Below are 144,179 nucleotides of genomic sequence, written 5' to 3'. Positions count from 1 at the left end.
TGAAGGTGTCTACATTCTACTGGATTGATTTTTAGTAGACTAAGAAATTATCATAACATACCATATCATATCATAATGCCTATAATGACCACTAAAAAGTTTATGCAGACATACATACATAAATCATATAAATTAATTAAAATGGAATACTAAAAAATTTTCAAATAATCCAAAAGATGGAATCTTTAGGCTAGTACCACACTGTCTTTATTGTCGTAGCTTTAGAATAAATCCTGAAATCAGGTAAGGTTAACTCATCAACTTTGTTCCAAAGTTGTTTTGGCTATTCTAGATCCTTTGCATTTTCATGTGAATTTTAGAATCATCTTGTCAATTTCCACAAAAGCCCTCCTGCAATTATGACTGAGATTGTACTGAATCTCTAGACCAATTGTGGGAGAACTGACATCTTAACAATATAAAGTTTTCCAACCGATGAACAAAGTTTATCTCTCTATTTATTTTCTTTAGATATTCTTTAATTTCTTAGGAATGTTTTGTAGTGTCAATATACAACTTTTTTTCAGCTCTTTATAATGCTGTTGTCAATTATATTTATTTTTAATATCTTATTTTTTCAATTCTAGCATGTAGAAATAGAACTGATTTTTGGATATTTATTTTGAATTTAGAACCTTGTTAAACTCATGGGTTCTAGTAGCTGTTTTTATAGATTTCATCAGATTTTCTCCATAAAAGAATGGATAATCTGTAAATAAAGTCAGTTTTTCTCCTTCTATCCCAATCTAAATGACTTTTTTTTTTCTTTTTCATGCCTGATTGCACTGGCTAAAACTTCAGTACAATCCTGAGTGAAGTGATGAGGGTGAACATCCTTGTCATGTTCCTGATCACAGGGGAAAGCCTGTGATCTTTCACTATTCATGCTGTTAGCTGGAAATTGTTTGTTTGTTTGTTTGTTTGTTTGTTTTAATCTATGCTCTTTATTGGATTGAGGAGGTTCCCTCTCCATTCCTAATTTGCTGAGATTTTTTTAAATGTTTATTTATTTTTGAGAGAGAGAGAGAGAGAGAGAGAGAGAGAGAGAGAGAGACAGAGCAGAGGAGGGGCAAAGAGAGGGAGACACAGAATCAGAAGCAGGCTCCAGGCTTTGAGCGTCAGCACAGAGCCCAACATGGGGTTGAATTTGCTAATCGTGAGATTGCATCCTGAGCTGATGTCAGACACTTAACCAACTGAACCACCCAGGTGCCCCGAGACGGTTTTTATGAGGAATGGATGTCAGATTTTGTCAAGTGGTTTTTCCTCATTTATTGAGATGATCATATGGTTTTTTGGTGTTAGTTACTTAGCATGGTCTACTAGTTTTCTAGGGTTTCTGTAACAAATTACCACTAACTTTGTGGCTTAAAAACAGAAATTTATTCTCTCACAGTTACAGAGGCTAGAAGTCTGAAAACAAGGTGTCAGAAGAGCCATGCTCCCTCTAAAGGCTCTAAGGGAGAATCCTTCCTTGTGTCTTCTAGTGGCCCCAGGCATTCCTTGAGTAGTGGCCAGATAACTCTAGTCTCTGCCTACCTTCTCACGGTCTTCCTCATGTTTGTATTTGTGACTTCTCCTCTTCTTATAAGGACACCAGTCATTGGGTTTAGGGCCCATCCTAAACCTATGATGATTTTATCTCAAAATCTTTAGACATCTGCAAAGACTATTTCCAGATAAGGTCATATTCTGAAGTTCTGGGTAGACATGAATGCAGGTGGGAGAGACACTATTCAACCTACTACCTATACTGAGTTCCACTGTGATTTTTCAATGTTCAATCAACCCTACCTTCTTGTAATAAACCCTTATTGGTCATGACGTATGAATCTTTTTACATATTGTTGAATTTGGTTTGCTAAGCTTTTGTTTAAATTTTTTTCATCTAAATTCCATGTAAAATAGAAATTTTAGTCTTAGAATGTCTTTGCTTGGTTTTGATACCAGGGTAATGCTGGCCTCATGAAAGTAGTTGGGAAATATTGCCTCCACTTCAATGTTATGGAAGAACTTGTATAGAATTGTTACTATTTCCTCCTTAAATGTTTGGTGAATTCCCTGGTGAAACCATTTGGGCCTGGAGTTTTCTTTGTAACTACAAAATTAATTTCTTTAATGAATACAATGATATGTATCTATTTTGTCTTGAGTTGGCCTCAGTAGTTTGTGGCTTTCAAGGAAATTTATGCATTTCATCCAGGTTTTCACATTTATACAGAGTTTTTCTGAATATTCTTCTCTCATTTTAAAATATCTTTAGAAATCTGTAGTAATGGAACCTCTCTCATTTCTGTTATTGGTAATTCTGTATGCTCTCAAATTTCAGTGTGGCTAAACATCTATCAGTTTTATTGGTCTCTCTATTGTCCTTTTTGTTTTTGGTTTTCTACTTTATTGATTTCCTCTTTGATCTTTATTATGTCCTTTCTTCTGATTATTTTAGCTTTAATTTGCTCTCCTTTTTTTAAAGGTTTCCTTTTGTACAGCTTTACCTGAATTCCATAAGCTCTGATAGGCTTGCTTTCATTTTCATTCCATTCAAAATACTTTCTAATTTTCTTTTTGCTTTATTCTTTCACCGTGGGTTATTTGTAATTGTATTATTGAGTGTCCAAATACTTGGATATTTCCCAGATATCTTTCTTTTGTGGGTTTCTAATTTAATTCCAGTGTGGTCACAGAACATGATTTGTATGACTTCAATCCTTTCAAATTTATTGAGACAAGGATCTCAAAGACATTATGCTAAATGAAGAAGTCAGACTCTAGAGTTTCATACTTCCACGATTTCATTTATATGACATCCTGAAAATAGTAAAAATAATAGGAAGGAAGAACAGATCAGTGGTGGCCAAGAGATACATATAGGGACTGGGTTTCTACAAAGGAGTGACATGGGGGAATTCTTTGGGGAAGATGAACCCATGCTGTATTCTTTTTTATCAATTTTTTAAATGTTTATTTATATTTTTTGAGAGAGAGAGAAACAGAGTGTAAGCAGGGGAGGGGCAGAGAGAGAGGGAGGGGCCCGGGTTTGCTCTTCCCTCTAACTTTGCAGATCCATTTCATCCCCAGCCTTCCAGAGGCCCAGGAGCATCCTTTCCAAGCTGGGTCCCAGGGTCCTGAGCATGACTTGGGAGGGAAGAGCCTCTTGTGTCCCCTTGGTCATACCTTGGTCTGTTCTGACTGAGGTAGGGATGGCAGCCCATCTGGAGGGGCTTTGGATCTGGGGGAGTGACCACAGATGGAGCCTGGATGACTATAGACTGCCTATGGCAGCTGATGCACTTAAAATGCCCCACCCAAGGTCAGTCTCACCTCCAGAACTCTCCACGTCACAGGTGGGCCAGGGATCCATTCTCAGTATACACTCAACCAGAGTCTTGACCCTTAGGTCCCCTGTTGGTCCCTCCCCCATCCTCAGGAGGAAACCAGGGAGACAATAGCCCCTGCCACCTTGAAGGAGGGCTTGCTGCAGGCCTGGCTGGATGATGGGAGGCTGGCATGTTGCATCCCCCAGTGCCTGGGGTGGTAGCCAGGGGCTGGGCCTCAGGGAGCTGTCCATCTTGCCTCACCCCAAGCCTGGAGTGTCCCCAGACTTGGCAGCCTCCAGGCTGAGATAACAGCCATTGCCACAAAGTCTCTGAGCAGCTTTCTTTCCACTAATACTGTTCAATTAATTTTAAATATTCAAGTAACAGGTGAACACATTTTTCTTATACCAATGGAATTATTTCAACAAAGCCAAGGATACCTTGACCACTTGCCCTTCGGTGAATCTCAGGCCCAGGTAAACATTATTTGGATTTGCTGACTCTTTGTGCATTTACAGACACAAGTGTCCGCCTCTAGTGCTTATAAGCATCTGTATGTCTGTTATAAACAGCATAATCTGTCCATATTGTTCTACAGCTTGATTTTCTTACCATCAACTGTCTTGTTAAGTGGAACATACATCCGTGCGTGGCCCTATGTCATTCTCTTAATGTGTTCCCCAGGATGACTAGACTGGCCCACATAGTCTCACTCCTACTGTTGGATATTTGGGGTCTGGTAAGATTTTGCACGTCCCTTCCTTATGTTAGATGATTTTTCCTCCATTATCATGGGACATCACCAAGGCCATCTGCCCCCTTTACTCCTCACGTGCTCTATGGCTGTCTCCTCCACTGCCTTGCCTCAGCTTAAAAAAATTTTTTTTAAGGTTTTATTTATTTTTGAGACCACAGACAAAGTACAAGTGGGGGAGGGAGGGGCAGAGAGAGATGGAAACACAGAACCCACAAAGCAGGCTCCAGGCTCCGAGCTGTCAGCACAGAGTCCCACACGGGGCTCAAACTTGTGAACCTCGAGATCATGACCTGAGCCAAAGTCAGACACTTAACCAGCTGAGCCACCTAAGCACTTGTCTCAGCTTTTATCTCTTGCCAATGTTCCACATCTCCATCTCTAGGGCAAACCTCATCTGGCCACCCTAATGGACAGCTTACAGGCACAGCCACCAACAAACTGACCTCTATGTTCCACAAGAGCAGAGACTGTGGCCAATAAACATTTGTTGAGCTAGACAGTGTTGGTCATAGAAGCCTTAGGTGGGCATGCTTACACAGTGACCATTTCCTCAATTACCACCACTTGAAGGCAGCCAATGCCAAGGCCAGCTCTGATCCATGACCCATCCTGAACTGCAGGGAGGAGCCTGGCAGAAGGCAAGAAACCTGGGCTCACATCCTGCCCTGCCACTTCCTGGCTCTGAGTCCTTAGGCCAGTCAAGACCACATCTCAACCTTGATGGCATCAATCAATGCCTAAAATGTTGATGGGGCATTTACTTTGCAGAGACCAATGTTGGAGTCACTAAGAGAGGAGCATCCACATGTCCTGTCCCTCCAATGGGGATGTGCCCGACCTCTGAGGTTTCTTTCAAAAAACTGAGCCTCAGGGGCACCTGGGTGGCTCAGACAGTTGAACATCTGACTTCAGCTCAGGTCATGATCTCGTGGTTTGTGCGTTTGAGTCCTGCGTCGGGCTCTGTGCTGACAGCTCAGAGCCTGGAGCCCATTTCAGATTCTGTGTGTCCCTCTCTCTGCCCTCCCCCCCTTCTCTCTCTCTCTCTCCCTCTCTTTTTATCTCTCTCTCTCTCAAAAAAAATAGATAAACATTGGAGAAAAATTAAAAAAAAACACCTGAACCTGAGTCTAGGGAACACTTTATTTTTTTAATATGAAATTTATTGTCAAATTGGTTTCCATACAACACCCAGTGCTCATCTCAACAGGTGCCCTCCTCAATACCCATCACCTACCCTCCCTTCCCTCCCACCCCCCATCAACCCTCAGTTTGTTCCCAGTTTTTAGGAGTCTCTTATGGTTTGGCTCCCTCTCTCTCTAACTTTTTTTTTTCTCCTTCCCCTCCCCCATGGTCTTCTGTTAAGTTTCTCAGGATCCACAAAAGAGTGAAAACATATGGTATCTGTCTTTCTCTATATGACTTATTTCACTTATCATAACACTCTCCAGTTCCATCCATGTTGCTACAAAAGTCCATATTTCATTCTTTCTCATTGCCAAGTAGTATTCCATTCTGTATATAAACCACAATTTCTTTATCCATTCGTCAGTTGATGGACATTTAGGCTCTTTCCATAATTTGTCTATTGTTGAACGTGCTGCTATAAACATTGGGGTACAAGTGCCCCTATGCATCAGCACTCCTGTATCCCTTGGGTAAATTCCTAGCAGTGCTGTTTCTGGGTCATAGGATAGATCTATTTTTAATTTTTTGAGGAAACCCCATACTGTTTTCCAGAGCAGCTGCACCAGTTTGCATTCCTGCCAACAGTGCAAATGGGTTTAGGGAACACTTTAAAACTGACTTCCAGGTTAGAGGAGGAAGAGAAGATAGAGGGTCCGGTTAAACTCAACAGCATGGCAACTCGACAGCATGACTGACCTGGTTCATGCAGCGAGTCAGTGGCAAGAAAGGCATGGTGGGTGGCATTCTAGATTAAAAGAGAATTAAGAAACATAACAGCACATATCATCCATTCATTGTATGGAGCCTATTTGAAAAAGATAAGTGAGAGGAGACTTTATTTTATTTTTAAAGATTTTATTTTTATAATTAAAAAGTTTTTTTTCAATTTTTTAGAGAGAGACAGAGTGAGAGAAAATCTCAAGCAGGCTCCACACTCCACACAGAGCCCCACATGGGGCTCAATCCCATGACCCTGAGATCAAGACCAGAGCTGAAATCGAGTCAGACCTTCAACCAACAGAGCCACACAGGAGCTTTGAGACTTTATTTTTGAGGCAATGAGGGAAATGTGACTGTGGACTATACATTTGATAACACCAAAGACTTCTTGATCATTAGTGTCATAATGAGAAATGTAGGGACAAAATAAGATTTGCTTTTTAAGTAAAGCTCTGATGATGGCCAACCAAAAATTGAGTTATTTTGTGAAAGATGTCTGATTACCAGTGACCTCCCCGTTTGTCTATAGTCTAAGAATCTTACGACAGGCAAACTGTATTTCTGAAAATGGAAGACTAAAGCTATTTGCAAAAGTTTTGAAAAGTTAAGGATAAGAACCAATGCCAATAACACTGTAGCGAAACCAGTATATTCATTTATTGATAGTGAGAGTATACAAACATCAGAAGATAATTTGGCAATACGCAGCAAAAACCCTAAAAATGTTTGTTCATCTTCTCCTGCCCAATCATCTCACTGCTGGGAATTTGCTCTGATGAAATAATCCACAAGAAGGGGGAAACTCTCACAGCAAGGGCCTGGCTCTTTGACTTACATATTTTGGCTTGTTAGCTTGGAAGGCAAAGCGTGAGAGCTGTCGCAACTTAGTGACCCAGGCAGTGCATTGTGGACAGCACTGTGATTACAGGCACTGTGATTACAGGGAGTCATGTGTGCCTGGGCCCAGGCCCACAGCAGGCCTGGGGAAGTGAGCTCTGAGTTCAGCCACATCTGGCGAAGGCACAGCTAAGCTGGCCAGGAAGTGGGGGGAAGGGGTGTTTCCAAGCTGGTACCATGCTGTCTTGGCCACAAATACAACTTCCTTGGGAATGGACTGTGAGCCCAGAGTGGACTGTGTTCATTCACCCAGTGAGAATCGAGTACTCCAGCTTTCGGTCCTGGAAAGACCTTGTCCTCGCCAAATTTCTCCCAGGAGTCCCTCTCTCCAGTCTTGAGATTCTGTGTTCATACACAGACAGGCTTCTCCCACTAGGGTGGGATTGTCAAGCTCTCTCCTGAAATCTTGGGTGGAGAAGGGGTGAGGTCATGAAGGCAGAGTATCTAGGGAGAAGGGTGAGCCTGTGAAGGGGAGAGGGAACAGGGTGAGAAAACTCATTGGTTCTAGGTCCTTGGCACACATTATCATGCTGCGTCAAAACCTTGTTGGAATAAGGCACAGTATAAAATCTCTTATCACTGTTTCTTCCCCATAGTCCACAGTAGATATTATTGTCCCCATTTCACAGACGAGGAAACTGAGGCTCTGAGGGTTTGGTAATTTCACTAAGGTAATTTCACTAAGGCTTTAGGTGTAAAGTGGAGATGCCAGTCTGGATGCTAAGAAGGTTGTCTCTCTCTACGGTGCCCCCTGTGACTTCTTAGGAAACCAAGGCTGACATTTAGAGGCTTACACAGGGGAGCTCATTGTCAGTCTCCTTGATTCTGACCCCAGGATCTGATTTCAACCCCCACCCCCAAGGAGTTGAGCCCTCAAGTCCCACCTAAGTATGGCCTTAAGGCTGACCAGCTTTCTGCCAATCCCACGGGACCCAGAGAGGAGACTCAGAGGTAGGACATGCCCAGGGTCTCTCTCCAGGAAGTTGAGGAACCAGGACTTGAGCCCAGACCATTGGAATGGCTGCACTGTATAGTAGATATGCATTTTACCATTTTTTCTTATTATGGTAAGATACACATGATGGAATTTACTATTTGAATTTGAATCATTTTAATGCATACAATTCAGTGACAGCAAGTACATTTATATTGCTGTTCAACCATTACCAATATCTAGTTCCAGAACACTCTCACCAACTCAAATGAAAACCCCAGACTCATTAACAGTCACTCCCCATTTCTCCCTTCCCCCAACCTCTGGCAACCACTAATCTGCTCTCTGTTTCTATAGATCTGCCTATTCTGGATGCTTCATATCAATGGAATCTCATGATACATGTGCTTTGTGTCCGGCTTCTTTCACTGAGAGGGTTTCCCCATTCCTCCAAGTTCTGGCGTGTATCATCAAGCCATTCCTTTATTTTTTAGCCAAATGATATTTGATTATACAGTTGACCTTTAAACAACTCAGGGGTTAGAGGCCCTAATTCCCCATGCAGTCAAAAATTTGTGTATAACTTTTGACTCCTCAAACATTTAACTACTGATAGCCTATTGTTGACCAAACACCTCACCAATAACATAAAGAGTTGATTAACACATATTTTGTATATGTTATATGTATTATATACTGTATTCTTACAATAAGGTAAGCTAGAGAAAAGAAAATGTTATTAAGAAAATCACAAGGAAGATAAAATGCAGTTAGTACTGTCCTGTAACAAACCCACACATAAATGGACCCTCAGAGTTCAAACCTGTGTTGTTTAAGGGTCAACTATATTCATAGACCACCTTTTGTTTATCCATTCATCCACTGATGGAAATTTGGATTGTTTACACACTCGGACTATTATGAATAATGCTGCTATAAACATTTGTGTACAGGTATTTATTCAAGTACCTGTTTTCTTTTTTTTTAAATATAATTTATTGTCAAGTTGGCTAACATACACAGTGTATACAGTGTGTTCTTGGTTTTTCGAGTACCTGCTTTCAATTCTTTCAGGTATGTTCCTAGGAGTGGAATTGCTGGGTCATATAGTAATTCTATGTTGAACTTATCCAGGAACAACCAAACTTTTCCACAGTGATGGCAATGTTTTACATTCCCACCTGTAGTCCGCAAAGGATCCAACTCCACATCCTTGGCAACACTTGTTATTTTCTGTTGTTATTGCCAGCCCTCTGGGTATGACGTGGTATCTCATTGTGATTTTGATTTGTGTTTCCCTGATGATCAGTGATAAGGAGTATATTTTCATGTGTGTGTTGGCCATTTGTGTATCTTCCTTGGAGAAATGTTTAATTCAAGTCTTTACCCATTTTGTAATTGGACTGTCTTTTTTGTTGTTGAGTTGTGAGAGTTCTTTATACATTCTGGATACTAGGCCCTTATCAAATGTATGATTTGTAAATATTTTCTCCCATTCTATCAGTTGTCTTTTTACTCTCTTTTAAAAACTTAGTTAATTTTTAAGTTGAGGTATATTTGACAATTAAGAATTTTCTCTATTTAGGATAATAAATTTAAGTACAACTTGATTCTTTGATATATGTTGCAAAATAATCACCACATTCAAGCTAATTAACATATCCATCTCTTCAGATAGCTATCACTTTGGGGGGCGGGTGGGGAGAACACTTATGATCTATCGTCTTAGAGGGGGTACCAGGCTGGTTCAGTTGGAAGAGCGTGCAACTCTTGATCTCGGGATTGTAAGTTTGAGCCCCATGTTGGGTGTAGAGATTACTTAAAAATAAAAATCTTAGGGGCAACTGGGTGGCTCAGTCAGTTAAGCATCTGACTTCGGTGCAGGTCATGATCTCACAGTCTGTGAACTTGAGCCCCGCAATGGGCTCTGTGCTGACAGCTGAGAGCCTGGAGCCTGCTTCAGATTCCGTGTCTCCCTCTCTCTCTCTCTCTCTGCTTCTCCCCCACTCACGCTCTGTCTCTCTCTCTCTCAAAAATAAATAAACTTAAAAAAAATAAAAATCTTTAAAAAAAGATCTACCCTCTTAGCAAATTTTAAGTATACTATCAAGTATTGTTAACTATAGTCACATTGTTGTGTCTTAGATCTCCAGTACTTATGCATTGTGCATGACTAAAACTTTGTACTTCTTGACATCTCTCCATTTCCCCCTCCACCCAGCCCCTGGTAACTACCATTCTACTTTCTGTTTCTATGAATTCAAGTATGTTATATTCTACATATAAGTGAGATCATACAATATTTGTCTTTCCGTCTGACTTGTTTCATTCAGCATAATGTCCTTCAGAGTCATCCACATTGTCACAATGGCATTCAAGATTCTGTCTCTGTCTTTCCACAGTTTAATTATAATGTGTGTCAGTGCAGATTTCTGAGTTTATCCCACTCAGAAATTGTTGAGCTTCCTGGATATGTACATTCATGTATTGTATCAAATTTGGTAAGATTCTCACAATTATTTCTTCAAATATTCTTTTTGCTCCTTTCTGTATCTTTAAACAATTTTTTTAAGTTTATTTATTTTTGAGAGACAGAGCATGAGCGGGGAAGGGAAAGGAGAGAGGGAGACACAGAAACGGAAGCAGGCTCCAGGCTCTGAGCCATCCGAAGCAGGGCCAGAACTCATGAACCATGAGATCATGGCCTGAGCTGAAGTCTGACACTCAACTGACAGAACCGCCAGGTGCCCCCCTTTCTCTCTCTTTTTCTGGGACTTCCAATGTTGGCATGCTCAGTGATGTCCCATGGATCTCTTAGACTGTGTTAATTTTTCTTCATTCTTTTTTCTTCCTACTCATGAGACTGGATAATTTAATTTGACCTATTTTTTAAATTCTCTGATTATTCTTCTGCCGGTTCAGGTTTGCTTTAGTCCCTGCTAGTGAATTTTTCATTTTAGGTATTGGACTTTTCATCTCTTTCCTAGTGCATTAGGGCCTCAGTGACAGAATACCACAGGCTGGGTGGCTTATAAACAAGAGAAATTTGTTTCTCACAATTTATAGAACCTACAAGTTTGAGATCAAGGTGTTGACAGATTTGGTGTCTGGTGAAAACCCAACTTTCTTTTTAAAAAAATTTTTTTTAATGTTTATTCATTTTTGAGAGAGAGAAATAGAGAGACAGAGCATGAATGGGGGAGGGGCAGAGAGAAAGATGGAGACACAGAATCCAAAGCAGGCTGCAGACTCTGAACCTAACACAGAGGCCTGATTCAGGGCTCAAACCCACGAACCATGACCTGAGCCAAAGTCAGATGCTTAACTGACTGAGTTACCCAGGTACATTGAGAGCCCAACTTTCTGGTTCATAGACCATCATCTTTTCACTGTAACCTTACATATGGTTATATGTAAGGTTATATAACCTTATCAAACTATAGAGCGGAAGGGGCAAGCAAATTCTCTGAGGTTTCTTTTTGTAAAGACACTAATCTCTTTCATGAAGGCCCTCCTCCTCCAAACAGTTTCCTTAAAGGCCCACCTTCTAAATATCATCATTTTGGAGATTTGATTTCAGAGTATGTATTGGGCGACGGGGCACAAACATTCAGCCTATAGTGATCTTCAAATTTTCCATTTGGCTCCTCTTTACAGTTTCTATTTCTTTATTGGTATTCTCTATTTGTTGAGATATCCTTCTTCTGGTTTCCTTTAATCCTTTGTTCATGGTTCACTTTTTTTTCCTTTGAGTATAGTTAAGAAAGTTAAGTTAAAGTTTTTGTCTGGTAATTCCAATGTCTAGGACACTTTCTATTATTTTTTTTCTTGTAAATAGGTCATATTTTTTTGTTTCATTGCATGCCTAATATTTTTTCACTTGTTAAACCGTGGGCATTTAAAATATTATGCTGTTGTAAATGACATATCAGATAAAGGGTTAGTATCCAAAATCTATAAAGAATTTATCAAACTCAACACCGAAAAAACAAATAATCCAGTGAAGAAATGGGCAAAAGACATGAATAGACACTTCTCCAAAGAAGACATCCAGATGGCCAACCGACACATGAAAAAATGCTCAACATCATTCATCATCAGGGAAACACAAATCAAAACCACAATGAGATACCACCTCACACCTGTCAGAATGGCTAACATTAACTCAGGCAACAACAGATGTTGGCGAGGATGCGGAGAAAGGGGATCTCTTTTGCATTTTTGGTGGGAATGCAGGCTGGTGCAGCCACTCTGGAAAACAGTATGGAGGTTCCTCAAAGAACTAAAAATAGAACTACCCTACAATCCAGAAATTGCACTATTAGGTATTTATCCAAGGGATACAGGTGTGCTGTTTCAAAGGGACATATGCACCCCAATGTTTCTAGCAGCACTGTTGACAATAGCCAAAGTATGGAAAGAGCCCAAATGTCCACCTATGGATGAATGGATAAAGAAGATGTGGTACACACACACACACACACACACACAGGAGTATTACTCGGCAATCAAAAAGAATGAAATCTTGCCATTTGCAACTACATGGAAGGAACTGGAGGGTATTATGCTAAGTGAAATTAGTCAGTTAGAGAAAGACAAAAATCATATGACTTTACTCATATGAGGACTTTAAGAGACAAAACAGATGAACATAAGGGAAGAGAAACAAAAATAATATAAAAACAGGAAGGGGGCAAAACAGAAGAGACTCATAAATATGGAGAACAAACTGAAGTTTACAGGAGGGGTTTTGGGAGGAGGGATGGGCTAAATGGGTAAGGGGCATTAAGAAATCTACTTCTGAAATCATTGTTGCACTATATGCTAACTAACTTGGATGTAACTCAAAAAAATAAATTAAATTTTAAAAGATAAAATATTTATAAAATAAAATAAAATAAAATAAAATAAAATAAAATAAAATAAAATATTATGCTGTTGTAACCTGGAAATCAGATTCTGTCATCTCAGTGTTTGTTATTGCTTACTGTGAGTTGCAATTGTTTGCTTAGTGACTTTTATTATTTTATTTTATTTTATTTTATTTTGGGGGGAGAGAGAAAGAGAGACAGAGAGCATGTCTAAGTGGGAGGGGGAAAGAGAGAATCTTAAGCAGTCTCCTCACCCAGCACAGAGCCTGGGTGAGGGGTGGCGGCTCTACCTCATGACCATGAGATCATGACCTGAGCCAAAATCAAGAGTCAGATGCTTAACCGACTGAGCCACCCAAGCACCCCAGTTTAGTGACTTTTAAAGACCACTTTTATAAAGACTATACTTTGGTATGTGTGGCCCCTAAGCATCTGTTCCTTTAGCTTAGTCATCAGTGAAAGTTTGATAAGGATTTCTTGACATACCTGGAGCCATGAGAGAGAGAGACACAGAGAAAAAAAAAAAACAGGAAAAAAGGATCAAAATACTCTTCAGGTGTTTGAGGGTTGCTTCTGTTTTGGGACACACCTTTTGTTTTATTTATTCACATTTCATATTTTTGTTGCCATTAAAAATTCTAGTTTTAAAATTTCAGGGTTTTTTTGTGGAACTTCTAGCCAGCTCAATGCGGCAAGAAAAAAGAAATGAAATCAACCCAGATTGGAAAAGAAATAAAACTCTTTATTCATAGACCACATGATGGTCTATGTAAAAATCTAGTGGAGTCGACCAAAAGCTACTGGAACTAATAAATGAATTTAACAAGATTTCGGGATACAAGATCAAAGTACAAAAGTCAATTTTATTTGTGTGTATTAGCAATGAATTATTGCTAATTAACATAGTAATTCTCCTCAAGTTAAACTATAGATTCAGTACAATCCCAATTAAATTCCAACAGGCTTTTTGTAGAAATTGAGAAGCTGTTTCTAAAATTCACATACCAGGAATAGCCAAAATAACTTTGAAAAAAAAAGAAACAAAATTAGAAGACTAACACTACCTAATTTTAATACTTTTTATGAAGCTGTATGATCAAAATTATGTGATATTCACATAATAGAGAAATAGATTAATGGAACAAAATAGTTGAGAAATTAGACTTACATATATGAAGAACTAATTTTTGACAAGTATGTGAAAACAATTCAGTGAAAAGTGGATAATTCTTTTAACAATGTTGCTGGAGGGGCACCTGGGTGTCTCAGCTGGTTAAGCATCCAATTCTTGATTTTGGCTCAAGTCATGATATCACAGTTCATCAGCGTGCTGATAGCATGGAGCTTGCCTCAGATTCTCTGTCTGCCCCTCCCCTCCGTCTCTGTCTTTTTCTCTCTCTCTCTCTCTCCCTCCCTCCCTCCCTCTCTCAAAAATAAATAAATAAACATTAAAGAAAAAAATAAATGTTGCTGGAAAAATTGGACGTACATATGGGAAAGCAAAAACCTCAACATATACCTTACAACTTACACATAAATTAACAAAAAATGCATCAGAGACATAAGTGTAAAATGCAAAACTATAAACCTTCTAGAAGTAATGTTTGTGACCTTGAGTTAGGCCTAAGGCTGAGTAATTAGGTATTTCCCAGTTTTGTATATAAACAATTCTGAGTTTTTAGTTAAAGATGGTGGATTGAACACACACAATGGACCTCTTCTCCAAACAGACATCTCACTACATGTAAAATAACTACGCTTTTAAAAATGCAAAGATTAGCAAATTAAACGCGAATAAAATAGAAGGAAGGAAATTATACTGATAAGAGCAAAAATGAGTGAACGTAAAAGAAACATACACATAGTGAGAATTTGCAAACTCGAAAATAGAGCTATTTGAAGACTATGGCATTGATAAACCTCCAATGAAATTAAGGAAAAAAAGGGAAGAGACACAAATAACCAGCAACAAAAAAGAGAATGTCACTACATATTCTTATTTTGAAATACAAATTGTGTATGCTTAAGGTAAACAATATGACATTTTTATATACATGTATATAGTGAAATGATTATTACAGTCAAGCTCATTAATATATGCATCTCCTTACATGGCTACCAGTGTGTGTGTGTGTGTGTGTGTGTGTGTGTGCGCGTGTGTGTGTGGTGAGAGTACCTGAAATCTATTCTTGGCAATATTGTTAACTATAATCACCATGCTGTACATTAGATCTCTAGACTCATTCATCATACATAACTTTGTACCTTTTAACTAATATCTTCTCATTTTCCCCCATTTCCTTGTCTCTGGTAACCACCATTCTACTTGCTGCTTCCATGTATTCAACTTTTTTAGATTCCACATATCAGTGAGATCCTGCTGTATTTTTCTTTCTGCGTCTGGCTTATTTCACTTAGCATAATGTCCTCCAATTCATCCACATTGTCACAAATAGCAGGATCTCATATTCTTTAAAAAATTTTTTTTTAACGTTGACTTATTTTTGAGACAGAGACAGAGCATGAACAGGGGAGGGGCAGAGAGAGAGAGAGGGAGACACAGAATCTGAAACAGGATCCAGGCTCCGAGCTGTCAGCACAGAGCCCGACGCGGGGCTCGAACTCACGGACCGCGTGATCATGCCCTGAGCCGAAGTCGGATGTTTAACTCTCTGTGCCACCCAGGCACCCCTCATATTCTTTAGACATTAAAAATATCATAAGATGTGGGGCGCCTGGGTGGCTCAGTCGATTAAGCGTCCGGCTTTGGCTCAGGTCATGATTTCATGATTCGTGAGTTCGAACCCCACATTGGGCTCTGTGCTGACAGCCCGGAGCCTGGAGCCTGCTTTGTATTCTGTGTCTCCCTCTCTCTCCCTGCTCATCCCCCACCCCCTGGCACTCTGTCTCTCTCTGTCTCTCTCTCTCTTAAAAGTAAATAAACATCAAGAAAAATTTAAAAATGTCATAAGATGTTATATAAAAGTTCATGACAATAAATTTGAAAAATGAAGACAAAATAGATTCCTGGAAAAACACACATACAACCCAGCAAAATAGAAAAAGGAAGATCTAGAGAAGACTTTAAATATTAAAGAAATTTCACTCATAATTTAAGACCTTTCTACAAAACACTCTAGGCCGGGTGGTTTTGCTGGTGAATTGTCCCATTTAAGGAAGACATTGCAACCATCTCACTCTTCCAGAGAATACAAAAAGAGGGAACACTTTCATGAGAAAAAATAACAGCAGGTGGCGCTGGAGTGGCTCAATCGGTTAAACCTACTACTCTTGATTTTGGCTCAGGTCATAATCTCAAGAGATTATGGGTCCAGCCATTGGGTTCTGTGCTGACAGTGCAGAGCCTGCTTGGGATTCTCTCTCTCCCTCTCTCTCTGCCACTCCCACAAATGCACGCATGCTCTCTCTCTCGCTCTCTCTCTCGAAATAAATAAACTTAAAAACAAAAGATGGGGCACCTGGGTGGCTCAGTTGGTTAAGCATCCGACTTCTGCTCAGGTCATGATCTAGCTGTTCGTGAGTTCAAGCCCGGTGTCAGGTTCTGTGCTGACAGCTCAGAGCCTGAAGCCTGCTTCGAATTCTGTCTCCCTGTCTCTCTGCCCCTCGCCCACTCATGCTCCGACTCTCTCCCTCTCTCTCAAAAATAAGTAAATATTAAATTTTTTTTTTAAAAAAAGAGAGAAAGAAAAGAAAAGGTAACAGCAGGCCTGGACCCTTTCTTCACAGAAGTAAGCCTGACTGGAAAAATGACCTGGAGTTTCCTTCCTTAGAGCAGTGTTTCCTTGGAAGATGTGGAGTCAAGATACAAGTGAAATGCCATTCATGAACAATTGTTGATGAACCCTGTTTACAGTGAACTTCCCCCCCCCCCCCCAGTCTGTGTGACTGTGCCTGGACCCAGAGAGCTGTGAATTGGCATGGTGGGGGGGGGGGGGGGTACAGGACCACAAGTGCCTGGAGGAAAACCAAGGTGGTGGCTTCTCTGTGTTGAAGTGTGGTGGATTTGCATCCCATCAAGTTAGCTGAGCTAGAATTGTTTCCCAGAATTCCCATCCCCGTGAAGTTCCAGGTCCGCATGGGCTACAGAGACATTTCACCAGAGATCATGGAAGTGGAAGTGAAACAGCAGCCATATTCTTTTTTATTTTTTAAGTTTTTAAGGTTTATTCATTTTTCAGAAACAGAGAGAGACAGAGCATGGGAGGGGGCAGGGGAGAGCAGAGAGAGGAGATACAGAATCTGAAGCAGATTTCAGGTTCTGAGCTGTCAGCACAGAGCCCGATGAAGGGCTTGAACTCACAGACTATGAGATCATGACCTGAGCTGAAGTCAGATGCTTAACCAACTGAGCCATCCAGGCGTCCCAGCAACCATATTCTTTGATGCAATGCCCTGTTGTGGCCCTCACAGCATGCTTATCTGCTGGCTCACTTGGTTGGTATAGGCAGCTGTTCCGAGCACACAGCTCTTCTAGCTCCTGCCAGAATCTCCTTTGGCTTCTCAGGCTCTGGGCCAGGTACATGTATAGCTCCATGATGAAGGGTGCCAGGAGGTCACTTTCCTCATCTAAGCTGGAGGCTTCAAGACAGAGATAGATCGACATGGGTTCCAGTCCATTCTCATAGGCTCTGATCCATGCTTACAGGTCTTAGCTTGTCCTTATTTCCCCCTCTTCACATTCAAATCTCTTCTGATTGCCTGGTCTGCTGACTTCAGGTTCTAGCACCAGACACAGAAGCAAGAGTTGACCCGTTGTTCAACCAGCTCCCATGCTGCGTGAGGTCCAACTCCTCTAACAAATCCCTATAATCACCTGCACGTTCTGCTTCTCTGATCAGATCCTGACAAATACACAGTCACCTTGATGTAGTCTGTGGCAACCATAAATACTTCCATGTGAGTGTGGGGTGGACAAGAAGCTGCATACACAATGCGCGCCTGGGTGGCTCAGTTGACTAAGCGTCCAACTTCGGCTCAGGTCATGTTCTCATGGTTCATGAGTTCAAGCCCTGCGTCGGGCTCTGTGCTGACAGCTCAGAGCCTGGAGCCTGCTTCAGATTCTGTGTATCCCTCTCTCTCTCTGCCCCTCTCCCGCTCATGCTCTGTCTCTCAAAAACAAATTAAAAAATGTTAAAAAGAAGAAGAAGAAGCTGCATGCATGAATAGTTGCCGAGTCCTTCCCCCCAGTGCATCCTACCAGGAGGTACATGCTGTTGATGTGTCTCATCACTGCTAACATCAGTCTTGGTCACTTGCTTAAGGTGGTGAATGCCATTTTCCTCCACAATAAAGTTACTATTTTCACCCTTGTAATTAATAGGCACCCTGTTGGGGGAGACTTCTAGATTACTAATGTTTAGCTGCTGGCATGGTTCCTTGCTGGCAACAATTTTTACGGTGGTGCTTGCCAAGTAGTGATTTTCTATTTCCATCATTACTTCTACATTGATGAATTAGAATGCTGTTATAAGAAAGGGCTTCCCCTTCTCCCTTATTTAATTATATATTTAAATACTTGTTTATATCAGATTGATGGATATTGATTTTATCATGTGGGTTATAACCCATTATTTATTTTGTTCCTCAAATGTTCCCACATTTGGCCATTGGGACCCCTTCAAGCTGACTCCTCTGTCAAAAGACCATCTTCTGATTTGTGTATTTCCTCTATTGTTTATATGTTTGCTGTTTTATTTGCTTCTAGGCAAGTGATGAGTTCCTTTTCCTTCTAATTTATTGCTCTTTTTCCCTAAATTTGCAGGCAGAAACTGAACAAAGTTGACTTTAAATTTTCACTCTTGTACAATATAAACATCTAAAGTATTGGGGAGCATATGTGGAATTTGAGAAACTTAACAGAAGACCATTGGGAAGGGAAGGGGGAAAATAGTTTCAAACATAGAGGGAGGCACACCATAAGAGACTCTTAAATACAGAGAACAAACTGAGGGTTGATGGGGGGGCGGGAGAGAGGGGGAAATAGGTGATGGGCATTGAGGAGGGCACTTGTTGGGATGAGCACTGGGTGTTGTATGTAAGTGATGAATCATGGGAATCTACTCCCAAAGCCAAGGGCACACTATACACTGTATGTTAGCTAACTTGACAATAAATTATATTAAAAAAAAAAAAGAACTGGATATTGAAAAAAAATAAAGCACTGGGGACCAAACATTCTTGTCCCCTCAAAGGTCCTTCTGGCTGGACTAAGAAACAAATTGTTACGAGATAGACTAACAGGAGAAAAACAAATTTAATAAGCATATGAATGGGGAATCCATATAGACATGGAAATTCCAAAACAGTCAGTCAGAATGAGGTATATATATATCATTCTGAACTAAGAAGAGAGTAGGGGTCTGGGACTTCAGAAGAAAGGAATACACTTCACAGGATGATAAGAAGATCAGGGGTTTGATAATTAGATGTTTGCCCTGCCATACAGGTGGGTCATTCAGATAAAACTTCTCTCTGTTAATAACCTTTATTCTGAGAAAGACCTCCAATTTAGATTCTTCTGTGTGATTAAGGAAGGATAAAAGTTTCTCTTAAGCCTGAAGGATCTCACGTGCCTTTAGTTCAAAATAATACACACGCCAAAGTGGCACATTTGGGAGGAAGGGGATCTGTCCTGAATCCCTATGAAAGCTATAAATTTCTCTCTAAGCTCTACATTAGCTGCATTTCACAAATATTGCTATTTTGTTTTTTGTTTTTTCCCTAGCTTTCAGTTTAAATACGTTCTAATTTTCCACAGCATTCTTTCTTTGACCCATTCATTATTTTAAAGTGTTCTGATCAATTTAACATATTTAGGAATTATCCAGATTGTTTTTCGTCTTTGATTTCTAATTTAGTTCCACTGTGGTCAGAGAACATGTGCTGCACGATTTCAATCATTTTGCATTTAGTACGATTTGTTTTCTTGACCAAAAAGTGGTCTAGTTTGATGAATGCTACATGTACACTTGAAAAAAGTTTATATTCCAAGGTTGTTGAGTGTACTGTTTTACATATATCAGATTAAATTGGATGATAGTAATGTTAAAACTATTCATTTCTTACTGATTTTTTGGGGGGGTCTACTTTGGCTTATATCAATTACTGAGGGACAGTGTAAAAATTCCCACCTATAATTGATGATTTGTCTAATTCTCCATTAGATTAGTCAGTTTTTGCTTCCTGAATGTTAAAAGTTCTCCTGTTGAGTGTACACACTTATAAGTATTATATCTTCCTGATGAACTGAACCTTTTATCATCATGAAATGTCTCTATCTATGGTAATAGCCCTTATCCTGAAATTTACTTTGTCTAGACACTCCAGCTTCTTCCTAGTTTCTTTATTTTTTTATGACAACTGACAGTTTCAAGAAAATAAGGAAAACCATGAAATGTGGAGTTTACAACATATATTAACATAATAACAATAGTATAAAGTATATAAGAGAGTAAAAGGGACTATACTATTTTAAGTTTCTTAAATTATATATAAAAAGTATAATAATAAATCAAGGTGGCTTGTAAAAAATTGAAGTTGAATATTGTAATCCTCGGAAAGCAACAAAAAGTTTAAAATAAAGACACACAGGGGCGCCTGGGTGGCGCAGTCGGTTAAGCGTCCGACTTCAGCCAGGTCACGATCTCGCGGTCCGTGAGTTCGAGCCCCGCACCAGGCTCTGGGCTGATGGCTCAGAGCCTGGAGCTTGTTTCCGATTCTGTGTCCCCCTCTCTCTCTACCCCTCCCCCGTTCATGCTCTGTCTCTCTCTGTCCCAAAAATAAACGTTGAAAAAAAAAATTTAAGGAAGGATCCAATAGAAGAGATAAAATGGAACTTTAAATTGGCCTCTAGGAAGGTAGGAAAGGAAGAAAAAAGAAACAAAGACTACATGGGACAAATGGAAAGCAAACAGAAAGATGCTTGACAATAAACTCATTATATCAATGATTAACAGAATATAAATGAACTAAACACTTCAATGAAAGGCAGGGCTGGTCAAACTGAATAATGCAAGATCCAACTATGTGTTTTAAATATATGGTCGTTGAATATACAGAAGGAAAAAATGTGAGGTTTTTTTAAAAAACTGGTTTTTAGGGGCGCCTGGGTGGCGCAGTCGGTTAAGCGTCCGACTTCAGCCAGGTCACGATCTCGCGGTCCGTGAGTTCGAGCCCCACGTCAGGCTCTGGGCTGATGGCTCAGAGCCTGGAGCCTGTTTCCGATTCTGTGTCTCCCTCTCTCTCTGCCCCTCCCTCGTTCATGCTCTGTCTCTCTCTGTCCCAAAAATAAATAAACGTTGAAAAAAAAAATTTAAAAAAAAAAACTGGTTTTTAAAAAACATGAAAGATTAAATGTATGATACCATTTACATTTGGAATATTAAAAAGCCCAAACTTACAGACACCAAGAACAGATTGGTAGTTGCCAGAACTGGAGGGTAGAGGGTAGGCAAAATGAGTGAAAATGGTCAAAAGATATGAACTTCCAGTTAAAAGACAAATAAGTCCTGGAGATGTGATGTACAGCCTGGTGACTAATGTTAACAATACTATATTGTGTATTTGAAAGTTACTAAGAGAGTAAATCTTAAAAGTTCTCATAATGAGGAAAAAGTTGTAACTATGTAGGGTGATGGATATTAACTAAACTTCTGTGGTGACCATCAGATAGTACACCTGAAGCTAATATAATGTTATATGTATATTATAGCTCAATAAAACTGGGAAAAATTAGAAAAAATTTGGCCATTATTCCTTCAAATACTTTTTCTGCCCAAATATCACTCTTTGAAAACTCTAGTTACATATATCTTAAGAGTGCTTGATATTACCCCCTCCCCCCAGGTCACCAGAGCTCTATTCTTTTTGTTTTTCTCTGTGTACTTTAGTTGGGGTAGTTTTATATTGACCTACCTTCAAATTTACTAATCCTTTTTTCTGTAGTGTTCATTTTACTATTAAGCCCATTCTGTGAATTTTTAACTTCAAGTATTGCATTTTTTTAGTTCTAGAATTTTAATTTTTCCCTTTTTTCATGTTTTCATTTCTGGCTGGACCCCCATCTTTTCCTTGAATTTCTTGTGATAGCTGATTTGAAACTCAGTCTACTAATTCCAGAATCTTTGTCACCTTTGAGTTGGTTTCTATTGACTTTTCCCCATCTTTTTATGGGCTTCTTATGCTTAGTAAATTTTGATAGTATGTTGGACATTGTTATGCTACATTATTGTGGGACTAGATTATGTAGTTTTCCTTTAAAGAGCATTGTGTTTTATTTACCTTTGTGGTTTTCCATCTGATTGCCTGACATTCAGCAAGTTCTTTTTCTTTTGGCTGTTTGAAATTGCAATTCTTTCCAATACTGTATGATCTTAGGAATCTCAATTCAGCTCAGTTTCCTAATCATTGTTCTCAGAGTGGCCTCACAAAGACTTACCCTCAGGATGCCAGCTCAGTGTTTGGCTGAGGACTCAAAGGGACCACCATACAGATTTCTATGTGTCTTCTCTTTCCAGGTCCCTCCTCTCTGTTATTCTACCTCACAGATTCCAGCTACTGTAGCAGCTCTAAACTCAAATCCTCATTTCATCCACCTAATAAAACCAATGCCCCTATTTCAGCAACAATCTGTGGTGCTATCAGGAGGAAAGCTGGGATGGGTGTGGGACTTCCCATGCTTCCCTTTTTTTGAAGGTCACTTCATATTTCTTCCACAGTGTGATAGTTGTCTAGGAGAGGAAGATAAATGTAATACTTGTTTGTTGTGGCTGAAACTGAAAATCCTCCATTCTACTTTCCCCCATTTTATTTAAAAATTTTTTTTTCAACGTTTATTTATTTTTGGGACAGAGAGAGACAGAGCATGAACGGGGGAGGGGCAGAGAGAGAGGGAGACACAGAATCGGAAACAGGCTCCAGGCTCTGAGCCATCAGCCCAGAGCCTGACGCGGGGCTCGAAATCACGGACCGCGAGATCGTGACCTGGCTGAAGTCGGACGCTTAACCGGCTGCGCCACCCAGGCGCCCTGGCTTTCCCCCATTTTAGATGTGAGTGGATAGTCAAGGATTACCATACATGTGAGTAAATTTTCCTATATCAAGTCAGGATACCAACACTAATAAGCAAACAAACAAATAACTTGAAGGAGGCAGAAACCATGCATGGAAAGAAAAACTTAAAAATATGATCCCACTCGGACTTCAAGCTGTGTTACAAAGTTGTAATCATCAAGACAGTATGGTACTGGCACAAGAACAGACACTCAGATCAATGGAACAGAATAGAGAACCCAGAAATGGACCCACAAATGTATGGCCAACTAATCTTTGACAAAGTAGGAAAGAATATCCAATGGAATAAAGACAGTCTTTTCAGCAAGTGGTGCTCAGAAAACCGGACAGCGACATGCAGAAGAATGAACCTGGGCCACTTTCTTATGCCATACACAAAAATAAAATGGATGAAAGACCTAAATGTAAAACAGGAAGCCATCAAAATCCTCAAGGAGAAAGCAGACAAAACCTCTTTGACCTAGGCTGCAGCAACTTCTTACTCAATACATCTCCAGAGGCAAGGAAAACCAAAGCAAAAATTAACTATTGGGACCTCATCAAAATAAAAAGCTTTTGCTCAGCAAAGGAAACAATCAGCAAAACTAAAAGGCAACCAACAGAATGGGAGAAGATATTTGCAAACGACATATCAGATAAAGGGTTAGTATCCAAAATCTATAAAGAACTTATCAAACTCAACACCCAAAAAACAAATAATCCAGTGAAGAAATGGGCAAAAGACATGAATAGACACTTCTCCAAGGAAGATATCCAGATGGCCAACTGACACATGAAAAAATGCTCAACATCACTCATCATCAGGGAAACACAAATCAAAACCACAATGAGATACCATCTCACACCTGTCAAAATGGCTCACATAACAACTGAGGCAACAACAGATGTTGGTGAGGATGCAGAGAGACAGGATTTCTTTTGCACTGTTGGTGGGAATGCAAGCTGGTGCAGCCACTCTGGAAAACAGTATGGAGGTGCCTCAAAAAACTAAAAATAGAACTACCCTATGACCCAGCAATGCACTACTAGGTATTTATCCAAGGGATACAGGTATGCTGTTTCAAATGGGCACATGCACCCCAATGTTTCTAGCAGCACTATCCACAATAGCCAATGTATGGAAAGAGCCCAAATGTCCATCAATGGATGGATGGATAAAGAAGATATGGTATATATATACAATGGAGTATTACTCGGCATCAAAAAGAATGAAATCTTGCCATTTGCAACTATGTGGATGGAACTAGCGGGTATTATGCAAGCAAAATTAGTCAGACAGAGAAAGATAAATATCATATGACTTCATGCATATGAGTACTTTAAGATATAAAACAGATGAACATAAGGGAAGGGAAGCAAACATAATACAAAAACAGGGAAGGGGACAAAACATAAGAGACTCTTAAATATGGAGAACAGAGGGTTACTGGAAGGTTGTGGGAGGCAGGATGGGCTAAATGGGTATGGGGCATTAAGGAATCTACTCTGGAAATCATTGTTGCATTATATGCTAACTAACTTGGATATAAATTTTAAAAAATAAATTAAAAAAAACAATATTAAGAAATATGATCCCAGAAATATAAAGTTCAGAAAACAGATGGAAAATATAAGGAAAAAATTTTAGATACATAATCCAGCCCAAGAAGTCTAATGTTTGGATAACAGGAATTTCAGAAAGAAGAAACAGGAAACAGAGAGACCAAAGGAATAATTCAAGAAATTATTGACACAAGTCTCCCAAAAAAGAGCACACCTTCCTCAACAAGTTCTCTGCACAATTTATGAAAATACACCAAACCAAAATACATCACAATAGAATTCTAGCATACTGAATAAAAAGCACATATTTTATAAGATCCTAGACAAGAAGAAAAACAAAAAACCAGATTTCATTTTAAAAAAAGATAATCAATTAGAATGGCTTCAGATGTCTCGATAACTACTCTGGGAAAGCAGCACACACCATCACAATAATGGGAGAAAATATACCCCTGGTTAGATATCTATATCCAACAAAGCTGTCAGTTATGTATAAGAGTAAATTAAAGACATTTTCAGGCATGCAGGTCCTCAAAAGCATTACCTCCCATGCTTTTGGTTTCTAGAAGCTGTTAGAGAATGTGCTTATAGCACAAGGAAAAAGAACAACACAGGATCTAAGACAGGAGATTCCAGCCCCTGTCCAGACTGAAGAGGACCAGGAGGCCCTGGGAAAGAGTTCCTCAAGAGGTTCAAGGTGCAAAGACATCTAATATGATTTTACACAGTCAAAAGGAGATTTGCCTAAGTAGAAAAAAAGTTTAGGGATGAAATTCGTGATGAGTACATAGAGAAATAGATGGCAGTCATTACCTCTAGTGCAAACAAAAGGCTGTTCTAGGAAAGGAGAAGTAATTATGGCACCACATGTTCAGCTGTGAATAGCATTTACATAAACATAATGATACAGTGCCTGAATAGCAATCTAGCTAAAATGACAATAAAACTGCACATATTGGGAGATGAGGGATTTAAAGTCGGGATGGGCGTGAGAAGGAGGGGACGTGAGCGAAATTTTCATCTTACATTGTAGAAATGCAATAAATAAAGCTTAAAATGAAACAATCCAGAAGTAGCAATATAAGCATGCTATTTAGAGGTATGAAAGTTAATGCCTAAAGAACCAACTAGAAAACCTGACCAGGACATGAAGGGGCTGCTGTTCTTGATATATTTTTTGCACAATTTCTTATGTCTTTACTTTGCGTGCATGCATAACTTCAATGACCAATAATAAATTTAAAACAAATAACAGTGTGATAAGCCATTCTAGGCAGAAATTTATTTATTTGTTTGTTTGTTTATAATTAAGTAGGTTCCACATCCAACGTGGGCTTGAACTCACAACTCTGAGATCAAGCATGTCACATGCTCTACTGACTGAGCCAGCCAGGTGCCCCTCTTTATTTTTATTTAAATTTTATTTAGTTGGGGGCGCCTGGGTGGCTCAGTTGGTTAAGTGTCGGACTTAAGCTGAGGTCATGGTCTTGAGCCATGACCATGGGTTTGAGCCCCACGTGGGGCTCTGTGTTGACAGCTCAGAGCCTGGAGCCTGCTTCGGATTCTGTCCCTCCCTCTCTCTCTCTGCCCCTCCCCTGCTCATGCTCTGTCTCTCTCACTCTCAAAAATGAACAAATGTTAAAAATTTTTTTTAATTTTATTTAGTTAATATACAGTGCAATATTGGTTTCAGGAGTAGAATTCAGTGACTCATCAGTTACATACAACACCCAGTGCTCATCACAAGTGCCCTCCTTAATACCCATCACCCATCTTGCCCATCCCCCACTCACCTCCCTCAGTTTGCTATCATTAAGAGTCTCTTGTGATTTGCTTCCTTTTCTTCTCTCCCCCCCTTCCCATATGTTGATTTATTTTTATTTTTAAAGATTATTTGCAAAGAGCAGATTCCTAGAAGTATTAGGGCAATGGTGTACTAGTTTTGAAGTTCTTGCCACATTTTGCCAGATTCTTCTCTTTTAAAAGGCTGGACCAGCTCCATTCCAAGAGACATCTCGGCTGATTTGGACTTGCTTGGCGCTTTCTGAATGTTGCACTGGGCTCTGGGTGACACCAAGTATTGAGCATCTCTGCCCCAAATACCTGCCATTCGACTACTGAGCTGTGGGTGACAGGACTGCTGGGGAAGGAGAGGCTGTTGAGGTGGGTTTCTTAGAGAAGGTGACACTGAAACTGGATCTAAAAGAATAAAGAAGAGTTTCACATGTGAGAAAGTCAGGGAAGGACGGGAAGAGAAAGATGTTTCATGGTTGTTGTTGTTTTTTTTTTTTTTTTTACACGATGGTCAGTCAGGGGTGACCCCAGAGGAGTCCCAAAAGAGGCTCAGGAAAATAAAGTTGATTATTCTCACTGGTTCTAGAGACAGGAGGCAGGGTACACTGTGCAGAACCACATGGGAAAGAGACCAGCGTGCTCAGGAGGCAGAAGACAAGAGTGAGGTGGGAAATCTGGGCCAGAGTCTTTCTTGGGGTTTCCTTGGGAAAGACAAGGCAGAGCAAGGTGGACAGTTTAGGATGGGCTGGTTTGGCTTTAAGCTACAGGGATGGTCCCCAGTAGTGGGTCACCAGGCCTGGGATGATTAAGGCAGAGGAACACTGTCTCCTGGGCTTTAGGGACCAGGTAGAGAAGCTCTGGCTCTCGAACAGTTGGTTTGGAGTTTGCATATCAAAGGCATGCTCTCTGTGTTGGGCCCTTTGCCATTTCAGAGAATTGGCCTGCCCCAGGAGGAATAGTCTCCCTGGCCAGAAAGGTTTTTTGTTGTTGTTTTGTTTTTTTAAAGATGCCAAAGCCTTGTAATAAACAGAAAATAAAAAATATAGGGGCGTCTGGGTGGCTCAGTTGGTTAAGCGTCTGACTTTAACTCAGGTCATGATTTCATGATTCATGGGTTCGAGCCCCGCATCGGGCTCTGTGTGTCACAGCTCATATATATCATATGTCTCATATATATCATATATGATATATATATCATATATATCATATGTATATAACAACACAGAAGCCAGATCAAATTAGGAAGGGCAGAGGAAAGGGGTCTTTAGGAAAATTGGAATCATGACAGGAATCAGCCATCCCCTTTCCCCCTTTCCTCCATCAGTTTCTGAGCATGTGTTGGCTTTGTTCATGCAGACAGCTTCTCCCCTGGGTGGAGACATGGCAGCCTCTGTTCTAGGACTGGAGGGAAAGCCATGTCTCTCTGCTCCACATGAAAGGAGCTCCCATTGACCTGGCTTAGGTGGAAAGTCCTGTCCCCCTCTCCCACCCCCAGCATGCACACAGGGATGGGTACCATGACTGAACCAGCAGGTGTCAAGGGCCTAATTCTGTGGCTGATGGTGGTGGTACGGGGCTTGCAGGTGACCCAAAGGCATAGTTAAGAACGGACCCACTTCTAGGCCTTGCTCTTGGCCTCCTTCTGCCTGGAAGGCTCTTCCCCAGATAGAATGGCTCCCTCTCTTGCTTTCCCTCCGTCTCTGCTCAAATGTCCCCTTCTCGATGGAAACTTTTCCTGTCTTCTCTCTTGCAACTGCTGCTCATGGTCTTGGCCTTTTGTTTCTCCACCACCTGGCTCCTGTGTCTGTCCCCATGTGCTTGTTTTTGTCCTGTCTCTCCCTTCCCACCCTAGAATATAAGCTCCCTGGAGCAGTGTCTTTGTCTGGGTCCTTCACTGCTATATATCTAGTGCCAAGAACAATGCCTGGTGTGTGGCAGCTGGTCAGCAGATCTGCAGATCATGTGCCAGAACGAAGCAGTGCGTATAGCAGAATTTCCTTAAAAGAAAGAGGAATAGCACAAACGCGGTGTTGTGGAAGAATGGAGGTGCCCTGAGTGGTGTCTCTTGTGGCTGAGGTCCAGAAACACCACATCCCTGAGCTGGTAGAGTCTCCTCCGGCTTCATGGCCTGTGCCCTATTGGGAAGTCTCCTTCCACTTACTGTCTCCCCTGCCCAGGACAGAAGCTAGCATGGGGAATGGGGAAGAGAGTGAGCAATAAAGGGAAGGGTGATGATGGTGCCCATGGAAACAATGGATACCCACTTGGCCCCTTGCAGGAGTCAGAGGTAAAGCCACATAAACTCCTGGACACCTGTCCCATCTGAGACATTGCTCTCTCATGTACAGGAAGCTGACTTGTGACCAGTTGTGGATGAGGTCACGGTGAGGAGGGTGATATTGTGTTAGGACTCAAGAGTGCTGCTGACAAACCCCTGAGCACTTGGGAGCAGACTCCAGCCTGGAAAAGGGAGGGCAAGTAGAAATGGAAGTTAATGAGGGATAGCCCTCCAGGTCCTCTGCCCTGCTTGGTCCTGGTCGTGAGGTGGGCTTTCATCCCTGTTGCTCCAATGAAGACGCAGAGGAGCTCAGTCCTAAACACCCACTCCCAAGAGGCTAGCTCCAGGGGGCCACAGATCTGCCCCCTTTGTTTGCAGAGGTGTCTCCCACACATGTGGCATGGGGTGGACCCTTCACTGATATTCATGGGGCCATGGGGAGCATCTGGGCTTTGTAAGCAACCAAACTGAAGAGACAGTTGAGTATCCTTTGGGGTGGCACCCAGGCCAAAACGTGGCCAATGTGTTCTCTTTTCAGAAGACCACTTCCCAGCAACAGGGCTGCCCAGGATGGGAGAAGCCACCCTGACAGTGGTCAGACCCTGTCTCTGGGGGTATAGTGGAGATCTTTCCACCTCAATTGGCTTGTCTCTGATGAGGTCTGAGGGCTCTGTGCTTGGGGACACTTCTGTAAAAATGTGGACATTGATGCTCACCTGACACTGGGGAGGGTCTGTTAGACTCACCCTGTCCCCCAAAGCTCACAGGACCCCCCGTGTTCCTGGTTGGCAGAGGTGAGGGAGAAATCTCTGAACACAAGCAGCCCCCAAGACAATGGTACTCAGGGGAGCCCTATGTTCATCAGTAGAGGTAGTCCTCTGACTTCACTAGCACCTCAGCCCCTGGGAGCTTGTGAAAGATCTGGATTCCTGGGCCTGGGAGTCTGCATCCCTAACAACCACCCCATGGCACTGGGAGAGTGAGGGTCACGTTCTTCAAGGCTCTGCATCAAGTACTTTCAGCCACACACCAGGAAACTACTCAGCCTGGAATTGCTGCTGCCTGGTTTGCCATGCTGCAGGGTCTCTCAGGCAGCCTGTGGGGTGGAGGCCTTGGTCACCCCCAACTGGAGGGTGGGTGTGTCCCTGGGAGCTACCTCCTCCCAGAAGCCCATTCTATTTTTTTTTAATTAAAAACAATTTTTTAATGTTTATTTATTTTTGAGAGAGAGAGACAGAGGGCAAGCAGGGAAGGGCAGAGAGAGAGGGAGACACAGAATCCAAAGCAGGCTCCAGGCTCTGAGCTGTCAACACAGAGCCCCATGTAGGGCTCAAACCCACGAACCTCAAGACCATGACCTGAGCCGAAGTTGGACATTTAACAACCTGAGCCACCCAGGTGCCCCTCAGGAACCCATTCTTTAATGCCCATTGTGCTGAGCAACCCTCCAGCTCCAGGACCAGAGGTCTCCACACAGAGGGGAGGGTGGTAGGCTGAGTAATAGCCCCCAAAGATACCCATATCCTCATCCCTAGAACCTATTAACATTTCCTTATGTGGAAAGAGTCTTGGCAGCTGTGATTCAATTAAGTGTCTTAAAATGGAGACATTATCTTGGATCATCTGGGCAGGCCCTAAATGCAACCACAAGTGACCTCATAAAGAGGAAGGGCAGATAGAGATTAGACATAGAAGAGGAAAAGGTGATGTGACCACTGACCAGAGATCAGAGTGATGCAGTCACAAGCTAAGGGATGCCTGTAGCCACCAGAAGCTGGGACAGGCTAGGAACAGATTCTCCCTTGGCACACCCAGAGGGACCCAGGCCTGCTGACCCCTTGACTTCAGCCCAGTGAAACTGATTTCAGACTTCTGGCCACCAAAACCATGAGAGACTAAACTGGCATTGTTTTAAGTCACCAGTTTGTGATAATTTGTCACAGCAGCGATGGGGCATCTCTTCCAGGAAGCTGTGACCTGGTGTCCTGGCTGTTCTGCTGGCTGGTGGAGAGGACCAGGAGGGGCCTAGGGAGGAGTCCTCTGGGGGTTGAACCCAAAGCCAGCAGCCCCTGAAGACCTCTGCTCCCCCTCAGGCTGTTGTTTTCGGTTATCTGACAAGCCAGGGGCCTCCTAGACCCGCCCCAGATCAGACGTCAGCATGTTGGCACAGCTGGTTACCAAGGCCATCTGCAGCCCAGTTCCTCATGTCCCTGGGCCAGGTGGGTGAGGCCCCCGGGCAACCTGGTATGGCCTGAAGGATTGCCAGCTGGAGAGGGCGTGGGAGTCACAACTTGTGCTCAGCTCCTCCCCAGATTCTGAGTGGGCCACGACCCCCAGCTCTGGAGCCCAGGGTCCCTCTGCTGTTCCCCTGGCTCCGGGCCCATCTGACCATTTCACATATCAGGGCCCACACATCTGCCTTTAGACTGGGCCTCCTTGAGATTAGAGACTGTCCCTTCTGCAGCAGAACGGTAGAAATTGGTGCTCATTGTGGGGCTGCTGGCCCCTGCAGGGGCCTGGGCTAAGCAGGCCTTGCTGCCTGGGGACACAGGAGTGCTGGGCACCTGACATGAGGGCCAGACCCACCTCCTCTTCCCATTCTAGACCTGAAATGCAGGGTTACGTCTGATCCGACTCCTGCATCCACTACCTTCCAGGGACGGGGTGAGTCGGAGTCTTCGCTGAATGAGCAGTCCTGTAGACCCTGAGAAAGCTGATTTATTCAGGAAAGCATTGGGGCCATGTTCCCAGTCTCATTCTGCACCTTGCTGCCTCCCTCCTGCAGGCCCCTCTCCTGCCCACTCCTAGTGGCAGATCTGAGCATTGGCAGGAGAGGGAGATCCTGGTACCTAACTGTGAAGACTCCCTAGACTTCTCCAGCATCCTGCTTAGGACTTCTGGTTCCATCAGAAAATTCCTTCATTTCTTGGCTCAAGTCCCTGACTCTCCCTCCCCCTCCCCCTTGCTCATGTGCGCACACACACGCACTTCAAGGCCACCTTTCTGTCCACTCGGCCTCCACCTAGAACTTCCCTTGTGAATTCCCATAACTATAGGACATCTAAGCTCTGGCTTCAGCCCACTGGGCTCTGAGCCTTGCTGGACTCTTCTGGGCAGGGGCACAGACTTGACCCAAGATAAAAGACATTGCCTGGTTAGTGGTTGATACCCTATCCCCAGGCTTGTGCCTCTGCTCCCCATCCCACCCTCTCCCAGCTCTGCCCTGGCTTCACACTCAAGGAGTCCCCAGTGCTTCATGTGCCCTCCTTAACAAATCCACAGGAAAAAGTCCCTACAAAAGTCCCTGAGTGGTGGGACTTTTCATCTGGGGTTGAATTTCTGCCCACCTCAGAAGCAATAACTTTGGCAGGGAATGGAATTCTCTGAGTCAGCCTTTGGGCCTGGGCCCTGTGCCCGCGGGTGCTGGAAAAGGCGATCTCAATAGAACCACATATCCCGAGAGTAGGACAGGGGAGATCCCTAAGGGAAACATACCATAAGAGGGAGTGGATGCTGGGTGGGCAGAGAGAGCAAATTCTTCACCAAAAGATGCCCACGTTGGCTACAACCTCCTTTGGCACTGCCCACCCCCCCACCCCCCACCGCATTCCCACTACCAACAGATTGCCCAGATCTGTTTATGGGGCTGCACCTGGCCACCGGGTGGGCCATTTGGGTTACAGGGCCTCTCCAGCACCTGCCTCAGCCCCAGCACCTGCCTCAGCCCCAGCCCAATGTCTTTGTTCCTTTGTAGGGATCAGACTGAGCCAACCAAGTCCTGCCACAGGACCTTCCTCACCTTCCCCAGCTGAAAGAGGCAATGGGGGGGCAGCAGGACAGGGAGACATGCCTGTTACTCGAGACTGGAGAATTCGGTCTCAATCTCTCTGATCTCAAAACGAGGGGCCCTAATTCCTGTTTACTCGCCTGCACTAGGGTTAGGACAGCTATGAAAGGATGCTTTGCAGGCTAAATGCACTGTTGAAATGTGAGTTGGCCAACGGGTCTCCCAGGCGGTTCCCCTAAAGTGACATGGAGTTTGGAGAAGGTGCCTGGGCCAGGGTGTGATCCCTAGATCTGCAGCTCCAGGCCCGATTGGTCCCTGCAAACCAAACTTCCACCGGTTCATTTTCAGTGCGATATACGCCGGTCCATGAGAGGCCGCCGGCAGAGGGCGCTTTGGAGCCTCTCTGTCCTGCCTCTTGCCCCTTGGCTTTGTGGCTGATCAACCTCTCTCTCAGGCTTCAAACTTCTATATTTTAGGCTTAATCCACTCCCAGGGGAGCAGGACTGGAGGGTCGAGAGTTCCCAAATGATCCCTCAGCGCCGCGTAGGCCAACGTGGCTGCTCACGAGTGTCCCTGATCCGTTCCTGAGAGCAGGAGACCCTGGAGAGGTGTAGTGGGTGGAGAAGGGGCTCATGGCAGCCGCCAAGCACTGAGTACTTGGTAAGGTGTAAAGGCGAGACCCCACACCCCACAAAGCACCGAATCACTGAAAGAAATTCTGTGTAAGGCTCCATGTTATCCATTGCAGGTGCTGCTTTCAGTGGAGCACCATCCTCAGGAGGAGAGAGCCCTGGGGGTTGGGGTCATCAGGGAGGCTTTCCAGAGGACAGAACTGGGCCTGGGGGTGAGACAGTGGGGAGCAGCTGAGGGTGCTTGTGGGCAAGGCCAGGGTGGTGTAGGGAAGGCAGGGCGCACCGCGTGGGCTAGAGCCAATGATGATCTTGGAATTCCCCAGGGCTTTCCAGGGTGGAGTGGGTTGTCCCTCCTATCTTGCTCCTTCAGCACCAGCCACAGCTGGGAAGCTCTGGGCGGTGCCCACAGCCAACTGGCACATTCTGCCTTTCCTGGAGATTGGAGGTGGCCTGAGACGAGTAAGAGAGGTGTCCTGGGGCCCCACACTCAAGATAAGAATGGACACAGCTAAGGGGAAAGGGTGACGAAGGCAGCCACACCCCACCAGCTGTTGTGCAAGAAGAAAGGTGTGTCTCTGGTGAAATTTCAGGGTCAGTGGAAACCATTTTCTGGTCACAGGTCAGCCCCAGCAGGTCTCCTCCCTACTGGCCTAGAAGATTTGAAGTGGGGAAGGTGGAGGAAGCATTTTGCACTGATTGCCTGAGAGGAGACGCCCTCACCCCAGTTTACAGACAAGAAAACTGGAGGATCCCTGGCAGGCGGGAGCTAGCTGGGAGTAGCTTAGGGTGGGTGGAGGAAGGGCCAGATGGGCCCCAGATGGGAAAGGGCAAACCTTGGGGGTAAGTGTAATTACTGATCTGGAAAATGGGAGGTCTGACAAAGTCTGACAGCAGTCAGGGCAGAGAAGCCGATGTGGGCTCAGATAGGGGCGCAGCAGGTCAGGAAGGGCAGAGTCTGGCTGTGGACTGGACCAGAGGGGAGGGTTGGTCAGGGGGCAAGGCCTCAGGGCCAGAGCAGATGGTTTAGGAGTACTGCCTGGATTCTGCTCAGAGGCCTCTGGGGATTTCTGGGCCCGGCCCCATCACCCTTGCTTAGTGTTCACGTCCCAGACCCGTCTCCAGGCATTCTCTATGACTCCCATTTGGACCTGTCAGTCTCTCCCCTCTCCATAAATACATTCCAGTTTCATCTCACAGTTGACTCTGCCTACGAGTCTCTACTTACAAACTACAGCTTACCCAAACCCAGAGCTTTGCCCCTCTTCCAGCTTTATCTCAGGAAGGCCATCTAGGAAGTGTCTCCTGAATTTCTCTGGATTTCCTGGAACTCAATACCAGCAGTAACACAAGTTCATGGTAGGCACCCACTGCCCTCACTATGTGGAACTGATAGTTGTGGGGAAAGACAGACAATAATCAGGCGGAAGGAGCAGACACACCGTGGTGACTTTGAGATCTGGGATGAAGGAAAGGCTCTATGCATTAAATACAGAGCTAAGAGGCAAGGCATCTCTGAGCTGGGGACTCAGGGAAGGAGCCTGTTGTGATCTTCAGTCCTCCCCCAGTAGACCTGGGATGTGAAGGAAGGCATGAGTCTGTCAGAGGACACAGTGGGGAGGGCCCAGACAGAGTGTGACAGGTTACTGGGCCCTGCATCTCATACACTGAGAGCCTGGTGGCAGGTTTGGCTTTGTTCCTGGAGCCTCAGGATGCCACCAGTAGGTTCCTAGCAGAGGTGTGTGCTAACTGATTTGCTTTTGAGAAACTTGCTCTGGCTGTTATGGGCAGAGTGGATTGGAGAGGTCACCACGGCAGCCCAGGATACCACTTTGGGGTCATGGAAGTCATCTAGTTTACATATGTTCTTGGATCAGGGCAAGGAATGCTGGGAATAAAATGTGGATGGATTTGGGGAGCAGAATTCACAGGTCTTGGGGGGTGAGGATGGGGAATGCCCAGGTACAGCCTGCATCCACTGAGGGGAAGCTGAGACAGCAGCCTCAGGGAGCAGGGGGAAGAAGGCCCCGAGTTCTGTGGAATAGATGGGGCAAAACAGGCGTGAGATGCCAGTCAAGGTATGGGTGGAGATGACAAGTAGATAAGTTGTTACAAGGGCTTGGCTACTCAGAGGAGGGGCTCTGGACAGATGGCAGGAGCCCGAGAGTCCCTGTGGCACCAAGGACGCTGGTCTGAACCACAGGCAAGTCCTGGCTCTCATCGGAGTCAGAAGGGCTGAGTTCAAGTCCACTCCATCACATATTGGCTGGGCCACCCAGACACCCTCACTGCCACCCACCCTCCCTGAGGGATTTCATCTGTATTTGGGACTTGAGTCATCACAGGGGTGCTCCTGGCTCCTACACCTGCACCTCCCACCCCCAGGCTCAGGCACATGCCCAGCTCCTCGCAGATAGTGCACCTGGATGTCCTTAGGAAACCCCAAATCCCAGGGGCCCAAATGAAACACAGTCTCTCCCACCACCTGCCCCGCTCCTGTTCCTCCTGTGTCCTCTATCAGGGGTGTTGTCAAAACAGCCAGAAACCTAGTCAGCACTCTGGACCAGGGCTAGTACCTTCGGACTTTAAGGTACATACAAATCATCTGGAGGTCTTGTTAAAATGTGGTTTTGACTCAGCAGGCTTGGGAAGCCTGAGATTTTGCATTTCTGACAAGCCCCCAGGTGCTGGGGAAGAACGCAGTTGGAAGAGTGCAGCTTTTCTAGGCTTTTCTCTCCTCTCTTACTTCCCCCTCTGTATCCTGCATACTTCCTGAATCTGTCCCCAGTGTTCTCCTCCTACCAGGTCCCATCATCTCTAACCTAGATTGTTACAGCCACCTCCTCAACCAATGTTCCCTTGGTTCCTGTTGTTGATGGGCGTTCCCCGGAGAAACCAAATGTTCCATGATCAGTATGACTTATCCAGTCGTCTTGGCCAAAGTCGACAACAGGGGGAGGGTGGGTCCAGGCCTCCACCCACTGGCCAAGGGCAGGCTGCAGGGTCCAAGGCTCTCCTCACCATGGACCCTGTGCATGGGGCCGGGGGATGCCCACAGAGCAGATTCTGGATGGACTGCCAAGATCCAAGCTGGGAAATGGACCCTAAAAGGGTCATCCTATCAGTCCCAGAGAGCATGTCCAAAGGTCCTGGGCCAAAGCAAGGGAGAGCCAAGGGTGAGGCCCCACTCCAGGGGGAGGGAGGGAGGGAGGCCTGGTCCCCCTTACCCAGTGCTCTAAATCAGTGGTCTTAGAGTTTCACAGTGTGGACTAAAATCCTAGCTTCCACCTCAGAGATTCAGATTCTGCCGGCCTGTGGAAGCCATTATTTTAAAATTAAAAACAACAAACAAAACCAGCTCAGGAGCTGCAGAGGCCCACCCAAGTTTTAATGCTGCTGCTCTGGGTCACTGATGCCAATTGCCCCACCTGGTGGCCTTCGGGTGAGTTACATGGCGTTCCTAAAGGAAGGCTCCCAATGTGTTCCCTCCTTAGCCCTAGGATCATCGGCTTGCTACACACAGTATCTCTTCTGATATCTCCAACAACCCTTTGTGCGAGGGATCCAAATCCCCATGTCACTGATGGTGAAACAGAGACTCAGAGAGTGGAGGTAATGGCTCCCAAATCACACACCTGGAGGGTATAGGAATCAGGGTTAGATTCCAGGTCTGTCTGAACCCCAGCGCTGTCATTCGTGCCAATGGCTTATAAATCTGCCTGGTAGGCAAAATCACCCAGGGAGCATTTTCTTTTCTTTTTTTTTTCTTTTTTATTTTTTAACATTTATTTATTTTTGAGACAAAGAGAGACAGAGCATGAACGGGGGAGGGTCAGAGACAGAGCGAGACACAGAATCTGAAACAGGCTCCAGGCTCTGAGCAGTCAGCACAGAGCCCGACATGGGGCTCGAACTCACATACCCGTTTCTAATTAGCGTTTTCCTTTCTGACCCCTTGCCCACTCCCAGAGTGGGCACATACCGCGAGATCGTGACCTGAGCCGAAGTCGGACACTTAACCGACTGAGCCACCCAGGCGCCCCCCAGGGAGCATTTTCAAACCAGAGGTGAGGAATCAGCCCTGTGCACGTGGTTACTCTCCCTTCTGTGACACACACAGAATGTCAAAGGCAAGACGACCATGGCCACCCAGGGTAGAGGCTGGCCCTGGAGCTAGAGTGGGCTCTAGAGACCCCTCCCTGCTAAACCAGGGCTTACCCCATCAGTTTCTGGATCATTAGGGGTGCCTGGGGGGTTTCAGGGAAGAGGTGAGGCCTGTGGGGAACACTTGGAGGCTCAAGGAACCAACCAGAGCTGGGGGGGTCAAATCAGCATTTTAACAACTGGTACACACACACACACACACGCACACACACACAGGCATACACATACACACACACACACACATACACAAATGCACAAGCATGCGGAGAAGAGCAGTAATACCATTTCAAAAGCTGGAAGGCAGGCACTTGAGTGGTAACTGACCGAGCAGACTGCATTGGCTGGGTATCTACTGTTTTCCCAAGACACTATTAACATGAGAGTAAAGGAATAAAGGCCCTATGAGCCCCCAATACAAAGAAAAGGGGGGGGTTGTCAACAGCTAAAGATTTCTGCAGAAGAATAGGGAGTAGGTGAATTGAGCTGCAGCAGCATTCTCTGGGGACCCCAAGGCCACCCAGCCGAGAGGGGGTTCGGGTGCCTAGGCCAGGTGCAGATGCTTTCTGCAACCCTGTGCTCCGGGGACAGAGTCAACCCCGTAGTGATGGCTGTCAGCCAGCAAGCTCTGCCCCCAATATCCTGGTTGTTTCTTCCCCTGTATGTGAATGGAAGAACGAGAGCTACTGGACACGTGAGGAAAGCCAGCTTCCTGAAAGGGAGAGATGGAGAAACAGAGGCCTGCATGGACTCCCAGAGACGCAAGGATGATTCTGGAAGTGGGCAAGGGGTCAGAAAGGAAAACGCTAACTAGAATCCCCAGAGAGGGGACACCTGGGTGGCTCAGTCGGTTAAGTGTCTGATGTTGGCTCAGGTCATGATCTCACAGCTTGTAAGTTTGAGGCCCACCTGGGGGGGGGAGGAGAGGCTGCTTTGTATCCTCTGTCTCCCACTGTGCCCCTCCCCTGCTGGTTCTCTCTCTCTCTGTCTCTCTCTGAATACTTAAAGAAAAAAAAAATGAGAAGAATCCTCAGAGAGGTTACGGACAATAATATATATTCTATTTTCCCCCTGAAAGATTTCTGTGACTCGCTTTTTCCTCCTAGTGTTATTTTTGAGATTCATTCATCATATGTAAATAAACCAAGTAGTTAATTTTTTCCAAGTGCCTTTGTATGCCTATTCCACAATTTATTGAATGACATTTAGGTTGATTCTGTTTTGCCTTGTTTTGGTTTTTCAGTTACAAATGATGCTTAATTGCTCTGAAATTTTGGAGAGTTACTTTGAACCTCTCTAGGCTTCTGTTTACAGGCACTTTCTCAATTTACAGATACTTCTCTGTAAAAAAAAATTAATATTCATTTATTTTTGAGAGAGAGAGAGAGAGCAGGGTTGGGGCAGAAAAAGAGGGAGACACAGAATCTGAAGCAGGTCCTAGGCTGTCAGCACAGAGCCCAACGCAGGGCTCAAACTCATGAACCGCGAGATCATGATCTGAGCTGAAGTTGGACGCTTAACTGACTGAGCCACCCAAGGCACCCTGATACTGCTCTGTAAAGAGAGGAACTGTAGAACTTACCACATAGGTTTGTAATGAGGATTAAATGCATTCATAAATGTAAACCAGCAGTGGGTCTCAATCAAGGGTAATTTTGCAATTTTGTACCCAGGGAACATTTGACAATGTCTGGAGACATTTTTGGTCTTCCTTGGGGAAGGAGACCACAGCTATTACTCGCAACTGGTGGGCAGAGCACAGGGATCTGCTAAACATATCCTACACTGCACAGGATAGCTTGCCACACAAAGAAATCACCCAGCTCAAAGTGTTAGTAGTGCCAAAGTTGAAAAACCCTGAAATAGTGCATGGCACAAAATAAGCAGTCAGTAAATATTAGTTATTTTCTTAAGAGTTGCAATGAAAATTCTTTTTCTAGGGGGCACCTGGGTGGATCAGTCAGTTAAGTGTCCTACTTCGGTTCAGGTCCTGATCTCACAGTTCGTGAGTTCAAGCCCCAAACTGAGCTCTGTGCTGACAGCTCAGAGCCTACTTTGGATCCTGTCTCCCTCCCTCTTTCTGCTCCCTCCCCTGCTCAAGCGTCCACTTTCTCTCTCTCAAAAATAAACATTTTTTTAAAGTAAAAATTAAAAGTAAAATTGTATTTCAGAGTGGTGTCTTGGTGGCTCAGTCGGTTAAGCATCCGACTTCGGTTCAGGTCATGATCTCACAGGTCGTGAGTTTGAGCCCTGGGTCAGGCTCTGTGCTGACAGGCTGCAGCCTGCTTTGGATTCTGTGTCTCCATCTCTCTCTGCCCCTCCCCCACTTGTGCTCTGTCTCTGTCTCTCTCTCTCTCTCTCTCAAAAATAAATAAAACATTAAAAAACAGCAGAAAATTCTTTTTATCTTCCATATATAAGCATAGAATCTCTCACAGAAATGTTCACGGCCTTCAAATACTTGTGGAACATTTACCAAACTTGTTTTATTCAGCCATAAAGAACACCTCAGTAAATTTTAAAATGTAGAAATTATACAGAGCACTTTCTTACCGTGAAGAAATAATTGAGAAATTAAATTTTTTTAACATTTATTTATTTTTGAGAGAAAGAGACAGAGTGTGAGCCAGAAAGTGGCAGAGAGAGAATCCGAAGCAAGCACAGAATCCGAAGCAGGCTCCAGGATCTGAGCTGTCAGCACAGAGCCCAATGCGGGGCTCGAACCCACGAGCCATGAGATCATGACCTGAGCTGATGTTGGATGCTCAACCTACTGAACCACCCAGGTGCCCCTAACTGAGAAATTAACTACAAAAGGAGAGCTTCTTCCTGCTTCATCCCATCCTCCCACACCTACCAGAATTCCAGAGCCATCTAGAATTTTTTAAATTTCATAAGTAACTATTTTTAAGGAAGAAACATAGAATAAAATATTAATTTATAAAGTGATATCAATGATAATATCATATATTAAAAGCCATTGCATGTAGCCAAAGGAAAATTTACAGAAAAAAAAGCAGAGTCTTAGGAAACTTTATCAAATAAAAAAAAAGAAAACATGAAATAAGCAGTCATTTCTAGAAAGAAAATGAATAATAAATACCAACAGAGTAGGAGGAGGAAATTAGTGAATTTAAAGAAATTAATGAAATACGAAACAAAAGTAGCCCTGATAAATATTTTCTAAATACCAATAAAATAGACAAAACTCTGACAAGTATGCCTTCAAGAGGGGGAAAAAGCTAGAAACAAGGGACCCCTGGGTGGCTCAGTCGAGTAAGAATAGGACCCTTGGTTTTGGCTCAGGTCATGATCTTGCTGTTTGTGTGTTTGAGCCCCACATTGGGCTCTGTGCTGACAGTGTGGAGCCTGCTTGGGATTCTCTCTCTCTCTCCCTCTCTCTCTCTGCTCCTCCCTCTCTCTATCCTTGCATGCACTCTCTGTCTCTCAAAATAAATAAACAAACTTAAAAAAGAGCTAGAAACAGAAATAGGTAAATTTAGGAATGACAAAAAAGATAAGACCATATGTATGTAGAAGATAAAACATTGTAAGAAAGACAGCTGTGCGGACAGCTCAGAGCCTAGAGCCTGCTTTGGATTCTGTGTCTCCCTCTGTCTCTACCCCTCCCCCACTCATGCTTTGTCTCTCTCTGTCCCAAAGATAAATAAACATCAAAAACAAAAACAAAAACCTCAGAATCTAGCCCTGGCACCACAACCCCGGCCAGTGGATCCATGGGCAGGAGCAGAGCTACAAAGTCCCCAGCCACCCCAGTCTCACTCTACAACCAGGGCACTGGGATGGTGCTCTATACCTGCAGCGGCAATGGCAGTGGTAAAGCCTTGGGGTGTTTTGGACCCCACTCCACAACCAGGGATTTGCGAGTCCCCTGAAATGGGACAGCAAAGCAGCTATGTCTCCCTGCCCTCTACCCAGTGGCATTAGGAGACCCAGGTCCAGTGGCTTCGGTTCACCCCCATCCCCTGCAAACAAGTCACCCAGGAACAGCAGTCAAACCCAGGAAGTGCCTCCTGACCCCAAAAGGGTAGCTGGCACTGAGCAGGGGCCCAGAAGCACCAGAAGAACAAAGCCAACGAGAACATGGGAAGGGTTCAGAAAACTAAAGCTGTCACCAGAACTAAAGACATAAGTAGACACAACTTACATACTAAACTTTGTGACTTCCTGTGACATCGAAGATTCAAGGGGGATTAAGAGTCCTCTCACACACTAACCAAAATATGAAAGGCACTACAGAAAATCATTTGTCATTCCCAGAAGAAGGAAAATCACAATCCAATTGAGAGAAGACAATAGACCAAGGCCAACACTGAAATAAATCAGTTTCTGGGAATACCTGATAAAGATTTTAAAGTAGCCAGCATAAAAAACGATTCAACAATCAACTACAAGTCCTCCTGAAACAAATAAAAATTGAAAGTCTCAGCAAAGAAAAAGAGGTTATCAAATAAAAAAGAAGAAGAAGAAGAAGAAGAAGAAGAAGAAGAAGAAGAAGAAGAAGAAGAAGAAGAAGAATCAAATGAAAATTATGGAACTAAAAGATACTATACCCCAAATGAAAACTCACTGGATATACTTAGTAGAAGAGTGGAAATGAAAGAAGATAAAAGCAGTGAACTTGAACACTAACAGAGCTTACTCAATCTGAGCAACAAAGAAAAAAATAGACTGAGGAAATAATGAGCATAGCCTCAAGGACCTGTGAGTATGATAAAGGATTCATGTCGTAAAGCTCCCAGAAGATAAGAAGAGTGTGGAACTGAAAAGGTGTTCATAGAAATAGTGGCTGAAATTTTCCCAAATTTGAAGAAAGACATAAACCTACAGATTCAAGAACTGAAGAGAACCCCAAATATGAAAACCCAAAGAACTCCACACCAAGACACATCATAATTAAACTTTTGAAAACCAAAAACAGAGAAGAAAAATCTTAAAAACAGCTGAAGAGAAACAATGCACTACCCCACAAAGGAACAGTGATTCAATCGACAGTGGATTTCTCATCTGAAATTATGGGGGGCCAGAAGCAAGTGGCTCATTTTTCAAGTGCTGAAAGAAAATATCAACTCTGAAGGCTAAATCTAGTAAAAATTGTCCCTCAGAAATTTAGGGTGTATAAAGACATTCTCTGATGAGGTAACAACTAAGAGAATTTGCTAGCAGACCTACCCTTAAAGAATGGCTATGGTGCCTGGCTGGCTCAGTATTCAGAGCGTGTGATTCTTGATCTAAGGGTTGTGAGTTCAAGCCCCACGTTGGGTGTAGAGATTACTTAAAAAAAATGAAATCTTTAGGGGTGCCTGGGTGGCTCAGTCGGTTAAGCATCTGACTTTGGCTCAGGTCATGATCTCATGGTTCCTGAGTTTGAGACCTGCATAGGGCTCTCTGCTGTCAGCACAGAGCATGCTTCAGATCCTCTCTCCCTGCTCCCCCCACCCACCCTTTCCCTGCACACGTGTTCGTGCACATGCTCTCTCTCTCAAAAATAATAAATAAATAAAATATGAAAAAAGAAAAAAGAATGGCTAAAGGACACTCCCCAGAAATGAAAAAAAAAAAATGACAGAGGAAACCAGAGCCCTCAGAAAAGAGTGAAAAACAATGGAATTGGTAAACAGAATAGATTATCCTTCACCTCATCAGTTTCCTTAACCATAGTTTATGACTGAAGCAACAGTTATAGTACAATCTGCTGTAGTGCTCAATGTATGTAGAGAAAATACTTAAGAAAATTATATTTTAGGGACGCTTGAGTGACACAGTTGGTTAAGTGTCTGACTCTTGGTTTCAGCTCAGGTCATAATCTCATGGTTCATGAGTTTGAGCCCCACGTTGGGCTCTGTGTTGACAGCATGGAGCCTGCTTGGGATTCTCTCTCTCTCTCTCTCTCTCTCTCTCTCTCTCTCTCTCTCTTCCCCACTTGCTCTGCCTGTCTCTCTCTGTCCCATGAGCCATGAGATCGTGACCTGAGCCGAAACCACGAGTCGGATGCTTAACCGACTGAGCCACCCAGGTGCCCCCAAAATACATAAAATTAAAAAAAGAAAAGGAAATTATATTTTATAAATTGGAAAGATAAAGGAACCTAAGTGGAGGTAATTGTTCTATTCTTTACACAAAATGGTAAAATGTTGATACCATTAGGCTATGATTAGCTTACATATGTGGACATATATGATAACACCTGGAGCAAATGACTAAAAAAATTATGCAGTGATACACTTAAAAGCTTTATCAATAAATCAAAGTGAAATTCTAAAAAAATGTTCAAGGCATTGAAACACAAAGCAAGGGTAAAAAACAGAGGAAGAAGGAGAAAGACAGAGAACGGACAGAAAAATAAAATGGCAGACTTAGCCCTAATGTATCAATAATTGCTTTCAATGTAAATAGTTGAAACACACCAATTAAAAGATTTGGAAGGGTGGCTTAAAAAATGATAACCCAACTATATATTGGGTATAAGAAATTCACCTCAAACATAATGACATAGATAGGTACAAAATAAAAGAATGGAAAAATAGTATCTCCAGGCTAAGATAGTTTCACTGGAGTATTTTACTAAACATTTAAACAATTAACACCAATTTTACACAGTCTATTTCAGAAAATAGGAGAGGAGGGACACTCATGAACTCATTTTCTGAGCTGGTATTACTCTGATACAAAAACCAGACAAACATAACACAAAAAAGAAAACTACAGACCAATATCCCACATGAGTGTAGATGCAATCAGCCTCAAGAACATTTTAGTGAATTAAATCCAAGAACACGTGAAAAGGCTAATACGCCACAACCACGTGGGACTTATTTCAGGTATGTGAGGTTGCTTCAATATTTGAAAATCATGAAGGAAAGATTGTATCAATTTACACTGGAAAAGCACTTTCTTGAACTCAACCACCAAACCATTCATGATAAAAAGTCTTAGTACACCGAATAAAGAAGGATTTCCTTAACTCCATTAAGAGCATCTACAAAGCCTATTATTGCCAACTTTCCCTCCAGGATGGAGAATAAGGCAAGGATGTCTGCTGTTACCAGTCTCATTCAGCATAGTACTAGAAGTTCTAACCACTGTGACAAAGCAAGAAAAAACAAAACAAAAAGCACACAGATTGGAAAGGAAGAAATAAAAATGCCTCTACTTGTAGTAACATGATTGTCTACATAGAAAATTCCGAAGAATATACAAAAAATCACCTGGAACTAATTTGTGAGTTCAGTGATGGTAGAATACAAAATTGCCATGCAAAACTCAATCATACTTCTATATACTGACAATAAATAAGTAGAGATCAAAATTAAAAATACCATTTAAGATTGCTTCAAGGCAACGAAATACTTAGGTATAAATTTAACAAAACATGCACAAAATATTATCTGTAGGATGAAATTTACAAAATGAAGATGAAAGAAATCAGTGAAGACCTAAATAATTAGAAAGACATACCATGTTCAGAAACATAGTAAAGATGCCAATTTTCCCAAATTCGTCTCAAAATTTCAGCAAGGTTTATTTTATAGATATAGAAATGCTTATTAAAAATATTTATTATTTAGGGGCACTTGGGTGGTTCAGTTGATTAAGTGACTCTTGGTAGCAGCTTAGGTCACAATCTCAGGGGGTGATATTGATCCCCACATCAGCAATGAGCCCCTGCTTGTCATTCTCTGTTTTTCTCTCTGCCCCTTCCCCACACTCACTCTCTCTCTCTCATAACAAATAAACATTAAAACAAATACTTACAGGGGCGCCTGGGTGGCGCAGTCGGTTGAGCGTCCGACTTCAGCCAGGTCATGATCTCGTGATCCGTGAGTTCGAGCCCCACGTCAGGCTCTGGGCTGATGGCTCAGAGCCTGGAGCCTGTTTCTGATTCTGTGTCTCCCTCTCTCTCTGCCCCTCCCCCGTTCATGCTCTGTCTCTCTCTGTCCCCAAAATAAATAAATGTTGAAAAAAAATTAAAAAAAAAAAACAAAAAAACAAATACTTACAATTTATATGAAAAGGGGTCTACAATGGCCAAAACAATTTTTATTTTTATTTTTTTATTTAAAACTTTTTTTAAGGTTTATTTATTTTTGAGAGAGAGAGACAGAGTATGAGCAGGAGAGGGGCAGAGAGAGAGGGAGACACAGAATCTGAAGCAGGCCCCAGGCTCTGAGCTGTCAGCACAGAGCCTGATGCAGGGGCTCGAACTCATGAACCACAAGACCATGACCTGAGCCAAAGTAAGAGGCTTAACCAACTGAGCCACCGAGGTGCCCCATAGCCAAAACAATTTTTAAAAAGAAAAATAAAGTGAGAGTAATCATTCTTCCAGATGTTAAGGCTTTCCTATCAGCTACAGTAATCAAAGCACTGTATGCAACAGATAGAGAATTAAAAAAAAAGTAGACCCACACAAATGGTCTGAATTAATTTTTGACAAAGGAACAAAAGCAATTCAACAAGAGAGGGCAGCCTCTTCAGTAAATAGTGGTGGAGCAGTTGGGCATCCATAACTAAAACAAACAAATAAAACCCTTGAACGAAGCCATCTGTTTTATACAAATTTTAACTCAAAATGGATCATGGACTTAAATGTAAGATGTAAAGCTATAAATCTTCCAGAAAAAAAAAATTAGAGAAGATACTTTGGATTCTGTATTTTGGCAAAATATAGTGGCAAAGAGTTCTTAAATTTGACACCAAGAGTGTGATCCGTAAAAGGAATAATTGATTAATTGGACCTCATCAAATATTAAAGCTTTTGCTCAGCAGTAGACCCTGTTGAGAGTATGAAAATACACTGGGGCACCCGGGTGGCTCAGTAGTTTGAGTGTCTGACTTCGGGTCAGGTCATGATCTCACGGTTCCTGAGTCTGAGACCTACGTCAGGCTTGCTGCTGTCAGTGCAGAGCCCGCTTTGGATCCTCTGTCTCCCTCTCTCTCTGCTCCTCTCACGTTCATGCTCTTTCTCTCAAAAATAAATAGAACATTTTTAAAAAAAGAGTATGAAAACACAAATTACAGACTAGAAGAAAATATTTGCAAATCACATATCTGACAAGGTACTTGTACTTAGAATATATAATGAACTCTCAAAACCTGAGATTAAAAAGACAAACAGTCCAATTAGAAAGTGGGCAAAAGACACACAGAGGCGTTTTATCAAAGAAGACATGTAGATGGCAAATAAGCAGACAGCAAATGGAAAGATGTTCAACATCATTAACTATTAGTAAAAGGCCAAACAAAATCACAATGACACATACCTATCAGAATGATCAAAATAAAAAATAGTGATAACACAAATGCTAGTGAAGATGGGGAGAAACTGGATCACTCATATGTTACTGGTGAGAATGTAAAATAATACAGTATAATATAATTTTTAAAAATTCTATCTTGGGGCACCTGGGTAGCTCAGTTGGTTAAGTGTCTGGCTCTTAATTTTGGCTTGGGTCATGATTTCAAGGTTGGTGAGATCGGGCCCCGAGTAGGACCCTGAGTTGGACTCCAGTTTCGGAGCTTAGGGTTCCATCTCACAAATCATGAGATTATGACCTGAGCCAAAATCAAGAGTCATTCGTTTACCTGACTGAGCCACCCAGGTGCCCCCCCCCACCAGTTCCTTTTAAAACAAAAAATGTAGTTATCATATGAACCAGCAATTACACTCTTGAGCCTTTATCACAGAATAGTGAAAACTAATTTTCACACAGAAACTTGTATGTGAATGTTCTAGTAACCATATGCATAATAGCCCCAAACTAGATATGATCTTAATGTCTTTCAACTGATGAATGGTTAAAGAGTGGTATGTCCATACCATGGAATACTACTCAGTGATAAAAATGACGGAACTATTGACACATGCAACAACTCAAATGAATGGCAAGGAAGCTATGCTAAGCCATCTCAAAGGGATACAAACTGCATAATTCCATCTATACAACATTTGTGAAAAAACATAATTAGAGAGATGAGGTTAGTGGGTGACTCGGGCTAGGGATGGGTTGGGGAGGGGAGGATGTGGCTGAAAAAGGGCAGCACAAGAGAGTCTTGAGGTGATGGTACAGTTAAGCATCTTGATTGTGGTGGTTCCATGAAGCTACACGTGTGACAAAATTGCACAGCTACACACACATGCATGCACATGTAGGTGCATGTAAACTGATGAAATCTGAATAAACTCAATGGTTTGTGCCTGATGTCAACCTTCTGGGTTTGATATTGCACTGTTAATATCAGGGGAGGTTGGGTGAAAGTTGCATGGACCTCTCTGTGCATACCCTTGCAATTTCATGTACATCTATAATTATCTCAAAATGAAAAAAAATTTTTAAGGAGGAAAGGAACTCCTATGAAGGAAAATAAACAATGAAAAACTTCAAAAATCCTCAAGTCTCAGAAATTGGCATCAGCTATACTTCAACTGAAAAATCATGGTTTTTTGGTTTTGCTTTGTTTTTGTTTTTTAATTGTAAAGGAGGCTAAAACCAAGAACAGGAGAAAGCACTCAGAAGAAATTAGACCCAGGTCCCCTCCCCTACTCTGCTCAGCCAGATGTCTGCCCCTCCCCCACCCTGTTTTTTTGTTTTTTGGTTTTTGTTCTCTCAAGAGAGTAAAGCAGAGGGTTTCTCTATATTTATTCATATTACTCAGCTGTAAGGATGCTGGCAAGTGAAAGGAGGTTGGAAAATTTAATCTTTATTCCGGAAGAAGAGTTACCCTATGGTCCCAGTACAACATACCTCTTAGGCCTCTTTAAAAAGCTTTAAAAAAAGGAAAGCGAGATGATGGTGGATACACAGCAGTCACTGGTTCTTGTCCATCTGGTTTTCTAGGAACACTGCCTTCTCCCTTCTCCAGAGTAGAGTAAGTTATTGGCCAGCCCAACTGGTAGTCCTTTGTCTGCTGCCCTCTACAGCTTTGTCCCCACCTACTGGAAGGTATATTTTCTTTTGTGATCACATTAGATTTGGAAAGTAGAGCACCTACTCCCAGCTGGTGCAGGCTTGAGAAATTGGGTGCTGCTTTCAGGGTTAAATAATTATGGAGTTATGGGCCATATTGGTGGTTCCTTTGGCAATACATTTCCCTCTAAAACCTACTAGGTTTCCAGTCTCTTCTCATTTTATTCATTCCATATAAAAGTACTCATAACCAAAGATCTTGCCTGGACACGGTTTTAATATCTTGAGACTTGAGTCATTTCCTTATTTGCTTCTGTGGTCTGCTCATTACCAAATTCCACAACCTAATGAAATTGAGGCCATTTTTTAAATAATCAACTTAGTTTGGAAGGGCAACACTCTGCCAGCAAGCTGTTGGTTTCTGCATGACAGTGCATCAATCTTATCTCCTGCCAAATACATACCTTGATTCTGGAAGAATTCAGCCTAGAGCTGGGATGGTGTCGCTCCTCCACAAAATGCTCAGAAACTAGGCTTCTTCCAGCTTCTATTCTTACTCTGACACTGTGGGCCTCTTTCTCATGGTCAAAGACAGCAGCTTCCAAGTTCCAGGAAGCAGGACAGAAGAAGGGCTAAGGGAAGGAGGCAGTGATAGATGGGGCCTTCCTTGGGGACAGGAAGAGGAGGTACCCTTTGTTGGAAGAAGTGTGCATGTGGATATCTCATATACAGAGGGGTGACCGTGCCTGAGATGGTCGTCTGCTTAACCAAATTCATGTTGTTCCTTTCACTGTATAGACTGGTAGCTGTGAAGCACAACAAGAATGAAGTAAGTTCTTTCTAAGCTTGTGAAATCTTTCCCGTCTTTTTTGCACTTGGTGGTGATATGAAACTAGCTCTCAGCAGTGGAGTGTGGGAAGTTCTGTGGGTGATTTCAAGCTGAGCTAGTGAAGAAACACACAAGCACAAGCTTTCTCTCCACCTCTTCCCTGTTGACCAGGTGGACCAAAGCCTAGGGCTGGGGTTCTTGGCATTTTTTTTCTTTTTTAATTTAAATTTTAGTTAGTAAACATACAGTGCAATATTGGTTTCAGGAATAGAATTCAGTGATTCATCACTTACATACAACACCCAGTGCTCATCACAAGTGCCATCTTAGTACCCATCACCCATGTAGCCCATCGCCCACCCACATCCTTCACTCAACCCTCAGTTTGTTCTCTATCGTTAAGAGTCTCTTGTGGTTTGTTTCCTGCTTTCCTCTCCCCCCTCCCCCCGCCGTCATATGTTCATCTGTTTTGTTTCCTAAATTCCACATATGAGTGAAATCATATGTTATTTGTCTTTCTCTGACTTATTTCATTTCTTGGCATTTTTTACATCACGAACCTTCTTGGTAATCTGATAAACTCTATAGACCCCTGGTGCACCTGGGTGGCTCAATTGGTTAAGTGTCCAACTTTGGTTCAGGCCATGACCTCATGGTTCATGGGTTCAGTCTATGAGCTCAAGGTCTGCATCAGGCTCTGTGCTGACAGCTTGGAGCCTGGAACCTGCTTCAGATTCTGTGTTTTCCTCTCTCTCTGCCCCTCCCCCACCCAAAAAGTAAATAAACATTAAAAAAAAAAAGTCTATAGACCCCTGTGCAGAATAATGTTTTTTAAAAAGCATAAAATAGAGGTGCCTGGGTGGCTTAGTCAGTTAAGCATCTGACTCTTGATTTCAGCTCAGGTCATGATCTCATGGTTGTCAGATGGAGCCCCACGTCAGACCCCATCCCATGCTGGGTGTGAAGCCTGCTTAAGATTCTCTCTCTCCCTTTCCCTCTGCCCACCCCCCAAATAAATAAAAAGCATAAAATACAATACATAACATTACAAAGGAAATCAGTTATATTGAAATACAGTTATCAAAATATTCTAAGTGTTATGACATATTTATGCATTTAAATAGAGTATCAAATAACAAGATCTACTTGTGGGTCTCATAGCTACCACATTCTCAAAGTATGAATGAGTGAAAATGATATTTCAAGATATCCCCAACATTTTCTGTTAGGATGATGAAAATGTTTTCGATTGAGGGAGAGGGGATTGCTCAACATTGTGAATATACTAAATACCATTGAATTATACACTTTATTTATTTAAAATTTTTTTTTAACATTTATTTACTTATGAGAGACAGAGCATGAGCAGAGGAGGGGCATAGAGAGGGAGACACAGAATCCAAAGCAGGCTCCAGGCTCTGAGCTGTCAGCACAGAGCCCAATGAGGGGCCCGAACTCATGAACCATGAGATCATGACCTGAGCCGAAGTCGGACACTTAACCGACTGAGCCAACCAGGCACCCTTTGAATTGTACACTTTAAAATGGTTAATTTTAAGTTATGTGAATTTCACCCTAATAAAAAAGGAAAAAAAGATTAATTGGGAGTGGGGGAGATCTCCCCAATGACTATGACAGAATAATGAACTGTCAGGCTGGGGTTTCCACTGGGGATAGTCACAGGTTCTACTCATAATACTGGGATTGTTACCTAGATTCAAAATGGCAGCAAATGTGAAAATCTTCCCATCTGGGTTCATAGCATCCCACCTTGAGTTCTATGCACAGATCCCTTGGGAGTACTTGCCCCACATCTTTACCTCCCCTCCCTACACCCCCCTCCCCCATAAGAACTCTTGTCCTAGGGGATGACAGAGCCATAAGAGGAAGGGGCCCACGTCCCTGAATCACTGCATGGAAGAAAGTCATCTGCCCTAAGGGTTGTTACATGAGCAAGATATTTTGTATCTGTTTGTTAAAGCAGCCAGCATTACCCGGAGGCAGTAAGTTACTATTTCTGCCTAAATTATGAGTCAGGTCTCTATCCTAGAAACTGAATAAATCCTAATAAATTCAGAAAGTGACCCACAGATCAAATTATACATAAAGACCCTTGAGACTCTGTCACCGCAGCCCCTCTGAATGAATCCCCATGGCCCCAACTATCTCTGGAGGGACCTGCATTCAGACTCCTGCTAATCACCCCATGTATCCCATAATAAGTAGCAAAGTAACAAAATATTTTTCAGCGGAGGTAGTATCGGTGATTAATCTCCCCTTAGGCTTTAAATCAAACGCCCCTAATGGCTGCCCTACATTTGGATTTTCAGTCTTGGGAGTAAGTACTTCATCCAGTAAGCGTATTTGAAGGTGTTTGTGTATGCTTGTTTGTTTACTTTGTTATTTAAGGCCAAAGCATCATAATCAATTCAAATTTTTAGGGAGTGTGGCTGGGATTAGACAGAAAGGAGATATCCACTTTCTTCTTCATGCCTTTCTGCTGTTTGATTTCAACCATTTTTTAAACGATGACCACAAATTACTTTTACAAGGAAAAGGGTGGGTTGATCTTAGAGAAAAAAAAAAAATCACATGCACTTAAAACCAGAAATGGATTTGCAGCTTTTCCCTGTTCCCATTATATCTCTAAGGTGAGCATTCAGGGAGAGCATCTGAGTTCTGAAATGGGAGAACCCCCTCTGCCTCCCATGTTCTGAGGCATCAAGGAACCTTCTAACTCTGTGCACTGGGAGTGAAATCAGGACTAGATGGATTCCTGGAGAAGTAGCTGACAGGGTGTATGAGTGTGCGCAGCTCAAGGCTTGATAGAGAGGCCTTGGACCTCTGCTTCTTTCTGCCTTTCTACATCTAGTTCTCTTTCCTCCAGCAAAAAAATCCTCAGTTTTGAGTGAGGTTGAAGACAATCCAGGTCCAAGAGTGGGTGTGTGGCTTCTTCTTGACCAGGGTAGGACATTGCCCTGAATGTGGCATTTGGTTCAGGGATGGAAATGAGAGTCAGGCCCAGGATGTCTGTTCATCTGTTGAGGAAAGCTCTCCCCACTGGCTTTGAACTTGGTAGGAGCTGGCACCCATGGCCTCCCATGATGAAATCAACATGGAGGTGAACAGAGCTGAGAATGGAATTAGCCCTCAGATCAAGCCACACCTGAAGCTGGTGTATTATTTCCTCACCCTTTAAAGCTATTTGGGCCAGCTAATTCCTTTCTTATCTTAAAGCTGTTTAAGTTAGATTTTTCAATCAATCTCAGGCTAAAACAATGGACAAAGGACACTATAGGGAGATATGACTGGGACCTGAAACTTCATCTATTGTATTATGTCCTATGTGAAGAAAACTGTGGTCTGGAGGCTTCGAGCCCAGAGAAGATGAGCAGGGTGTATCCATGTTTTTGGCACTGAGTGGGGATGAGGGATCTTGGTCATCAGTTCTGGTCCCTAGCTAGCAAGTCTCCACCCTGAGAGAAGGGATCAGACTATCGAAGCTGAGTGGCCAGGGTCCATATTTCAGGCTCATGCAGCAACCTCTCGTATGACTTTGTGTTTACAGGCTGAAGGTGCATGGATTTTCCACTGCAAGCACTCTGGTCACATAGTGGTTGGGGCTTATCTTGAAAATAAACCTGGGAACCTGCTTCATTTGGAAGTCTCCTGTGGATTTTAGTTATTGGAGTCAGTCTGATCAACACTGCTCATTTCTGGGGACCCTGACAACTCCAGCTGCTGGACCCATCAAGTTATGGTCCACATCCAAAATTGACCCTGAGTTTGAATTCCAATGCTCCAGGCATGTGTGAGAAATAGACACCACACCAACATTGGTGATCATGGCCAGCACTCAGTTGTTCGTCTTCCTTATTCATCCACCCACCCATTATCCAATACATTTAGTGAGCATCACATTATAAGTATTTTGTTTGCAAGTGACAGAAGCCCAACTCTTTGAGCAGAAAATGCATTGATTGGACATGTACCTGAGATAGGTCACAGGCTAAAAGGAGAAACTACTGAAACTGGGACCTTGGTGCCCAGCACCAAGATTCTATGTCACCAAGACAATCTCTGTTCATCACTGTGTCATCTTTCCATGTGGTGGGGAAGATGCACTGACTGACACCAATTCATACTGTCCTAGCTTAGCATCCCAATGGAGCCAGAATTCTGTTCCTGTGTCCACAAATCAATCCCAGATTGGTCTTGCGTAGGTCACATGCCTGGACCTGAGGGGCAAGGTTCTCCTAATAGAGGAAGAAAGTGGGAAAGCCTGCAGGTTGGAAAGACTCAAAAGCAACCCCAGTTGGTGGCATGGAGGCAACATGAGTTAGACTCACATGAGCAGCTCAGAGCCTGGCAGGGGAGATAACAGCATCATCTGTTAAGTGCCCTTATAGAGGCAAAGATGGAGGGGGGTCTGAGGAGAATGACTAGCTCTACCAAGAAGGCCTTCCCAGAGGGATGAGATAGAATCTGCTCCCATTCTCTGGCTGTCCCCAACTCTCCCTGAGGAATCCCTTCCTCACTCTCAATACATCTAGTTCACATGGGGCTGACCAGGGTTAGAGATGGGGCTTAGGCTAGGTCAGTGAGAGCCTGTCCTGGGCTTTTTGCTGGAATGATTAGGAAAGAGGTACTCTATCCAAGTGGAGAAACTGGTAGAATCTGGTAGAAGCAGATGCTAGTGGCCATCTTCCCTACCTGGTCACAAAGCCTGTGTGAGGACCCTGGTGTGGAGGTGCAGAGTGGAGGGTGGGGGAGTGAGATCAATTCTTGGTGACATCTTATGATGCCCAAACTTTTCAGTTACATGACACCTGAATCCATAAATGACCTCTTTCTGCATAAAGGAAGTCTTTATGCAGAAGTCTTTCTACTTGGGTTGGGGTTTTACAACTTGCAGCAGGAGGTCCTGCCTAATACATGGGTCTCTTTGATCTGGAACTGGAAAGGTGAGGCATTTGGTGGGTTTCTCTTCAGAAAGAATAGGACGTGGGCACCTAGGTGGCTCAGTGGGTTAAGCATCCAACTCTTTGTTTTGGCTCAGGTCATGATCTCAAGGTTGGTGGGTTCAAGCCCCACATCGGGCTCTGCTCTGACAGTGTGGTGCCTGCTTGGGATTCTTTCTCTCCCTCTCTCTGCCCCTCCCCTCTCAAAATAAATAAATAAACTTAAAAAAAAAAACCCAGGAGGTTCTCAGGCAGGGGACCACCATTGGTATTCTCTCTGTGGTAGTCTCCCGAGATGGCATCAAATAAGCCCATCTTCCCTGTATGTACATGCAGCTCCTGCCTTGCTTATGTCTTCCCTTCTTGAATCTGGACTGGGCATGTGACTGCTTTAACCAATAGAATAGAGACAGTGATATTCCTTAGAAGGCCTGCCAGCTTCCCCTTCCTCCCTCGTGGAGCCCTGGGTTGCCAAGTAGGACATCCAGGATAACCTGCTAGAGGGAGAGGCCACAGAAAAGCAGGAGGATGAGACATTACACAGAGATAAGAGGTCTCACTGGGGGTGGGGGGGGGGAGTGCTCTAAGGGGGCAGACAGCCAATCCCTAGCCAACATCCCAAGTGCAGGCATGAGAGACCCCCAGTGAGACCAGTAGAGCTGTCTAGCCAGGCACTGGAATCATGAGATTTCATAAATTAGTTGTTTCATGCACTAAGGTTTTTGTTATGAACTCCCCTCCTCCATCCCCACTGTGCCAATTGTAAAAAGTAGCTCCCTCTGGAAAGATCAATTACAAAAATGGCACCTCACTGTCCAGGCTAGAGCACAGGTTTCCAGGGCACAGCACTCAAGGCGGGGGCAGAGACCCAGATAGATGTCAGCTCCTCAGCCAGGCTGCACAATTCCAGTACTCTGTGGTCTGGGGCTGGGAGACGTGGAGGGATGGGCAAGTGTAGGTCTGCACTTGTTTTATCAATCCCTTACCCCTGCTGGGCTTTGCTGTTGCCCTGCCTTGCCTGTCCAGTGTCCTCTGGCACTTGAAGATGGGGCTGCCACTTGAATTCTTGGAAGAAGACAGGTAAGGACAATCCCACGGCGGTGCTGGAGAGGCAAGTATGGAACTCAAACAGCTTTTGCCCTTCCATCGTTTCCTGGCTCTTCCAGTTCTCCTCTGCCCCAGCAGCAAGCTGCCACCCATTTCCCATGTCCTGTAGCCCAAGACAGCCTTCAGTGTGGGGATGTCTCACTTTGTTGCTATTGTTAATTCCTGGAATCAATTTCACACATCTCTTGGGGGTTGATTTTTCAAGAAGGAGCCAGTGGCCCGTCTTAGTTTGCCATGTAGGTCTCTCACATCACGCCCCTGAGCATGCCTCTCTAATGGATTTGTTTGTTGGGTGTCTCTCTTTTCCCTAGACTTTGAGCTTACTCAGGGCGGGGTGGGGTGTTTCATCTCTACATCCTGGCTCCAACACAGGGGCTCCAACCGCCAGTTAACCGACGTGCACTGATGCAAGCATCATCAATTAGCCCAGTCCTTTTCCTGCTCATCTTCAATCATCACCTGAACAGAATATCTTGATTTTTGAAGGCAGCCTCGGACAGTTACTCCGGCTGGGATCCCACCACCAGAACTGTCCCTTAACTTGCTGGACTGAACGACCATTAATGGGCCGAAACGGGCCTTTAATTTTTTTTCTGCATATGTGAGGCAAGAGGAATCGTGAGCCTGTTCACGATTTAATGTCTCGTCTTTAATCAGATCAAGGCACTGGCTAAAGTCAAAAGTCTGAGAGCTGGTCCACGTCTTCACGTGATTGACAGGAGAACGAAGGGGAAAGAGACCGAGGAAAACGAGGGAAGAGAGGAGACAAAAGTGAACAGCCTGAGACACACACACACAAAGGGGGCGTGGGGAGGGGAGATGGAAAAACGGAGGACCGTTAAGGAGAGGAGAGAGTAGGGACCGAGCAGGAAAGGAGCGGAACAGAGCGGGAAGAGGAGCGGGAGGGCTGGCCTAGGAGCGCGCCGGACAGGCGCACCGCTGCCCAGCGCGGGGGGTGAGAAGGCGGGGCTTGGGAAGCTGCGAGAGGGGAGCGACCCACCCCGTCGGACACCGAATGGTCGCGCCCGGCGGCGGCGGCCAATGGGCGGCCGGGATGTTGGAGCGGCGGCGGCGGTCGGGGTGCGCGCTGGCTGGGGGACGGCGGCCGCCGCCATGATGCTTGTTTGCTTTCAATGAAAACGAGGGGGGCGCGAAGGAGGAGGCGGCGGCGTCGGTGGCGGCGGCGTCGGCGGCGCGGAGGCGAAGGCGGCAGTGGGCGCAGCGAGGAGGGCGAGGCCGGGGGCCGAGAGGGCGGGAGGGCATAGTGGCGGCCCGTCGGGGCGCCTGAGGCGGGCGGCTGACGCGGTGGCGCTCGGAGGGGGAACAAAGAGCGGCGGCTGAGGCGGCGGAGGAGCGGCGGCGGCGGCGGCGGCGCTGCAGCAGCGGGCGGGACTGGTATGGTGGTTCCACAGGTCAGACCCCGCTGCACTCACAGGGAGGAGGCGGCGGCAGCGGCGGAGGAAGGCGGCGCACCCCGAGAGGTGAGGGAGACGGACCCGAGGCCCGGCCGGGCTCTGCTGCCCGCACTGGCCGCGCACGGCCCCCGCTCGGTCGTGCCCCCGAGACCGAAGCGCGCGGGGTCTTAGCGCGGGCAACTTGAGTTTTGTGGGTAGCGAGCCCGTAGCTTGGCTGAGCTGGCGGCTGTTTAGGGGGGAAAGCCTTTCTCCGATCGGGCTGGGTCCCAGGCCGCGCCCCCGCGCCCAGCCCGGGGGCGGGGGGCGTTGATTGACGGCGGGGACTGGGGGGCTCAGGGCGCGGGGGAGCGGCGCCCGGGCCCTGGGACCCCGACTCTGGTCATCCCGAGGAGGCGGGTGGGTGTTGGGGACTCTTGGCCAGGATGGGTGGCAACTTTGGCGGAGTGGCTGTGTGGGATTGTGCGCCGTGGAGTGTGGAACTTCGCAGTTACCGCAACGCGGGAAACCAACTGTTGACCCTCTACCCCAAAAGTATTTAAAATTCAGTTTAACGCAGATTTGGGGGGAGGGGGGAGGTGTGACAATGACCTGGTTGAAGAGGCACTTAGCACCAGATTTGAAGATTTATAGTATTGCTCAGAGCTCGGAGATAGCCCTAATTAATTACTTGAAGCCGTTTTCTCCAGTAACCCCGAACCTCATCCTCCTTTTTATGTTTAAACACCAATCGTTATTGTCTTTGTAAACTTTTTGACTCTTTTTCCTTTCTCATCTTCTCCGGAGAGTCTGCTAACACCTGTAACCTTTTCTTTAACTGTTTCTGCAGATGACAACATTGTGAATAGTCATCTTGCTTGATCTTCTTGGAATTACTGTGTTAAGCTGACGTTGTTTAAATAATCTGCTTGAATTTGAGTTCCTGCGCTTACCATTTTCTAGGTGGATTGTATTGTTAGTGCGGAATTTCTTGCATTCTTGTGTCTGGAAATTTAATTTTGGAGAGGAAAAGAGGGAATATGAACAAGTGGCAAATAAAATGGCACCTAATAGCACTTTGTGTTTTTCACAGTCACTAGGGTTTACCATTTCAAAACAGTGTTGTTGGCTCTAAGAGTTGATATGGTCATTGATCAAGAGGTTTTGAAGACTTGTAATTGCTGTCAGAGCGGTTATGACAGTCTTCAGAATGGGATGACTTTCAGAGTTAAAATTGCTTAATATTTTTAGACCAGTGATCTGGCCCAGTCACCTTGCTTTAAACAAAATATTTGTAAAGCTACATGTGGAAACTGAGACCTAAAGAGGTTAAAGTGATTTGCCCAAGGTACTTTTAAAGGGAAAGGACCAGGTTTTGTGTGAGTGTGAAAGCACATCAAAGAGTGATGTAATTGGTGGGGAGGGCAGAAGGTGTTTTAATGGGTAGAAGTTATTCGGGATAGATGTGTCTGTTCAGTTCTCAGGTGAACAAGATACTTAATGAAGTAGTGAAAACAAGGATGGGCTAGAAGACAGACATTTTCAGGAAGATTCACTCTCTGAAAGTTGATTTTTGCATAGTTTCAGAAGTGTCTTGATCAGTGGGATGTAGATGAAGAAGCCCTTTTGAATGCCTGTTTTGGTTGTAGGTGTATTCAGGTTTCTTAAATCTTGGTAAATCAAAACTACAATTATTGGAAAATTTCAGACTATTTTCTCTTGACTAGAAATGAAGTTGGTTTTAGAACTTGGTCCTGACTGCAAATAAAGGTATTGTAGGAATTTGCCTACTGTACTGGTTTATAAATATGAATTTTGGTCCATGCTTAGGCATGCCACTGTACTTGTGTTAACCTTCTTATATTCTTTGAAGCATAAACCTTTTTTTTTTTTTTAAGTTTATTTATTTATTTTGAGAAAGAATCCCAAGCACCGCTCCGCACTGCCAGTGCAGGACCTGATATGGGGCTCGAACTCACTAACCGTGAGATCATGACCTGAGCTGAAACCAAGAGTTGGATGCTTAACCAACTGAACCACGCAGGTGCCCTGAAGCATAAACCTTTTTCATATCGTAGTGCACTGGAAAGGGATAATATATGTAAGGCATACTGGAATAAATGGTCAGCCGTAGCCTTTGGTCCATGAGGGGTGAGGGACCACTAACTTTCCTATATGCTTGCTCATTGGGAAGCTATGCTTTTAAAATGCTTATCATTTTGGAAAAGTCCAAATAGGTTCAGTAAGGATATATATTTTAATGCAGAAAAGACTTAGATTTGTGGGCCTGCAGCACTTATTTGCGTTTTTTTATTGTGAGTGGAATTCAGTGCTATGTAGAAAAAGGTTCCAATTTCAGTTTTCAAATCCTCAGCTTCCACTTTTGGCTTATTTTATTTTTTTTTTTTTTGCTTTCACCTTGCCTGCTACTCGCTTGCCAAAGGTAGCCAGTTTACAACAAGTGTGATTAAGGAAACACCATGTGAAATTAAGATATACTTGATAAATTAAACTGTAAACTTCCTGTACACAGAGCCTGGCATGTTAAAGTACAATGGAATGCACCATATTTTGGTTTTTGAACAAGTAATGAAAAGGAGTAGGTTGTTTGTATCCAGAATGAGGACCCATGTGTAGGCTGCCTTAACCTTACCCTTCTCTGGCCTTACCTCTCCGTCATCAGTTTATATTTTCTGGATAACTTCAGTTGGATGTCAAGGAATAAAACATGCTGGACACGGTATTGGACCCTGAGAGTTCAAAAATGAATACTACCTAGTTTTTGTCATGTAGTCTCTAGTTATCATAGGTGCATGAAGTGCTATGAGAGAATAGAAGAAAGAATAAATTCGCAGAAGGCGTGGGGCCAGTTTACAGAAAATAGCAGCAGAATAGGTGTTTGTCAAACTGGGGAGAGGGGTCATTTCAAACAGAAGGGAACGGTGGGTGCACTCAGGTGCCAAAAGTTGGGCTAAGACCCAATGGTGAGGTGTTAATGGAACAGGAAGAGTGGCCTGCAAAGGTGTGCCCAGCCTAGATTTTGAAGGACCATGCTTGCTCAACTAAAAATGAGGTTTATATCTTTATCCTGTAGCAAAGGAAGGAACCAAAATATTTTTAGTATGGGAGCAAGGTGATTTATAGACCACTTTGGCATCAGTGTGGAGGATTGAGTGGAGGCCCTATATATAAAAAAAGTCACATTTTAGGTACTGTGGAGTTAATGACTCTGAATCTTTTTAACTTGGATATAGTGTCTGTTGTGTTCTGTAGTTCCTTTTATAGTGGACTTGAGGGTTTGCCCAATTGCTTTACAATGCTGGGTAATTTAAAATCAAAATGTCAGGATGTTTTGGAAGAAGTTAAAAGCAGTCAAAACAATGAAACCCATAAAATGGTACACTTGAAAATTCAGGCACTGAGAACTTGTTTTTTGAGTTCTGCTTAGGCAGACTGTAGAGCTTAAGCTGGAAAAAACAACTCTCTGCTCACCAGAAGTGGGAGGCACCAACTTTTAAAGATTGCAACTCTCCTAATAGTCTATTGGGACATAGGCCATATGTATGTGAAACTTGCAGGAGGGCAGAGTTTTCTCTCCAGTAATTTACTGCAATTGGAGCATTGAAATTAAAGTCTCTGAGCTCATGATACAGCTAGCTGTTAATTTATGTAGTCTATTCTGCTGTGTAGCAACATACAGGTTCCCAAAAGCTACCATGGTATGCAAGATTGTGCAGTAAAAACTACAGGCCTTGTGGGGGAAAATGAGATTGGAGTCCAACCCTCAAAAACGTAGTGACTTATTTTGAAAAAGGAACCTGATGAAAATGGTAGCAAAGTTTTACACATGTGAAATGGCTAAGGAGTATCTAAATATTCCAGTAAATGTGGCACTTTACATTGAGAAAGACCTCATTTGCTTGTGGAAATGGGCATCAAAATGTTTGCTGTTTGTTACTTTGAAGTGGTAGCAGGCAGGTTATCTGAAATCAAATGGAATGTTTAGTAACACCAGATGTGGGTGGGTGGGTGTGTCTTGTATCACACACATGGAGAACTGTCTGGAGGGTGGGTGTTTAAGATGTGTGTGTTTTGTGTATTTCTGCTCAGCTCAGTTTGGCTGGGTGCAGTTTTCTACCTTCGTTTAGTGCGGTAGATGCAGATGAGAAATGGCGTGCAAATGAGAATTTTGCGTTACGCTTAAATTCCCTAATATATCAATCACACTGGAACAAACTCACATTTCAGAACAAGCAATAAAGCAGAACTAATTATACTTGAATACAGCATTTTAAAATAGTACTGAAACGCGGTTCAAAAAATACCCAAACACCCATATGTTAGGCACCATGTATAGACTTGCTATCCTTATGGGACTTATGGTCTTTTGTCCCAAGTGGGGTTTATAGTGGGGTGTAAAGACAAATGGACCAATAAAACTCTCACAGGTTATACAGTAATAAGGAGTATACAAAGCAAGTGCTAAGAAAGGAACAACTAATTCTGCTTGGGAAACTTGATAGAGTCATCTCCGAGGTCTTTAAGCTGAGTTTTGAAGGGTGAATAGGCACTTGCCAGGCTGAGTAGGACTTTTCATGGAGAAGGAATGATATTTGCAAAGTCAAGTTACATACGACTTTGGCTGTGAAACATAGGACGCAAGGATGGGAGGGATAGGAGGAGTGGCCGGAAACAGTTTGTGAATAGTCTAAGGCTTTTTCTTAAAGTGTTGGGACTTCTGTCTGTATATCCTGGGGATCCACTGAGACGTTGAGTGGATAGTAGTGGGGCAATTGTGTGTGACACACTTTTTTCAGGAGACAGTAAAAATACGGACAGTGGATGAAAGGGGTCAGAGTTCATTTAAGTCCTTGTGAGAGGCTAAGGATATCAGCATAGGAGCTGGGCAAGAATAGGATAAATTTGAAAGATACCAGAATTAGAGACAGACAAGCAATGAGTTATAAAAATAGGGAATTGAGTACCACTCAGAAGGTTTTTAGCTTGGGTAACTTGGTATGATTTAACTTGGGGGAAGTAGAGGAAGAAGAGCAGATTTGGGCAAAGGAAGTGGAATAGGTTGCTTTTGCATCTGACTTTCATATGCCCATTGGGTATTTAGGTGCACTATGTCTTAATAGGTATCTGGACCAGAGTATGGTTGGGAATTTTAAAGACTGGGTTAGTATATAGTTAGTATTGGAAGTTAGGAGATCACTCAGGAAGAGTGTATGAACAAATGCTTTTTACCTTTTTTTAGGGAGGTAGAGTCCCCATTTGAGAATCGGTTGAGAATTATGGCTCCTGCTGAAGAGAATAAAAATATGCATATGCTTAAGTGTGAAACTTACTTAATGAAACACAGGATAATATAGGACAGGAAGAAGAGGTGACCAAGGGAACCCTTAGGAACAGCCAAAATTACATTTTGGACACAACGGCAATAAAATGGTTAAAGAGGTAGGAGAATAAGAGAGTACAATTACAGATGCCAAGAAAGGTAGGAGTGCCGAGCAAGAGGGAGTTTTCAGTGACGAGTGATGGCCAGGTTTAGGGTAGGATGAGCTCTGAGAATAGTTTAATAGGATTTGGCGGTTAGGTGAATATAAGCAGAGCAAATTTTTCTGGGACCAGGGAGGTGGAAGTCAGACTGTAGGTTAGGCTGGGGACAAATGGGAGGTTAAGATGGAAAAATGTTATAGACTGCTGTTTGGAAAAGTTTAGAGTGGGAAAGAAGGAAAGGGGGTAATATAAAGAAGAGGACAGGGTTGACTGAAGGTAAACACCTATATTTGTTGCCTACCTTATGTTTTCCTTAAGCCCAAAACTTAGGAAATTTCTATATATATTTATATTTCAGACTTTTCCCTGATATATTAGCTGAAATGATGAACTTTTTATTGGATCACATAAAGCTTTTTCTTTGTGGAATTTTATGTGATTTAAAAAGCAAAGGAAAAATTTCCTCATTGGAGGTGGACCTGATGTGAAATCATAATATTAGAACTTTCAGTCTTCAGTTACTGAAAGCCTAAAATTTACTCTTCATATTCCCTTGCTAAGATTTGTATTTGTCCTGTGCTCAGCAGTCTGCAGTTGAGTTAAATGTTTGATGTACTTTTAAATGTAGAATAGTAGCAAAGAAGGCATAGTCATTTTCTTTCAAAGTTATTTGCTACACATATATACCTTACAAAGGAAGCATATGGAGATCTAACAAAACAAAAATTAGACAGTGATCTTTGTATCTAAAAGGAGTATTACAGGTGATTCTCTGGATACATCTAGCTGTCCCATATAGATTTTTTTTTAACAGGCAGATTTTGAGTGGGGGTGGTGTGGCAAGATAGATGAAAAAGGATATTAGAGGAGTCCTTGCTAATTAAGACCAAACAGAAACGAAGATTTATTCAAGTTAAGTCAAAAATATTTCTTGCATTCAGCTTTTTGGGGGGCAATTTTTTTTTCTTCCGTAAGATTGTGTATGGTTGTATGCAAACACCACAGCATCATAAAGCAGTATCTGATGAAGCTAACTGCCATGTTTTGTGGACTGAAAGCTTCTTTTGTATATTTTCATCTAAAATTGTTGAAAATGAAAACTGTACTTTATTTGGGACATCTAAAGAATTATCATTTGGTTTCTAATTTTAGGGAGACTAGAGATATTCAGACTTAGGGATTTGCAGTCAAAGAAGGAGCTTTGTTGAATGCTAATGATGTGGTACGCATTGTGCTTTACATGTGTTATTTTATTTAATCCTCATACCAAAATTGTGAGGTAGATATCATTTTATAAATGAGGAAGCTTTAGCCTTAAAGATGAATGTAAACATATCTTTCTTGATATCGGTCTGTTTGACTCTAGTTTGTGTGTTTTTGTTTTTGTTTTTGAGAGTGCAAGTGAACAGGGGAGGGGCAGAGGGAGAGAAAGAGAGAGAATGTCTTTTTTTTTAATTTTCTTTTTAATGTTTATTTGTGAGACAGAGACAGAGCATGAACGGTGGAGGGTCAGAGAGAGATGGAGACACAGAATCTGAGGCAGGCTCCGGGCTCTGAGCTGTCAGCACACAGCCTGATGCGGGGCTCGAACTCACGGACCGCGAGATCATGACCTGAGTCAAAGTTGGACGCCTAACTGACTGAACCACCCAGGCGCCCCCAAGAGAGAGAATATCTTAAGCAGGCCTGATGTGGGGCTGTGTCTCAGGACCATGACATTGGTCTCAACCTGAGTTGAGATCAAGAGTCAGATGCTCAACTGGCTGAGCCACCCAGGCGCCCCTCTAGTTTGTATTAATTTCACTGTACATCCCCCACTTCCGTCCTAACACACTCTCATGGTGCTGTGGCTTAGAATGGACCTTTGATATACATTTGATGATATAGGGAGACCCAATTGCTGCCCCAGATTTATAACCATTTACATTGGTGGCTGATCGTGTTGATAGAATGAAACTACCTGGCAGATTCTTAATATTTGTGATCCTCTTAGGTTATGGATCAAAAACTTCATGAGAGTCCACATAAGAATACTATTCATGCTGGCCAAAAATCCAGTTTTAAAGCATTTCATTGTTTTAGGAAAAGGCAGTCACTTATGTGGTCAGAAAGCAGTGCATAATGGAACTCCATTTCAACAGAGTTGCTTAAGATTTCTTTCCAAATCTTCTGAAACATCACTAGGTAGCTTCAGAGCAATATTGTAGTGTTATTATTGATGATTTGTAAGGTCAGCATTTCATGAATAATTTTCTTGTAGGGGAAAAAAGGACTAGTGGGTTAAAACATGGCCAGGATATTAAAACCTCCTAAGTGATTGGATATATGAATTAGAATAAATGTTGAATGCCTCAAAGGCCAAAATCACCACTAGTTGGTGGTAGCTAGACTATCATGAGTTATTGTAAGAGAGAGAGCAGCAAATAGATTATGGAAAATCTGACAAAAGATAAGAAGGAAATGAAGAGATTTCTGTTGGCATCCATCATTTGGTGCTGAAGCTGTAAATGAGATGGTTGTTTACAGCTTATCTCATGCTAAGGAGCAGATTTAGGATTGGTGGCCCCCCTTACCTTGCTGTTTTGATCTTGGTGAGGTTTTGACTTACTTACCCTGCTTATTAGTGGGCACTTACTTAGCTTTTGCTGATTAGATGGCAAATCTTACTTGTCTTAGTATGTTGTACTTTAACTTCAAATATAGAAAATAAAAATCTAACCTAACCTGTATTTGCTGTATTTTCATAGTTGTGTTTTGAGTTAATTTATTGGATTGACTGAAATTGCTAGTATTTCAATAAGTAAGAGAGCGCAAGTGGGATAGGGGCAGAGAGGGGGGGACAGAGGATCTGATGTGGGCTCTGCGCCAACAGCAACAAGCCTGATCTGGGGCTCAAACTCATAAACAACTTACAAACCACAAGATCATGACCTGAGCTAAATTCGGATGCCCAACCAACTGAGCTGTGCCCCCTGAACCATTTTTGACCTTTCAAATTGGTAGTTTCCTATGGTTGTTGCACAGGAAACTTCTCTCTCTGCTTCTCTGACTATATTTTATACTCACTCGTGTGTGATTGGGCCCATGCACACAGTTAGAATTGCGTTGTGACAGGAGTCTGGTGACAGGCTGTTGCAGGCTGTCTGTTACGGGCTGGGCACTGCGGATGCAGATGGGTATGCCGATCTTTTCCTGTTAGAGCTTGGTTTTGACTGCTACATCTGCTGTTCAGCTCTATGTTTTGGAGGAATATTTTACCATAATTTAAAAATCGCTCCATTTTCACCAAGGTCTTTTACTGATTGGAAATTTTAAACCAATTTGGACTGGAACTTATTTTTGTACTACTTGAAAAAGGATTTAAGGAAATTGTGTGTGAGATTTTAGGAGGAGGGGGAGGTGGCTACAGAAACCTTAAGTTCTTAAAAATATTACTAAGATGTTATTTGTCTTTTTCGTTCTTAATCTCTTAATGAGTGTACAGTGGAGTTTTCCAGAAGCTAAAAAAAATGATGTGTGGGATCTGATCAGATTGACTTCGGAGCAGATATGCGAATCCAGCTGTCTTCTAGTATGTCAGACATTAAAGAGACTTGCAAAAATGCAAGACAGTGTCATTCTTCTCACAAAATTTTACTTTGTTTTCAAAAATAGTTCCTTTTCATAAAAATGTTTTAACATGGGATGGTTGTATATTTAACAAGTTAATACATATTAAAATTTTCTTAGTTCTAATTTCTAGGATGACAAATGTTGATAGGTATAACCGACATAAATGAAAGCTCTTTGGGGGTATTTGTGAGTTTTTAGAAGTATGTAAGCATTCTGAGGTGATAGTGTTTGAGATCTGCTGTCTTAGAGTATTAGGCAGAGGTTGGGAGTAGAGAAGGCAGGTGGGGAGTAGCTTGGAAAGATGATATATCTGTGAAGGAAACTGGAGGGCTGATGGTCTCAACCACACAATATTTGAGGAATGAACATGAGATCTTGGCTTTATCAGTGACAGAATTCTAGAGTTGTGTGAAGAGCTAGATTGTCCTAGGTTCAACCCCTCCCCCCGCCCCCCAGCTCTACTACTTAACAAGCATGTATGACCTTGGCAAATGATTTAAACCCTTGTGTCTTCGTCTAAAATACAATGCGGTATTATCTAACTCATGGGCTGCTTTGAGAATTGAATTGAGAGTAATAAAAGTAAATGACTGCATAGTGGTTAGATAGAGCACAGACTTGTGGATCAGACTTGGGTTAAAATCATAGTTGTGCCACTGGTATCTCTGTGACCTCGGGCAAGTTACTCATTCTCTGGACCTTCCCTTCTGTTTGTAAGGAGAATAGTAGTATTTACTTACAGGAGTCCTGAAGGGTTAAATGAGACCATGTATGTGAAGGGCCTGATAGGCCTGTCACGAGGTGAGTGCTCAGATAACATTGGCTGTTACTGCCAAGTGCAGAGTGTGGCAGATGGGCAGTGCAACACAGTTTTGCCGTTACCCCCATCTGTTTGAGGTTTGCTCTTAATCTGCTAGGGCATGTCACTAAGATTATGTTTATACAATTTAATCTTTAAGTTTGTCCCCTTGATTCTTGTCCTAGAACCAGTACTCTCGGTTTTTGGTCCTTTCTGTCTGGTTTTTCTAGATTTTGCTTTCAAGGTTAGAAGTATAGATGTTAGTTTTTCTTATTGCTGGTAAAATGGGCCCTGCTTCTGTTAGCACACTTGTCTCTTACAAATGTTTGCTGTCTTTTTTTTTTTTTTTTAACTATCACAGCTTCTCTCCTTGAATTCTTATAATTATTCACCAAGCACTTACTATTTGCCAGGCTCTGAAGAGAAAAAATATTAAAAATAGAAGTGCAAGGAGCTATATTAGAGTAGGTGAGTGAGACATAAAAGAGAAAGTCAGGTGTGGTTAAAGATACTCTTATAGAAAAAATCTTCAAGGTTCGGAAAAGCTCAAAGCAGGGAATGATAAGCTCTGTGTTTGGGAGGGATAGGGAAGGAAGGACCTGTTTGAAGTCGGATATCTGATTTGGCATTTGAAGATGACCAGAGTTCCTTAAGGTATCTGGAGGAGAGGGAGAGATGGCATTTCAGGCAGGAGCGATAGCATATGGTAAAGCACAGAGGTTTGTGAGAGGTAAGTGGGAATTGGATATGACTGGAGAGGCACACAGGGGCCTGTTTTGTAGATGAGCCTGGGTTTCCTCTGTTTAATTCAACTCATATTTGAGCCTCCTTTGTGTCAGGTGCACTGTCAGTCCGTGGGTGCAAAGATGAAGGAGATGTGGTTTTAGGACCATGAGTTAAGTACTTGTGTTTTTAGGAGGTCACTTTGGATAGTGTCTAGGGCTGCATTCAAGTTGGGGTGCAGCAGAAGAACGTGGGTCTGAGACTGTTGCATTAGCTCGTATCTCAGGGAAGAGCCTGGGAGGTTGAGACAGATTGGGTGAGACGAAGATTTAGGAGGTCAAGTGGACTAGAACTAGGGAACTGGATATGAAGGCTGGGATTGGATAGGAAGGAGTTAAGGATAATACTCCTATTTCTGGCTTGGAAAGCTAGTGTGGGGATCATAGAGGAAGGGCAGGTTGGAAGACCAAGATGACAATTTCACTTTTTAGTAAGATCTTTTTGGTGCCTTGTTTTTTTCTATTATCTCTCCTATGCAATTCAGAAACCTGTTTTGAGAGATAATCATGAAATGTAAGATACCTGCTGTATCTTTGGCTGTTTATAACAGTAGCCTTGAACTCAACAGATCTCACAGTTTGGATTTAAGTTTTGCGTTTTAGATAAGAGTAGTCTTCTTGCAAAGGTTTTTTTATGCTTGGCTTGCCACAGGGCACTAGTGATAGACAGGGTGATAGTTTTGCCACTAAGGACAGCTCCTGAATGAGGCTTATCATCTGTGTAAACTTTTAATTGGCCCATCAATCGTGCTGGAAATCTGGATAGAAAAAGAAGACAAATGTGATGACATTGAGAGTCAGGATGATTGGGGTTTAAAGTGAGATGGAGCTGTGCCTTAACTGACTTGAAGTTCTAAAAAAAGACTTAAGAATATAGTCCGCGGGAAGTAGCTGATTTCAGTTACAGAGAGTCACATGTTTCTCATGTGTAGAATTCAACTAATACACCTGGAAGAAACAGAAGGTAAGGTACAGGGTGTGCTAGGCCTGCCATAATTACTATCGATTTAAAATTCCAGAGTGTTTTCATATTTTAAAAAAGCATCGAATTATTGTGTTTATGTGACATTTTACATGTCTTATTACATGTCTTGGTAGGAACAGAAAACAGGTTAAATTAGTATTTATTGTTATGCAGATTTTTAATGTACCTGTGAATAAATTGGATTGTATTCAAAGAGGGAGTAACTTTTTCTTTTCCTTTTTCTTTCCTTTCTTTTCTTTCTTTCTTTCTTTCTTTCTTTCTTTCTTTCTTTCTTTCTTTCTTTCTTTCTTTCTTTCTTTCTTTTTTTCTTTCTTTCTTTTTCTTTTTTTTTTTTTTTGGTGGCATTCTTAGAGTGGCTTGGTGTTTTTGTAATGGTAATAGAAGATAGTGGAGCATATTTGAAGGATGGCAGTTACATCCAAAAAAAAAGTATTGGATAAAATCTGGAAAGGGAATATTTTGAATTCTAAACTAAGAAGTTTGAATTTGTTTTCTAAGGAGTAGAAAGTTTAGGTGGGGGGCAGTGATGGGAGAGAGGATGCCATAGAATCCCAGTTTTAAAGCTGATATAGGACCAGAAATCATTCCAGAAGACTTCCCAGTTTTTTACAAAGAATGGTTCTTTTTCCTAAATTCTGCAGTGTAATTAGGACTCAGCTTTAGAAGTTGAGAGTGTTATGTAGGTTAATAATAATTAATAATTTGAGAGTGTTATGTAGGTTAGTTGTAATCTATAAGGCATAAATACCAATTATGAGAGTTTATTATAATAGTTGAAAAAAGGCAAAGTCCTAAATTAGAGTGATGACTGTAAAAATAAGAAAGGATTGTAGTGTGATTATATGATTGTGAAATTGTTGCTCCCCAAGCAGATAAAGTGCCATGACCATGTATTTATTTGTTGTTTATTCCTGGCACCTGACAGAGTACTTGACACAGAGAAGGTGATTAGTAAGCATTTGGTGAATGAGTGATTCTGTAAAGAAAGCTCCCTAAGGAAGCATGGTTCAGATGTACTGAGTTGCTTTGGGATTTTTCTTCTGTGAAAACCTGATTCTGGGTTATGAATGAAAGAATGTTTAGACCAGTTCATTAGTGGAATGTTCTAGTAGTGCTTCCACCAGACTCCGGGAGATGCAAACTGTTTGGGTGTTCGGTGTGACAGATGGTGGAGAAAGTGTTTGGTGCACAGAGGAGGGAGTAGTGAACATGTGCTTTTATTGGGAAGGGTTTACAGAGGCTCCAACATGTGACTTGGGTTTGCTTGGAGGGCGAGTAGAAGTCTAGCGTGAAGGTTGTCTTTGGTGAAGGGGTTAGCACATACTAAAATACTACCCCTTACAAGTAGGTTTGCTGTAATCAATTTAGGACTTTATAGGGTGGCATGAGTGTAAGTGGATGAAGAGGAATGAGAAAATAGTTGGCTAAGTCTAGATAATAAAGGAATTTGAAATTTAGGTAGGTAGATTGGTGGAAAGGGCCATCTTTGGTTTTTAAGCAGGGGAGCAACATGAGCAGGCATCTATCTGGAAGGTAGATGTGGATAGAGGAGATTGTTAGTACTTGAAGGTGAGAAATGAGGAGGGTGTAAATTAGCTTCAGTAGCAATGAAAATGGAGAAGACAGGTTTAGAAATTATAAAGAGTTAAAAATCAGTCTGATTTAGTGAAAGATTGGATTAGAAGAAATAAATTGGCACCAAGGTTAGTGTCACTAGTTTTTCAAATACAGTTGTCTCTTAACACGGGTTTGAACTGCACAGGTCCATTTATGTGTCGATTTTTTATAGTACAGTTCTGTAACTACTTTCTCTGCCATATGATTTTCTTTTCTCTAGCTTTATTGTAAGAATACAGTGTATAATATATAACATACAAAATATGTATTAATCAGACGTTCATGTTATCAGTAAGGCTTGAGGTCGGCAGTGGGCTATTAGTAAAGATTTTGGGGAGTCGGAAGTTACACATGGGTTTTCAGCTGTGTTGTTCAGGTGTCAACTGTACACCCTAACTTGTAGCTCTGACAGGGGCCTGATAAGTCAATCAAAAGGGTCTTTCTGCGCATGAGTTTCTTTCTGCTTCCCTGCCTCCCTTTCCTCTGCCCCAGTCCTTTTCTCCTTCATGTTTGAGAAAGAATACACAAAGAATGGATATGAAAATGTAAAAAGGAAAAAAGAGATGTTAAATTTAGCATTTTTTGTCAGTTGAGGATGGCTGTAATTCAACTTCATTTTCCTTGAAAAAGATCTGGCCAATATAATTAAAATAAATTCTTCAACTTCAGAGTGCCTCTTAACATTTTTGTACATGGCCAAAATAACATGATTTCATAATTATTCATTAATATTAAAATTTGTTCATGTTTATTTATTTAGCGAGAGAGAGCATGAGCAGAGGAGGGACAGAGAGAGAGAGAGAGAGAGGGAGGGAGGGAGGGAGAGAGAATCAATCCCAAGAATCTGTCAGCACAGAGCCAGACACGGGGCTCCATCTCACAAACTGCAAGATCATGACCTGAGCTGAAATCAAGAGCTCAACCAACTGAGCCACCCAGGCGTCCCTTATTCATTCATATTTTAAATATGAACTAGGTATTAAATGTTTCCCCAGCTGCCTACAAAATGTCCTTTATTGCTGATTTGTGGGTCTTATATAGGGACCATTTATTACCTCTGATTATGTATCCCTTAATTCTCTTCAAATCTAAAATAGTTCTGGCACCAGCTTGTTGAAGCAGACCAGTTATCCTGCAGAAGCTCCTGCATTCTCACTTTGTCTGATTGCTTCTTTGGTGTTATCTGGCCAGTTCCTCTAGTTCTTCATCAAGGTGAACATTGTTGATGTGCACTTGGGGTTCTGTCATATCAAGAGACTCAGTCAGTGTCTGGTTCCCCCCCCCCCCCCCCGTTAGTGTCGTGAAGATTGAAGAAGGTAACCTTTTATTCCTCCCTTGAACATTTTCTACCTTGTGATCCAAAAACAATTTGGATGATGGTGTTACCTTAGCATTACACCAGTGCCAGTGATTCATCTAATGGTTTTAACACAATTTAGAATCCTTGCCTTAAAAAGGAGTTATAAAATGATATTGCCTTTTTTTTTTTATTATTCGTTCATTTGTTAGCTGTCATTCTTTTGTAAAGTGGGGCTGTTCTTCAACTGGAACTGTTTGGTTAACTCAAATGCGGTACTTGCTGAAAAGTTAAACACCTAAATCTTTCTCTTTGGTGACCAATTTTCTTAGTTTGAAAGCTGCCTGCAATGGTGTTTGTCTAACTTGCACCTTTGGCACTCCCTTTCCTCCTCCTCCCCCTTGCTTTCTTCTTGCCTTGATTACTGCAGTAGTTTCCTCTGCTGCTAATCCACCTTTTACAGCACTGCCAGCTGTTTTCTGTAGCACAGGTACTTATATTATCTACACATCTTTGTTGATTCAGTGTATTTCATTCCTTTATACTTATGATTCTTTTTGCTCAAGTTGTCCACAGTTTTGGCCAGTGAGGACCCCTTCTAACTGGCTCCTGTGTCCTGTTGACTTAGGTTTTTGGCACTAAAGGATGCCTCAGGCTTTATACATTTTATACATTTCCTGCCCCAGACTTGTAATCATCCATTTTACAAAGAACTTTGCTTTCTTGGTATTAGAGATCAAAACTGAGGATTAGAGGTGCTGTTATTCCAGACATAGCATAGCTTCTGAAGCACTCCAGTGCATTGTTAGAAACAAATTTAAAATCATTAGTTTATATTGGTATTCTCAAGTCAGTTTTGGTGTTGGTGTTTTCACTTGATTTATAAATGCTTTCTTACCCTGAAAATCTTGGTTCTTAACATCATTGACATAAGTCATTCTTTGCTTAATCCTAAAATACAAAGTAAATAATTCAATGTAATGCCAATACTTACCATCATTCTTCCCACAGCTGCATGATTTCCCCTAGTGTGGCTGTAGAGTGACTCATTTAATTGAACATTCTTGTTAATGGCCACTTAAGTTGTGTGCACTTTTTGTCATAATGCTATAATGAGTAATTTAGAAAAGTACATGGGTTGTATGTTTTGTTAGTAATTGCTTGAAAATGTCCTTTTGTTTGTCTTCACACCTGACCAAGTCTTTGAGTACAGAAGGTTTTTTAGTTAAGGTAAAATTTATATAAAGTAAAATGTATAGGCCTTAAATGTACAGTTTGAATTTTGATACATAATATATACCAATATAAACCACACCTCATTTAAGATATTGGGTATTTTCATCATTTCCCATTAGGGCAGCCATTGTTACCACTGCAAATTCATGTAAATGGAATCTCTTTTGGGTCTTTTTCATTCAGTGTAATGTTTGAGATTCGTCTGTATATGTGTGTTATGTATCAATAGTTTATTCCTTTTTTATTGCTGAGTAGTATTTATCCTTTGATTATCCTTTCATTGTTGAGGACATTTCAGTTTTCAGGTTTTGGCACTTATGAATAAAACTATTATGCAAGTTTATATAAATGTATTTTTTTGGAAATGAGGTTTTTTTTCTCTTTGGTAAATACCAAAGCGTAGGTTTATTGAGTTATGGCATTACTCAATTACTCTCTTAGATATTATGTTAATCATCTCTTTTCTTTTGTTTTTCCATATAAACGTGTATTTAATTTTCACCTGTCTTTGCCTCTTGTTTTAGTAGGAATTATGTTTATGTAGTCTGTGACTTTCCTTTTTTGCCTTGATTTTGTTCTAGAGATTCTAATATTCAAATATTTTTTCCTCTACACTCTTAGATCTACACTCTTTTTATCTCACTTTTTGTTGTTGCACAGTTGACTTCTTTATTTGTAGTTTTTGTTTATGTAGTTTTTTAAGCATAAGAAACAATTTTTTTGTGGAATGTTTTTCGATTTCTGTAGTATTTCTTTTCTCTTGTGTATGATTTTGTATAATCATTGTGCTACGTGTATTATGCTTAATTTGTGTTTGACATTGACCACTCTGTTGACTTGCATTTTATACAGATATGGTGTGGGTGGGTACTTAAGCACTTCTGTTGGCTTCCACCCGGACTGATTGTGAAGGTTAAGTACAGATGAGGGAGAGGCAGGCTGTGGCACACCTATTGGCTGTGGGTAGTTATGATTAGTGGATTTCAGCCCCCAGTTGGTGGTTTTTTATAATTACATATTCCTTCCATGGGAACATTCAGATACCTGATTGTCCCTGGTTTTGATTGGTAGAAGTTTGTTTCCTAACAGGAAAAAGACCAGAGGTTCCTACCCCTTTCTTTATGTTCCTGTTTCTAGCAGCTGTTTCTTTCCACTCCTAGCCAGAGGATGGTTAAAATAGATTTAATATAAGGCCTTTGATTAGGGAACTATGAATCTTTTTAGGGCTATGGGGGTGGGGTATAACTTTTTGCAAGTTATCTTTGTATCTTCATTCTAGTCTGTTTCCTATTTAGGTGTTCTTTTATTTTAGATTCTGATAAATCCCTCGTAACCCCTCCCTGTGATTCCTGCCCCAGGCCCCTCACTGCACCATATTCATACACACACACACAGACCATTTCTGGAAATGTTAGGTAAAGAATCTGTAGGTTCCTAATTTTTTTTCCTCATTTAGATAGCTGTTTTTCTAAGTTTATGGTATGCAGTTAGGCCACTCTTAGTTTAAACACTCCAGGATAACCTTATTAGTTGTGTTATGGTTTGTAACTCTGCTTTGCCAACGCTAACTTTCCCACTGTGATTATAGTTCTGTATTTTGAGGCCATTTCTTAAAATGTTTAATTATGAAAGCCTGTCTTTCTATGTTGGTAAATTATGTCCTGTGTTTCTTTAAGGCAAATAATTATTCTAAGATAATGAAAAACTGTTTCTCAGATCCAGAGTGGGCGTGGGTTTTATGTTGCCAGGGTCAGTAGTGATGTCTGGTATTGGGTTGGAGGGATAGGGGATTGACTAGTCAGGTGCTGCATAGCTGCTTACCCTGGCCTAGCTGTTTCTAATTCTTTTGTAATCCTTGACAGTTTTTAAGTCTGTTTTGGAAACCTTTTAGTCTTTTTAGATAAAAATAAGGTATGCCACTGCAGATTATTTAGAGGAGAGATCTGCTTGTTGATTTCAAAGTCTTGGGAAAGATCCTAAATTGTGTGCATTCTTATATCCTTTTCCCTACCGATGCTGTGCTTTGCCAGAGTCAAAAAAAAAAAAAAAAAAAAAAATGGGGAGGTGTTCAGTGGGCAGATGTGCTTGTCTTGCTGCTTCTGGAGTTTGTCCAATTTGCTTTTTTTTTTTTTTTTAAATTTGACTATAGTTGACACCTGAAATTAGTTTCAGGTGTACAGTATAGTGGTTGGCCAACTTCTCTGCTGTCATACACCTCCCCCCACCCCCACTTCCGAATCCTCAGTCTCAGGGATTTGGAAATAAAGATGATCTCCTCACTGCTTTCACATTTAATGAGCTGTCTCTTAAATTTTAAGACAACCCATCCCACATTATGAAAAATCAAGAAAGGGAGTGGTTGGCTACCTATGCAGAAATTATGACCCTCTAATGGAATGACCCCAAGTGCAGGGCCTAGTTTTCAGATTTCTTATTAGTTCAGTGGCACTTCTGTCCATTCTCCGAAGTGGAATCAAACTCTGGACCTTGATTCAAGCTCACATGTAGTTGGCAAATCAGACTTCTGAACTTTCACTAAGGAGTCAAATGATTAATAATAGGACCAAGATACTAAACTCAGCTGGAGAGAGCCAATTTCTTACCATTGTTAAATTCTATTTGGAAAAGCCAATGAAGATCAGATGGTTGGTTTCCAAATTTTTTTAAATGTCTTATTTATTTTTGAGAGAGAGAGAGAGAGCATGAGCATGGGAGGGGCAGAGAGAGACACACACGCAGACACAGAGAGAGGGAGACACAGAATCTGAAGCAGGCTCCATCCAGGCTCTGAGCTGTCACACAGAGCCCAGTGTGGGGCTTGAACTCATGAACCTCGAGATCATGACCTGAGCTGAAGTTGGATGCTCAATCAACTGAGCCACCCAGGTGCCCCCAGATGGTTGTTTTCTAAGTAGAGTCTGATCAAAATCATGGCATTTGGGTGATCTTAAGCACTGTTAACCATCAAGCTTTGGTAGCCTTACACAACGTTTTATATTTTCTAGGTTATTACTAGGATATTCATATCATTCAGAAAAGGCACTTGCTTTGCCAGATTGTCTTCTAGAATAGGAACAGTTTTCTGACTGTATAGCTCTCTGTTAGGTATTTTGTAACAGTCTAAAAACTTCAGACCTTGTATTTCTCTTTTCCAGAAGTTAACATGTAAGACAACAGTTTCATCAATAATATTTAAGAAAACAAAAAATAGATGTGCTGTTTCTTGTGCAGATGATTAGTCTCATCATTTATATTTTTTAAAGCAGCTTTTTAAGGATTATTTACTTCTATGTTTTGACTGCCCAAAGCTCATTTCTGTTTCAAAAATAGCTCTACTTCCCATCAGTTAGGAAGGCAGCATAGTATAATGAAAGTTGCTTTGACTTTTTTCCAGTCTTTTTTTATTGTGGCAAATGTACATAAAATTTATCATCTTAAAACCATTTTTAAATGTAGCATTCAGTAGTATTAAATACATTCATAATGTTGTACAACAGTTACCCCGCATCCATCTCCGTAATTCTCGTAAACTGAAACTCTGCACCCATTCAGTAACTTCCCTTCCCCAGCCCCTGGCAGCTGCCATTCTACTTTCTGTCTCTGTGAGTTTGACTACTTTAGTACCTCATGTAAATGAAATAATGTTTGTCTTTTTGTGATTGTCTTATTTCACTTAGAAAGTAGCTTTAACTTTTTAATCAGATGCAATCAAAGCCTGACTCTGCTACTTCCCAGCCTTATAATGCTGGTTAAATTTCTTAAACGTTTTTGGGCTTCAGGTTTCTGCTGGTAAAATGGAGTTAATTCTGACTGTAGGAAGAACTAGCAAAAGACTAAATTTAGTAAGATGAGAGGAAAACCAAGAGAAAAGATATCCTGGAAGCCAACTGAGTGAGTCTGTCTAAGAGGGAGTGATCATCTACATCAAATACTGATCGTAGGACAAGCAAAAGTAGGTCTAAGAAACGAGCATTGATTATAACAATGTTGGGCCACTGGTTTTCTTCCTGGCAGTTTTTGGTGGAATGTTAAAAGCACATACGGATTTGAATGATTTTAACTGGGAAAAAGGGAGGAGGAGACAGCATATGTAACTTCCAAGGATAATTTGTGTGTGTGTGTGTGTGTGTGTGTGTGTGTGTGTGTGTGTGTGTGTGAAGAGAATGAGAAAAAAAGTGTAACTGGAGGGGGAAATGGGGTCAGGACTTTTAAATAAAGGAGATAATACCATATATATGTATACTGAAGATAAAGATCTAGTATAGAGGGGGAAAGTGATGTAGGAAAGAATTGCCAAGTAATGTCCTTCAACAGGCAAGATGATGGGGATGAGATTGAGTGTTCAGAGGGGCAATTTGTCCTACTAAATGAGAGTGTAGATGGGTGGGGGTGGGAGTTCATAGAAAGGCCTCTTTTGGTTGTTTTCTGTTTCAATGAGAAAATGGAAGTAAGAAAGGGAGGATGGAGGGTAAATGTTAGAAGTTTGAAGAGAAAGTCATGTAGAAGGGACTAGGAGAATTTAAAGTATAATTTCTTGGCGGCATAAATAGTCCATTTGAGGTAAGTGGTTGCTGAGTGATTCCCTTTAAGTTCACATGGTGTAGTAGGTTTTTCTCTGGCTATATTTAGCTGGGTATGTATCCATAGTAGGTGGAGAGTTGGCTTAAGTGGCTTTGGGCTCATCCAAACAAATAAGGTGAAGTAAGACTCAGGCAAGGAGTTTGGGGGATATGCAAGGGTGTGAGACTTCGTTTCACGTAAATATGTCAGAATGTATGGATAACAGATAAGGATTAAGGAAATAACCACAAATGAAATGAAGAGTAATCTTTCAGTATCAACTTACATTTAGTTTTTCAAATTCTCAAAAATTTTTATGCTTGGTTTGTTCAAATTGGACCCAAACAAGGTGTGGGTATTGCATTTCATTGCTGTGCCCTGTAAGTTGTATAATCCATGTCAATTTGGTCTCCTCTTTTTCATGTCCTTTATTTTTGAAGAAATTGGATCTTTCTCATGTAGAACTTTCCATATTCTGTATCTGGTTGGCTGTATTTTTGTGGAGTTGTTTACAATTTTTTAAAAAATTTTAATTGTGGTTAAATATAACAATTTGCTGCCTTCACCATTTTTAAGTATACAGTTCAGAAGTGTTCAGTGTGTTCACGTGTTATGTCTTGTGTTTTTTTTTTAATGTTATTTTTGAGAGAGTGCATGCGCACAAGTGGGGAAGGGGAAGAGAGAGAGGGAGACCCAGAATCTGAAGCAGGCTCCAGGCTCTGAGCTGTCAGTGCAGAGCCCAACGTGGGGCTCGAACTCATGAACCACCAGATCATGACCTGAGCCACCCAGGCACCCCGAATGTATTATTTTTAACATATTCCTCTATCCTCTTCATTTTGTGTCAACTGGTTACCAGGAGTAGGAGGGCTTGATTTGATTCATGTTCAATTTTTTTATTTTTACTATGTTTAGATGAGGGGGCAAAATATGTCGTGTTGGCACATGAGTTTAGTCATCCTAATGATGAGATGGACCATTGTGTTGACATCTCATAGCCTGAATATCCATTTGTAATTTTTCCATTGTATTCTTTTTTCACCTAATGCTTTCATTAATCATTGGTGGTCATTGTCTCCGTCCTTTTTTTTTTTTTTTCGTTTTGGGTTGTGAAATAGTGATTTTTCTAACTATTTAACTTTCTGCATTTATTAGATGGAATTCTATTAAGATTATTCCCTTATTTAGTTTTGGCCAGAAATGCAGGATAAATGCTTAATTCTTTCCCTTCTGCCACTTTTTAGGTGACTGAATTTTTAAAAAAAATTTTTTTTTAATAGTTATTCTTTGATGTTCATGTTGTCTTACTTGTGGCCAATGGAAGCTTCTCCAAGCTGTCTGCTGTCACAGCATCTTTGTTAGCACCCAGCCTTGTTTTATATTTTTCTGATCCTGGACCTGCAATTCTCCATTTCTCCAAGAAGCTTCTTTTTAGTGGGAAGTGGTATTTAGAGATGATAATACGGGTACTTACTTTTAAAAGGATGTTGGTTATTTCCAGTTATTTGGTTCTTCAGAATACTGATTGCTTTTTTCAATTCAACAGGCATGCCCAAAGAAAAATACGAGCCTCCTGACCCTAGGAGGATGTACACAATTATGTCCTCTGAAGAAGCAGCAAATGGAAAGAAATCACATTGGGCAGAGCTTGAAATAAGTGGTAAGACATGCACGCATAAATTTAATGGTGTGGAAATCAAGATAGTAGAAATTAAGCTTTCTAATGCCAGTGCACTAAAGAGGCAGTGTTGTATTTTACCAGTGCTAATTATCTTAGAAGTGGGAAGGTTCAGTGGAAAGAATATGGTTTTGGTCAAAGTTCAAAACCCATTCATTGCTTATTTCAGTGTCAGTGTCCTTTTATAAAAATGGGAATGACAAGGATGAAATAAAAATGACACGTGAACTGCCTAGTGCATAAAGGTTTGTTCTGATACTTAATTCTCTGATAAAGTAGGATTGAGCTTTTGTATTATCAAATTACAGATTTCCAGTGGGATGGGAAATGCCTGTTCTAGAATAGGTTATGTGATTTGTTTCTCCTTATTTTTTTCATTTGCTTTTCAGTCTGAGTCTCTAAGGATAGCCTTATTCAGAAACACAAAATCTTTAAAGAATTCAAAGCAGATCTCAAAGTTCCCTTCTACCTTAATGCAGTTTAGACCTAGTCAGAGAAATAGGAGAGCCCCTAGAACCAGAGCCGCAGAGATATCCCCATCATCCCTGCCGGGGAGCCTGCAGCCTCTTTTTTAATACTTCAAAGGTGGTGAAGGGATACACCTGGTTAATACCAGGTGCCTTATTCTTTTTTTTTTTTTTTTTTTTTTTATTTTATTTTATTTTTGAGACAGAGCATGAACGGGGGAGGGGCAGAGAGAGAGGGAGACACAGAATCGGAAACAGGCTCCAGGCTCTGAGCCATCAGCCCAGAGCCCGACGCGGGGCTCAAACTCCCGGACCGCGAGATCGTGACCTGGCTGAAGTCGGACGCTTAACCGACTGCGCCACCCAGGCGCCCCCCAGGTGCCTTATTCTTAAGGCAACCAGTGCTAAAGAGGTTTTGTGTTAATATTGGCCTAATATGCCTCCTCATACTTTTCTTCTATTCTGTCTTGAGTTTTGCAAGTTTTCTCCTCTTTTTCCTGACTGTCCTTAATTTTTTTTTTTTTTTAATTTAATGCAGCAAACATACTGAACACATGCTATGTGTATAACATCTTGCCAGGTGCTGTACTAGGTATATGGAAGATACATAGGATGGAAAAAAACACAGTCCCTGCATTCTGAAGCTTATGGCATATTAGGGAGTGAGAAGAACGGAGTGCACCAATATAAGTAACTAATAGACAAAATATAATTGCCAAGACTAGGCAGGAAAATATTTACAGGAAGCAAAAAGAAAGTAATGATAGTAGTATTCTTTCCTTGTCAGCTCAAGATCTCTATGAACCTATTCAGTAAACCTAAACACTCTCCCTGGGTACCCACGCAAGTCTCTCTTGGTTTCCCTCTCTCTTTAGAGTGCTGGTGGTAAGTAAGGGGTGTTCAGTTTCATAGAGTAGGTGTGGTAGAGAGTAAAATTTCTCCCTCTTCTGTCAGATATGGCTTTCTGGATCAGGTAAGCCCAAAGGGAAACATGCTGTCTGATTTACCAGTTACCTTTAAAGCTCAGGCAGTCACCCTTTCTTGCTTTTCCCTTTTAATTTCCTCATGATTGGTATTTAACTGTATTTTTCTTTTTCAGCCTGTGTTAGTGGCTTTTGAATTATAGGTCCTTTGCATGTAGGGAAGTTTCCATTTTCTTACAATACCAGGATAAACTAAAAAGTACTCACTTTGGTCAGTGAGATTATATCTCTGAGGTTAAGAGGATTCTCTTCCACTCTTTCCTCCTACTACCTCACTCTTCCCCCCCCCCTTTACCTTATGTTGAGAACTACTTGACAATTTTGAATTATTGTTTTCTGCTTACTCTGAGCTTTGGTAAGAAATCTGTATACAAGATAGGAAGGAAGAAAGGATTCCTGTGAAGTAACTTTCTTAACAAATAGTCGTATCTTTACCAAGTAACACGGAGGATAAACTGTTGGTTGAAATTGGTCTATGGAACAGGAACTTGTAATAAAGCCGCTATCAGAAAGGTCACTTTTTGTCTTAGCAGTCTTGAGTACATAAGCTCCTACATGTAGAAATTGTCAAGGCCTGAATTCAGTTCATGCAAAGACAGTTCATGTATATGCTTTAGCACCAGTTCCTTAAGATTCTGTGATGCAGAGTTCTAGGGACCTGAGGTCATTGAATCCTGGACCCACAGTTATCTCATATGCTCCTCTGGTTCCAGCGGGATGGGTGGTGAGTTCCTTTTGCCATTTGGTATTAACCAGATAAGCCAAACAGCTATTCATCATTTACTTCTTAAAGAAAACCTTTTTTATTGTAAAATGAAACACAGATAAAGAAAACCACACAGACAAATCTATTAATGAATTATTATAAGGTCAATAGCCTTGTAACCGCTATCCAGGTCAAGAATTAGAACTTTTTCACCTACCCCAGAGCCCCTTCCTTTGCCACAGCCAATTATAACCACCTCTGTGCTCTCAAAAGTAACCATTACTTTCTTTTAATCACTTCCTTTGTTTCCTTATAGTTTTAATAGTAAATTATGTATATCTAAGCAAAATAGTGATACTCTAATTCTGTCATCTTTTTTCATTAAGTGAGCTACATCTACAAACACATGCTTTCCCACACTTACTGATTAATTAGAAAAGAAAGCTTGTTTCCTTTTATTTACTAGTTTTCAGTATAAACTATCATTCTTTGATGGTGACTAATTAGGTTTTTTTAAAGTGTCATTATTAACTACCATATCTAAACATTTTAGTTTCAAACATATGTTGTGGATTGTGATTATTACTTTTATTTTGATGCTTAAATTGCCCTGTTGTCGGCCAGTGGGAGAGCTTCTTAAAGGATTTATGAGTTTTTTGTCAACCCTGTCTTTGGTAGTTTCCTTGCTATCTGATATAATAAGATTTTCTTGACTCATCTTGTGTATTTACTGCTTCAAACCTGGAATTTATAATTTTTTCCAAGAAATCTTTTTTTTTTTTTTTAAGTTGGAAATGATATTTCAAGACCAAAATATCTGTTGCTACAGATGCTTGTTACTATTGGGTTGGTCACTGTTTCTAGGTCTTTTCACTGGACAGAGCTGTGAAATAAGACTATATGCATCATAGCTTTTCATCATATATGTATAGTCGTACACGTTTATGATTGAAAGATATATATTTATATGATATATACATACTTATAAAAATTTTAAAAAATATATGTGTATATTTACAGTTAAAATATAAAAATATATTGAGACTTTTGATTCAGAATCAGAATAACAGGGATTTTAGTTAACCTTTTCTGTAATTACATGTGTATCTCCTTTAATACTGGGTGTCCTAGTTCTCAGGGACATGGGATGTTGGAATTTGAATATCCCGTAATTACTTATTTGGTTTATCCCATATTACATTGCAGTCTCAGAATAACAGTACTAAAAATACTACTACTAATATGAGTACTGAAAGCGGGTAAAACTGCTCAGAATATTATCCCCATTTCCCTCCTCACTCCCATTAAGTAGTTATTTTCTGTCTATACTGTTAGATAGAGTATGTAGTCATTATATACTATCAGCCTTCCCATTTAACCTGCATAATTCCCCATTTAGACTTTGTTTTGTAGGTAAGTATATATTCAGTGACTCCCACCAGTTCGTTTATTCCTAATCATTTCGGTTTTCTGGAAGCTTGTTCTCTAGATGTTTCCTTTTAGAAAGGGCTCATGGGAGTAGTATTTTCTGTATTTCTTGCATGTTGATAACAGTTTGTGTCCTTTATATTTGAAAGTCAGTTTGGCTGAATGTAAAATTGGTGGCTCACATTTTTTCTTTAAATATTTTATGTATGTTACTTCAGTTTTGCTATGGCCTTGATGCCAGTATAATTTTCTTTCTTTTATTAGTTGCTCTTTTTGCCTAGATACCCAAAGGATTTTTTTTTTTTTCTTTTTTTACCTGTAATTTTACTGGAATATATCTTGGTGTTGGTTGTTCTATCTTGATATTCTCAAGTACAGTATATAAAGAAAAAAAATTTCAAACTATACATTATTTTTAAAGAAAACCATTTCAGTATAGTTTGGATATTTTTTTATTATTCCAATTCCTTTGTGTTTTTTCAGAAATTTATTCTCTTAATTTGCATATTGGTCTCTTGAATCATTTTTAAAACTTAAAAAAAATTAAGGTATAATTTACAGTAAAATAAAAATACCGTAAAACTCACTTTACTGTTGTACAGCTTTTAAAATAAATACACAGTTGTATAACCACGACCACAGTTACAATATGAGCTTTATCACCCCCAAAAAACTTCCCCTTTTTTAAGCAGACCTCCTGACTTCCAGCCCCTGGCAGCCACTGATCTAGATTTTTGTTTTTTTAATGACTTTAATTTTTAGAGCAGTTTTAGGTTCACAGCAAATTTGACAAAGTATAGTGCACGACTCCCTCCACCTCCTGACTATTAACATCCTCTACCAGAATGATGCATTTATTACAGTTGATGAACTTGCAGTGACATGTGATCACCCAAAAGTCCATACTTTACATTAGGGTTCACTCTTGGTGTTGTACATTTTACGGGTCTAGACAAATATATAATGGAGTGTATCCACCATTATGAGTCATAGAGAATATTTTTACTGCTCTAAAAGACTTTGGTGCACTGCCAATTCATCCTCCTTTCCCTCTCCTTGAACCCTGGCAACCTGTGATCTTTTTACTGCCTCCATAGTTTTGCCTTTTCCAGAATGTCACATAGTTGGAATCATATAGTATGTATGTAGCCTTAAAGATTGGCTTCTTTCACTTAATAATATGCATTTAAGTTCCTCCATGTCTTTTCATGGCTTGATAGTTCATTTCTTTTTAGTGCTAAATAATATTCCATTGTCTGGGTTTACTACAGTTTATTTATCCGTTCATCTACGGAAGGACATCTTTGTTGTTCCAAGTTTTGGCAGTTATGAATAAAGCTGCTATAAACATCCATGTGCAGGTTTTTGTGTGGATGTAAGTTTTCAACTCCTTTGGGTAAATGCCAGGGAGTACAATTGCTGGATCATATGGTAAGAATATGTTTAGTTTTGTAAGAAACTGCTAAACTCTTCCAAAATGTCTATATCATTTCGCATTCCCACTAGCAATGAATGAGACTTCCTATTGCTCCACATCCTTTCCAGCATTTGATGTTGTCAGTGTTCTGGATGTTGACCACTCTAAATGGTATGTGTAGTGGTATCTCATTGTTACTATTTTTAATTTTCATTTCCCTGATGACATATGATTAAGAGCATAACTTTTCTTATGCTTATATGCTAAAAAAATCTTTTAATGTTTATTTTTGAGAGAGAGAGTGAGCACTAGTCGGAGAGAGGCCGAGAGAGAGGGAGACAGAGGATCCGAAGTGGGGTCTCCACTCTCAGAACAGAGCCCAATGTGGGGCTTGAATTAATGAACCATGAGATCATGACCTGAGGCAAATTTGGATGTTTAACTTAACTGAGCCACCTAGGTGCCCTCTTTTGCCCAGTTTTAAATTGGGTTGTTTCCTTATTGTTGAGTTTTAAGAGTTCTTTGTGTATTTGATTGACAGTCCTTTACCAGATAGGTCTTTGCAAATGCCTTCTCCCGGTCTGTGACCTGTTTTTTCATTCTCTTGACAGTGGCTTTCACAGAACAGAAGTTATTAATTCTAATGAAGTCCAGCTTATTATTTCTTTCATGGATTGTGCTTTTGGTGTTATAGCTAAAAAGTCATTGCAAACCCAAATCACAATAGATTTTCTTCTGTACTATCTTCCAGGATTTTTATGGTTTTGTGTTTTACATTTAAGTCTGTGATCCATTTTGAATTCATTTTATAAAGAGTGTGAGGTATCTACTTTTTTTTTTTTTTTTTTTTTGCTTGTGGATATCCAGTTACTCCTGCGCATCTGTTGGAAAAACTTTTCTCCATTGTATTGTCTTTGTTCTTTTGTCAGAGATCAGTTGACTGTATGAATGTATTGGGGTTCTGTTGATCTGTCTATTCTTTTGCCGGTACCACACTGTCTTGATGATTGTAGCTTTAGAGTAAGTCTTGAAGGCAGCTAGCATCAATCCTCCAGCTTCTTCTCCTTCAATTTTGTGTTGATTATTTTGTGATCTTTTGCCTCTGCATATAAGGCTTTAAAATTAGTTTGTCAACATCTACAAAATAACTTGCTGTACTTTCAGTTGAGATTGCATTGAATCTATAGGTCAAGTTGAGAAGAGCTGACATCTTGATAATATTTAGTCTTCCTGTTGCTGAACATGGAATATCTACCATTTATTTAATTCTTTGATTTCTTTCATCAAAGTTTTAGTTTTCCTCATACAGGTCATGTGTATATTTTATTAGATCTGTACATAAGTACAGTAAAACCTTTGTAACTTGTTCTGTGAGTGTTCTGCAAGATGAACAAACATTTCTAATAAATTTTAACTTGATAAATGAGCAGTGGCTTGCAATATGAGTCCTTCGTGATGCTGAATCTCACATGATCACAACTGAGACGGGTTCTTGAAATTCACTGATATACGAATGCTTTGGATTATAAGCATGTTTCTGGAACAAATTATGCTCGCAAATCAAGATTTTACTGTATTTCATTTTTGGGGTGCTAATGGTATTGCTGTTTTTAATGTCAAATTCCAATTGTTCATTGCTGGTGTATAACAAAACAATTGATTCTGAACCCTTAGTTCTTCATTTATTTGTGATTTTAAAAAATTTCCTCTTTTTGTAAAAGCATACTCTTTTTGTGGTTATTCATCATTAAGTTCTTGGTAGTTTAGTTTTCCTTTACTGAGTTTTTCTAATTCTTATTTATGTTTTTTTTAATCATTTCTTAATGTCAAATTTTTAGCTCCGTTTGAAATTATAAGTAGTTTTTTGAGCATGTTTGTGGTATGCTTTCCTTGTCCATAGGGAGTTTAGTTATTCTGGTAACTTTTAAAAAAACTTAATAGCTTCTATGAGATTTGACCATATAACTTTTCTGTTCATTTTTATTTAAACTTCATTTTTCTGAACTTTTAGAAGGTGTGATTCAGGATTGTTTTTCTAACTTTAGAGCTTCCTCTTCTGGTTTTTGCAGAGTGAAACTTCCTGATTCTGTTCCCTGCTCTCATTTTTAGAGAGTGTCCGTGTCCCCCCTGGCCCCCCCCCCCACAGTGGGGGGCCTTGGCTGGCCAGTTTTTGGAATTCCTGGGGTCCAGACTGCTTTTTTGACTTATTGTGGACACTTTGCTCTCATAATTGAGTTGCACTAAACTCCTGCCAGCTGTGATGATGTTCTCAGGTGCTTCCAGTGGATACTAGCTGGTTTCTCTCTTTTCAGTTCTTTTAGTTGGGCTTAAATCTGTTGTCATGTGATTTATTTTCCATTTTCATAATCTTTTTTTGTTGCCTTTTTCATTTTGAATTAACTCCGTATTTTTTGTAAAATTGCATTTTATCTCCTTGTTGACTAGTAAGCTATAATTCTTTGTTTAATAATGTCTAATTCTTTAGGGTTAATAATACAAAGTATATCAAGTTATATTCTTTTACTTCATATTTAGTATGAGAGTTTTAACAGTCTACTTGTTTCTTTTCTCCTGGTGTTTGTGCTGTTGCTGTCATATATTTTCCTTATATGTGTTATAAATCTCACAATATATTGTTATTTTTGCTTTAAACACTGAAGTATTAGGAAAAGTTGTTTTTATTTACCCATGTACTTACTGTTTCCAGTGTTCTTGATTCTTTGCGTATAGGCAAGTTTTTTTCTGTTCTCATTTTCTGTCTGATTGAAGGACTTCCCCTTAGTATTTCCTGTGGTGGAGGTATGCTTGCTGGTTTGTTCAGGTTTCATGTTTGAAAAGTCTTTTTATTTTGCCTTCTTTTTTGTAAGATAATTTTTCTGGGTATAGAATTCTGGGTTAACAGTTTTCATCTTGAAGTACTTTAAAGATCCTGTTCCATCTTTGTGCTTGCATTGTTTTTGATGAGCAGTCTGCTGTTGTTCTTACCCTTGCCTCTTTTATGTATGTCCCTTTTCTGTGGCTGCTTTAAGATTTTTTTCTTTATTACTGGTTTTAAGCAATGTGATTATGATGTATTTTGGTGTCTTTTTTTTTTCTTGTGCTTAGGTTTTGTTGAACCTCTTGGATCTGTAGGTTAATAGTTTTCAGAAAATTTGAAAGAGTTTAGGCTACTCTTTAAGTAATTTTTTATATTCTTCCCTCCACTCCCCACCTTTTTTGGAATACAGTTATAGTAAAACCTTGGTTTGTGAGTATAATTCGTTCCAGAAACATTCTCCAAAGAAAGCACTTGTCTATCAAAGCAAATTTCCACATAATAATGGAAACTCAGATGATTTGTTCCACAACCAAAAATATGCATATAAAAATGATTACAATACTGTAATATAATACAAAATAATAAAGAAAATACAAAATTATAAAGAAAAATAAACAAATTAACCTGCACTTACCTTTGAAAACCTTCATGACTGATGTGAGGTAGATGAGAGAGGAGGGTTATTGTGTAGGACAACTTCCAGTATCCCTAACGGAATCACTGTTACTCATTGGCTCAATGGAATCTTTTTCTTTTGGTGCAGCTTTAACAAGGAACCTATCCAATGACACTTGGCTTTTGTCATTGAGGATTTCTCAGAAATGGAATATTGTATTATTGTGAAACAGATTCATCACTTGCACTGCCACAGCCTTATTCAGGTGGTGCTTTTTTACAAAATTTTGGACTGTTTCCCACATTTTACACATCTCCCTAATCTCATTTGAAGTGAGGGATCCCTTTGCCTTTTCTCCTCCTTCTCTACAGATGAGATGCACATGTAGACTTCTTACAAAATCTTTCAATTTCGGCCACCCTCATACCTCATTCATGCTTCTGGATGATTTGCTTTTTTTTGTTTTAAATGTTTATTTCTGAGACAGAGACAGAGCATGAGTGGGGGAGGGGCAGAGAGAGAGGGAGACACAGAATCAGAAGCAGGCTCCAGGCTCTGAGCTGTCAGCACAGAACCTGATGTGGGGCTCGAACTCACAAACCGTGAGATCATGACCTGAGCTGAAGTTGGTCGCTCAACCGGCTGAGCCACCTAAGGCGTCCCTCCATGATGTTCTTCTTCACTTCCACTGTAATCATCTCCTTCTTACAGCCTTTCTTTTCAACCTTTTTCTGCATGGGAGCCATTGTATGTGCTCTCATGGATGTTTACTACAGTGCAGTATTAATAAACTCTTGTTATATACTGTAGTTAATGTAACTGGCAGTAAGACAGAGGAAAGGGTCCCTGCAGGCAGCCTGACCTAGAATGAAGCAAAGAATTCCTAAGCTTACTCTTTTGTGGAAAAGGACTGTCCATAGGTGCTTTGAAGTGACAAAAAATAACACTAGTGCCCTTCCAACATTCTAAAAGAAATCACTGATTTCTGCAAGCACCACAGCCATGGGAGAGGATCACCCACAATCCTGCAATGAGAGAGAGAAAGAACCATTGGCTCAGTTGTGATCATGTGACGTTCAGCGTCATATACTACTCTTATTGCAAGACATGGCTCGTTTTTCAAGTTAAAATGTGCTAGAAATGTTTGGTCATCGGTGCACCTGGGTGGCTCAGTCAGTTAAGCATCTGACTTCGGCTAGGTCATGAACTTGTGGTTCATGAGTTTGGGCCCCATGTCAGGCTCTGTGCTGATAGCTCAGATCCTGGAGCCCGCTTTGGATTCTGTGTCTCCCTCTTTCTCTCTCCCCTCTCCCACTCATGCTCTGTCTCTCTTCTCTCTCAAAAAATGAATAAACATTAAAAAAAATTTTTTTTAAAAAGAAATGTTTACTTGTGGAACACTAAGAGAAGAAGTTACTCAGAATCTAAGGTTTTACTGTACTTGTATCTTGAAGTTGCCTTATAGCTCACTAAACCTGTTTATTAATTTGTTCCTTTTTTTTCTTTTAGACAGTTTTTATTGCTGTCTTTAATTTCATTAATTTTTACAATATCTAATTTGCTGTTAATCTCATCCAGTAATAGTGTATTTTCCATAACTAGAAGTTAAAAGTGTGTTTTTTTTTTAATCTTCCATGCCTTTACTTAACATTTTGCCTCTACCTTTTTGAGGGTATGTAATACAGTTAAAATAACTTTTAATGTCCTTATTTGCTAATTCTGTCTTTTTAGATAGATTGGATTGGTTATGATTCCTTTTCACTTTCCCTCTACCCATTGCTCTTTTTCTTTCTCTCCTTTTGCATGTCTGGTAATTTTGTATTAGTCACATTGCATTGTGAATTTTACTTTTTTGGGTGCTTGATGGTTTTGTACTCCTATAAATACTCCTGAACTTTGTTCTGGGATGCAGTTGAATTATTTGGAAACAGTTTGATTTTTCTCAAGATCTGCTTTAAGTACTACCTTTCTAAATTCTCTGAATTATGAAATTTTCCATCTGATGGGAACACAAACTATTCCTGGTCCTGTGTGATCTATCTATGGTTTGTTTCCTCTTCCCTTTTCTGTTTGTCCTCCCCCATCTCTGGTCTCAGATTCTGTTCATATGCATTTGCTGATCATTACTCAGCTGAAGACTCAGGAGGATCTTCAGATCTTTAGAGCTTTCTATCTGTGTAGCTCTCTCTGGCACTTTGCCCTGTGAACTGTAGCCACCTTGATGTCCCTGGACTGACAGCTTCATCTCAATTCACATAGACCACCAGACTCCACTTGGGTTCCATCTCCCCACACCACTCTAAGGAAGCCGTCCAGGCACAACTGTCACAAAGGCTCACCTTGTCTATGTCCCATCTGTCAATGATTATTGTCCCGTGCTACTTGATGTCTAATGTCTGAAACTCAATTTTTCATATATTTGTTTGGTTTTTAGTTGTTTTATGTAGGAGGGTAAATCTAGTATGTGTCACTCTTGCCTAAAATGCAAGTCCATCATAGGTTTGTTTTTTTTTTTTTTCAATGTTTGTTTATTTTTGAGACAGTGCAAGTGGGAGAGGGGCAGAGGAGGACAGAGGCTCCAAAGTGGGCTCTGTGCTGACAGCAGGGAGTCTGATGTAGGGCTCAGACCCATGAACTGCAAGGTTATGACCTGAGCTGAAGTTGATTGCTCAACCATCCAAGCCCCCCAGTGCCCCCATCATAGTTTTTTTTTTAAGATTGTGTCTGATAACTCCAATATCCAAATCTCCTGGGAGTTCTGTTTTGTTTTTTTTTCCTTTTTCTTTTGGTTTTCAATACTTTGGTAATTTTCTTTCTTTCTTTCTTTCTTTCTTTCTTTCTTTCTTTCTTTCTTTCTTTCTTTCTTCCTTCCTTCCTTCCTTCCTTCCTTCCTTCCTTCCTTCCTTCCTTCCTTCCTTCCTTTCCTTTCCTTTCCTTTCCTTTCCTTTCCTTTCCTTTCTTTTCCTTTCCTTTCCTTTCTTTTCCTTTCCTTTCCTCCTTCCTTCCTTCTCTCTCTCTCTTTCAGAAAGAGGGAGAGAGTGTGCCTATGCACATGAGCGGGGGAGGGGCAGAGAGCGAATCTTAAGGAGGCTCCATGTGAATCCTGCTGCAGAGCTTGATCTCATAGCTGTGAGATCATGACCTGAGCCAAAATGAAGAGTCAGACACTTACTTGAGCCACCCAGTCACCCCACTTTGGTGATTTTCATTGAGTTCTGGAAATTGTATGAAATGGTAGAATAATTTGATAGTCTGGATGGTGTTCTTTTTCCTTACGGGTGGATTTACTTTTGTCCTTGAGCAGGTAGTCACGGTAGGAGCAGCTGACCATAATCTAATCAAGGATTTATCTCCTTTTGTGTGGTGTTCATTGGGTTGGCTTATTGCAGGTCATACTTACTACATTTATAGATCTTCTTTTTTTTTTTAAGTTTATTTATTTATTTTTGAGAGGAAGTATGAGCATGAGCAGGGGAGGGGCAGAAAGAGATAGCAGGAGACAGAGAGTCCCAAGCAGGCTCTGCGCTGTCAGCATGGGAGCCCTATGCGGGGCTTGAACTCACAAATTGTGAGATCATGACCTGAGCTTAACCAACTGAGCCATCCAGGCACCCCCTCCCCACCCCCCCACCATTTATAGATCCTAACTAGAATCTTGATGATTTAGCAGGGTCTTCTGTGATGGTTCCCGAATTCCTGTGTTGTTTCCCCAGCGGTGGAAGAGGGATTAAAGCTTTGCTTAGCACCTCAGCCTCTCTGCTTTCGCCTCATCTACTTGCCTTAGCTGCTTGTGATTCTGCATATTTTGCCAAAGGTAATGTGGGACCTGTCCTACCTGGTACTTCTCTTCTGAGCTCTTTGTCTCTCATCTCTTTGCTGCCTTGGTAGTTCTCTGGTGCTTTCAAATTCATTTTTGTGTTTTGTACCCAGTTTTCATCTAGTTTTTCTTTCCTTCAGTAGGGTGGTTGGTCAACAGCAAATTATTTTGTTGTTACAGGAAGCTGAAATTCAGATCTATACAAATTTTTTAATTCTACGTAAAGAATCTGCAGATAACAAACAACTTTCATGTTCCTCTTGTTCTTCCATTGTGTTGTGGCAGCACTGTGACTGCCTGCTTTTGAGGTACATCTGTAGCCCAGAACAGGTACTTGTTCCAGGCCCTTGAGGCAGCAGTGCAGGTAGGGGGAGATAATACTGACCAGAGTCACACTAAGGAACTTTCCAGGATATAGGAACTTAGGTCTGGACTCCTTGGGAGTCTTTTTTTTTTTTTTTTTTTTAAACTTTCAAGACTGCATGTGTCTCTAGAAGGTAGGCCTGGTCTGGCCTTTTCACTTCGCATACTTGGGGAAGCCTGTGACTCAGGACATCCACTTCTAAGAATCTGTCCAGACTCCCGGTTGGGGAGATCTCTCCAGTCCTAGACATCATGCTCTGGCGACTAAGTGTATGCTGACTCACCACTGCTACCATCTGCCCCGGGCCTTTCCTCCTCATTCTTCAAGCCCACAATACAGCTGGCATATTGGGTGTTGTTTCTCGATAGATTTCAAGCCAAGGATATATGTGGTTCAGAAGTATTGTTGCTATAGTTCTGGTGATCTGGATTTTCTTCTGAGTCTTTGGCTCTTTTGAAAATATCACTGGGAACTTACATGTATTCAGTTGCACCTTTAAGGATATCAGCTTTGCTGTGCTTCCTGCTCTGGGGAAGAAATAGCACAAGTGCCTTCAGTTTGGCAAAACCGAAGTTCAGATTTTTTTATCCACTCATACTCTTTGGTGTTGGCCACGTGCTCCTGCTCCAGCACCAGTTGGAGGTAACCACTTGAACTGGCAGATGGTGGCCAGCTAGGGCAGCGGCTCAGACTGCTCCCACAGCATGTCCTCCAGCACCTTTGCCTGCTGGGCACCCAGGAGAGTGGGTGCAGGGGCCTTGGAGGGCGGGGGGTCCTCCTTGGTAGTTTTTAAATGATCTATAAATCAGGTGCCTTTAGCTGTAGGGTCACACATTAGCCTTTTCTAGTTTGTGACATTTTCTGACATTTTGAAGGCTTCCATTGAGTTTGAGTCTAGTTTGAGTAAGCTTTCTTCATGTTTTTCCATGAAGAGTGGTAGACCATGTTGCTGAAATTCTGGATCAGGTTCTTCTGATTTTCTTTTTTTAGAATTTTTTAAAATTAACATCCAAGTTAGCGTATAGTGCAACAATGATTTCCAGAGTAGATTCCTTAATGCCCCATACCCATTTAGCCCACATCCCCCCTCCCACAACCCCTCTAGTAACCGTCTGTTCTCCATATTTAAGAGTCTTTTATGTTTTCTCCCCCTCCCTGTTTTTATATTACTTTTGCTTCCCTTCCCTTGTGTTCATCTGTTTTGTGTCTTAAATTCCTCATGAGTGAAGTCCTATGATATTTGTCTTTCTCTGACTAATTTCATTTAGCATAGTACCCCTAGTTCCATCCATGTAGTTGCAAATGGCAAGATTTCATTCTTTTTGATTGCCGAGTAATACTCCATTTGTGTGTGTGTGTGTGTGTGTGTGTGTGTGTGTGTGTGTGTGTACGTACATACATACATACACACACACACACACACACACACACACACACATCTTCTTTATCCATTCATCCATCAATGAACATTTGGGCTCTTTCCATACTTTGGCTATTGTTGATCGTTCTGCTAGAAACATTGGGGTGCATATGTCCCTTTGAAACAGCACACCTGTATCCCTTGGATAAATACCTAGTAGTGCAGTTGCTGGATCGTAGGGTAGTTCTATTTTTAATTTTTTGAGGAACCTTCATATTGTTTTCCAGAGTGGCTGCACCAGTTTGCATTCCCACCAGCAGTACAAAAGAGATCCTCTTTCTCCACATCCTTGCTAACATCTGTTGTTGCCTGAGTTGTTAATGTGAGCCATTCTGACAGGTGTGAGGTGGGATCTCACTGTGGTTTTGATTTGTATTTCCCTAATGATGAGTGATGTTGAACATTTTTTCATGTGTCAGTTGGCCATCTGGATGTCTTCTTTGGAGAAGTGTCTGTTCATGTCTTTTGCCAATTTCTTCACTGGATTATTTGTTTTTTGGGTGTTGAGTGTGATAAGTTCTTTATAGATTTTGGATACTAACCTTTTATCTGATATGTCATTTGCAAATATCTTCTCCCATTCTGTCGGTTGCCTTTCCATTTTGCTGATTGTTTCCTTTGCTGTGCAGAAGCCTTTTATTTTGATGTGGTCCCAATAGTTCATTTTTGCTTCTGTTTCCCTTGCCTCCGGAGATGTGTTGAGTAAGAAATTGCTGCAGCAAAGATCAAAGAGATTTTTGCCTGCTTTCTCCTCGAGGATTTTGATGGCTTCCTGTCTTACATTGAGGTCTTTCATCCATTTTGAGTTTATTTTTGTGTATGGGGAAGAAAGTGGTCCAGGTTCATTTTTCTCCATGTCACTGGCCAGCTTTCCCACCACCACTTACTGAAGAGACTGTCTATCCATTGGATATTCTTTCCTGCTTTGTCAAAGATTTAGTTGGTCATATGTTTGTGAGTCTATTTTTGGGTTCTGTATTCTGTTCCATTGGTCTGAGTGCCTGTTTTTGTGCCAGTATGATTTTTTTTTTAATGTTTATTTTTGAGAGAGAGAGAGAGAGAGAGAGAGAGAGAGAGAGAAAGCATGCATGAGTGAGGGTTGGGGGCAGAGAGAGAGGGAACAGAGGATCCAAAGCAGGCTCTGCACTGACAGCAGAGAGAGCCTGGCATGGGGCTCGAACTCATGAACTGTTAGATCATGACCTGAGCTGAAGTTGGATGCTTTATTGACCAAGCCACCTAGGCGTCCCAAGTTCTTCTGAATTTTTTAAAGATAGTACTACATTTAGCTCTTTTTGGTAATTGTGGTAAGTGTAACTCCAGAGTCAAGTAGCTTTCAGAATGTTAACAGCTTGTGCAGCTGTCCACCCTCTCGGTGACCCTGATGTCTACTCTAGGGAAGTCTAGAGTGAGGACAGGTAAACAAGAGAGGAGGGAAACTCAAGTGGAGGCTGAACATGTACAATACTAGTTTTGAGGCCATCACTAACTTACTGGAAATCACTTACATGTTATTCATTTACTCTGAGACTTCTGATGTGGAAGGTGATGAGACATAAGGTTTCAGGAATCTTACAGGCTATAGAAGACTCCCACAAGAAGATAATTATAAAACCATGATAAATACAGGACAGAAAGCTTGACCTATTATATTATCTTTTCTTTAAGACGGTCTTAGCCAGCTTGGCAGGATCAGGGAAAACATCCTAGAATAGCTGACTACTGAGTTAATGATATTAGCCAGGAGAAAGTGGAGTTAAGGACATCACAGGAAAAGGGGACATGGAGAATATAAAGTATACGGTGGAAGTCTCCCTTTCATCCCCCTTTTCCCGTTATACCTCCCAGCATGCACACACGTATGCATTCATACACAGGGTTATTAGTTTCTTTTATACACCTCTGGAGTCCTTCCATACATATGTAAATACAAATATAGTTTCTTATTCCACACCGTATTTAAAAAAATTTTTTTTTAATGTGTATTCATTAAATATCTCTCAGAGAGAGATAGAACATGAGCAGGGGAGGGACATAGAGAGAGGGAGACAGAATCTGAAGCAGGCTCCAGGCTCTGAGCTGTCAGCACAGAGCCCAACGCAGAGTTCGAACCTACAAAGTGTAAGATCATGACCTGAACTGAAGTCAGGACACTTAACCAACCGAGCCACCCAGGTGCCCCTACACCTTATTTTTAATTCAAAAGATAGTGTATTATGTACAAATTTCTGCACTTTGCTTTTTTTCCCATGTAACATTGTACTGTGGAGAGATTCTAAATAATAGATAGTTCTCTTATCACTGTAATTTTTCCTCCGTCCTTCCCTCTCCCTCCTTCCCTCCTTCCCTCCTTCCCTCCTTCCCTCCTTCCCTCTCCCTCCTTCCCTCCTTCCCTCTCCCTCCTTCCCTCCTTCCCTCTCCCTCCTTCCCTCCTTCCCTCTCCCTCCTTCCCTCCTTCCCTCCTTCCCTCCTTCCCTCCTTCCCTCTCCCTCCTTCCCTCCTTCCCTCTCCCTCCTTCCCTCCTTCCCTCTCCCTCCTTCCCTCCTTCCCTCTCCCTCCTTCCCTCCTTCCCTCTCCCTCCTTCCCTCCTTCCCTCTCCCTCCTTCCCTCCTTCCCTCTCCCTCCTTCCCTCCTTCCCTCTCCCTCCTTCCCTCCTTCCCTCTCCCTCCTTCCCTCTCCCTCCTTCCCTCCTTCCCTCTCCCTCCTTCCCTCCTTCCCTCTCCCTCCTTCCCTCCTTCCCTCTCCCTCCTTCCCTCCTTCCCTCTCCCTCCTTCCCTCCTTCCCTCTCCCTCCTTCCCTCCTTCCCTCCTTCCCTCCTTCCCTCCCCCTCCTTCCCTCTCCCTCCCCCTCCTTCCCTCTCCCTCCCCCTCCTTCCCTCTCCCTCCTTCCCTCCTTCCCTCTCCCTCCTTCCCTCCTTCCCTCTCCCTCTTTCCCTCTCCCTCTTTCCCTCTCCCTCCTTCCCTCTCCCACCTTCCCTCTCCCTCCTTCCCTCTCCCTCCTTCCCTCTCCCTCCTTCCCTCTCCCTCTCCCTTCCCATTTTCGAGAGAGAGAAAGAAAGAATCTCAACTAGGTTCCATGTGTGTAGCCCGATGAAGGGCTCAAGGCACCCCTGTAACTTATTTAAGTAGTACTCTATTGATGTTCAGTCTATGACAAACCACTGCTACAGTGAATAACCTTGTAGATTGTTTTGCATCCTTTCTAATGTATATGTAGGTCAAAAGGGTGTATGTGTTTATAATTTTGACAGATGATAGTTGGCAACTTTTTTCAACAATGAAATTCAGAATCAACTTATCTGGTCCTGGCATTTTTATCATGATCATGTTGTTTTATAAATTAGGGTGATTTGTAGGATACTTTTTTTTTTTTTTTTAATGTTTGCTTATTTATTTTTGAGAGAGAAAGAGAGCACAAGCAGGGAGGGGCAGAAAGAGAGGGAGACACAGAATCCGAAGCAGGCTGCAGGCTCTGAGCTATCAGTGCAGTGCCCAATGTGGGTCTCAAACTCACAAACTGTAATATGACCTGAAGTCAGATGCTTAATCAACTTAGCCACCCAGGCTTCCCTATAGGATGTCTTTCCATTTGTTTTTTTGTAGAAGTCCTATATACTTCTTGGTAGATTTATTCATAGGTATTTTACCTTCTGGTTCTTCTTATGAATAGAATCTTCTGTTACTTTTTCATCTAATTATTGTATACATGCAAATTGTTTTGCATATGTTATTTTGTGCTTTGTTCTCTGTTATGCTATAAACTTTTTTATGTAACTGTTTTATTGAGATATAATTCTCATATCCTATAATTCATTAAAGTGCACAGTCAATGGGTTTTCGTTTATTCACAGGTGTGCAACCATTATCACATTCACTTTTAAAACATTTTTAGCACCCCAAAAGAAACCCTATACTCATTAGCAGTCACTTCCCATTTCCTTCCGGTCCCCTAGCCCTAGGTAGCCAGTAGTTTATTTTCTACATCTATAGATTTGCCTGTTCCAAACATTTTCTTGTGGTCTTTGTGACTGCCTTCTTAATACTTAGGGTAATGTTTTCAAGATTCATCCGTGTTGTAGCATGTATTAGTACTTCATTCCTTTTAGTGGCTGAATAATGTTCCATGTGTGGATATCACACATGGAATTGTATTTATTTATCTGTGTAAAAACACACTCCTGTGTGTCTTGTCTACTCAGTACTCTACTACAATACTACTTTACTTCAACACTGGATGTGCTGGTTTTCTACACTTAAAGCAATTCTGTGACACCACCTCAGCTGGGTGTCCTATAATTGAACTCAATTCTGACACTAGTGTCGGGTACCACAAGTTAAGGGTTCAGTCCCATGGAACTGCTCCCCTCAACTTCAGACACTAGTCACAAGTCCAGGTTATCTTGTGCTTTCAGTTGAGGAGCTACAAATCCAGAGGTTCCCAGGATCATCCTCTCCTTGGGTTTAATTAATTTGCTATTATCAGCTCACAGAACCAGGAGAAGAGTTTACTTACTAGATTACTGGCTTATTATAAAACCTCAGGAACAGCCAATGGAAGAGATCCCATAGAGCAAGGTGTAGGGAATAGGTAAGAAACTTCCATGCTCTTTCCAGACCCCTCGCCTTCCCCATACCTCCCTGTGTTCCCTACTCTTGAAAGCTCAGAACTCCGTACTTAACAGATTCCCTCAGAGGCTTCGTTAGGCACGGTTGATTAAATCTGGTGATTGGTACAACTTCTCCCCCCTCTCTTCTCCCTGGTGGTTGGGGATGGGGGCTGGTGGGAACTGAAAATTTCAATTCTCTAATCCTGCTTGGTGTCCCTGGCAACAAGTCCCCATTTATGGGGGCATTAAAAAAGTCACCTCATTTAAGGTTAAACTCTGGTGTCCTTGAAAGGAGCACCTGTAATAAAAGACACCTTTACTGTTTTAATCACTTCAGAAATTCCAAGGATTTTAGGAGCTCCATTCTGGAAACAGAGGTGAAGATCAAATGTATATTTTTTGTTATAAATCAAAGCATCACAGATTGTTTCTACTTTTTGGCTCTAAGAATAATACTGCTGTGAACATTTGTGTACAAGTTTCTTTGTGGGCATTTTCATTTCTGTCAGGTAGGTACTTAGGAGTGGAATTACTAGATCATATGGTAAATGTTTAACTTTTTGAGTAACTGCCAGACTGTTCTGAAAGTTTCTGCATCATTCTACATTCTAAACCACCTTGTACAAGTGTTACAATTTCTCCACTCCTTGGCAACAATTGTTACATATGTGTTTTTGATTTAGCCATCGTAGTGGGCATGAAAGAAGCATTGTGGCTTTGATTAGGGTTTCCTTGATGGTTCATGAAATTGAGCATCTTTGCGTGTATTTATTGACCATTTACTTATCTTCCTTGGAGATGATACAAGCTTTTGATAGAAAAAGTATGTAATGAGTGGATGGGGGAAATGTACAATGATGGTCTGTTTCACTTTCATTGTAGGCAATCAAGTTTAAAAGCAAAACATGCAGTTAAAACTAAGATTTGTAACCTTTAATGTTTTTAGAATCTGTTAATCTTAGATCAGTTTTAGAAAATCTTTTATAGCAAACAAAAGTTCTATGGTTCCATCATTTTTTAATTTTTTTCTTTTTTTTTTTTAAATCACATTAAGGAATCATGTGTAGTTTAATTTTGTTTCCTGTTTTTTTTTATATTAACACGAATGTGATATAATGGTAGTTACACCAGGTGATGGGATTTGGTATTTTTAAACAGTGTTGAATTATATAATAAGCATGTTCATTTAAAAATAAATTTATTAGGGGCGCCTGCGTGGCTCGGTTGAGCGACCAACTTCGGCTCAGGTCATGATCTCACGGTTTGTGAGTTCAAGCCCTGCATCGGGCTCTGTGCTGACAGCTCAGAACCTGGAGCTTGCTTCTGATTCTGTATCTCCCTCTCTCTCTGCCCCTCCCCCACTCATGCTCTGTCTCTCTCTGTCTCAGGAATAAATAAACGTTAAAAAAATTTTTTTAAATAATAATAAAAATAAATTTATTAACAGGGCACCTAGCTGGCTCAGTCATTTGACTCTTGATCTTGAAGTTGTGAGTTCAAGCCCCATGTTGGGTGTGCAGATTACTTAAAAATAAAATCTTAAAAAAATGAAGTTAGAAAAGTGCAAAAGGTGTAACCGGTTCGGATGTTACTGACTGAGCTTCGCAACAAACACTTCCTTTTATTAAGGTCAGTTAACCAGATGGTGGAGCCCCTTAGTGGTAGAGCACAGACTATTGTGAGTCCCCTTACCTGAGTTCAGCCCTTTCTTCATCTGCATCACACCACCTCCACTGTCATTCTGTTTTGAGCCTGATATTCTCACCTTTCTTTGTTCTTTTGCCTTTTTTCTAATACTCACCTCAGTCTTTGCATTCTCAGGTTCTAGGCTTTTTACCTCCAGGCCTAATCTTCTTTTACTTAAACTAGATCTCTTTAATTTGAACAAGCGACATTCTTTACTTGCATTTAAGACCTGAATTCTTTCCCACCAAAGTTTGATGAGGGTACCTTTGCAGATGTGTTTTCCTTCACGGATTGAAACTTCCATTTGTTAACTCACATGCCCTGTTAAGGCCGTTTCCTTCCCCATCAACTTTGCTATTTTTAAATTAAGCACTATCAATGGATTTAATCTGCCAAATGTTCTCCTTAGTGCCCTTCATGTAATTTAATCGGGTCTCTCTTCTTCTTCTTCTTAATCCAATTTGCCATTCTCACAGCACAGTCCTCTTCCTTTTGTGAAGTTTACCTTACCATGACCCCGAAATCCTGGTCTTTAACTTCATCAGGAGTTGTGAGTGGGGAAAATTTCAAATGGCCACCGTTTCCAGTTACAGTGGATTCTTGTTATTCACAGTAGTTATGCTCTATATGGTCACCTTGAGCATGGAATTAGCAAGTACTGAAGCATTGCTCCGAGAGGAGATACATGGTTAGGTTCCTGTGAACCTCTAGTCACAACACTTTTCATCAACTAGTCAATACATAAGCTTGTTTTATGTGTGTTTATGTTTAAAGACACCTTATTTAATGTATATTGTCAACTCATTAACCTTGAACTCTTGGACACTAACAAATGCCTGAGGGAAACTTAGCTCAAACACTAGACACCTCATAGCCTTGCAGCTGGCATTTCAGCCCCATGCTTTGGGGCCATTTAAAACCTCAAATTCACCCACAAAAAGCACAAATACGCAAAAAACAAATATGCAAAAACAAATATAGCACTAAATTATGAAGAAGACACTTGTTCGCATTGTGAAAAGTGGAGCAAGAAGCCAGAGTGTTACCTTGTTGGACCTCATCTGGGAACTGTTCTGGGTGACTACAGTTTTTTGCTTCTCTGTGCATGTTTGTGAATGAGTGTAACAGAAATACAAGAATTGCATTTGGAGTTACAAGTAAACTGGAGGGGATAGGGGAATTCACAGATACAGAATCTGGGAATAATGGAGATAAGTATAATTCCCTTTTCTTCTAAAATGTCAGTTTTAAAGATTCAAGTCAAGATGTTTTCTTCCTTGCTTTCTCTAAATCTGCAAATGTAGAGGTAGCAATTTTGATTTCTTCATAGGGATGTTAATTATACCTGGTCCCTAGAGTTTGCTAATCGCCCCTCTGATTTGAGGGAACACTAGTTAGATTCCCCCTGTCTCTTAGTATTTAACAAATAAAAGATTCTGGATATGTTAGAATGAAATTACTTCTCAAAACACAGCTCTTAATTTAGGTCAGGATAATCTCAGCATTTCTCAAGTCACAAAGCTGCTTAAAATTGAATGCACATTTTTGGATGCAGAGGAATATGTACAATTTTATGGAGAAGTAAATAGATATCCTCAGAATTTCAAAAGGTGACTCTCTTTTATTCTCAAAAATTAAGAACCTTAATTTCTTAGGTTACATAGTTCTACCAGTAGAGTTTTAATCTAATTGAGGAATTGTGATGGGGCAAAGGATATTCACATTTAAATTTTTTAGTAGCTATTTCAGGATTGGTTTCAAAATATAGTTGTGTTTTTCCCCATAATTAATGAAGGTGTCTCAACCCTCTTAGCCTTGTGAATATTGGATACTAATCTTATTTTGTTATTTGCATAAGTAGAAGTGACTACTTTGTTTAAATTTGCATATGTTTTATTATTGAAATAAACATTTTTTTATAACTAACCCTTTTTTCTTGAGGACTTTATATTTACTGTTCTGTCCCCACACCAGCTTACTAGTCACTGAAAGTTGACCGAATAAATGAATGTTATCTCTCTCTCTCTGTTTTTTTTTTTTTTTTTTTTTTTTTTTTTTTTTAAGAGAGAGAGCAGGCACTCATGCAGGGAGTGGCCGAGGGAGAGGGATAGAATCTGAAGCAGGCTCCATGTCCAGCGTGGAGCCCTATGCAGATCTGTGCACGGAGCCTTATGTGGGGCTCAGTCTCACAACCACGAGATCATGACCTGAGCCGAAATCAAGAGTTGGATGCTTACCTGACTGAGCCACCTGGGTGTCCCTGAATATTATCTCTTTGGCTGCTGTACTTGTTGGCATCTCCACATTAGAGAGGTTTTAAATTTTAATGTACTCAAACCTGACAGTTTTTGGAATCTTGGGTTTGAGTTATTTTTAGAAATAATCTCTTCCATTACTTTTCTGGTTTTTTGGCATTTAGAAATTTATTTGTGTTACTTATCTGTGTATGGTAGAGATCTGATTCCTCCTTTCCCTCTCCCTTAAATCTTGTATGATTGATTTAATACATGACTCCTTATACTTGATTAAAATTTTTTTTTAATGTTTATTTTTGAGAGAGAGACAGGAGTGGGGGCGGAGAGACAGGAATAGAGAGAGAATCCCAAGCAGGCCCCGCACTGTCAGTGCAGAGTCCAGTGCAGAGTCTGAACCCACAAACCATGAGATCATGACCTGAGCCAAAATGAAGAGTTGGATGCTTAACCAACTGAGCCACCCAGCCCCTCATCCTTTCTTCTTGGTTTTCTTTCTGCCTACTTTCTTGAGAATTAATTTTGTATCCTTCCTATTAAGTTGAGGTATAAAAATGTATTTCTCAAACCCTTCTACCTTCTTTTGTTAAGTGTTATCTTGAGGCTGAAACATATGTTAAGACATGTACCCAATAAGTAGTTTGTGATATTTTAAGTGCTTTATTTATTTATATTGACTGTTAGCTGTGTGCTTTAGTTTTATGAACTGAAAAGTAAATAAATTTGTTTTACAAATAGGAAATGATGTGGTTTCTACTGTAATTATTACACAGTAAGGAAAAATACTTTCTTAGACCAAGATAGATTTTATTGCATAGCTGTATTGATTTAAGTTGACATGTAATAATCAGCATGTATGCAAAGTGAATAATGTGATATATTTGGACATCTATACATCCTTGAAACCATCACCACATTCAAGGGACATCTCTATCATTCCCCTAAATTTGTAATTCCTTTCTCTACCTCCTTCATTTCTCTGTCCCTTCCCCCAATCCCAGGTAATTGCTGTTCTGTTTTCTTTAACCATAGGATTGGTTTACATTTTGTAGAATTTTTATTTAAAAGAAGTAATACAGTATGTACTTTTTGTTGTTGTTGTTTAGTTTTGCTACTTATTTTGATATTCATCCATGCAGTTGGTTTTTAATAGTTCATACTTTTTATTACGGAGTAGTATCCTATTATTTGTATATGCCAGCATTTATTTATCCATTTCTTTGTTGATGAAAATATTTGATAATTTCTACAAATAAAGCTTTATGTACACTTCTTTATAGAGGATATAACTTTCATTTTTCTTGGGCAAATACCTAAGAATGAAATTGATCATAAGGTAGGTAAGGTTTAACTTTTTAAAAACCTCAAACTATTTTGCAAAGAGGTTGTCTCATTTTACATTCTTACTAGATATCTTTGATCCATATCCTCACCAACACTTGTCAAGTCTTTTTAATTTTAGCCACTCTTTTGGGTTTGTAGTGGTATCTCATTGCGGTTTTAATTTTCATTTCCCTAATGATGCTGATGTTGAGCATTTTTTCATATGATTATTTACCAGCTGTATGTCTTCTTTGGTGAAGTGTCTATTTAGATGTTTTTCCTGTTTTGAAAATTGGATTGTTATTACTGAGTTTTGAGAGTTCTTTATATAATTTCTAAAATCAGGTAGTTTTAGTCTTCCAGCCTCTTTTTCAGAGTTGTTTTGAATTTTATAAGGCCTTTGAATTTCCATGCAAATTTTAGAATCCATTTGCCATTTTCAGACATGCTGGCATTTTGATTGTGATTGTGTTGACTCTAAACCAATTTGGGGGAGATCTAATATCTTAACAACATTAAATCTTCTGATCTGTGAACACTGTATATCTCTCTGCTTCTTTAGGACTTCTTTACTTGCTTTCAGGGTGTTTTGTAGTTTTTAATATATTGGTCCTACACATATTTTTGTCATATTTTCCTCTACTTTGTAATTTGGTACTAATGTAAATGTTATTGTAAATATGTTTCTGATTATGCATTGCTGTATATAAAAATACAGTAGATATTTTGTATATTGATACTTTATCCTACAACCTTGCTAAACTCATTTATTGGTGGTATTTTTGTAGATTCTTAGGATTTTACATGATGATTGTGCCATTTGCAGATAACCATGACTTGACTTCTTTCGACTTTTTTTCTTATTGCACAGGCTAAAACTTCCAGCATAATTTTGATTGGGAATGGTGATAGTGGACGTATCTTGCTTTGTTTCTGATCTCGGGAGGAAAGTGTTCATTCCCTTACCACTAACCTTCTTATACATACCCTTCTTCAAGATTTAGGAAGTTCTGTTCTTAGCTTACAAGCAAGCTTTTTTTTTTAAATCAGGATTTGATTTGATTAAATGCTGATTTTTAAATGTTGATTTTGTCATATGCTTTTTTACATCTGTGTATATGATTTTCTTTTCTAAAAAAGTTTTTTGAAAAATTATTTTGAATGTTTAACAAACCTTGAATTTCCTAGCGCAAGTCTTACTTGGTCATTATCTTTTTAATCTATTGTTGAATTTGATTTGTTAAAATTTGCATTCTTGTTCATGAAGGATTTGATTTGTAGTTTTTTTGGTACTAGTTTTATCTGGTTTTGGTATCAGAGTGATGTTGGCCACATAGAATGAGTTCGAAAGGATCTTCTTGCTTTCACGTTTCTGGATCAGTTTGTGTAGAATTGTTATAGTTATTCCTTAAATATTTGGTTGTATTCACCAATGAGCCTTTCTGGTTCAAGAATTTTCTTTGTGGGAAGGTTTTTATCAAATATGTTCAGGAGTACCTGGGTGACTCAGTTAAGCGTCCTCCTTGGTTTCAGCTCAGGTCATGATCTCAAGGCTCATGAGTGCAAGCCCTGCATCAGGTTCTACGCTGACAGTGTGGAGCCTTTTTGGGATATTCATTCTCTCTCTCTCTCTCTCTCTCTCTCTCTCTCTCTCTCTCTCTCCCCCCCCTCCCTCCCTCCCCCCCCCCCCGTCTCCCCCCTCTCTTTCTGCCCCTACCCTGCTTGTGCTCGTTCTCTCTTAAAATACACTTAATTAAAAAAAAAACAAAACACTCATAATGTTGTGCAGCCGTCTCTACCATCCATCTCTGTAGCTCTTTTCATCTTCTAACTTGTCTTCTTTTTTGAAAGGTATTTTTACTGGGTTGCTAGGTTCATAGTATTTTTTTTCTTTCAGTATATTAAAGATTTTGCTCTGCTTGTCATCTCTCTCGTACTGTTCACAAGTAAAAGTCTGCAGACATTTTATCTTTGTTTCTCTGTGTAATTATTTTTCCTTTTGCAGCTTTTAAGATTTTCTGTTTATCATTTGTTTTAAGCCATTTGATTAAGATGTGCCTTCCTGTAGTTTTCTTTTTTATTCTTCGTGGAGTTTTCATGTACTTGGGGGTTCATTGAGCTTTTTGTGTCTAGGTTTATAGTTTTCATGAAAAGTAGAAAATTTTTTGCATCTCTTCATTGTCTTCTTTTTTTTTCTTTTTGGTGATAGCCCAAGATATAATTCACATAATTCATCCACTTAAATGCACATTCAGTGGTTTTGTATATTCACAGAGTTTTGCACCCATTACCACAATTAGTTTTGACAACATTTTCATTGCCTCCAAAAGAAACCCGATACATATTAGCTTTCATTTCACCTCAGCTAGCCAGACCTTGAAAGCGTTAATCTTTTTTCTGTCTGAATGAATTTGTTACTCTCTTGGACATTTCAAATAAATGGAATTATGTAATATGTGGTCACTAGCTTTTTCCATTCAGCGAATTATTTTTAAGGTTCAATCGTGCTTTAACACGTATTAATATTTCTTATGTTTAAATATACCACATTTTATTTATCTGTTGACAGACATGTGGATTGTTTCTGTTTCTTGACTCTTAAGAATAATTCTGCAGTGAGCATTTAAGTTTTTGTGTGGACACGTGTTTTTCTTTCTTTTGGGCATATTCATCGGAATGAATTGCTGGCTCATGTGGTAACTTGTATAACCTTTTTGAGGAACTGCCATACTATTTTCCAAAGTGGCTTCGTTAGTTTACATTTCCACCAGCAGTATGTGAAGGTTCTAGTTTCTCTACTCCTTGCCAATACTCTGTCTTTTTTATTATAGTCATCTTAGTGGGTATGAAGTAGCGTATCATTGTTGTTTTTGATTTGCCTTTCTCTGATGGCTGGTGATAATGAGCATCTTTTCAAGTGCTTGTTGGCCACTTGTGTATCTTCTTTGGAGAAGTGCCTGTTCTTTGCCCACTTATAAATTGAATTATTTGTCTTTTCTTACTGAGTTGTATCAGTTCTTTATATATTCTAGATATAAATATCTTATTAAATTTATGACTTTCAGATAGTTTCTCCTGTGTGAACACACTTTTCACTTTGTTGATGGTGATCTTTGAGGCACAAAAGGTTTTAATTTTGGTGAAGTACAGTTTAACATATTTTTTGTTGCTTATGCTGTTAGTGTCCTATCTAACAAACCATTGCATAATCTCAGGTCTTGAAGGTAAATGCCTCTGTTTTCTTCCAAAAGTTTTTGAGTCAGTTTTTGTATATGGTGTAAGGTAAAGGTTTAACTCTTAAAAGTTAAAACATGTGGATATCTGGTTATCTTTTGGGGTTATTTCCTAAGATATTTTTTTCTGTCCCCAACTCCCCTATTTTGGGGACTCCAATTACATATATATTAGGTTGTTTAAAGTTGTCCAAGAGTTCATGGACGTTGTTTTTTTTTAAATTTTTATTCATTTTGGGGGGGGGGGAGAGCACGAGTGGGGGCAGGACAGAGAGAGAATCCAAAGTAGGCTAGCGCAGAGCCTGAGGTGAGGCTTGGTCTCACAAACTGTGAGATCATGACCTGAGCCAAAATCGGGAGTTGGATGCTTAACCAACTGCGCCACACAGGTGCCCATGCATGTGTTTTTTTCTAGTATTTTTCTCTCTTTTCATTTTGAGTAGTTTTGTTGCTGTATTGTGAATTTTGCCCTGTTGGGCAATGCATATTTTTGTATTCCTATAACCAGTATTGAACTTTATTTTGGGATACAGTTAGGTTACTCAGAAACAGTTTAGTTCTTTTGAGGCTTGCTCTTAAACTTTCTTAGGTGAGACCAGAGCAATCTTTAGGGCTGATTTTTTTTTTTAATGTTTTTATTTATTTTTGAGAGAGAGAGAGAGAGAGAGACAGAGCATGAGCGGGTGAGGGGCAGAGAGAGAGGGAGACACAGAATCCGAAGCAGGCTCCGGGCCCTGAGCTGTCAGCACAGAGCCTGATGCGGGGCTCGAACTCATGGACCGTGAGATCATGACCTGAGTCAAAGTTGGACGTCTAACCAACTGAGCCACCCAGGTGCCCCTGATTTTATACCACTAATAAGTCCAGCACCTTGTGAGTTATGATACATTTCCTTCTGGTAGTTGGCAGCACTAGCTAGCTTCAGTTCTGTGGAAATGTGGGGATTGTTTTTACTTCTTTTGGGTGTTTTTCCTTCTGGCTCAGGCAATTTCTCACATGTTTATACTGAAAACTTGAGGGGAACTTTTTCCCATCTCCAGACTTCTTTGTTTATCTCTTCCTCTCTGGTACTGTCTCTGCCTTTGTAAATTCTGGTCATCTTGGCTTCCCTGCTCCAGAACTTAGGGGAGATCACTGTGCTGCCCTTGGGATCTCCTACCTGTTGCAGTCCAGGAAGCTGAGACAGTTGTAAGGCCTGCCTTGTTTGTGATCATTTGGGGATCACTCTTCTGCACTGGTTGAAGTCTAATCGTTGAAATTTGTTGATCATATATATTGTCTGGTGTGGTAGTTGTTCAGGTAGGATAGTAAATTTGGTCTCTGTTACTCCACCTTGATTAGAAATCTTAAGATTGCTTTTTCAGCCGATAGAAAATCAGTTCTCAAAGACTAGTGTATTTCCATTACATCTGTTTGTTTCATTCTGTCTCAGACTAGATCTTAGACCATTAAAGAGATTGGAGGAAAGTTCTTAGATGGATTGTAGAAATGATTGTCATCTTACCAAGAAGTACCAAAGTACTGATTTAATGTTACATTGAAAGAGATTACTTTCTTAGTTACTGAACCCGGGGTCTACTACTGTTTGATTATGACTTCATATCTTTGATGTTTCTGGGCAAGTATTTTTGCTTGTAAATTATTCAGTACAGCTTTTGTTTAGTTATATGATTCTTGATGCAGTTATCACACTTGAGTACACTGGTCTTAAAACTTTGTTAAGCTGAGAATATATGGTTTACCTTTTTTTTGCAGGCAGAATTCTTGTTTTCTATAGATAGGAACAGCCTCCGAGAGAGGATTTGATTTTTTTTTTGCATATCCAAATTGATCGTGGTGACATACTAGATTTATCATTACTATAAATCATTCATATCTTTCTTTCGTGTCGTAGCTGAGGCAACCTTAAAGGATAAAGTCTTAGCTGTTGTGCTCTTAAAAAACAATGATGCATTTTAAACACTGAGATTTTTTTAGTTTGCTAAGTAGAGCTTATAACCTAATCATAGCAGTACGTTGTCCTAGAATAGGTAAGCTTTCTCCTTTTAAACCCTTCCTCACAATGTTTTGAAAGATAGATTATTATTCATTGAAACATCTAAATGTTATTTGATCCAGGGATCAAATTGTAGACAACACCATATAATCCTTTCCCCATTTTTTCCTTCTCTTACAGGAAAAGTAAGAAGCTTAAGCTCATCTTTGTGGTCACTAACTCACTTGACAGCTTTGCATCTGAGTGACAATTCCCTGTCCCGCATTCCTTCAGACATTGCCAAGCTTCACAATCTGGTGTATCTGGACCTGTCCTCTAATAAAATCCGGAGTTTACCGGCAGAACTCGGAAACATGGTATCACTCAGGTGTGCAGATTCGACTTCTTTTCTGACTTTAACCCCCTACAAACAAAATAGAACACTTATTTTGCTAGGAAACTGCACTACCAATTAAATGGTATTTGAACAAGAGCAAACATAATTGTATCCCTTGTAAAGTTTTCTGGGAAAATTGAATGTCAATAAATAATAAATTAGGTAGATACATTGCCTAAAATTTGTTTTATTGCTATGTTATGTGTAATATACTTTATTCCTAAACAAAATTTTTGGATAAAGTGGGGGTAAATAAATAAAAGGCAGTTATGTTAATCCTACATACGGACTCTCCTGTTACAAACGATTGTGGTGCTTTCCCCTCTAAATTCTGGGGTACCATATTATGCTTAACACAGGGTCCAGGATACCACTGCCAAGGAATGACACCTTTTTGGCCATCCCAGGGCTTGTACGCATGATAGTAATAAAGCCTGGACTCAAAAAAAAAAGCTAGAATTAGTCACTGCATTTGGAGGACTACAGTGCGGAGTAGAGGAGTAGATAGGATATGGTGTCACACAGTTCAGTTTGGAATCCTGTGACTTTGCCATTTACAAGTTGTGTGATTTGGGGCAATCTCCTTAACTTTGCTGAGTGTTTTGTCCTCTGTAAAGTTACTGTAAAGCCTACCTAGCCAGGGCTGAGATTAGAGATACCTGAGATAATGAGTAAGAAACTACTAGCACCCTGCTGGACACATATTGTATTTAATAAATGGTAATTGCTATTTCTTTTATTATCCCTGTTTTTTTGTATGGTAGATGGGATCCACCCAAGTTGAAAGTAAAGCTAATTTCTAGTTATTATGTTAATCCCAGTGGAAAAATCTTGCTCCATATCATATTACTTGCCTTTTCTTTTATTCCCCTGGCTGTTTTGCTGCTTCCTACCATTTGCTGCATAGTAAAAAGGAATAAGGACCTCATGAGAGTTTCTTTACCTTTGTTATTCCCACTCCAGCTTTTTGACATTGTTTTGGGCTTAATTACTGAGTATATACCATGACCATTTTTAATCTCCTTAAAAGACCTCCTTTCCCATGTGATATATGTGGAAATAAATGGGAACAAATTATTTAGACTTGTTTAGTTTATGGCCTCACCAGCCTCTGGTTCACTAAGTAGTAACCGAGGTTCATTTAAATTCTAAGAACCAGGGATTATACTGGTTCTTTTTTTTTTTAGAAGTAGTTCTCCTCACCTTTAAAAATTGATAAATAAAACTTACCGCAGAAAATTGTAAGTATCTCAGTGTTGGGTCTTTGTTTCTTTTACTACTCAAGATTCTTTTGATAGTTCATAAAAAAATATTAATTGTTAATAAAGCTTCCATTATGTCTAATGTGAAACTTTAAAATTTGGAGAAATATTAATGGTAAACTTAATTTGGCAGCTGTCATAAGCTATTTTCAGTTGGTGCTACATGATCATTTTAAATCTCATTTAACAATTCACTTGTTAGGCTGTTTTATCATTTCCACTTTCTTAAAGTTGTGTAGTAGACTCCATATGGCTGGATCAGTGCTGCTCTTGGGCAGTCTGTGGACTGTGCCCATTTGTAAACTGTGTCATCAGCCTGCAGTGAAATAGACAACGTGTGAGAGCAGTTTTGTATCTATTGAATCTAATGCACTTTAAAAATATGACTTGTGCTTTGTTGGTCTTTTTTTTTTTTTTCTCCTCTCTTTTCTTGAATTAGAAATTAAAAAAAAAATTTTTAATTATTTTAAAATATTTTAAAATATTTTAAAATTTTTTCAATATTTATTTTTAAGAGAGACAGTGTGAGCGGGGGAGGGGCAGAGAGAGAGACACACACAGAATCCAAAGCAGGCTCCAGGCTCTAAGCTGTCAGCAGAGAGCCTGACACAGGGCTCAAACTCATGAACTGTGAGATCATGACCTGAGCTGAAGTTGGATACTAACCCAGGTGCCCCGGTTTTCTGTTATTTTTAAAATGTTTGGTCTGTGGCAGTCTGGGGTTTTTTTGTCGTGTTTTGTTTCTTTGCTACATCATTGTTTGAGAAGCACTGTATGACATTGGAATATAATACAAAATTTTTCATTCTGAGAAGAATATTAGAAATTATAGTGCTGATTTTAGCCATGGGTTAAAAGGTAATATATGTTCTTATGTGGAATTTTTACATCCACAGGGAACTCCATTTAAATAACAACCTGTTACGAGTTCTACCTTTTGAGCTGGGAAAACTGTTTCAGTTGCAGACTTTAGGCCTGAAAGGTATGATTTCTCATATTTGTGCTTCTTGTGGTTTGTATGTTGTGTCTTTGAGTCTAAAGAAGCTGTAAGAGGGGGATCTTGTCGCCAGGGATTTGCAGGCTCACTCTTCCCCAAACTTCATCAGTTTTTTAGGTACATCCCAGTGGTTTTCTCTCTTGTCCACCTGGAGACTGTCTGCTAATCTTTGTATTCCTTTTTACTCCTAGCCCGGCTTTTCTTTCTTCTATCCTTTGTTTCAGTCAGTTCAGTGTTCTGATGATACATTCCTCAGATCATACTTTATGTCATCATACTATAAATGGCTTTCTTTTAAAATTTTTTTTTATGTTTATTTATGTTTGACAGAGAGAGTGCAAGTGGGGGAGGGGAAGAGAGAGAGGGAGACACAGAATCTGAAGCAGGCTCCAGGCTCTGAGCTGTCAGCACAGAGCCAAACATGGGGCTCGAACTTATGAACTGTGAGATCATGACCTGAGCTGAAGTCAGATGCTCAACCAACTAAGCCACCCAGCCACCCTTTGGCTGAGGCTCCTTAAAAGCCTTTAAAGTTTTAACTTTGAAAAACAAAAATATAAAATGTAGCAACATCAGAATGAACAATTAATATTGTGTCACTTTTGTGTCTGTTTTCTAATACAAAGAAATAGAACATTACAGAATGTAAAAACCCTCTTTGTTCTTCTTTAGGTCCCTTTCTCATCCCAGAAGCAGCTACTGTTTTATGTCCTCTTAGTTTCAGGTTTTGTAATCTTAACAGTATTTATTTTACAAAAATGTGTTCATTTCTCTAAGGATTCACAAACTTTATTTGACACTAGGGTCATTGGTCACACATGTCCACATTGTGTTAATGTGTATGAAAGCCTTGGAAGCGTTGGGGAGTGATAGGGCAGTCTTTGTGGCACCTTAGTTTTTGAGGATCCCTTGCTCTTTCATTTCAGAAAGATCCTCTAAAATGTTTGACATCTAGGTTTTAGGTTTCTTTCTTCGAAATAGAGTTTCACCGATTTTTTGGACAAATCCATTACTTTTCTGAGCTTGCCCCACTCACTTGTTAACTTCTGACAACCGCTGATTTGTTCTCCATTTCTAAAACTTTGTTATTTCAGGAATATTGTGTTAGTAGAATCATGCTGTATGTAACCTGAGAATAGTTTTTTCCACTCAGATTAATTCTTTGATGATTCTCGCAGGCTGTTGCATGTTTGCTTCTTTATATTGATGAGCAGTGTTCCATGGTATGGATGAATCATGGTCTGTTTAACCAGTCACTTGTTGAAGGACATCTGGCTGGTTTCCAGTATTTGGCTATTGTGGATGAAGCAGCTATGAACAATTCTGTGTGCAGATTATTATGGCACATAAGTCCTCATGTCTCTAGGATAGATACCCAGGAATGCAATTGCTTGGTCATATTTTAGTGTTGTTTAGTTTTTTAGGAATCTGCCAGACTTTTCCAGACTGGCTGTACTATTTAACATTTTCATCAGTAATGAATAAGTGATCCAGTTACTCTGAATCTTCCCCAGCTTTGGTGTTGTCACTATTGTTATTTTAGTTTTTCTGATAGATGTGCAGTGACATCTCATTGTGGTTTTAATTTGCATTTTCCTGTTAGGTAAAGATATTGCACATTTTTGCATGTCCCTACTTGTCATCTGTATGTCATCATCTGTGGGATATTCTTCATGCCTTTGCCCATGTCCTAATTGAATTGTTTTTTTACTGTTGAATTTTCAGAGTCCGTTATATTTTCTGGATACTAGGCCTTTGTCAAATATGTGATTTGCAGACATTTTTTCCCCAGTGTGTAGTCTTTTCACCCACTTAACACACCCAGTTCCAGCGCTGTGGGGCTTTCCCCCACACCAACAAGCAATTCTAGGATACCAGCTAGATGTCCTGTAATTCAACTAGATTCTGACACTACCTACCCAAAGATAGCCTCAGATTCCATGGATAAAAGGTTCAGTCCCACAGGACTGCTACTTTCCCATGCCTCCCTAACTTCAGATTCCAGTCACAAGGCCAGGTTGTCACCTGTGCTCCTGATCAAGGTTCCCGCAGTCCCCTCCTTGGGTTTGATCAGTTTGTGAGAGTGGCTCACAGTAATAAGGAAACCCGTTTACTCACAGATTCCCAATGTATTATAAAAGGATATAACTCTGGAGCAGCCAGATGGAAAAGATGAGTAGGGCAAGATATGGGGAAAGGGCACAGAGCTTCCATGCCCTCTCCCTCTCTCCGAGAGCACCACTCTTCCCGAGTCTCTATTTGTTCACCAACCCAGAGGCTCCTTGAACCCCATGCTTTTGGGTTTCTGTGGAGGCTTCATAACATAGGCATGACTGATTAAATCATTGGCCTTGATGATTGAGCTGACTTCCAGCCCCTCCTCCTGGGGGACTGGGACTGGAAGTTCTAACCTTCTAGTCACATGGTTGGTTCCTGTCAGCCAGCCCCCATCCTCCTGTGGAGGCTGAAAGTTACTTCATTGACACCACAAGAGGCACCTCTACAACTTCACTTTGGAAGAAATCCTTGAATCACTTTCAGGATTTTAGGAGCTTTGGGAACAGTGGATGAAGATCAGATATGTATTTCTTATTATAAATCATGATGTTACACAGGGTCTTTTCTGTAACAAAAGGTTTTGGTTTTGATGAAGTTGTTTATCATATTTTCCTTTTATGGATCCTGTGTTTTGTACTGAACGTTTCATGGCTTTATGTTTTACATTTAAGTCTGTGATCTGAGTTAAAATAGAGCTAAAAGAAGTAAAGGAGTAGTTCAAGTTTCATTCCTTTGTCTGTGAATGTCCAGTTGCCCTAGCACCATCTGTTGAAAAGTCTACCCGCCATTGAATTTCCTTTACACCTTTCTCTCAAATCAGTTGGACATATCTGTGTGGATCTATTTCTGGATTCTCTCGTCTTTTCCATTGATGTATGTGTCTGCCCCTTTGCCAATAGTTACTTGAAAGTTGAAATAAGGTAATTAAGTCTTGAAATAGGATAGACTGATTCCCCTACAATAGTCTTTTTCAAAATGTTTTTAGCTATTTTAGTTCCTTTGCCTTTCTATATATATTTAGAATAGTCCTGTCTATAGTTAAAAGAAATATTGCTGGGATTTTGATCAGAATAGTGTTAAACCTGTATATCAAATTAGGGGAGAATTAACATCTTTAATATGTTGAGTGTTCTGATCCGTGAATATGGCATGTCTCCTTATATTTAGAATTTTGATTTTTTTTTCATCAGTATTGTGTAGTTTTTGGTATATAAACCATATAAATGTTTTGTTAGATTTATTTCTAAGTCTTTTTGTTTGGGTTTCTTTTTTTTTCAAGTGGTTGTAAATTATAATGTATTAAATTTTGCTTTCCATGTGTATGTTCCTGGACATAATACAATGGATTTTTTTTTTTTTTTTAATTTCACCCATCCTCCCAACCCCCACCCCCTTCCCTCTGGCAACCACTAGTTTGTTTTCTGTACTTAAGAGTCTGGTTTTGTTTGTTTGTTCATTTGTTTTGCTTTTTAGATTCCACATATAAGTGAGATAATGTATTTGTCTTCCTCTGTCTGACTTAGTATAATAACATTCCATTGTACGTACATACCACATCTTCTTTATCCATTCATCTATGGATGGATAATTGGGTTGCTTCCATATCTTCTTGGCCATAGTGAATAATGCTGCGTGGAATATTACTTAGCCATAAAAAGAGAGAAAGCGCAAGATCTTGCTATTTGTGACAACATGGATGGATGTACAGGATATTTTATACTGAGTAAAATAAGTCAGACATGGTTCATATATCTTTTTGAATTGGATGGATTTTTATATTTTTATATTAGAGTCTTAGGAGTTGCTTTTTTTTGGTATACTTAATGGTAAAATTTTTGGGAATTTTCTGTGTAGAAAATTATGTCATCTGGAAATAGGGATAATTTTATTTCTTCCTTCCCAATATGTCTGCTTTTTCTTTCCTTTTCTTGACTTATCATACTGACTAGAACTTCCAGCATCATGTTGAATAAGAGTTGTGAGAACAGACATCCCTCTTTTTCCTGATATATGGAAGTATTCTGTGTGCACTATTATGTATAACGTTAGCAGTAGGTATTTTGTAGATTGTCTTTATCAGTTTGAGGAAGTTTCCCTCTGCCCTTTTGCTGAGAGTTATTAATCATGAATAGGTGTTTAATTTTGTCAAATGCTTGTTTTGTATCAGTTGATATGATTTCTTTGTTAGCCTTGTAATTGATTTTTAAATATTGAACCAGCCTTGCATTCCTGGAACAAATCCCACTTGGTCATGGTTATAAATCTTTTTATATATTGCTTACTTCTGTATGCTAATATTTTCTTAAGGATTTTTGACTCGATATTCATAAAGGTATTTGTCTTTAATTTTCATTTATTTTATGCTCAATTTGTCTGGTTTTGGTATCTAGGTAATGCTAGCTTTATGAAATGAATTTGAAAGTGTTCCCTCATCTTTTGTTTTCTGGAAGAGAGTCTGTAGAATTAGAGTTAATTCTTAAAGTGTTTAGTAGAATTTTCCAGTGAAACATTTTGGGCCTGGAGATTTCTGGTAGTTTTTAAATTTTGAATTCATTTCCTTTAATAGGTATAGGGCTATTTAAGTTTTGTACTGGGTGAGTGAGTACAGTTTGTGTATTTCAAGGAAATGGACACATTCATATATGTTGTTAAATTTATGTATCTGGAATTGTTCATGGTATTCCCTTGTCCTTTTGATTTCTGTAGGGTTTATAGTTTTTATATTGGTAATTTTTGTCTTCATTTTCTTTGTGAGTCTTGGTAGAAGTTTGCCAATTTTATTGATCTTTTCAAAGAAACCGCTTTTTAAAAAAGTCCTCTTTTTCTGTTTTCAATTCATTGATTCCTATTTTTTAGTGTTTTTAATCCTTCTTTTTGCTTTCAGTTTATTTTGCTCTTTTTAGGTTCTTCAGATGGGACTTAAATGTTTATTTTGAGAGAGGGAGCACTCAAGTTGGGTAGGGGCAGAGAGAAGAAGAGAGAGAATCCAAGCAGACTTAAGGCGGTCAGCACAGAGTCTGATGTGGGGCTCAATCTCATGAACCATGAGATTATGACCTGCGCCGAAATAAAGAGTTGGATGCACAACTGACTAAGCCACCCAGGCTCCCCTGAGACTTTTCCTTTTCTAATGTATACATTAGGTGCTATAAATGTCCCTCTTGGCTCTGCTTTAGCTGTGTCCAGCCACAAATTTTGTGTCCCTTGGACACTGGACAAGAATATGAATTGGGTAGAATCTTCTATAAATCTCAACTGGATCCTCTATATTAACACTAGGGTCTGTTAGATTGATGGTATTTAGAGGATTTTTTTTTTGTCTAGTTCTTTTTGTTGTTTGTTTTTGTCTAGTTCTGTCAATTGTGAGATGAGTGCTGAAGTATCAGCATAATTGTAGATTTTTCTATTGTCCTTTCAGTTCTGTCAGTTTTTGCTTAAAATATTTTTTAGTTCTTTCATTTTGTGGATGCATGTTTAGAATTGCTGTGTCTTCTCCTTTATCATTACATAATGTCACTTTTTCTAGTAAATTTATTTTCTCTGAAATCAACTTTATCTGATATTAGTCACCCTTGCTTTCCTTTTGTTAAGGTTTACATGACGTATATTTTCCCATCCTTTTCTTTTCAGCCTGCTTGTATTGTTATATTTGAAGCAAGTTTCATGTGATAACATACATAACTTATCAAGTCTTGTAGGGCTATCATTTTACATTTTGAGTGAAACAATAGAATCTCTAACTCTATGACCTTTCATATGCCCCCTGTTTATAGTATCATTGTCTTAATATTTTCTCTACCTATATTTAGAACCAAGTCAGTGTTACAAAGACATTTTAATGGCTGAACATGAGTTAGAAACCTTAAGTGAAGGAAAGCCTATGTTTGCCCCTTTTTAAAGACCATGGTCTTTTTTCTTATGTTCCAGGGTTCCTTCTTTTATCATTTCCTTTCTATTTAGAGAACTTCTGTTCTGATTCCTTTATAGTAGGCCTGCTGGCAACAGATTCTCTTAGTTTTCAGTCCTCTGAGAATGTCTTTATTTCTCCTTCATTCCTAAAGGCTGTTTTCACTGGGGATTGGTTCTGGGTTGTCGGTTCTTTTCTTTCAGCACCTAAAGCTATTGTGCCACTTCCCTTTAACCACCATGGCTTGTGATGAGAAATCTGCTCATTCAAGTTGTGTTTCCCCTAGTTCTTACTCTTACCTAGAGGGAAGGTGTTTTACTCTGGCTGCCTTCAACATTGTCTTTGTCTTTAGTTTTTAGAAGTTTAGTTGCTGTGTGGTTTGTTGTGGGTTCTTTTGAATGTGTCCTATTTGGATTTTATCAGACTGTTGAATCTGCACGTTTGTGTTTCTCCGAATCTGGGGAGTTTTTAAGCTGTTATTTGAATACTGTTTCAGCTCTGTGCTTCTTGTTGTCTGTTTCCATAACTCTGAGGACATGAACCTTAGAATTTTCTTGTGGTCCTACAGGTTCCTGAGGCTCTTTTCATTTTTTTTTTTTTCAGTTTCCTTTCTGTTGTTCTGTTGTTCAGTTTCCTTTCTGTTGTTCCTTACTGTCTTCCAGTTCACTGATTATTTCCTTTGATGCTTTATTTTGCTGTTGAACCCATCCACCGAGCTTTTTATTTCATGTATTCAGTTTTTCAGTTTCAATATTTCCATTTTTAAAAATATGTTTTGTTAATTTGCCAAAACTTTTTCTTGGTTGAGTCTTCCTATTTTTTCATTTATTTCAAGCATGTTTGTAATTTCTCATTGAAGTGCTCATTGAAACATGCCTGCTCTGTTTAGGTCAGATTATTCTAATGTTTTTGTCATCTTGGTGTTGAGTCTTGTTTATCTTTATTCATTTAGTTTGAATTCTTCCTAGTTCTTGGTAGGATGAGTGATTTTCACCTGAAACTGGACGTACTCATATTATATTATAAAACTTTGGATCTTACTTAAACCTATTTTGCTCTTTCTAACTGCTCTGGCAGAGAAAGTGAGGGGGGCAGTATCTTTTGAACTTCTTTCATTTGGCATGGTTAACATCTTATAATCACTTTATAATGATTTATAAATCATTTGTCCTTTTCAATTTATAAAATTTATTATTAGTCTTTCTTAAAGTGGAGCTATGGTATCCAGGACCTTCACTGTTCAAAACAGTTCATTATACTGTTAGTTTTCATAAGCACATAAATCCTTCTGAGAGGATTTGAGACTCTTGTAGATACATGTAAATCATTCCATTTGCTTTCATTTTTAGCACTTATGAAACCGTCATTGAATTTACAGATGGCTCACAGTCCTGAGGTTTTCCCTTTTCCTTAGTGACTACATCTTTTTTAAAATTAAAAAAAAAAAGTTTTTATTATTTTAGAGAGAGAGCATGAGCAGGGGAAAGGGGCAGAGGGGGAGAGAGAAAGAGAATGAGAGAATCTCAGGCAGGCTCCATGCTCAGCACAGACTCTGACAGAGGGCTCAATCCCACAACCCTGGGATCATGGGATCATGACCTGAGCCAAAATCAAGAGTCAGATGCTCAACCGATGGAGCTACCCTGGCGCTCCAGTAACTTGATCTTAAATCAGATCTGTCCCATCTTGTTATTGCTTTATTTAGTAGAGTTTTTAAAAATCTAAATGAAGACTACATCTGTCATGAGGATATCTTCGTGTTAGCTTTGTTGCATCTTAACTTTTGATTCTCTGATCCATTATAGTGGCTGTCCTCTTTCCCTTGTCCTCTTTCCCATTCTTCCCCGTCCAGTTTCACTTGCTTTTGATTGTCATAAAAGTGTTGATGACACAGGGCCAGATACAGAGCACTATTAGATATCTTCTAGATTGACATTAGTCCACAATAATTGTTTTCTGGATACTTCTGCAGAACGTGGCTTCAATCATTTTTATTCTTCATGTCAGAAACTGAAAAAATATTTCCTCTAGTTTGGTATCTTACTAATATATGTATATGTTATGTAGTTACATATATTGTGATAGGTCTGATAATTTTGGTATGTTTTTTCACTTTTGCAATATTTTATTACCTTTCTTGGTTTCATTTTACCTTTTTAAAAAATATTTCCAGGAAATCCACTTACCCAGGATATATTGAACCTCTATCTGGAACCAGATGGAACAAGAAGGCTACTGAACTATTTGCTTGATAATTTGGCAGGTACTGCAAAAAGAAGTAAGTGGTCATTTGCTTAAATGATTTTTTTAAGAAGATGTGTAAGAATATTACTTAATTTTGTGTTTATATTCAACTAGTTTCAACAGAACAGCCACCTCCAAGATCTTGGATTATGTTACAAGAACCGGACAGAACAAGGCCAACTGGTGGGTAGCCTTATATTTTTTTAACTTATTTTTACTTCATATTACATATCTAACAGTGTTGTTGGCATTCTTTAGATTATGGGCTGTGTTACATTTGTATGCTTGAGATTGATTTGGCTTGGGAGATCATAATAAAGACTTAATTATTGCTTACCTGACCTTTGTAATATGCTGTAGGTCTGCTGTAGAGCAATGCTTCTCAACCTCAGGCATTTTTATCCCCTGGGGGACATTTAGCAATGTCTGGAGACATTTTTTGATTGTCACAAATAGGGGAAGTGCTCTTGACGTCTCATTGTTAGAGATCAGAGATGCTGCTGAGCATGCTACAGTGCACAGCACAGCCCCCCACAGCAAAGAATTTACCCACCCGTAATGTTAGTGATGCCATTGTTAAGAAATTATGTTGAAAAGATGCCTTTGCACACTATTTTTTTTTAATTTTTTTAAATGTTTATTCATTTTTTGAGAGAGAGAGGAATGGGGGGAGGGGCAGAGAGAGAGGGAGACACAGAATCCAAAGCAGGCTCCAGGCTCTAAGCTGTCAGCACAGAGCCAAACATGGGGCTCGAACTCACGAACCGTGAGATCATGACCTGAGCTGAAGTCAGACAGCCAACCAGGCGCCCCAGCTTGCACACTATTTTTTAATTGGGCTGTAAAGAATTGATCAGACTCATTTATTATAATAAATATACCAAAATCTTTATATTGGAAGTTTTCAAACCCTATTATGTTCCAAATGTATTTGATACTACAGAATTGTAAGACAGCTAAAGCACTTACTTGAGAGAGAAATTGAACTAATGACCCCTAATTTCCTTTTAACTTAAATTGTATGAAAATAGTTTGGGAATTACATGATGTGTATAATAGGATTTAGTCTATGATACCTTTTCCTTTTGTGTGAATTAATAATAGTTGCTCTTTTGAAGAAAATAAGCCATGCCTGTTAAGAGGATTGTCAGTTTTCCACGTTGTACATTAGCAGTTAGCAAAGTGGTAGGGGGAGTATAGAAATGAGGAGCCCTGGTCTTACAGACCAAGGGACTCAAGATCTTAGTCTTTTAGCTTTGAGCCTTCTTTGGTATCTCTGTAGCATTAGATAACACATTGTGTTATAATTTGTTCACCTATCTGACCTTCCTTCCTTATCCAACTTATATCCGCTATGTCTGGCAGATAGTAGCTTTTCAGTGAATATATATTGAATGAATAAAGTCAACCTTAGCATTTAAGTGAAAACTATTGATATTAATTATGTTTTTTTTTCTGCCACGTGTGTGAATAAGTAAAGTTATCTTTCCTACAGCCTTGTTTTCTGTCATGTGCTATAATGTTCTTTGTGATAAATATGCGACCCGGCAGTTATACGGCTACTGTCCATCTTGGGCACTAAATTGGGACTACAGGAAAAAGGCCATTATTCAAGAAATTTTGAACTGCAATGCTGATATCATAAGTCTTCAGGTAAGTCATTGGAACAGTGTTTAAATTGCACAAATGCCCCAGTGTTGATAAGCAAGGAGCAAAATGGGAATGCATTACCCTGACACATTTAAAGTTCCAGCTTTAGCACTTCTTAAAGTATTGGCTTTTTCTGTTTTTAGTGAATCCTGGAACATTCACTACCTGCTTCATTTAGCTGCGCTGTGCTGCCACATTAAGCAAATAGGTTATTTTGGGTTTTAGGCATTTGCTTTGACAGTTAAAATATTCATCTTTCCCTCTCAAATGCCCTTGCACACTATTTTTTAATTGGGTGGCAAATATTATTGAAACTGTGGCATTGTCAAGGTATGGTTTTGCTTTACCATCAGCAGTAATAGAGGAATTAGGACATGGTGGAAAGAGCGTTGAACCTGATGCACAGTAACTTTGTGGTCTCAGTCCTCTTCTGATAATTCATATGACCTTGGGCAAGTCACTTTCTCCCTGTGGTCTGAAAGTATGATCTGTGATGTTCCTTCTACCTCTGTTGATTCTTGTTCCCCATCTATTATAAAACCTAAGAAAATATACACACATGGAGGTGTATGTCTTTCCATTATTTACTCCTAAGCAATAGGATACCAGCAGGTATCTATAAAATGACAAGTAGGGTTTCAGATAAAATATGTTGGAAAGATGTTATGTTCCTCATTGTGCATAGCAGTCCTTTGAAATTATTTGAGCCCCTCAAACTGTACACATAAAGTTAATGCGTAGGACTGATTTTTTGTCTTATGAAATAACTTTGCCATTTACAATTTTTCAGGAGGTTGAAACAGAACAGTATTACAGTTTTTTTCTGGTAGAACTGAAAGAACGTGGCTATAATGGATTCTTTAGTCCTAAATCTAGAGCTAGGACAATGTCAGAACAAGAAAGAAAACATGTCGATGGCTGTGCAATATTCTTCAAGACGGAAAAGTAAGTCCTCTTACATTTAAAAAAGAAAATTTTCTCAGTATTTGCAGGGAGTCAAGGGTGTGGAAATTAGTCGACAAATAAGAGAATGAAGCATTGTTGTTATTGCTCAGTAAAACAGTACTCTTCAATAGTTTTGTTTTAAATCATCAGAAATAATCTTGTTTTGGAGACTTGTTGAAAGTGCTGCTGTTTCTTCAGGTGTTTACTAGGGTTTAACTCCAATTGTTAATTGAAACTTCTTGTAATTAACATTCCCTCTAGGATGGTAGAGGGATTCTTAAACCCAGATTTTGGAAAAGATTTATTTAAAAATTACAAGATGGACTATTCCAACATGAAACTTACACAGAAGATGACTACCTTATCATACATTGTAAAAGTATTTCAAGATGTTATTTGTATCGTAACAGACGAAGAATAACTTGAAACAGATGTGGGAAGCTTGGTGTTAAGTGTGGACGATTTTCCATAATGTGATTTACTTGCCATTGTATTTGTTCAGGAAGTTCGGGAAAACTGCATTTCCCACAAAGCTAATACTTTGGTATTCCCAATTCTATGTTTGTGTGTGTGTTTTTGTTTGTGTTTTAGATTTACTTTGGTTCAGAAACACACTGTTGAATTTAATCAGCTAGCAATGGCAAATTCAGAAGGGTCTGAAGCCATGCTGAACAGAGTCATGACAAAAGATAACATTGGAGTTGCAGTACTGCTAGAACTTCGAAAGGAATTGATTGAAATGTCATGTGAGTGACCTTTTCACTTCCTGTAAAATTGACCTCCAAAATCTGATAGAAAGCAGAAAATTTGTTACATATTAATAGTCTTGTCTAACACCTGAAGAAACTCAGTGAGAATTTAAGTCCTTTCTAAAATATCCTATCCCTTTCTCTCTACCACAAAGCTTAAGATTGAGAAAGCAGTGCCCAGAAAAGTATTCCAAATTTTGAAAGGCATAAAACCAGAGGAGAAAATGGGTGTTTTTGCTCCCCACTATTTTTCACACAAAAACAATGTTGAAGTAAATATTAGTTAAAATAACTGCTCAGAGAGAAGAACTCCATACAGTCCCGTAATTTCTTAACAGCAAGGATACTCTGTAAGCTAACTTCTCTTCCTGACCTACTTGTAATCATTATTTTAAATGTCTTGCGTTTTGGATAAATGGACCACTTATTTCAAATTAAAAGTGTATTTAGAGTGACCATCGTGCTGAGAACTGGAAGTTCTGTCACTTGAGGAACAGTTGGAACTAGAGATACTTAACCTGAAGAGTCAAAAATGAAGATGGAGCTTGGTGACTGTATTAAACATATCTAGGAAAAAAGGCTGTAGATTTGATTTTGTGAGACTCACTTTAGGAAATCTTGATGAAGCTAGAAGTTTCAAGGAGATAGCTGTTTTGGCGGAGATAGAATGGGCTTTGTTCAAGTAGTGAATGCCCTCTACTCAAGAGTGTTTACCCAGAGGCTATTCACCCAGAGGCATAGATGACTGCTTCTCAGGTTTGTGGTCCTGTTGATTGATTTAGTTGTCGGGAGATTGTTAGGTAAATTTTAGGGTCCTTTTTTGTTTGGAAACTGTAGAATCCTTTAAGAATCCTGTAAGAATATATGGGCTGATGGGCGGGTTTTGTCTGTCTGTTTCTTTTCTTTTTATCTAATATAGCTGGAAAGCCCCATCTTGGAACAGAAAAACAACTTATTCTTGTGGCTAACGCTCATATGCATTGGGACCCTGAATACTCTGATGTGAAGTTGGTTCAAACTATGATGTTCCTCTCAGAAGTGAAGAACATTATTGATAAAGCCTCACGAAACCTCCAGTCCAGTGTATTGGGAGAATTTGGAACTATTCCACTGGTGTTATGTGCAGATCTTAATTCTTTGCCAGATTCTGGTAAGAAAAGTTCTTTTATATAGAATGCTTTTTTGACTTAAAATGTTTTTGTAAGGTATCATTTCTGATAATCCCAAATTTAGTCAAAATGAATATTCAGTTTGTAACGTCAACTATGAATCAGGTTTAACATATTTTGTGTGCAAATAGGGAGACTATTTTAAAAATGAGATGAAAACCTAAGAAGGAAGGACATTAATCATCTTCGATAAACATGTGGTTGATAACTTGAAAGAATATGTGATTAGATTTCCATATCCCCAGGTGACATATAATCCAGACTCTGAGAAGGTTATTAAGACCACTTCTTTGGGATTCCAGCATGTAGTAATACAAACCAGTTTAAATTGGATATTTACAGGATTTCCGTTTTGGTGGGCTTGATTAGAAAAAATAATCCTTATGGGTGCTGGGTGGCTCAGTTGGTTAAGTGTCTGACTTTGACTCAGGTCCATGATCTCGCAGTTTGTGGATTCAAGCCCCGTGTTGGTCTCTGTGCTGACAGCTCAGAGCTTGGAGCTTGCTTCGGATTCTGTGTCTCTTTCTCTCTCTGCCCCTCCCCCACTTGTGCTTTGTCTCTCTCTGTCTCTTAATAATAAATAAATGTTAAAAAAATTTTTTTTTTAATAAAAAAAAAATAATAATAAACCTTAGGTGGAAATTGAGATCCTTTATTTACACAGATCGGGCAAGTGATTTGAACAACAACAACAAAAAAAAACAAAACACCAAAAAACAGGGACTTGATTTTTATTACAAAGCAGAAGAATACAGAAAGGCTTATTTCTGAATACTTTTCCATTAGATAGTACAGTGAACAAGCCGTAGTTCTTATAATATCAAACTAAGTACTTATTCCTTTTTATATTTCAGCTCCTCCTTGATTATAGTCTCTCATTCACACAAAATACTTTCCTGGCACTTGTGTATGTGTGTAAGCATGCATGCACATACATACGTCCACTTGGGCTGGTTCAGTTCACTAGTACATCACTGCCATCACGATACATGGGAGCTGTAACTATGTTAAAATTCATTTTCAGGGCAAGTAAAGGTAGCTGAGGTCCATAATTCTTTAGTCCATCTCATCAAGCTATCTGGGCATTACAGCTGCTAAAGCAGTTGACAGCTATTCTCTAGTAGTTGCTGTATGTGTGTTCTGCATTCTGTTTAGCTACAAAGTATCTGAGGGGCAAAGGGAGACTCTAGTCAAACAATACATAGTAAGTCTCATTTCAGTGTTAAAAATAGTGGCAGACGCATGCATGGGGCAGTGTCCAACCTTGTTAACTAATGAAATGCAAAGTTAAAGAACTATTTGTAGAGCCCATCTAACCGGTGGCGTTCTCTTATGTAGTGGGCAGTATGTATAATGGCACATTAATCCTAATCTTGGTATTTTATACCAAGTAAATAATTCAGCATAAGCAGAAACCTACATACTAAGATGTTGATTATGGTATTAATTCTTTTAAAAAGTAGAAACAACCTGAAGTTTTTTAAGAAATAAGGAACTGGTTTAACAAATATGAAACACCAGGGCAGTTGTATTAAGCAGCCATTAAAAAAATGGTGATCGAAAAGACACGAGTTCATGTGCCACAGCAAAGTATAAAATATGCAGTATACTACGATCAAAACCATGTAAAAATGGATTTAGATAGGTTCTAGGAGACGTAAAACAACCAACCAAACATTTTAGAAAGGAGGAACGTGCTGTTTAAAGTATTTACTGTTACATTATAGTTTTGTACACTGCATATTCTACTTGACAGTGAGCAAAGGACCTGTATCTTCATTATAGGTGTTGTGGAATACTTGAGTACCGGTGGAGTAGAAACAAATCATAAAGATTTTAAGGAACTGAGATATAATGAGAGTCTTACAAACTTCAGCTGTAATGGGAAAAACGGGACAACCAATGGAAGGATCACTCATGGTTTCAAGTTGAAGAGTGCCTACGAGAGCGGTCTGATGCCTTACACAAATTACACGTTCGATTTCAAGGTGACTTTTGAGATTGAGAAACTTTTCAAACCTCCAGTTTTTTTGGAGAATCTTTTAACTTTATTATGTCTTTAAAATGTGGATGTGTAGGGGTGCCTGGGTGGCTCAGTCGGTTGAGTGTCCGACTCTTGATTTTGACTCAGGTCATGATCCCAAGGTCGTGGGATCTAGCCCCACGTTGGTCTCCTTGCTGAGTGTGGAGCCTGCTTGGGATTCTGTCTCCCTTTCCTCTGTGCTACCTCCCTCCCCGCAACCACTCATGTGCACACATGCGTGCGCTTTCTCTTTGAACACAAGTGTGGGTGTGTGTTCAGACTGGAAGCAAGCCATCTTGAATCACTTCACAGCAGTGTTCTCTTATCACTCTTCTGTGGAATTTGATGTGATCCGTGTCCCATTCCTACTTGAGAGGTACTTGATAGAATCATTTCCAGGGTGAGAAGTCATATGAAATAATGATAGTAAATCCTGAGTTAACTGTTACTGTTTTGGGGCAGATACATTTCTTATATGCTCAGCTGTTCGGAAAGTACTGTGTAGTATCTAATTTGGTGTCAGCTGGAGTGGCATATTTTATCTCTCATATTATAATTTAAGTGAAACTGTACTCCTCAAGTGCCAAAATGTGTTTTATATTAGCCATTTTAAAATACATCTTCTATTTATTTCATACACAGTTAACGGCTTACAATATGGAGCCTTGCCTTAGAACTTCTCCTCATTTTTAATATCAGTGATTGTTGGGGCACCTGGGTGGCTCAGTCGGTTAAGTGTCCGACTTCGGCTCAGGTCATGATCTCGCGGTCTGTGAGTTCGAGCCCCGCGTTGGGCTCTGTGCTGACCGCTCAGAGCCTGGAGCCTGTTTCAGATTCTGTGTTTTCCTCTCTCTCTGACCCTCCCCCGTTCATGCTCTGTCTCTTTCTGTCTCAAAAATAAATAAATGTTAAAAAAAAAAATTTTTTTTTAATGATAATATCGGTGATTGTTTAGGACTTGCATTCATCTGTCCTTTTTAACCATCTTTTGAATTTCTGCTCTCCTAAATCTTAGTTTTCCATTTCTAATCTCCTGGAAAAATGATCATTCAGATTAGATTATGTGTTAGAGTGAAAATACTAGCGTTAGCTGGTTCTTAATTTTAGAGGGGGAGCGCTGTTTAGACTTAGAGCTTGAAATCTTTTTAATTTGACTTTGGAGGAGCCACAGTACTGTAGATAATGATTTAACCCTGGGAACAAATGAGTGTGTCCGGTTGAAGAGAGGCTAGAGGAGACTCTGGGGAAAATGAACATGTGAACAACAGAAGAGTAATCAGAGAGAGGAAGAAAACCAGGGCAGTGTAGGAGCCTACCTGACAAGGAAAGAAGGCCTTTCTAGGGAAAGAGGAGTGTGCTTTGTGCTTCAGAAAGATGTTGGTGAAAGATGCTTCACTGGAGAGCTAGGCACAGAGACTGGAATGTGGTGAGTTGAAGAATGAGGTGATTGATAGTGAAAACCAATTTTTTAGATTTTTGTTTTAAAGAGGAGGTGAGGAGGGCACCTTCGTGGCTCAGTTAAGCATCAATTTAGACTCAGGTCATGATCTCACGGTTCATGAGTTCAAGCCCCACGTCGGGCTCTATGCTGACAGCTCAGAGCCTAGAGCCTGCTTTGGATTCTGTGTCTCCCCCCCACCCCCCACCCCTCACCCACTCATGCTCTGTCTCTCTCAAAAATGAATAAACATTTTTAAAAGATGTAAAGAGGAGGCGAGGCTGATAACCAAAAGGTGGGAGAGATAGGGATTTTTTCTCTCTTGTTCCTGTTGCTGATACAGAGATAGGAAGACACCTGAATGTGCTTAAATAGTTTTGGCTGAAACCATGTTGAGGAGAGGCTCAAGTTACAGGGAGGAGAGGGGCAAATAGATGCCAGGTGCTGTGCTGGGTGCTGCTGAGGATGTGAAAGGCAGAGATGGCCCTGCCCTCATGGAGTTGACAGTCTGATGGGAGAGGCAGGTCTCAACCAAGCAGATGAGTGTGTAGTTACACCTGGGGTACGACTTAGCAAGAGAATAAACTTGGAGGTGGTAGCAGGTATTAAGTGGGTGAGGGCAGGATTCAAGAAGGTCTTTGGAAGGTGAACTCAACACGCGAAGGCTGAGAAGAAATGAACCAACTGACGTGTAGAAAGAAGAAAGTGTTCCAGGCAGAAGGAACAGTATATGTGGAGGCCCTGGGGCAAGAAAGAGCTTGGCATCTTCAAGGAATGTCTTCCCCACCCCCACCCGGAAAAAAGAAGGCTAGTGTGGTGATAGGGTAGTGAGCATAGGAAAATATTACAAATCAAGTTAGGGCAGAGAAGCAGAGGCCATACCACGAAGGATCCTGTAGGTCTCATTAAAGATTCTAAAAAGTCCAGAAAGGAGGAAGAATGCATGATTATTATTCCTACCTAAACTGTCTTCATTCTGCTAGATTGGACATTTGGGGGACAATTTGGTTTATGTCTTCCTACCTCTCACACGCCAGCCACTTTCTTTGTTTACCAAACATGACTGTAAGGGTATGTCTTGAAAGCTCTCAGTGTTTCAGTATTCTCTTATGTGAGGCTGTATCTTTTTTTCCTTCTATTTTTCAGGGTATAATTGACTACATCTTCTATTCTAAACCTCAGCTGAACACTTTAGGCATCCTGGGACCTCTGGACCACCACTGGCTAGTTGAGAATAACATCAGCGGCTGCCCACATCCACTCATCCCCTCCGACCACTTCTCACTTTTTGCACAACTGGAGCTCTTACTGCCTTTCCTGCCCCAAGTCAACGGCATTCACCTCCCTGGCAGGAGGTAGTCAAGTACCTTCAGAGGACAACCTCAATTTCACTTGTAAACTCATAAAATCTGAATGTGGGGGAGTGAGGTATGGCCACCAGGGTTTTGTTTTGTTGTTTTCTTTTCCTTGAGGATTTGAATTTTCGATCTTGATTATTTGATAAGGATATCGTATGAAAGCCAGGTGCTAGCAACAGACAAATTCTGAGCCCAATATGCTTTATATACTGTTAGACAGGGATCGGTGTGTTTACACCTATCTTTAATTTGTTACAAGTAATTTTCCTGTTTCTTCTATCCAATGTAATATTTTCATGCCTTGAAATAGGAAAATGTTTGAACAGCATATTCTCTTTGCACAGAAATCTGTAGCACTACTTTTTTGAGGCCAGTAATAACATCCAGAGACCATTCTTCCATACTCTACTCCCTCCCTTTTCAGACTTGTTTGTAAAATAGAGACTTTGAATTTAGCCTTTATGATTGTATATGATCCACAGAAGACCTGATTTATGAAATTTTGTACTAAAAATTCAGATTTGGAAATGATTGTATTGTAAACTAAGGCTAAGTTTTTTTACTGTTTCATGTGTTATAAAGGCCAGCTTGTAAAAGAAGTTGCAACAGACTTTCTCTGCTGATGATTTGCACTGTTAGGGTTTTGTTAGCCCTTTTGTACTACTTTATTTTTAAACTGAGAACATTGCTCTTTAAATCTAAATCTGCTTAAAGCTTTGGACATTTTCTCAGACCAGAGGCAACTTATTCATGAATTCCTGGGTTTTTACAAAAACTATCTACCAGGACAGATAAGCTGAGCAGTGTAGGCATTTATGGACTGAATGTAATGGTTGATATATGTACATTCTGATATTTTTTAATCTTTAACTTTTTTAAGTTAAAAAATTCCAGCTGCTTGGATACAGCTTCTTAACTCCTTTTTGAGACACTTCCTGTCCTATCTCCACTGTGCCTGCCTAAATTTGTTCTCACCAAGCACTGCCTGTGCATGCAGAGAAAATCTGTGCATCCTCTTTTATATTTTTTAAATACTGTTTTAACATTTGTGGGAATTTTATGAAAATGCTTTTGTATGAGCTGTGGCTTTTTTTCCATTGTGAAGCATTGAATATCCCATTTTGGAACATGTTCATAGGGTGGGTCCCTGGGTCTTTGCTCACCAGACCCAAGCACTGCTTCTTGGTGTCTGTCATTGCACAGTGCTGTTCGTCACCCAGAATACTACTATCATGTGAATTCTTTTTGTTTTCCATGTGTTTTTTTTTAATCATTCCTTTTTAAAAAAAAAAGAGAGAAAATAATTTTCCATTTATGAAACAGTATAAATGAGATGTATTTTCAAAACAGGTCCCTACGACAATTCTTCAGATCATTTATAAAGTGACTGAGTCATTTTAGTAGGTCAACCGAGATAAAGGTTCTGTTGTACCCTGTATTTTGCCCATAGTGCCAGTAGTAGATTAGAGATTAAAGCCAGCTTTTAACTTTGCAAAGGTAACTTGTATGTATTCTGTTCTCATTCATTCATTCTCTCAAAAGTCAAATGAATTCAGAGGGAACGTGGTCTAACTGCTTTTGTTTCAACTGCAGGCAGGGGAGCAAAAGGACACCATGTGAGCATTAAGAAAAAACATTGAGATGTTCTTAATTTTTATACAGAGAATGAGTCATTTTGGATAATGACTTAAAATTTTATGAAAAATATTCAGCACTTAAATGTGCTTATTCTGTTTTTAAGAGAAAATAAAATTACATGCTGTTTAAATAAATGATTTTTTTTGTTTTTTAAAGAATTTTCCAAAAGGTGTTGATCTTGAATCTTTGTCTGGGACCTGGTTTTTCCTTTGAGGGTTTTAAAGATTTTGTTGTGATGACTTTTTATTTTTTGCTTTTTGTTTTAAGTTGTGCTGACACCAAACACATCCAGTTTATAATCAGTACATTGGAAAGCTGGTATTACTGATGTAGAACCAATGCATAACTTTTTATGGGGTTTTTGTTTTGTTTTGTTTTATTTTTTTGTAAAGTGTGAATAAAAGGTGTGTTTACTCATTTTTCCTAAACACTGTGTTGGTAACGTGCATCATGACAATTTCCAGCGAGGGCGAGCGAGCTGGAGCTGGTTGGACTGATGAGGCAAGGGAACTGCTTTTCCTATGATCTGCATTACGTGAGAACAGGTCCAGAGAGCTTTATGGACAGGGGAGGGGAGAAGCACTTACTCATTTGTATTTGTTAACAGAGGATGTATTCTTTTTGTAGATGCTGGAACTAGAGTGCACTTGTTAGATGCTAAAGGTTTGAGCTTTACACAAAACGTTTTCATCTGTATTTGTTATTGTCTACAATATATTCGAATTTGGGGGCAGCATAGTAAGATATGAGGGCCTGTTGTGTCTCAACTATTTGTTCTTGCCTCTTCTGGGCACACTGCATTCTGTGGGCCAGTTTGAACAGCTTCTCCATCTAGTGATAAATTGAACCAAGGGTGTAGATTTACAAGTGTCACCTTCAAAAGAGAAAGAAATATTTTGGGTCCTTAGGGACTGAACAGTCACACCAAAATAGACTGATAACTTTTGTTAAGCAAAGTTTTGTGTTTTAAATCTTTTCTGTGTCCTGAGTAATTTCCAATAATCCATACTCCTTAAAATGCAATAAAAATTAGTATGTTTTCACAGTATAGACTTTTTTCAAAATTCTGTAACACATAAATTTAACGTGGTGTTGCCATAATGTAATTTCAGTGTTCTTGCTGGATAAATCCATTTTATGAATGTTTTACAGAGAATTTTGGGATATGTTTTCTGTTTTTGCTGATCAGAAATTTGGAGGCACTCAATTCCTTGTTGTAAATCTCTTGAAGTACATTTTACCGTATTACTGGTAATTACTTATGCTTTGAGAATTTAAATAATGTTCATCAAAATTAACTTATGGCATAATTTAAACTAAAGTTGTAGAAATTGTTGATTGAAACTTCAGTAGTTCTAGAAGACAGGCAAGGAACATCTCCAAGAAATGTGTTTTCATTCTTGATTTGGTGACAGCCAGGAAAACTTATTTTGAGTTAGCACTTTGAAACCTAAGGACATTATTAAATTGGGTGGAATGCACTTCTAAATGTTGAAATTAAAATTTCAAAGCTTTTTAAGATTCAAGCTTTCAGTGACAAATTCCAGTTGTGGTATTCCATTTTTTACTATTTCAATTCATGGAATTCGTTTCCATAGTGACTTCTAAGGTCTTGGGGTCATGTCATCTGTAAGACAAAAGCCAACCTAGGCAAAGCAATTACAGCAGTTTGTTCTTTTAATGAACCTGTCAGAGTATTCCATACAAATGCTGCAGATAATTCAAACAACACCTTTAGCAAGTGTCTCTCCCCTACTCAGAAACAGTATTTTAAGATGTTCACTTGGCTCTTCTTTTTGGTTACATAAAGTTTAATAACCGGTATGTTGAAGTAGCGTCTAAAATAGAAGATCTAGTCTTTATTCACAGTACATTATCTTGTGTAATATGCACTGGGCTAATTTGTGTTTACCGTTCATGTAACAGAACCCAGCACATTATCTGCACTAAGCTTGAAGAATGTCGCATTTGCCTAGGCAGCTCTTTGATAAGGGTCATGGGAAACTGAATATGTACCTATGGACTGGTGGTAACAAGGGCTTTTACTGTTCTTTTCAGTGGAACCTTCTTGGTCAAATTGTAACTAGCTAGTATTATATTTATATACAGGGTCTCTTTTCTTTACTGATGTATTTTCCTACTCATAGCCAACCAATAAATTCAATATCTGTTTCAAATATCTTAAAAGTGTAATTTGTATAGCTGTAGTACTGAGGTTTGAGAAGAATAAGTGTTAGCAGACCATATGATTAAAATTCTGAGTCGTCTGGGACAGGGTTGTAAGTCATCCTCTGAAAGGGTGAGTGAATGGGCCGTGATATGGGAGACCATGTACTGACTGTGTTTTCTGTATAACACTCCTATCTTTGCCAAAGTTCAGTTTGATATTTGGGCAACTGATGGTCCATTTGCATTTAGGAATTTTGTTGTTGTTGTTGTTACCAATATACCTCGTTCAATATAAGAATTAGGCTCATGTGTCTTCCGTCTTTTTTGGAAGGAGTTTGACGTATTTTAAATAAATGCTTTTAAACACGGTAACAAACATTGTGTTGGTGGGGTTATAAAAATTCATTAGATGTTTTGCTTTTCATGTGTGTTATTGTATATATAAGCTTTAAAGATGGTATTTCCCAACTCTTCAGAAAAAGCCCATTTGCTTTTTGGAAACTACTTCGAACACTTGTGAGTTTTTATGTATGCTAGAAAAAGTCCTTTAAAATCAGATGACAATGAGCATTTGCCAAGACTGTCCGGTTTTTAAAGTAGGCATTTTCTACTTAATCCTTAATATGTAATTTTGTCTCTATAACAGAAAAGTCTTGTTCCTCGTAACTGTCAAGAAGTAAGTGTGTAAAAAAGTAAATGAAGTATTATGCCCATGTTACTTTATAAATTCTAGTTTATGTTCTTTAGAGGAACCAACTACCTAAGGGAACATGAAGTGAAATATATTTACAATAAAGCTTTTTGGGTTCTAGGTAACATGTATATATGGAGAATTCCCAATTTGGGGTGTTATTTAGGTATTCACATTTTAACTGATTTTAGAATAAGCTTTCACGGGCACCTGGGTGGCTCAGTTGGTTATGTGTCCCTCTCTAGGTTTCGGTGAGTTCCAGCTGCACGTGGGGGCTATAGACTGACAGTGCAGAACTACTTGGGGAATTCTCTCTCCCTCTCTCTCTGCCCCTCCCCCCATATCTCTCAAAATATAAATAAACATAAAAAAATAAGCTTTCACAAGTACTGTAAAGACAACTTTAGTAAACATTATGTGTTAGAAGAATCATACAGAAGATAGTTTTTACTAGAATTTTACGAGAGGTTGAGAAACATTTCTCTAAGTTAATTCCTTCCAAATAAAAAACATAAAATGTTCAAAGTGGATTGCTCTCCAAATGACTCTAACTGACCAGTCTGTAGGAACTGGGAAAACTAGTGGATTACAAAGTGGATTGTGAACCAGTTTTCTGTGGTTTCTTTAGCAACATTAACATTTTTAATCAAGTAAGTAAGGAGATGTCAGTTTTTAAAAATTTTCTTGAACTGCAACCCTCAGATCACTCTAATATTCAAAAGCTGTTCAATTATTTTGGGCCTGTCATAAGAAATTTTGCTCACTACACTAGTGTGACTCTGCAGAGGCGGGCAGGCTCAAAAGTTCTCAGGCCATTCTAGCACTCACTTTGAGTAAGCTGCAGGCCCCAAGGAGCCCATCAGCACAGCCGTGTCTTAGTTAATGTCGTATCCACCAGTCCTTCAGCCCTGTGAGTTCCATGTCTACCCTGCATGGCAAACCCACTTGTAGTATCTATTTTGCAATTTTACGTAATTCTTGAAAACCTGGTCTGTTAAAGGCTGAAAAGGAATGATGGCATGACCAAAGCTTTCCTTTTAATACTCCTGCTGATGCAGGTGGCTGGTTCTCAGGGCAGTGACATAGGTGTGAGGGGTATATGCTCAACACTGTGAGCTTTGTGAGTTAGCAGAACCTTCTCTCCTCGTTGATACGATGCTTGTTAGTGGTGACTTTGAACAGGCCTGATAGTGGGAGCCCTATGTCCATTTTGGTGAATCAGAGTTGTTCTTAATGTACTTTTCTTGGTCACCATACTCATCAATACTCATTTGAAATTTCTTCTTGTCAGACATTATGCTAAGATCGGAAATACAGATTTATCATCCCTGGTCTCTGACTTCAAGTTGCTCTTTGGTCATTATAATTCAACGTAACATGTGCTAAAGGTACACCAGGCATGGAGGGAGCAAATCTCTGTGTACATGAGCCTATAAAGTTTTCTAGAGGGGACCTTAGAGCTAGTTTTGAAGGACTAAGAACTTATTTCCCAGGTGAATAATAGCTACAATAAAACCCTTTGTGAAAGGTGCATAGTTATGAATAGAATGGATTTAGAACATGTGGGTCTTTCAGTGGGAAGTGCATTAAGTGAGTGGTTGGGACACAGTAGATGCCTTTGGAACCTTGAGCCATAGGTGGTGAACTTAACTCTGTAGGTGGTGATAAAGAGCCACAGAAGGATTTTTAAGACCTTTGTTAATGTTTATTTTTGAGAGAGAGAGTGAGCAGAGGAGGGGCCGAGAGAGAGACACAGAACCTGAAGCAGGCACAGGGCTCAAACTCACAAACCTTGGGATCATGACCCGAGCCGAAGTTGGACACTTAACTGACTGAGCCATCCAGGTGCCTCTAGAAGGGTTTTAAATAGGAGCAGCATTACCAGGCTTATGTTTTAGAAAGGCTGCTGTAGTAGTGCTATGGAGGGTGGATTAAAACAGTAAAACTAGGGGCACCTGGGTGGCTCAGTCGGTTAAGCGTCCGACTTCGGCTCAGGTCATGATCTCACAGTTCGTGAATTCGAGCGCCGCATTGGGCTCTGTGCTGACAGCCTGGAGCCTGCTTCAAATTCTGTGTCTCCCTCCCTCTCTGCTCCTCCCCTGTTCATCCTCTGTCTCTCCAAAAATAAATAAAAACATTTAAAAATTTAAAAAAAAAAAACAGTAAAACTAGTTAACTGGCTTCTGCTGTGGTCTGTAAGCTGAGGATGGCTTGCAGGGCAGTAAGAGAAGAGAAGAAAGAAAGGAGAATTTGAAATGTTCAGGAAATAGAATTAGGAAGAACCGTGATTTATCCCTCCTCATTTGTGGGTGAAAAGCAAGTTTTGTTCAGTCACTCCTTACTTTCTCATTAGACAAACCCTGACTCCATGTAAGAGACGTGTTTGCCTCAAAAGCAACCTGTTTTTTTTCCTCTACTGACCTCACCAAAACATTTACGCACAGAATTTTGTTTCTCAAGCTACGCTTTACTACATTTCGTATTATTTTTCATGCAGATTTTAGTCTGCAAAATAGATCCAGTGTGTCTCTCTGCTGAACAATTAAGTAATTAGTAGGCATTAAAAGATACTTTAAGGACCACCTGGGTGGCTCAGTCCATTGAGTGTCCTACTTCAGCTCGGGCCATGATCTCACAGTTCATGGGTTCATGGGTTCACGGGTCCTGCGTCGGTTGGGCTGACTGCTGACAGCTCAGAGCCTGGATCCTGCTTCAGATTCTGTGTCTCCTTCTCTCTCTGCCCTCCCCTACTCGTGCTGTCTCTCTCTCTCTCTCTCAAAAATAAACATTAAAAAAAATTTTTTTAAAGATACTTTAATACAGCAACACAACAAATGGAAGGAATCCAAAAATTCCAAACCCAAGTAAGTATCCCCTCACACCGAGGATTAGACCTGTGTTCAGTCTGGTAGCCTCTGGCCACATGTGCCTTTTGAGTACTTGAAACATGGCTCATGTGACTGGAACTAAAATGTTTTTCTGTTAAATGAAACCCTATTGTGATAGGACCAAATTTCCCTGTATCTGATACATTGTGTAAGATATGAAACCACTGTATTGTGTTAGACATAAACATTTCACCAGTTGATGTCAAAGAACTGTTTCTGCCCTATTTTACTAACCAAAGTAACACTAAGATGTGTTTGAGTTCTTTATGCTGGCAACAGGAGTTACTGTGCCTGTGTAAATCATTAGTAATTGAGATCCCTTTGTTCATTTTAATATAAATTATTTTTCTGGTTTAAAAACTATGGTCAAATTACTAAATTTAAAGTCAGTAGTGATATAGATAGAAGTGAGCGAGTCCCAATAAAGACTAGACTAAAGTGTGTCATTGAATTTCATGATGAATGACAATTGCAATTTACTGCACCAGAGGAAAAGGAAAAACCTCTGTTAGAGAGGTAATAAAGTGAACATTAAGATACATTTTCTTCAAATACTTACTGAATTCAGTGTTCTGTTAACAGTCAAAAAAGAATAATAGATGAAATTAATCACCTGAAATGAAAGTCCCACAGAAAGGTGTTTTTCGTTTTTTTCTAACTATAATAGGATATGCGCTTGTAGATTTGGCCAGCTATAAAAGGGCTTGTATTCTTCCACAGGAAAAGAATTTTTTAATGGAGATATGATATAAAAATATATTTGTTTGGAAATTTTGTTAGAAAATGAAGACAATATTTTACAAAAATGAAATACGTTCAGTTACGCCAACAGTTACCTATAGAATACAAGATCTTCCTAATACTATTTTTTTTATAATTTTTTTTTAACATTTATTTATTTTTGAGACAGAGAGAGACAGAGCATGAATGGGGGAGGGGCAGAGAGAGAGGGAGACACAGAATCAGAAACAGGCTCCAGGCTCTGAGCCATCAGCCCAGAGCCTGACGCGGGGCTTGAATTCACGGACCGCGAGATCGTGACCTGGCTGAAGTCGGACGCTTAACCGACTGCGCCACCCAGGCGCCCCATCTTCCTAATACTATTAAAGATAATTGGTTCAATATTTGAAAAGTTGAAAGTACTTACTAGCTTTAGAGGAGTTTTGTGATATAAAAGGCACTAACCAGTTAATACTTACTGTATGCTATTTCTTAACGGACTTCCAAATTTACCAAGAAATGGGAATTCTCGGCCTAAAATCAAACTTACAGCCTAGATATTTTTGCATCTTTTACATCTGCCAAAAATTTTCTTGTAGATACGAAGAAAAATTGTTTCTGTCACTACAGATGGCACTCTAGCTATGTTAGGTTAAAAATCTGGGTTTATCGGAATTTTTTTTATGAGCCTTGATTTCCTTTATTGTGTTTCACCTTATGCTTATTGAAATTTCCGAAACAGACTGAAAAGTGTCATAGCTGATAAGTGTATATAATTTCAAATCAAAGAACCATCACCAGTTAAGACTATTCAGAGAGAGAGAAGACAATTTAATGATCTTCTTTTACTAATAGTAGCTCATTGGTTGAATTATGAAGAAATTTTAACAATGGCTTACAGTTCTTTTAATACCAATTTAAGGTTATCTTGCAATGAAAGGAATGCTTGCCAAATATTCAGTAATCAAAAGCAAACCATATCAGTATGATACACATTTTTCTCACCAGTATCAAGCTGCATATGAGTGAACAAAAATTGAAACTCCAAGGAAAGAGTATTTGTGACCTTCACAGACGGATACAAAAAATTTATGTTGTATCATGATACAAGCCAAGAATGCTGATTTTTGTACATTTTCTAACAAATTTTAATCGTAATCACATTTTGTAAGTTGGCCACTAAAACTACAAGAAAAATTTGGAACAATTTGTTGGTATCTTGGTAAGTTTAGGGTTGCTTTTCAAGAACAACTAGGCAGAAGATCAACAAGGAAATAGCATACATGAACAACACTATAAAACAAGTAGACCTAACAGACATGTATAGAACACTTTACCTAACTGTATCAATGCGCATTCTCCTCAAGTCCACACATGGAACATTCTCCAGTAGACCATAGGTGATGCCATAAGACAAGTCAATAAGCTTAATTGAAATTGTACAAAGTATGTCCCCTGATCATAATGAAGTGAAACTAGAAAGAAAGTTGGGAAAGTTGAAAATATGTGGAAGTTTAAAGTACACTCCTAAATACCAATGGGCCAAAGGAAAAAATCGGAAGAAAGGTCATAATAAGGACTGGAACAGAAAATAATGAAATAGAGAATAGAAAATAGATCAACAAACACAAAAGTTGATTGGAAAGATCAGCAAAATTGATGACCAAATGGGATTCATCTAAAAAATGCAAGGTTGGCTTAATATCCACACTTAATGTAATATACTTCATCAAGTAGTATAAAGGGCAATACGACAGGATCATTTCATTAGGCACAGAAAAATTCTATAACCTTTAATTTAAAAACAACAACAGAATATCAAAGAGGAATGAAAGAGAACTTCCTCAGCTGGATAAAACGCTTTTACAAAGAACTCAAAATGGACAACCTACTTAATGGTGAGAGAGTGAAGGCTCTCCCCCTAAGATCAGAAAAAAGACAAGATGTTTACTCTTGCCACTTCTATTCAACATTATGCCAGATGCTCTAGCCAGGGAAATGAGAGGAAGAAGTAAAACTATATCTGTAGATGATATGTTCTTGTATATAGAAAACTCCAGGTAATCCACATACCAAAAACCTATTAGAACTAATAAATGAATTCAGCAAGGTTAATGGAAACAAGATCAATATACAAAAATCATTGTATTTCAATTCACTAGCAATGAACAAACCAAAAATAAAATTAAGAAAGCAATTGCATTACAATAACAATAAACAATTAAATGCTTGAGAAGAAATTTAGTGAAAGAAGTGGAAGACTGGTACATTGGAAATTATAAAACATTGAAAGAAGACCTAATTAAGTGTTAAGACTTTTCATGTTCATGGACTGAAACACTTACTACTATTGAAATGGTGATGCTCCCCAAACTGATCCACAGATTCAGTGTAGTCCCTATCAAAATTACAGCTGGCTTTTTGTTTGTTGCAGAAATTGTCAAGCTGATCTTAAAATTCATGGAAATCCAAGGAACTCCAAATAGCCAAACAATATTGAAAAAGAACAAAGTTGGAAGACTCAAACTTCCTGAGTTCAAATGTATTACAAAGCTACAATAATCAAGAAGTGTGATATTGGCCTAAGGATAGCATATAGATCAATGGAATTGAATTGAGAGGCCAGAAATAAACTCTTACATCTATGGTCAATTGATCTGTGACAAAAGTGCCAAGACACCTAAGTAGGGAAAGGATTAGTGTCCATAAGCAGAAGAATGAAGCTGGACCTCATTCTCACACCACGTACAAAAAGTAAAAGGAATAAAAAAAAAAAATCTAAATGTAAGAGCTAAAACTATAAAATCCCCTAGGAAAAAACATGGTATAAATCTTCATGACCTTGGGTTGAGCAATAGTTTCTTAGGTAAGACATCTTAAAGTGCAAGCAACCAAAGGGAGGAAAACAGATAATTAGACTTCATCAGAATGAAAAACTTCTGTGCATCAAAGGAAAAGAATGTGGAACAACAGCCCACAGAATGGGAGAAAATATTTATAAGCCATGTATCTGATGAGTCTGGTCTCCAGAATATATAAAGAACTCTTACAACTCAATGATGGAAAAACAACCCAATTTAAAAATGGGTAAAGGAGGGGTGCCTGGGTGGCTCAGTTGGTTAAGCGTCTGGCTTCAGCTCAGGTCATGATCTCACAGTTTGTGGGTTCAAGCCCCATGTCGGGCTCTGTAATGACAGCTCGGAGCCTGGAGCCTGCTTTGGATTCTGTGTCTCCCTCTCTCTCTGCACCTCCCCCAATCACACACGCTCTCTGTCTCTCTCATAAATAAAATAAAAACATTAAAAAAAGTTTTTTTTTTTTTAAATGAGTCAAGGATTTGAATAGACATTCTCCAAGAAGACTGAGTTTCTTTTTGGAGTGATAAAAATATTCTGAAATTAGATAGTAGTGATGGTTTCACAATACTGTGAATAGTCTAAAAAGCCTTTGAATTATATACTTCAAAAGGGTGAGTTTTATGGGATTTCAATTATTTGAGATTCACTCATGTTAATGCATGTAGTTGTAATAGTGTGATATTGCCATTGTATGAATATTCCAAATTCTACCCTTCTCTGCAGGTATCTTTGCGTTGTTTCTAGTTTTCTTTCTCCTTCCCCCAACCCTTAAAAACATTCTGGTCTGAACATTCTGGTAGGTGCCACTGTGTGCTAGCTTCTCTAGAAGGTTGGAATTGCTAGGTGTTGGGGGCATGCATGTGATTTTTACTAGATATGCTCATTCCTGTCCAATGTTTCTGCTTACTCTCCAATCAGAAGTTTATGAGATTTTTCCCATTGTTCCACAACTTTACCAATGCTTGTTTTTCTCCGACTTCGTTTTTGGCAATCTGGTGGGTATAATGGTATTTCATTGTGTCTCTGTTTATCTTTCCTTTATTAATAACAGACATATTTTTGCTATTTCAGGTTCCTCTTATGATTTTATGCCTATTGAGGACTTTGTCCTTTTCTGGTTAATTCACAGTTCTTTATGTACACAGGATGCTTACCCTTCATCGGTTAATGTGTCTTGCATAATTTCTCGGTTGTCTTTTAAATTTTTCTTAACTTTCTTAACTTTGTATTTTGAAATATTTTTCGGTTTTCAGAATGATGAACTGATTTTCTTGTGTCCTCAAAATGTTACCAAACAGGCTATTTTTTTTTTCTCTCTGTTTCAAAAACACACAGTTTAAACATTTGATTAATGCCATCCATTGCACTTATTACCATTACTGACGTTCAGATTACCCCATTTTTGGCCAGTGAGAGATTTATTCAGACTGTTCCCTGTGTCTTTTTGGCACCATCCTGGTCGTCTTCAGTAGCTTGCTTCTATTCTGGTATGAAAAGATGTTCTAGGTTCTGGAACAAGCCATTTCTCCAAAGACTTCTGGCTCCTTCAGTGAGAAATGGTGTCTAGAGGCCACAATCCAGGTGTGAGGATTCGCATTGCTACTTTATTTGTGAGTTTCTAGAAATTTTCAGGGGACAGAGATAAGAGATTTTTTTTCCTCTGAAGATAAAACACACCAGGTAATTATAATTACACTTTCTGTTCACATGTTGAGCCCTAAAGTTTTTACTGAACCTTAATAATCTTATATCAGCACCTTCTTTCCACTTTGCCAGAAATCTCAAGTTTCTTCAATAACACTCAGGTAATTAATCATTCGTCATATCACAGAATATGCAGATAATAGCCTCAATATAGCAACACCACCACCAAGAAAAACTTGATTGTTTTTACTGTTCTCATTCTTGGGGTGTTACTCCCCCCCCCCCACCCTGAATGTAGAGTTAAATTACTGTATTTTCATGTTACTTGGAATAGTTTATTTATTTATTTATTTATGTTTTACTAATCTATGTGCCCAACGTGAGGCTCAAACTCATGAACCTGAGATCAAGAGTCATATGCTCTACAGACTGAGACACCCAGGTGCCCTGGAATACTCTTTGGGGATTATACCACCATGAGAAATAAAGTTAGGTTTGTTCCTCTTTTTTATAATTTCAATTTTTAGAGTGCTTTAAAATTTTTTATTTGGTCTTTTAGAATCATGTAAAATATTTATATAGTTACCAAGTCAAATGGGCAAAAGATTTTTTAAAAATTTTTTAGTGTTTATTTTTGAGAGAGAGAGAGACAGAATGCCAGCGGGGGAAGGGCAGAGAGAGAGGGAGACACAGAATCCAAAGCAGGCTCTAGGCTCTGAGCTGTCAGCACCAAGCCTGATGCGGGGCTCAAACTCATGAACATTGAGATCATGACCTGAGCCAAAGTCAGACACTTAACCGACTGAGTCACCCAGGTGCCCCACAAAATAGGATATTTAAGGAAATCTAGCCTTCTGCCATATTCCTTCTTTCCCTGGGATTATGGTTGGTATCTTCCCAGGAATCTGCAGGGTGGAGGAAGCTAGCTATTGCTGTTAGGCTTGGGGTTTCAAGTGTAATTCATGAACTCCCTCTTCCAGGGAGTTTTGTGATTTCCCCTCCAGTGTTTGCCTGGGAAGGCTCCAGAGATGGAAGGTAGCAGGGTCATCTCAGGACAGGGTCCTTTCCTGAACCCCCAAGCCCCCTGTCAGTTCCAAAAAGCTCCTGTAGTAGAATGGTGTTTTCCAGTAATCCCCTTGAATAATTTAATCTAGCACATTAATTGAGGAACATATGTAATGTCCCCAGAAATTGGCTTGTGGTCATTTCAGGTCAGGTCATGTCCCCACTGCTTTCTTCACCAGAGATTCATAATGATTCATCTAATTATCGGTTCATTTTTGTCCAGACCAGAGCCTTACACAAAGACTCAGAACCCTTGAGAATCTTGGGGGCAATGGTGTTGATTAGAGATTTAAATTTAATCTGGATCCCAGTGGCTGCCTCCCCTCTTCTAGGTTGGTGTGTAAACTTGTCAAAATACAGCCACTCCCCGCCCCCCCCCCATTTAAAGCCCTGAATGTCCTTGTCAAAATAGGAACAGAAAAAAAGCCAGATCCATGTTTTCATATAAAATACGTACAAGTGGATTCGATTGTCCACGGTGGGTTGATAGTCAAACCAGGGAGAACCCTTCCCAGAAAGCATGAAGCAGAATTATATTTTTCCTGGAGTTATAATTTATCAATCAAAAAGGAGTTTTCTGGGAAGTTTCCCTCAAGACAGACATCAATATTCAGGCTCTGGGCACCTTCCCACAACACTGGGGATCAGTCCAGGAATGGTGGGTCTTCAGGTAGAATGGAAAGACCCAAAGTCACTAAATTATTTCAGTAATAAATTACCAGAAACCTAGAGAAAAACCAAACATGACATAGTCTTCCCTTAGTCCTGCTCCATTCCAGGAAAGAAAGCTGTCAGAGGGAAGATAACAAAACTTTCAAATATTAGCAACAAATGGCTAGATTTGGAGGGTTCTCACTGATTTCCAAGGATTAGATAATTCCCATGCTTCATTAACAATTGTGGAGTGTAACAGGTGGGGGAAAAATCCATTTTAACTAACTCTAATACTTGCCCAATCCCCATCACCTTTAATTGGTGGCTCTGAGTCACCTGCCAAATGTCAGTAGTGTCTTTCACACACATGCACGCACCCTCACATAATCTGGGGCATGGTGTACCTCCTGAGGCATAGGGACCATCCCACCTGCAGGCCCCTTTAGCACCATCACTTACAGCAGGGGGAGGAACAGGCTTTGGTATCAAGGCAAGAAGAAATCAGCCTCAAAGCTGCTCTTATCCATGTTTATTGAGAGAGTAGGGGAAGGAAGGCTGGATGTTCAGGGCTGGGCAGCAGGTCCCCAGCCTACAGATGGCAGCATCATTGTCCCCAGGCAGAGATACTACAGCCTCCGCTCAGCCAAGGTACATCAGGGACCCCTGGAAAGGAGAAGCCAAGTTTGAGTGTGCTCTCCTCCATCCCACTGCCACTGGGCACTTGAGGGCACAGATGTGACTCTGGACAGAGTCCCCAACAAGGTTATACCTTACCCCCAAGGGCCCTCAGCAGCCCCTTTGCCATTCGTATGTGGTCAACTTGGTTCCCACCCAAGGACATCCTGTTTCTGGGGGCCAGCAACGAGGATTCCCTGACATGGGGCTGGGATGCCTTTGTGGCATTTTGAGGAGCAGATCATTCCACTCTGGGAGGATGGCTGGGGAGGACTGCCTTCACAGGGAGGGTGCACAGGGTGCCCACATTACCAGCAGAGACTTCACAGCTCCCACGGCCTCAGGGCCCAGCTCGGCCACACACTTCCTGGAACCCTCAATGAGATGTTCCACTGGGATCCCCAGGCTGGTCAGGATGAACTTCAGGGGGCTGAAGCCTTTGAGAAGGGGGTTGGCCATGGCCCCTGCCCCAGCCAGAGCTGCTGTCTCAGTTATGTCTTCTGCCCCAGCCAGGGCCTCTGCCCCAGCCTCCACAGCAGGGTTGAGGTCGGTCAGAGCTGAGGCCACAGGCTTGACCATTGTGTCCATGAAGAAAGTGGCAGCTGCAAACACAAGTAGAGAAGAGCCCTCTGTCTGGACTGGGCCTCTATGGAGACCTGCCAAGGGCCTGTCTCCTCCAGGTTGTGCATGCTCCCCTAACCACCCACTGACAGCTACCCTGTCTGAGTTGGGGGAGGCCCAGCCCTGAGGAGTCCTCTGCTGGTTGGGAGAGGCAGTCATGTAAGCAGATCGCTGTGGCCCAGCAAGCAAGCAGCTGGACAGAGGGACATACAAGGTGGCTCGAGGGTGGAGGGAGGTGAAGAAAGCTCTGAGTAGGATCCAAGACAGGCTTCCCAGATGAGGGGACACCTGGGCTGTGCCTTGAAGGAAGAAGCAGAGAGCAGATGGGTAGTCCTTGACCAGGGCCAGCACTGGCATTGGCCAAGGCTTGGACAGCCTGGTGTTGGGTGAAGAGAAGAAAACAGGAATGGTGGGAATAGGAAAGGAAGTCTGAGGGCTGGGGCAGGCAGACCCCAGAGGACCTTGAAGTCCCAGGAAGGACCAAGACATCCTGCCCAGAGGGACGAAGAGCCCAGGAGGTGGTAAGCAGAGGAGTGGCCTGGTGCCCAAGGCAGGGGCAACAGGGGACCCGACCAGAGCCTCTGCCAAGGCCCCATAGAGAAGAGCTGGGAACTAAGTCCTGCAGGCACTCACCAGGATGACTGAACAGAGCCACACAGAGCACCAGGAAGGTGGCCGTGAGCTCCATGGTGGACTGGGCTCAGTGGCTGCTCCTGGGAACAGAGACAGGCCTCGCTGTGATTCATATACCCTGTCCTCACCCCTCTCCCAGGCTGGGGCCTCACCCACCTCATCCTCCTGAGAAATGTGTTGTTTGCTCAGCTAGTAGAGCTCCAGCCAACTTCCTCCTCAGCCTGGTGGGCCCTGGGAGACCCATGCCCTGCTACACACCCAGGGCCCAAGGACTTCCTGTTGGCAGGGCCCCTGGACCAGAGGGCTGGGCTCTTCATTGAGAGCAGAAATGTAGGCTATGCTTTGTGCGCACAAGGCCCACCCAGGA

At 40.4% G+C, this 144,179-nt stretch overlaps 2 protein-coding genes and 1 pseudogene across 6 annotated transcripts; 1 reads left to right on the top strand and 2 right to left on the bottom strand.

The window, feature by feature from the left end:
* Nucleotides 1-56,053: 56,053 nt before the first annotated feature.
* Nucleotides 56,054-131,373, top strand: CNOT6 (CCR4-NOT transcription complex subunit 6). 5 transcript variants are annotated; one of them, XM_011281483.3, is made up of 12 exons: nt 56,054-56,270; nt 78,117-78,230; nt 107,561-107,747; nt 109,915-110,000; nt 118,154-118,258; nt 118,339-118,407; nt 119,720-119,877; nt 120,665-120,819; nt 121,411-121,565; nt 122,488-122,718; nt 124,523-124,725; nt 127,345-131,373. In XM_011281483.3, the coding sequence occupies exons 2-12, from the start codon at nt 78,119-78,121 to the stop codon at nt 127,555-127,557; spliced, it is 1,674 nt and encodes a 557-aa protein (XP_011279785.1). In that variant the 5' UTR covers nt 56,054-56,270; nt 78,117-78,118; the 3' UTR covers nt 127,558-131,373. The 5 variants fall into 5 exon arrangements, with proteins under 5 accessions (XP_011279785.1, XP_011279793.1, XP_044913048.1 ...); XM_011281491.3 differs by lacking the exon at nt 56,054-56,270 and having other exon boundaries at nt 118,154-118,243; XM_045057105.1 differs by lacking the exons at nt 56,054-56,270; nt 78,117-78,230 and adding an exon at nt 97,567-97,713.
* Nucleotides 90,965-96,915, bottom strand: LOC102901570 (annotated as a pseudogene).
* Nucleotides 131,374-142,397: 11,024 nt separating the features above from the next.
* SCGB3A1 (secretoglobin family 3A member 1) lies at nt 142,398-143,898 on the bottom strand. The gene is made up of 3 exons (XM_023254649.2): nt 143,813-143,898; nt 142,871-143,160; nt 142,398-142,546 (listed from the first exon to the last, which is right to left on the bottom strand). The coding sequence occupies exons 1-3, from the start codon at nt 143,865-143,867 to the stop codon at nt 142,523-142,525; spliced, it is 369 nt and encodes a 122-aa protein (XP_023110417.2). The 5' UTR covers nt 143,868-143,898; the 3' UTR covers nt 142,398-142,522.
* Nucleotides 143,899-144,179: the final 281 nt, after the last annotated feature.

Source organism: Felis catus, chromosome A1 (assembly GCF_018350175.1).
Source record: "Felis catus isolate Fca126 chromosome A1, F.catus_Fca126_mat1.0, whole genome shotgun sequence".
Classification (NCBI taxonomy): domain Eukaryota; kingdom Metazoa; phylum Chordata; class Mammalia; order Carnivora; family Felidae; genus Felis; species Felis catus.
The sequence above is the reverse complement of the archived record's forward strand: the minus strand, read 5'-3'. Positions and strand labels throughout refer to the sequence as shown.

Excerpts from the sequence above, each read along its gene's own strand:
- SCGB3A1 (XM_023254649.2), bottom strand. The coding sequence starts at position 143,867 with ATGGAGCTCACGGCCACCTTCCTGGTGCTCTGTGTGGCTCTGTTCAGT. Across the intron at positions 143,161-143,812 it reads GGCTCTGTTCAGTCATCCTG|CTGCCACTTTCTTCATGGAC; the intron begins GTGAGTGCCTGC and ends TTGTGTTTGCAG. Across the intron at positions 142,547-142,870 it reads GAGCTGTGAAGTCTCTGCTG|GGGTCCCTGATGTACCTTGG; the intron begins GTAATGTGGGCA and ends TCTCCTTTCCAG.
- CNOT6 (XM_011281483.3), top strand. The coding sequence starts at position 78,119 with ATGCCCAAAGAAAAATACGAGCCTCCTGACCCTAGGAGGATGTACACA. Across the intron at positions 118,259-118,338 it reads GGCAGGTACTGCAAAAAGAA|TTTCAACAGAACAGCCACCT; the intron begins GTAAGTGGTCAT and ends ATATTCAACTAG. Across the intron at positions 122,719-124,522 it reads TAATTCTTTGCCAGATTCTG|GTGTTGTGGAATACTTGAGT; the intron begins GTAAGAAAAGTT and ends TCTTCATTATAG.